This window comes from Phalangium opilio, unplaced genomic scaffold (assembly GCF_054372755.1).
Source record: "Phalangium opilio isolate 3A_F unplaced genomic scaffold, DU_Popi_V2 ptg000002l_1, whole genome shotgun sequence".
Lineage (NCBI taxonomy): Eukaryota > Metazoa > Arthropoda > Arachnida > Opiliones > Phalangiidae > Phalangium > Phalangium opilio.
In genome coordinates, this window is record NW_028324144.1 from 10,112,256 (window position 1) to 10,249,363 (window position 137,108).

Consider the following 137,108-nt stretch of genomic DNA (forward strand, 5'->3'; position numbering starts at 1 on the left):
CGATGTACTAATAATAATAATAATAAAAAAAAAAGAAACTTAAACACACTTTCCACAAAACAACATTTTAAGCGGCGAATTAAGTCCCGGCGACTAGATGCATAAGAAGAAATCTGTGGCTATTTACACACGAAAAATTACGCCAACGCTTATTTTGTCATGCGTGTTATCGTTTAAGCGCGCGAAAACTTGGGAGCCGTATATGCCTCTGAATTCTTTATCATTTAGAAATTTATTTCTTACAAGACTCATGTTTTCATCATGTTAAAGAAAATTGGTTTTGTTTTCTTTTTGCAAAGTTACGTATGTGCCAATTCATTTAATATTCTCTTTGTGCTTTTAATATAAGGATGGATTTTCGTTATCAGCTAAAGGATAAAATTTCATAGAGATTGTTTATATATATATATATATATATATATATATCAGACAAATTTTATCGCCTGGAGTCAGCTACTTTTTACTTTTTCGCGCAATCTGGCGATGAGCGAAAACGTTTCAGACTTAAAACGGAAGATTTACTAACCCCTCTCTCACCATTTCAACCCATATTGTGGCTGACTAATACTCTGAAGTCTGAAGCATGAACAAACGGCTGTGAGTAACTGAAATTAAATTTATTTAATTTAAGAAATGTTTCAAAACCCCGGCGGAACTCAAATGCAACACACTTAGAACTCATGGAAAGAACTGTTTGGATTCAAACAATAAGCGATATCACTTCCTATTTCCGTAGCTTATAGCCAGGCAGGATAGAGGTGAGAGAGAGTGTTGCTCTAATTTTAAAGAACCAGTAATATCAGAAGCCAATTAGGCTTTACACATGAAGTACGTAACATGTGCCTGGGGGAGCTACACGATATTCTCTAAGCTCCCAGGAAAGAACCTCCCCTTACGCGGAGGGAAATAGTTCAGTAACGCGGCTCCTTCGGATCCATCCAATCCTTCCGCCTAAAGAACCGATTTACCATGTACCTAAATTCGAGAACTACTATAAAGACAGAGTAGGGTGTCTAAAATATTCTTTAGATAAAACTATTCACAATAACAAAGATTATTTGGGAGTAAGGCGTTAAAATGTTATCAATCTGGGAAGCTTTTGCTTGGACTATTTAAGACTCCGTGCATCTGTTTTTTAACGAGGTATTTTTCTGTTCTCGCCGTTACGGCAAGCCCGGCCGTCGGCAGCTCGAGATGCGCCGCTCGGCCTCAGCCGCTGATATCTAGCCAAGGCTTAGTGTAGTTTTCGTGTCTAATTTTATTCGCAGAGCTATTTTTCTGTTGAAATTTAAAGAAAATCTTATAATATTTAGTTGAAGGCTAAGTAAATGTTTCAAAAAATTTCGAAACTTGAGCTTTAAAACGTTGAATATTTTATGACGACTACGGAACGATGCCGCCAATTTGCCTTCCGGGCCTCCCGGTTATGTCGACGGCGAGGTCGAGTCGAGATCCCATGCAAGAAAATAGTAATAGCCGTCGCCTATTGGTCTGGCATTAAAGAGGTTATCCATGGTTAGGGGGCTCATGATTGGTTAAAAGCTTTTTTGTTCGTCTGCTTAGTTTTTACTTCGGGAATATCATGAAATCCATGGCCAAAGCTATGGAAAAGTGGAACTTACGTACTTTATGTGTGAAGCATAATCCGCTTTTGGTAATATAAATGGCAGAGGAAAAAAGGAGGGTAGGAGGTTTTATCTCTTTCCTTCGATTCTAGCTATATAACTCGCATGTAATGGCGTCAGTTACTACACTACCGCCAGCTCCCGCTTCCATTTCGAAGCCGGTTTTTAATTTTACACGGATTAAATAAATTGCAAAAGTTGCATATTCAGGTAAATAAGTGGGTATATAGTCCGGCACTCGCCTTTTGGTTTCTCCACTTGTTAAGATTAGGCGTAATTAGGGTTATAAATCAGTAAATTACCATGGTACTTTACACGGTAATTTACCATAGTAGCTGTAATTTACGATTTTTGTCGGGCAAATTATGAAAATGGTAATTACCGTGGTATTTTATTTATTTATTTCTTTCGCATGGCAAATGGTTTAAAAGCTCCACTTTTTAAATCATGTTACAATTAAATACAGTATTTTCGAATTATATTTTAAATAAATGATACTTTTCGAATTATATTTTAAATAAATGATACTTTTCGAATTATATTTTAAATAAATGATACTTTTCGAATTATATTTTAAATAAATGATACTTTTCGAATTATGTTTTAAAAAAATGATACTTTTCGAATTATATTTTAAATAAATGATACTTTTGGAATTATATTTTAAATAAATGATACTTTTCGATTATGCTTTATATAAATTTATGTCATTTAAATAATTATTAAATAAAGTGAAACAATCATATATCCCATTATTCAAAAACTAATCTTTTCTGATAGTAAATTTAATAACAGTTAACAATGCCGGGGTCTTCTTATAATAAATTAATGATATACCCGCCACTAGATTGCGGAAATGTTTAAAAGAGCCCTTCGCCGGGCCCTTCTTGTTTTAAGCTACAATAAACAGCGTTAATCTAAGTGTACATGTATATTTTTCAAACACAGTAGTGGTTTATTGGAAAAGTATAACGGAAAAGTTAGTCGGCTGAAAACCTCACGACGAGTCGCTGGATTAATCATTGCTCAAATTTATCTATTTCATTAAATATTTAATTCTTTTCTTGAAATGGATTCGTTTATTTTGGATAAATTTTGTAAATCTACATTTTGGGTATGTTACTTCCTTATTATATTATTAGGTCTATGATAAAATCACTTTACGTTGTTTAAGATAAGCTATTCGAAATTAAGTTTTTTTCTTAATTATGTAGTGCTTAAATTATTATTAACAGGACGCCAATTTAACATGGTACTCGGATGATCCGGACTTCACACCGTGCTTCCAAAAGACAATTTTGGTCTGGGTGCCATGCGCAATATTGTGGTTGTTCCTTCCTTTGGAAGTGTTTTTGATTGCCACGTCGGAAAGGCGAAGCGTTCGTTGTTCGCAACTATCCATTACAAAGATCGTAAGTCCATTACTTTATAAGCAATTTTGCATGGCACAATTTGTTCTATACCTCTCCCGTAGGAGTACGCGCATTATTCTCCTCGTTTTACGTCCTGTCTGGACTTTTTTTCTTAAAAAAGCTAAAAGCCGAAACACACTGGGATTTGCTTAATTTCCTTACAAATAATTTAAAGATAGAGAGTAGGGATAGCCTTACACACCTAAAATTTTTCCCTCATCCTTCACCATCTTGGCGGAAGAAGCGGGGGTGTTGCCTTCTCCCCCGCGTAGGGGGTTGCGCGGTGCGCCCACTTGTGGTGGCGCGATATTTGAATTTTGGCGATTGATGTACCACCTGGTGGTGAAAGATTAAATGATGAAGTCACGTGATCTGAAAAATATTGGCTTCTGCTATTGTAGGCTTATTCTATGGTAGATCCTGAAAAGATAGGCTTATGCTAGTTGTATTCGGAAGAATCGGATTTTGTATTAAACTTCTAACATTTAATGAGCAGGAAATACTGATTTTTCATACAAATATTTCAAAGAAAATTGATTTTTCCGAAAGGCTAGTCATTCGCCAAAATTTTGCACACCAGATTACTGATTACTAAATTTTTATGTGACTTCCGTTGATTACTGAACGAATTCTTTGACTTCTGTGATTTCGATAATTTTAGGTGATTTCCATAATCTTTACACTGATTTCCCTTTTATTGCCTTCTTCTATTTCTATTTTGCCTTCCTATTTCTTGTGATCCCTTTTTCGGTAAATGCCATGATTACCACTGGATTCTTCATGAATTACGATGAATGCAGTGATTACAGATTAATATTTCAACTGATTACGATTTTTATTTAGGATTTTCGAATTCCTCGATTGCTTGTGTGATTATTTCACGAAATGTGTGATTACCGAGGTGATTACAAAAGATTACTAGTATAGCATGCTATTATTTTTGATGTTCTCAAGATTTCACGTGATTTCCAGTGATTATCGGAGATTTCTGATTACCTTTGATTACTCACAAGAATGGTTTTGATTAGTGATGATTTTCTAAGAATTCTAGAAATCAAGTAATCGATTTCTGCGGTTTTGTACAGCTGACTATTCAAGTAACTAACCCCTTGGATTTTTCATACGCATATTCTAAGAGAGTGGTAGCTCTCTTAGATATAACTTCATACTGGCTTTAGTGTAGTGATTGGAAATAGCTTTTTAATATCTGTTTACTGTTTTGAAAATATTCCTTAAAACTACAATTCGGGCCCTTAGTTAAAATTTCGAAAAGACTCATCCATTAGTTTATTTTATGGGTGGTTTTCATTTCCATAAAATTTTCACACCTTTTTACGAAAAACATTAACCATCGGTTGGCGGTCGGTAACTTAAATCACCATCGATAGGAGGTCGGTAACTTAACTCACCCTTGAAAGGCGCTTGGTAACTTAATTCAAAATTGGTAGGTGGTTGGTAACTTAGTTCATCATTAGTAGGTGGTGGATAACTTAATTCACCATTGGTATAGGCGGTTGATAACTTAATTCACCATTGGTATAGGCGGTTGATAACTTAATTCACTATTGGTAGGTGGTCGTTACAGCGGCGTCGCTAGGCCTTTTGGGGGGGGGCTATCCCCCCAAATCCCTAACTTAGCCCCCCCCAAAATAACCCGTAAACCCTACCAAAACATTGCTGTTAGCAATCTAAATTTCTGTAGTAATATATAAAAAACTATTATGATATATTCGTTAAGTTTCATCTCTACAGAGATGAATTTCAATATCAAACAGTACAATTTTGAAGAAAAGAACAGAGGGAGACCAGTAAAATATTTCGTGTTCTTTCGAAGAGAGTCCCAATATTGTGGACTAAAAGCTAACCAAAACTAAAAATAAACTTAAAACGAGTGAAAATCCTTAATAATGGGTTCCGCAGTCTTTATCAATATAAGATTGTTTATCTTTAAAATACGAATAATTTCACGTTGACACAAATTTACGGATAGTTTTTAAAGGTCTACACATTTTCCAATGAACCCATTATGCTTTTTTTTGTTAAGTTCTTATAATAACTAGCCTGTCCAGACTTAACCCCTCCAAATTTCCAACCCTAGCGACGCTACTGGGTCGTTAACTTAATTCAGTATTGGTAGGCGGTTGGTAACTTAATTCACCATTGGTAGGCGGTAGTCTTTAATCGGTAATCTAGTTTAATTGTCTTTAACCGGTAATCTAGTTTAATTATCTTTAATCGGTAATATAGTTAGATTACAATTAATAGGGATTCTTGTTTAATCACCTTTAATCGGTAATATAGTTTGATTGCAATTAATCGGTATTCTTGTTTAATTACTTTTAATCGGTAATATAGTTTGATTGCAATTAATCGGTATTCTTGTTTAATTACTTTTAATCGGTAATATAGTTTGATTGCAATTAATCGGTATTCTTGTTTAATTACTTTTAATCGGTAATATAGATTGATTGCAATTAATCGGTATTCTTGTTTAATTACTTTTAATCGGTAATCTAGTTTGATTACAATTAATCGGTATTCTTGTTTAATTACCTTTAATCGGTAATCTAGTTTAATTACCTTTAATCGGTAATCTAGTTTATTTACCTTTAATCGGTAATCTAGTTTAATTGCCTTTAATCGGAAATCTAGGTTAATTACCTTTAATCGGTAATCTAGTTTAATTAAATTTAATCGGTAATCTAGTTTAATTGTCATTAATCGGTAATGTAATTTAATTGTCTTTAATGGATAATCTAGTTTCACCAAAAGCGCATAGATAACCAGAAAGTGAAGAACGAGAAGCCTAAACCGCAACGTGAAAAATGAGTTCCCCCATAGTCGATTCAAGATTTCCGTCCCCCTTACAGAGCGACGGGAAGAGTTGGTCTTATGCCGCGGCGGAGAGTTACTTTCGCGTAGTTTTACACAAGGTACATGCGTAAGTTGGCTCGAAAATATAGTTCACTTATTTCTTTATTTTCATGTCGTCTGCTATAGTTTAATTCCAAGGCTTAATATAATCTAGTCATTTAGGTAGTCGGGAATCGGCACATTTATCAAAATGTCAGATTTGAATTTAGCAAACATTTTAGAAAGCCACGAAAAGGATGACTTTTTCCTGATTGATAAAGACGGAAAACTTAAAGGTGCAATAGAATGCATGAAAAAGAATATCAAAATTCAACTTAACGAAACTTGAAAATTCCACGACGATTGAACCGAAAGAGCGCTAAAGAACAACCGTTAAGCCTAGTTAAGCAGCCGATTTCTCAATAGTATTCCCCACTATCCCCAGGAGCCGCTACCATCGCGAACTACTTTCCGCTTGTCACGTGACAATAACGATGACCTAATATAGCTCTGATTCGATTGGTAGTTGAAAACGAGGCTCACCAACCACCCATTTGTGTCCCCCCTTGCTTCTCATTTTACACGAATACCGTTGCTAAAGGCTGGAAAGGTTTAATGTTCTTCACTTTCTGATCTATGCGCTTTTGGTTTCACTGTCTTTAATTGATAACCTAGTTTAATTATGTGTAACGTCGCTATATTCGCGTTAAAACGACGAAAGTCCAAGAGTGGCTTTCTACACTACTTCACACATTCGACTTCCTATGAGAAAATTTCCCTTTTTTAACCAAATATAGATTGTCGTTTCGAAATAACCGTTAGTGAATATTTATTATCAAAATCTTCTCTGTTTCTTACGACAGACGGCTTAGCAGACTGCACTAGTTTAAAGCGCTTTTTCTCTTTCCCTTTCCAACGACCATATCAAAGGACTTAGATCTTCCGTACCTTATGTCCTTGACCATGCAAAATAGTGTTTGAAATTCTGAATATAATATTTGGCGGTTCGAGGATGTCTCGCTAGTTTTAGCGTTACGCTTATGGCGTCTTTTATACTTCCCTCCCGTTGGAAGGTTTATTATATTACTTCTGCCAGGGATAGATTTATTTTTTAAGACCGAATGCACAACGTTTGGCCTTTACTGCAGTTCGACTCATAGCCGAGTATATAGCCCCTTCCTTCAATACGTAACCAAAAAATTAAATTATCTTATTGGCTCACTAAAACTACGTATTGGTGATGTTGCTGACAAGGTGTGAATAAATTAGTTAATTAGTGCATTTTTTATTATTATCATTTTTATTATTATCAGTTTTTTGTTATGTATTTTTCTTTCCCGCTTTTTTTTTTGTGTATTTTATTTTTTTCCCTTCCAAACGATCGAAAACATGTTTGTGCAAAATTTGTAAAAAAAACCCCAAAATTGTAGAAAAACAACTTGTTTACTTGAAACTTTCCACCTGCAAAGGGGAAAGTATTAGAATTTCCCTCAACCCTTTAGGTTGATCCTAAAGATTTTCGCATTCAATAGGCAGAATTCTCTTAGAGACCCAAGCGAACGGGTCAACTAGAACTTTAGTCAAAAAATAAACCAAGTTTTTTTTAGTATAAAAATGACTTTGACTTTTTTCTTAACCTAAACCTTCAACAAAAAATAGAAACCAAACCAGCAAATAGATATCAGCAAAAATAGAAATTAGTAAATAGTGTAAAGAACTAAAATAGTAAAGATTAACTACAGATTTTTCAGTGGGTCGGTAGTTAACTCAAAATAGCTCTCCCAAAATTAAACTAGCTACGAACTTAGTCGTATGGAAAAAACTACATGGTGCAACTCAACCCGGGATTAACGGATTAGTGGATTAACGGATTAATGGATTAACGGATTAATGGATTATCAGGATAATCACCTTTAAATAACGCAGTGAAACAAAAGCGATAAAAAAAACCCAACGTATCGGTAATTATAGTAAATCTTAGTATTAAAAACCGTAGACAATGGCAGGCGAAGAAACAAATGATTCCGCAAGCTCAAATAAAACAGTATCGAGTAAAAAATTAGACGATATTTCAAAACAAAAATCATTAAGAGTGCCGTTAAGAATGAGCTTAACAAAAGCCGTGAAAGCATTAGAAGCCCTAGTGAACGACGCGAATTCGGACGTAGAAAATATTGAAGACCAGTTAACTTTAGTGATAAAAAGAGAAGACGCGATTAACAATTGTGACCAAGCCATCTTAGCATTAATCCATGACGAAACTAGACTAGAAACGGAAGGCGGAGAAATGCTCGCGTACCTGGAAAAAATCAGCCTAACAACCTTGAAAAGCAAAGCCAACCGCAGGATACGTAAGGCCGCGGAACTCTCTTCGGGAGCCTCCGCGAACGGTTCTACGAGTGAAGCCTCAAACCACGGTAGCGGACCCAACGTAGTTACCACAATCACCAGAGAAGAAGGAACACGTCTGCCAACACTAACCATCCCTAAATTCAGCGGGGACATCACGGAATTCGCCGGCTTCTGGAGCAGGTTCGAGTCAACAATAGAGGAGAAAACCAACATCACCAAGGTAGAAAAGTTCAATTATCTAGCGTCATATTTGGACGGCGACGCAAAAAGCGTCTTAGCCGGGATGAAACCATCCGAAGCCAATTATGATGAAGCCATTTTTTTGTTAAAATCGCGATTCGGCCGTACCGACCTAGTAATTCATACCCATGGTAAACAATTGATGAATTTAGAACCAGTTAGTGATTCAAGCGATATTAGAGCGTTGCGTAATCTTTATGACAAAATCCAATTAAATATAAGATGCCTAATGGCTTTAGGGGTAGACGCCACCTTAAGTGGTACATTTATATGTCCAGTATTAGTGTCTTGTTTGCCACGTGATATCCGATTAGAATATAGTAAAGGGCATATAAAAGATGCGGAATGGAACTTGACCGCATTTGTCGAATTCTTAAAAAGTGAAGTAGAAGGCCGTGAAACTTGTGCCTTACTAGGCGAATCAGCAAAACGTGGAAACTTAAATCCCCACGTGAAAACAGCACCCCGCGCGCAAGAAAAAACCGAGCATTATTACGCAAGACCTCCGCGTTATGAAAACCGCTCAAATCGTTACGTCCCAACGGCAACCGCGCTACAAACCAGCGTCGAGCATAGATCAGTTTACTGTATTTTCTGTCAAAATTCCGAGCACGGGTCAAACCATTGTGAAAACTTCACTATTGAGCAAAAGAAGAAACTAATTAGCGATCAAAGAAAGTGTTTTATTTGTTTAAAACTAAATCATGACTCAAGGAGGTGCGATTCGAGATATCGCACGTGCAAAACATGCAACGGTAGGCACAACTCGGTAGTTTGTTTCCAAAACCCCTCCCACAAGAAAGCCCAGCAGGGAAACCAAGCAGAAGCTAGCGTAGAAATAGCAACTAACACCATAGTAGACCAGAGCAGGCAAAATGTACTGTTACAAACGGCCCAAATAACAATCAGAAACCCAGACTACCCAGAAAACGGAGAAATGAACCCAGCTAGATGCGTCCTTGACAACGGCAGTCAGGGAACCTTCGTCCTAGAAGAAGTTTCGAAAAAGCTTAGCCTCCCAGTAATCGGAGAAAAATCGGTTTTGGTTACCGAGTTTGGAAACGAAAACCCTGTAGAGAGAAAGAGGAAAATAGTTAAATTAACCCTTCATAACACGCGCGAGCCCCAGAAGAAAATACAAATAGAAGCCGTTGAGGTCCCGTATATTTTCCGCGCCCAAATCACCAACTGCGAAGAAATCCAAAAATTCGTAGAGAGAACCGGAGCCCAACTCGCTGACGACCCTAGCAACGCGAACCCTAGCGACTCCAAAATAAGCATTCTAATAGGCGGAGACTACTATTGGGACGTAGTGAAAGGAAATCATGAACGGCTAAGAAACAAATTAGTAGCTTTAGACACAATCTTTGGATGGACCATTGAAGGCCCCATGAGCACTCCGATCAAAAATGTAGGATGCGTAGAAATCAAAACCAACCTAATAAATGTTATGACATCAAGGCTAGAAGAAAATAGAGTCTCGGACACGCTTAGATCATTTTGGGAATTAGAAGCTATCGGTATTGAATCAAAACCAGATCAAATCAGAGAGGACACGGAAGTTTTAGAAACTTTTCAAAATGACGTCAAATTTGACGAGGAACAGGGTCGCTACTTAGTAAAATTTCCCTGGATAATAAACCGCGAAGCCTTGCCTGACAACATAACAATAGCAACTAAGCGAATGAATAGCCTCGTCAGGAAGTTTAAGCAAGATCCGAAATATTACGAATCGTACAGAAAAGTAGTGACAGAGCAATTAGAAAACGGAATAGCCGAGAAGGTCCCCGAGAACGAAAAAACAAGCAAGCCTGGAACATATTATGTACCGCACCAAGGCGTAACCAGAGAGGCAAGCTCCACCACCAAATTTCGAGTAGTCCTCGACGCCTCATCTCATGTCAACGGGGCGACATCGTTAAACAATTGTTTGGCCAGCGGGCCAAATCTCAACTCAGACCTATTATTGTTATTACTACGATTCAGGCTAAACCGCGTTGCCATCTGCGCGGATATCGAGAAAGCATTTCTACAAGTCGGGTTGGCGGAAGAAGATAAAGACTCGGTCCGAATGCTATGGCCAACAGAAGTCGACGGAAAACTAGAAGAGAATCGCTTCACAATCCTCCGTATGACGTGCGTACCCTTTGGGGTTACATCGAACCCGTACTTGTTAGCCGCGACCGTAAAACACCACTTAAACTCTTACAAAGAAACTGACCCCGAAACGGTGAAAATCCTAAACCGAGACCTATACGTAGACGATCTCGTCAGCGGAAAACAAATAGCAACAGATGCTTATGAGCTGTCAAAACGGTCTTCCGAAATTTTGAAAGACGCCAACATGAACCTTAGAAAGCGGCAGACGAATTCGCAAGAATTACGCGAGATGTGGGGAAAGGAAGCCCAAGACCCGAATGTCAAGGTCAAATTCGAGATACAAGAACTTAAAAGCCAAAAAATATTAGGTTTATTATGGGACCCACCTACGGATACATTTTCCTTTGATCTATCCAATCTGATCGACATTCTAAAGGAAGTCAAACCCACCAAAAGATACATCCTCAGCGCGGTCTCCCAAATCTTTGACCCCGTCGGAATTTTAGCACCCTTCACAATCAGGGCTAAATTTGTTTTCCAAACCCTTTGGGAACACGGACTCAAATGGGATGAAGAGCTACCGCAAGAGATAGGAAACGATTTCAAACAATGGTGCTTGGAGTTGTCACTCTTGAGACTCGTAAAATTACCAAGGTGTTACTTCCAAGACCACCCCGATAAAATCCAAAACCTACAAATCCATTGCTTTTGCGACGCGTCCATCAAAGCGTACGCAGCCACTGTTTATTTGCGCTACGAAACAGAAGACAAAACCATAGTCGTCTCCCTAATCACTTCAAAAGCTCGAGTAGCGCCACTAAAGAAATTAACATTACCGCGTCTCGAACTCATGGGTTGTTTGCTCGGCGCGAGATTAGTCAAAAACGTAGAAACCATCTTTGAAACCGAAACTATCGAAAAATACATGTGGTCTGACTCGACAATCGCGCTTCATTGGTTGAAAGGTTCAACAAAAACATGGAAACCTTTCGTCCAGAATAGAGCAACGGAAATTCAAGCGCTCTCAGACCCTAGAAACTGGCTTCATTGCCCAGGGACCCAAAACCCCGCGGATATACCAACAAGAGGAGCGAAAGCCGAAGACCTAATAAAAAGCGAGCTCTGGTGGACTGGACCCACCTGGCTGAAAGAAGACAAGTCCGCTTCGCCCTTAGAAACAGTAACGGAAATAGATACTTCACAAACCGAAGAAGAAAAAAGAAAAACAATTCTAGTAACCTTAAAACCCCAACGGACGGTATTTAGTCAAGCCTTAGACATATCGAAATTTAGCAGCTTAGAAAAGGTTTTAAGAATCACCGCATATATTTATCGAGTCGCAGACATAGCTAGGAAATCCAAGAAAATAGGACCAATCAGTGCGAAAGAAATGCATAGAGCAGAAAACGAGTGGATTAAATGTACCCAAATAGATGATTACCCAGAAGAAATGTCAGCCCTAAGAAATAAATCTGAAATCAAACGATCATCAAGCATCGCTAAACTAAAACCAATCTTAAATCCAGAAAATTTAATGTGCGTCGGAGGCCGATTAACCGAATCAGAGTTGCCCTTCGAAATCAAACACCCAGTCATTCTAAATAAAGAATCCCATCTAGCAAAATTAGTCATGGATAGAAGTCATAAACAGATAAGCCACGGAGGGATCCAAAGCACCCTCACCCAGGCTCGTGAAAAATTCTGGATCACCTCAGGTAGACAATTGGCAATAAAAACAGTAAATAACTGCTTGACATGCAGAAGAGCTACAGCAGGTTCAGGACCAGGGGAAGCAGAAACAGCCCCCCTGCCTCAAGATAGAAAAAACAAAGCCGAGCCATTCGAGATTGTAGGAATCGACTTCGCGGGGCCGCTATTCGTAAAAATAGGCGAGTCAGTCGAGAAGTCATACATTTGCCTATTTACATGCGCCGTCACTAGAGCGCTGCACTTTAGAGTTAGTGACCTCCCTCACCAGTCATGAGTTCTTACTAGCACTAAAGAGAATGATTGCGAGAAGAGGCGTGCCTAGAAAAATATACAGTGACAACGCCAAAACTTTCAATCGGGCAAACAAGGACTTGGACAAAATTTGGAATAGTTTAAATAGCAAAGAAGTTTTGAACTTTTACGGAAAAAGAGGAATAACATGGCAATTTATTGTAGAAAGGGCCGCCTGGTATGGCGGCTGGTGGGGAAATTATGGTTAAAAGCACCAAACCCAAACAAGTGTTAAAGAAAGTTTTAGGAAGAGCTTTATTAAGCTATGTAGAAATGGAAACCACGTTAGTTCAAGCGGAAGCTGCAATCAACTCTAGACCCTTAACGTACGTCAGCAGCGATTCAAACGACCTAGAACCCCTCACTCCATCCCACTTTCTAATCGGAAAACGCCTTACTACTTTACCATCGTATTCAGACAAATCAGTAAATGTTTCCAAAACACAAATCGAATTAACAAAAAGGCAAAAATATCGCAACGCAGTTATAGATAGATTCTGGTTAAGGTGGAAAAACGAATACTTGCTGGCACTAAGGTCTGCTCATAATGTAAATTTAGACAAACCAATTCAAAAATTAAAATCGGCGACGTCATGATGATTCATGAAGATAAAACCCCCAAGCACCTCTGGAAATTAGGAGTAGTAACCGATATATTTGAGGGGCGGGATTCAAAAATGAGGTCCTGCATGATAAGAACGCCTAATGGAAACATTTTGAGAAGACCAATCCAGCTATTATATCCCCTTGAAATTGACGCGCTGTCGGTACGAGCTGCTAGTAATGTATAACTGTAAAATCAAAATTAAAACAAATGGCTACTAGATAAAATAGTGAAAAATGAACTTGCAAAAAACTGAATTAAATCGAACAATAGTGCAAAATTTTTGTGTGTTTATAATATTGAATTAACATTACTCATTTTCTTAAATTGACTGTTTTAAGACACCATTTCTTACAAGCCCTCATTAAACTTTTTTGAAATACTTAACGTATTTCGGGGCCCAGTGTGAATAATTTAGTTAATTAGTGCATTTTTTATTATTATCATTTTTATTATTATCAGTTTTTTTTTGTTATGTATTTTTCTTTCCCGCTTTTTTTTGTGTATTTTATTTTTTTCCCTTCCAAACGATCGAAAACATGTTTGTGCAAAATTTGTAAAAAAAACCCCAAAATTGTAGAAAAACAACTTGTTTACTTGAAACTTTCCACCTGCAAAGGGGAAAGTATTAGAATTTCCCTCAACCCTTTAGGTTGATCCTAAAGATTTTCGCATTCAATAGGCAGAATTCTCTTAGAGACCCAAGCGAACGGGTCAACTAGAACTTTAGCCAAAAAATAAACCAAGTTTTTTTTAGTATAAAAATGACTTTGACTTTTTTCTTAACCTAAACCTTCAACAAAAAATATAAACCAAACCAGCAAATAGATATCAGCAAAAATAGAAATTAGTAAATAGTGTAAAGAACTAAAATAGTAAAGATTAACTACAGATTTTTCAGTCGGTCGGTAGTTAACTCAAAATAGCTCTCCCAAAATTAAACTTGCTACGAACTTAGTCGTATGGAAAAAACTACACAAGGAGGGCCAAAAATACGTAATTCCTGTTTACCTCTGTCGCTATGAGTACGACCCCTCTTGCGTTGTACCATAGCCCACTCGATCACGCGCATCACGACGCAAGCTACACGCGCTATAATAACACCATTTTAAAATCTATGTATGCATGAATTACTACTTTGGAAAAGTTTAAAAATCTTTTAAGAGGTTTCAATGTAACTTGGGTCCATAGGTCCGCGACAAGGATACGATTATTGAGGTTTCAGTATAATCAGGGAAGGAAATGAGGTTTACTTGGGAGGTGACGGAAGGGGTGTTGGCCCTGTGGGGGTCAAGTCACCTCCGGCGGACACGGGACAGTCGGCACCTATAGGATAGGAGAAATAATTCCATATCTAGGTAAATAAGTTTGTAGTAGTAGACCTCTTGACTGGAGAGGTAATATTTTGGTTTTTCCAACTTGTTTACGGCTGTATAAGTGCGCGGGGACATTCGCGGTACGAAGTCTTGGAAAAAATTCGCCTTTTTACACTTTCCTTCATTAGGGAGGTTTCTTATAATTACTTTTTGATTAAAGCCAGTATCTAGTCATATTCGTATGCAACATCAGTATTAATATTCTTATGCAAAATCAGTATTAATATTCTTATGCTAAATCAGTATTAATATTCTTATTCAAAATCAGTATTAATTTTCGCATGCAAAATCAATATTGAAGGGGTGAATGAAGTTGGGAGAAAAATTTTGGTTATTAGGCTATCCTTACTCTCTAACGATTATAGGCCCTGCAGATGAAGAGGTCGTGGAAACACAAGCAAATAATTAACATTTCCACTACTAAATGAATAATATTATTTCGCGATACTTAAGCGCTTCGTAGAACGTCCTTTAGAAATGTCTTTTCTTTGCATTTTCAGGTCTTGGTTTTGTTATTGGCCTCAATCATCGTTTTAAAATTTGGAAAATCAGTTTACTACGGGTATTTTGAGGTCATGGATGATTTAGCTGTCATCCTGCAATTCGGAACTTATGTAAAAAATTTCATAAAACAACTTTCCAAGAGTATTTGGTGAAATAAATTGAATTTTCATGTTACAGATCCTGGCGCTATTTCTCATTATTTATGGTAGAGGGGGTGGTCCGGTGTTGTCTGGAATCCTGACAATTTTTTGGCTTCTCTTAACTCTGACGGAAACGATTAAACTGAGATCGACAATCATGAAGTTCTTTTTGCAAGTAAGTAAAGGTTTCTCTTTTTAATTGAAAATACTGCCAAAACGACGTAAAAATATGAGAATTTTTTCAGAACGACAAAGATGATTATTTCGGCCTGATTATTGAATTGGTGAAATACCCTTTAATAGTAGTTACCCTTGTACTACACTCGTTGACTGACACATTTCCTCACTATGAAAAACATACGTATGCGATGGAAGGCAATTCGGTAAAACTCATCATTGGTTTATCTTACATAAGTTGACATAATAGTAGTTGATTTTGCCGCTCGCTTTTAAACCTTAAAGAATTCAAAAGAAGATGATGCATCGTTTTGTTCACGCTTGTTGTATTCATGGCTTACTAGGTATGTCAATTATTCTATTACACACGGCAGAAGTCCATTAAATTAGCCTAGGAATTAAACAATTGCAATAGCTGGTAAAGCGTACGTTTCTGCAGTGAGCACAAAAGTAATCCATTTTTCACAAAGGTCAAATTTGGCTTTATGTTTGGGGAATGGGATGAATTTAATATCGGGACTACAGTTTTTCGTATTATTCTATGAGAGCGGTTGCTCTCTTAGATAAGACTTCATACTGACTTTAATCAAGATCTCATTCAAGTTTACGTGAATGAGATCTTGACTTTAATGTATATGGAGGGTTTTTTGTTTGGATGTAATTTTTTTCGTATTATGTTTACTGTTTTGAAAAAATTCCACGGGTCTACAATCCAGGCCCTTAATATGTGGTTAAAATTTCAAAGAGATCCATTAATTAGTTTATTTTATAAAAAATAAAGTTGCTAAGGGTGGTTTTCATTTCCATAAAATGATTCAGTCATTTTGGCAAAAAAAGGGAAATTTTCCCATAGGAATAGCATGGGAAATGTTTGCTGTGATGGCCAAAGTGACTCGACCATTTTTTGAAGACTATTTGTTCGATAGGTCTGAAAGCGGTTTTAAATGAAAGTTCGAACACTAAACTGGTGCATTCTGAAGTTTCATTAAAAACAATTAAGTTGAAGTATAGTTTTTCTTAATTTTAATTACATACTCTAAATTGCGTTGTTTACCCTGAAACCGCGGAATATACGACTTTTTAGTGGTATGGGTTAGGTAGTTGCATGTTTCACCCCAATTATACCGCCTTTATGGACGATTATACTAGGTTAGCGATCGAGGGTGATAAAACTATGTTAGCGATCAAGGGTGATTGAACTAGGTTAGCGATCAAGGTTAATTGAACTAGGTTAGCGATCAAGGTTAATTGAACTAGTTTAGCGATCAAGGTTAATTGAACTAGTTTAGCGATCAAGGTTAATTGAACTAGGTTAGCGATCAAGGGTGATTGAACTAGGTTAGCGATCAAGGGTGATTGAACTAGGTTGGCGATCAAGGGTGATTGAACTAGGTTAGCGATCAAGGGTAGTTGAACTAGGTTAGCGATCAAGGTTAATTGAACTAGTTTAGCGATCAAGGTTAATTGAACTAGGGTTAGCGATCAAGGGTAATTGAACTAGGGTTAGCGATCAAGGGTGATTGAACTAGGGTTAGCGATCAAGGGTGATTGAACTAGGTTAGCGACAAAGGGTGATTGAACTAGGTTAGCGACCAAGGGTAATTGAACTAGGTTAGCGACCAAGGGTAATTGAACTAGGTTAGCGACCAAGGGTAATTGAACTAGGTTAGCGACCAAGGGTAATTGAACTAGGTTAGCGACCAAGGGTAATTGAACTAGGTTAGCGACCAAGGGTAATTGAACTTGGTTAGCGACCAAGGGTGATTGAACTTGGTTAGCGACCAAGGGTGATTGAACTAGGGTAGCGATCAAGAGTGATTGAAAAAGGGTAGCGATCAAGGTTAATTGAACTAGGTTAGCGATCAAGGTTAATTGAACTAGGTTAGCGATCAAGGTTAATTGAACTAGGTAAGCGATCAAGGTTAATTGAACTAGGTAAGCGATCAAGGTTAATTGAACTAGGTTAACGATCAAGGTTAATTGAACTAGGTTAACGATCAAGGTTAATTGAACTAGGTTAGCGATCCAGGGTAATTGAACTAGGTTAGCGATCAAGGGTAACTTTCCACTGTGGAAACGAAGGGAAAGCTACTTGAGTTGGACTGGGCGTTGATTGTCATGTCAACCAGTCAGGATGAAATTTTAAACAATGGACACGCAAAACCCTTAAAAGGAGCTCCTGCATGCTTTTCTCTCCTAAGGTTTAAAACGTTAGTTTCTAAACAACTTTAATTAATATTAAGACTGAAGTTCCAGATATTAATAAAAACTGTCTTTGCAGACAAAGACTTGAAAAAGTAAGAGATAAGTTTATAAATTAATTGCCTGAAGTAACAGATATTAAAATTTTGACTTTTGAAGACATGATTATAAAACATTTAATATTTGAAAAAAATTCTTATCTTAGTTTTTTTCATCAAAATTTAGTTTGGCGAAAATATTTTTCAACATTATTTAAACAAGTATTTTGCTCTAAATAATAATTCTAGAAAAAATGGCATTTCCAAGAATATTTTAAGGGATTATGGATACTAGCTTTATACCAGTGTTTTTTTTTTTATTTATTAATAACTGCTTTTAAGAAGTTCAATTACTCGGATATCTGAAAAATTTAACTTGATAAATTTAATTTTTGATATTTTAATATTGAAAATATTGCGAAGCGGAATATAACATAGCCCGTTTGACTGTGATATAGTTTTTAAATTCGAAAAGATCTGTACCGTAATCGTGATCTTTTGAGAGCTATACAACACGTTCATGTTTTTTACTTCGAAAACTTAACATTAACGAACACGATTTGTTAGGTCTTAATACTAAATTTATTTTATCAGCTATCAAAATTTTTAGTACATTTTATTCTTTTTTTAGAGCCGAATACTCAAACTTAACTGTACATTTTTAATAGAAAGTAAAATGCACATGTGTTTTTAAAACGATGCAGATATTTCATAATGAAATATTTTTACTACAGGTATTTTGGTGAAAAAAACTAAGATAAGAAATTTTTTCAAATATTAAATGTTTCATAATCATGTCTTCAAAAGTCAAAATTTTAATATCTGTTACTTCAGGCAATTAATTTATAAACTTATCTCTTACTTTTTCAAGTCTTTGCCTGCAAAGACAGTTTTTTATTAATTGTTACAGTTTTTGTAACAACATTTCTTATAGGAATTCATTATTAGGCCTATAAATTGTTAAGAATTGCAAATTAACCGTAGACAAAGCTACAGTAACCACGCTGAATGCTGATCTCTAGTCTAGTGTGTAGTGTGAGCCTATAACCGTATTTTCGGGTTTACCATTTTTGAATTTCCTTCACAAAGGATCACGTGACGTATTACTTTTCGGCCGTTCGCCGAGGTAGGTGCGCGTGAGAGCCATGGTGCCCGGCCACTATAGTTTGCCTTCCCCCTTCCATCTTTGACTCTCCTTTCGATTTGTGATCCCTGATTTAACTCGATGGATGAGCGTTTAGTTTTTTCCCACTTTCCTAACCCTGTTAGAAATCTCGAGCTCCGCTCTTTCAAGTAGTGTTCGTACGGGGTAAAAATTTAATCGGGGTCGGGGTCGGTGGCAGGTTATCCCCGAAAAAAACAAGTCGGGGTCGGGGTCGGGGTAAGACATCGCATGCTGAAAAATTTTGGAAAAATGATAAAAAAAATCGTTAAATTTCTGTTTGTTGGTTTCTTCTTTGTCTCTTTGTACTATATAACTTGCCGTTTTCGCCTAAACATGTTTGGATGGATGAATATTTTTCAAATGATCCCAAAGGTTTTTTTTGATCCATGCTTTACTGATAAGCCTTTCTTACAGTAAAGGCACACCGCTTTGGGGTCCGCTTTCCCTTCTAAAGGCTTATCAAAATGCTCCCAAATCACCGACACTTTAGGCATTTTGTATTTTCGACTTTTAATTCGGTAAATTCTAAAAAAGGTCGCTTATTTGACGCAAAATTTTCGTATCGCACTTAGCGGAGCCTCCGAAATGAACTAGGCCCATGCGTGTGGCGAAGCAAGAAATTTTTTTTAACTAATTTAGTTCGCCGTGTTTTCCCGCTTGGGGGCGCTTACACGGCCGTAAAATAAACAAAGTTCAACCCCGTGACCCTGTCGAATGCTTAAGTATTTGGGCCAAGGTCGCGGATTTTAAGTATACGTTTTTATTACTCTTACTGAATTATTTTAATTGAAATAATTTATTTTGTTGTCCTCAATACAATCTAACCGAAAGATTCAATAAAAAGTGAATAGCCCCAAAAACATTTACGATAAATTTAGGATGAAACTTTTCTGTATCATAAAAATTTTATGACTGACCCCTAAAATATCAACGATAATTTAAGGAAGACCCCTGTCACAACGGCAATATAAGCGCCATCTCGTACACATATATGGTAAAAATATTTTCCTTAACAAACTGGATTTTTCCCCACATAAAATTTGACATGCATGGGCCTAGTTCATTTCGGAGGCTCCGCACTTAGCTAGTGACTCTTAGCTAGTAGGCAAGAAACTGTAAAAAAGCCCAATAAATTCCGACTTTCCGAGATACGCAGCTACGATTCCCACGAAAGACCACTGCCATTACAAAAGACGGGGGAGGGCCGCCGATCCACGAGAGGGAGGATGGTGAACTTTGGAATTTTGGTGACTGTTTTTACTGTATTCTGAGAGAGCGGTAGCTCTCTTAGATAAGACTTCATACTGCTCTTAATGTATAAGGAAGGTTTTTTGTTTGGATGTAGTTTTTTTTGTATTGCATTAATTGTTCTGAATAAATTCCACAGAACTACAATTCGGGCCCTCAATATGTGGTTAAAATTTCAAAGAGATCCATTAATTAGTCTAATTTATAAAAAATAAAGTTGCTAAGGGTGGTTTTCATTTCCATAAAATTAATCACACCTTTTGACGAAAAACAGGAATTTTTCGCATAGAAATAACATGGGAAATTTTTGGGAAAAAACAAATCGGTTCCTCGTGATTTAGAAAAACTATACGTTGGTTAGTTAGCATTTATACACTGTTTTATTGGGAAATATCAGCGTGACCAATATTGGCCTTTTTTAACGTATAGTTGCCTCATAATAATCCAATTGTTTCTCTTATTGCCTTTTGGTTGGAATGGCCTATCGATAGTGTGATAAGACGGTTTTAATATTGCCGTCGTGACGTTGATGCGGCCGCTGCGACGACTGGTAATTAAGGTAGATTACCGACGACTGGTAATTAAGGTAGATTACCGACGACTGGTAATTAAGGTAGATTACCGACGACTGGTAATTAAGGTAGATTACCGACGACTGGTAATTAAGCCGGATTACAGACGGCTGGTAATTAAGCCGGATTACAGACGGCTGGTAATTAAGCCGGATTACCGACGACTGGTCATTAAGCCGGATTACCGACGACTGGTCATTAGCAAGATTACCGACGACTGGTCATTAGCAAGATTACCGACGACTGGTCATTAGCAAGATTACCGACGACTGGTCATTAGCCAGATTACCGACTTGTGGGTGTTTGTAGGTACTTGTGGGTGCTTGTAGGTACTTGTGGGTGCTCGTAGGTACTTGTGGGTGCTTGTAGGAACTTGTGGGTGCTTGTAGGAACTTGTGGGTGCTTGTAGGAACTTGTGGGTGTTTGTAGGAACTTGTGGGTGCTTGTGGGAACTTGTGGGGGCTTGTAGGTACTTGTGGGGGCTTGTAGGTACTTGTGGGGGCTTGTAGGTACTTGTGGGTGCTTGTAGGTACTTGTGGGTGCTTGTAGGTACTTGTGCGTGCTTGTAGGTACTTGTGCGTGTTTGTAGGTACTTGTGCGTGTTTGTAGGTACTTGTGCGTGTTTGTAGGTACTTGTGCGTGTTTGTAGGTATTTGTGCGTGTTTGTAGGTATTTGTGCGTGTTTGTAGGTACTTATAGGTACTTGTGGGTGCTTGTAGGTACTTGTAGGTACTTATAGGTACTTGTGGGTGCTTGTAGGTACTTGTAGGTACTTATAGGTACTTGTGGGTGTTTGTAGGTACTTGTGGGTGCTTGTAGGTACTTGTGGGTGTTTGTAGGTACTTGTGGGTGTTTGTAGGAACTTGAGGGTGCTTGTAGGTACTTGAGGGTGTTTGTATGTACTTGAGGGTGCTTGTAGGTACTTGAGGGTGCTTGTAGGTACTTGAGGGTGCTTGTAGGTACTTGAGGGTGCTTGTAGGTACTTGAGGGTGCTTGTAGGTACTTGTGGGTGCTTGTAGGTACTTGAGGGTGTTTGTAGGTACTTGTGGGTGCTTGTAGGTACTTGTGGGTGTTTGTAGGTACTTGTGGGTGCTTGTAGGTACTTGTGGGTGTTTGTAGGTACTTGTGGGTGCTTGTAGGTACTTGTGGGTGTTTGTAGGTACTTGTGGGTGTTTGTAGGAACTTGAGGGTCCTTGTAGGTACTTGTGGGTGTTTGTAGGTACTTGTGGGTGTTTGTAGGTACTTGTGGGTGCTTGTAGGTACTTGTGGGTGCTTGTAGGTACTTGTGGGTGCTTGCAGGTACTTGTGGGTGCTTGCAGGTACTTGTGGGTGTTTGTAGGTACTTGTGGGTGTTTGTAGGTACTTGTGGGTGTTTGTAGGTACTTGTGGGTGTTTGTAGGTACTTGTGGGTGTTTGCAGGTACTTGTGGGTGTTTGCAGGTACTTGTGGGTGTTTGCAGGTACTTGTGGGTGTTTGCAGGTACTTGTGGGTGTTTGTAGGTACTTGTGGGTGCTTGCAGGTACTTGTGGGTGTTTGTAGGTACTTGAGGGTGTTTGTAGGTGCTTGAGGGTGCTTGTAGGTACTTGAGGGTACTTGTGGGTGTTTGTAGGTACTTGAGGGTGCTTGTAGGTGCTTGTAGGTATTTGTAGGTGCTTGTAGGTATTTGTAGGTACTTATAGGTATTTGTAGGTACTTATAGGTACTTGTAGGTACTTATAGGTACTTATGGGTGTTTGTAGGTACTTGTGGGTGTTTGTAGGTACTTGTGGGTGCTTGTAGGTACTTGTGGGTGTTTGTAGGTACTTGAGGGTGTTTGTAGGTACTTGTGGGTGCTTGTAGGTACTTGAGGGTGTTTGTAGGTACTTGAGGGTGTTTGTAGGTACTTGTGGGTGCTTGTAGGTACTTGTGGGTGCTTGTAGGTACTTGTGGGTGTTTGTAGGTACTTGTGGGTGCTTGTAGGTACTTGTGGGTGCTTGTAGGTACTTGTGGGTGTTTGTAGGTACTTGTGGGTGTTTGTAGGAACTTGAGGGTGCTTGTAGGTACTTGAGGGTGTTTGTATGTACTTGAGGGTGCTTGTAGGTACTTGAGGGTGCTTGTAGGTACTTGAGGGTGCTTGTAGGTACTTGTGGGTGTTTGTAGGTACTTGTGGGTGTTTGTAGGAACTTGAGGGTGCTTGTAGGTACTTGAGGGTGTTTGTATGTACTTGAGGGTGCTTGTAGGTACTTGAGGGTGCTTGTAGGTACTTGAGGGTGCTTGTAGGTACTTGAGGGTGCTTGTAGGTACTTGAGGGTGCTTGTAGGTATTTGTGGGTGCTTGTAGGTACTTGTGGGTGTTTGTAGGTACTTGTGGGTGCTTGTAGGTACTTGTGGGTGTTTGTAGGTACTTGTGGGTGCTTGCAGGTACTTGTGGGTGCTTGCAGGTACTTGTGGGTGCTTGCAGGTACTTGTGGGTGCTTGCAGGTACTTGTGGGTGCTTGCAGGTACTTGTGGGTGTTTGCAGGTACTTGTGGGTGTTTGTAGGTACTTGTGGGTGTTTGTAGGTACTTGTGGGTGTTTGCAGGTTCTTGTGGGTGTTTGCAGGTACTTCTGGGTGTTTGCAGGTACTTCTGGGTGTTTGCAGGTACTTGTGGGTGTTTGCAGGTACTTGTGGGTGTTTGTAGGTACTTGTGGGTGCTTGTAGGTACTTGTGGGTGTTTGCAGGTACTTATGGGTGTTTGTAGGTACTTGAGGGTGTTTGTAGGTACTTGTGGGTGCTTGTAGGTACTTGTGGGTGTTTGTAGGTACTTGTGGGTGCTTGTAGGTACTTGTGGGTGCTTGTAGGTACTTGTGGGTGCTTGTAGGTACTTGTGGGTGCTTGTAGGTACTTGTGGGTGCTTGTAGGTACTTGTGGGTGCTTGTAGGTACTTGTGGGTGCTTGTAGGTACTTGTGGGTGCTTGCCGCGGGTGCTTCTGGGTTCTTGCCCCGGGTGTTTGTGGGTTCTTGCCCCGGGTGTTTGTGGGTTCTTGCCCCGGGTGTTTGTGGGTTCTTGCCCCGGGTGCTTGTGGGTACTTACCCAACGTTTTTTTTGAAGTATCATTATAAATAAATGTCTGATTGAGCTAAAGTTATGGTCCCCTTTATAATTATATATGTTTCTGCTTAGTGCAGATTTTGAAAATATAAAACTGTTTCTTAACATCCTTAATTAAAATGAAGACTGAAGGAACAGATATTAATCAAAAATGTCTTGATTAGAATCAAGTCCTAAAAAGTATCGATAAGACTGAGCTTATCACTTGACTGAAGGATCAGATATTAATTTTTCTTTTTAATTGAAACTTAAAGGCATGCTTAAGAAAAAACAACGTTCCATTACCGTTTTCCGTTGAAATAACTTATTTTACAGGTAATCAATTTCAAAAATTTACTTATCTCGGGTTTTCGGGCACAATTCCATTCCCCCAAAACATTTTATCATTACATTAATTACTTTTTAGAGATAACGTGTCAAAACAAGCTTTAAAACAATAAAAAACTGAATGAGCGGTCTGTTTAGCCATGACCAAAACCTTCAAATCAGTGTTGCTAATGTTAGAAAGTGGATTTTCCCACTACCATTTTAAAAATTTGCCGCATTTCCCACACCCCCTCTTTTACAGTCATATTTATCTGGACTATTTTATCCTACTAAGTTTAATATGGAATATCACTCCGCATGGTTTTGACAATATGTACAAATTCTATAGAGCTTTAAAATTCTCAAAATATGCTTTCTTTTTTTTTCAGTGCCAAACTTAAAATCACCGAATTTATTTCAAAATGTCGCTTGAAATTATTAAACCGGATAAAATTTTCGAAAATGCACTAATTTTAACTGTGCAGTTAAAATTAGTGCATTTTCGAAAATTTTGCACTATTAACCCTTGAACAGGAAAATTCCGACATTTGATTGATCTCGGAAAAATATTACTTTTTCCCCACAGAGCCTAAAACCAAACTTAAATTTCCCACGATGTGGGAAATTACCCACACATTGGCAACACTGCTTTAAAAACTTACAAGCACCCTTTCGAGACATGTTCTGAACAAATTAGTGCTTAACACGCTAATAGTACGACCACGGAGAATTTATGTAAACTGTAGTTGAAATATATTCATGTGCGACCTGCGGCACTGAATGGTCTCTAACCATTGTTTGAAACTAGAGAGAAAAATAGTGAGCAGCATTAATCATGTCCTGAGCTATGAGAATGAACAGTATGACTGTTGACTGAAGTACACTAGACATTACATCATTTTGCATAACCACGAGTAAAAATCTAACTGTCCCTACTTAATTTTCCGCCATTGTTTTAAAACTTATCCACCGCGAAGCATGCCGGGCACAAATGGGGGAACCTTTTAAAACTCAATGTCATACACGTACTCTCTCAAAAGTAATTAATGTAATGATAAAATGTTTTGGGGGAATGGAATTGTGCCCGAAAACCCGAGATAAGTAAATTTTTGAAATTGATTACCTGTAAAATAAGTTATTTCAACGGAAAACGGTAATGGAACGTTGTTTTTTCTTAAGCATGCCTTTAAGTTTCAATTAAAAAGAAAAATTAATATCTGATCCTTCAGTCAAGTGATAAGCTCAGTCTTATCGATACTTTTTAGGACTTGATTCTAATCAAGACATTTTTGATTAATTTTGTTTGTTGTTAGTTACCCCCTTGCCCTTTTTTCATAAAGGAGAAGCGGAGCACTTATTTGAGACGAATGAGATGATTGTTTTTGGCGCATGACAAAAAATAACCTAACCAAAATCTAACCCCGAATAAAACCCCGACTACATTTTACATGTTAGGTACCGGGGTCGGGGGAAAAAGTCGGGGATCCTCGGTTTCGGGGTCGGGGTCCCCGTACGAATACTACTGTCAAGTCTTTCTTATCACGTGAGTGGGGCGTGACCTTTCAGTCCATGAACGCTGGATCTCTAAAGGGGCCGGAAAACGGGGTAGATTCCCCTCTATAGCACGTTTGCTTTATCTAAAAAAAAAGGAACGGCCACGCTTGTTAAATTTTTTTTCAATAGGTTTATGAAGAATCACAAAAGACCGAATGGCCTTGACTGTTCCCAAATTCACAGCCCCATCCCTTCCCCTGATGCGGTGCTAGAGAGGGCTCGGTTTGTACAGTGGAAGGGGGGGTTTTCTGGTCCTTTTAGAGATACAGAGTTCATTTTCAGCCACTCCTAATAGGGCACATTTTGGCGTACAAGTCGTAACTAAACCGAAGGTCTGTGAAACGTTATCGTGAGGTGGCGAATGTGTCGCCCTTCTTCAGTATTGCTACACAAGAGAGGAGAGTCTCAAATCCCGCTTTTGGTTACTTCCTAGGCTAATTTAATGGACTTCTGCACATGGCCATAACTGAAAAGCTGTGACATCCGTGCTAATTGTTCTCGGTGGTTTTATTTCAACAAGACTTTTTTCAACAAAAAATCTAATTTTAGCACCCTCTGGAAAGGATGGAAGAAAAACCTTGAGCCATCGGATCTGTACGACTTGAATCAGTCGGCACAAGCGATGAATGTGTCACGCATTTTTGAAAAACACTGGCAACCCAAAGCTAAGACCAAAAGTGACGGCGTTGAAATTGAAAAGAAAATTTTTTTGGAAAATCGAAACAGAACCAATATTCCAAGCAAGTCGATCACTTGGCCCTTGTTGAAGACAGTATGGTTTTGCTTGATTTCTGGAGTGATCTTACAATTTCTGTCCGACTTAGTGTCTTTCGTTCCTCCCCTCTTGATAGGGTAAATACATACTTTCATGGTTTTATAAGAAACGTCATAAAGTCAGTAAGTGTAGAACCTATTGTAGAGGTTGCACGGGCACATAAATTTCACAATATGGGTGCATAGTAGTGCACCTGCCAAGTTGACCATTCCGTTCACTCGCCAATAGCACTCTGAACACTCTTTTCTCGAAGCAACTTGGGCACTTTTAAGCCCCCTGCATCTTCGTTGTAAGTAAAGGTTGAAAACTGAAAAATCACACACCACAAGTACTTACTGGAACAATTTCTACCCCTCTAAATTACACGTTTGTAGCTAATACAGTTCACAAAATATCTCAAGTCCAAATTGTTTTAGATTGGTCACTGACACACCGACCGATCTTCAAAATTCCAAGGTACTTCTAGCGGAGATAGAAAGATTTTGGGATTAGGTACTATCAGGAATAAATAGGGGAAAGTGTCGGACTGCCATTCCTGCCTTTGCCGTGGCTTGACATGCGTTTCGAGACGCCCAAGCGCGCGAGAGGTGTTTAAAATTGTATCAGCCAATCAGATTTGTAGTTGATGATGTCATTCATCCCGAAAATAACGCTCGTACGCCACCAAACGGGAGAATTTGGCATAGGAGTATCTCAAGGAAGAATGTCAGTAGATTTGTAAAGCGCGCACACCGGATAACCATTATGGCGCTGCCTTTCCAATCTTAACTTGACTATACGCTCAGTGGGAGTTTTGAACAAGGGGTGATATCATATAGGATAAACACCCCCGCGTTCAAGACTGAGCGAGAGGTTAAGGCAGCAGAAGGCTCTAGAGGGTGGGAAAGACACCCAGAGAGCACAGCAGTGCCATACGACCTCGATAATGTACCCGTGGCCCCCGCGTACAGTAGTACTTAGGGGCGAGACGGGCGAGTCTTAATTCTCAAGGAAGAGTCACAACCTCCGCGCTCTGCTCCATTTTCTTTAGTGTTATTTTCGCGTTTGAACGAGGTTAAAGTTTGTATTAAACGTTAGCACGCCGAATTTAAATTAAAAATGCCGCAGATGTTCTTGAAATCAACATTTAATTAAAAAAACTCATCGTTAAAAAATTTCGTTTAAACTTAGGCCCTGGGTTGTCATTATAAGCCAAAACGTTTTAATATTAACAAAATAAATTAATACAATCATGTACATCATCAAATTAAATTGTGGCGATAACTGCAGTGGCCACGGTTAGCCTCAGTCAAAAGCAGTAAATGGAAAGTAAAACCGCACTATTTCTTCACGCGCAATATCACAAATTATCTTAGGTACGTGTTGAATAGGCGAGGGGGATGAAAAAGATCTCGCGAGTATGCATTCACCCCTCCAAATGCATGTCACAGACGAAGGAGAGAGTCCGACACTTTCCCCTATTTGTCTTTGGTACCGTCTATAAACTACGTCACACTCTTATGGGGGGAGGGGGTTTGTAAGTTTGTGACGGTCCGTGACGAGGGGGGAGTGAGGGGTCCTACGATGCGTCACATTTAAAATTAATTTTATTACGAAGTCAGTAAGAGGTCGATTGACCCTTTTGTTATAGAAGAAAAACACAACGTTTCAAAGTCTACCGTGAGAACGACCTCTACAATAATTTAACAAATTTTTTGTTCCATCATCGCTTAAATAGTAGAAACTGTAAGCTATGATCACCTACTTGCTCGAACATGTAGCCAATTTAAACATCGCATTTAAAATAAAGTGACCCGTTCACTGCAGAACTAGCTACACGTACGCATAAGGACTGCTAAATGTAGTGTCAGCTTAAACTCTCAAATGTCACTGTTTATTCGCCACTAGCATTAGCAAGGATGAATCGGATCCTTCATCCGATTTAAATGGTTTCGCTTCCTTCGCACATTTTTAAAATCTGAATCCCAAGCTCGATTAGTGACCATGTCGAAAACTATTAAGTGTGCCCTTTAACTAAGCTTTATGGAAATATTTTGGAAGGTTATCGAAAAGCACATCTAGACAATAATGTTCTAAAGCTCAATCAGAGGCAAACGATATTTGTAAAAGCTTAAAACGGAAATGAACTTTGACTTTCAAGTCGAGCAAAACATTTCTGAGTGGAAAAGAAGAAAGAATCTCTTTTTAAATTTATCAAATTAAATTGGTAAATTAAAACAAATCATAGTAGATATATATAAATCTCCAGAAAACTTTGGGTAAAACTTCTCTGTAAATGCGATCTCAGAACGTTTTACGGTGTAGCAGTTCTTAAGCGAAGCTTGGCATATTTTTGCTCAAACTGATAGGAAAAAATTAGGAATTGCAAAAATATTTATGCTAGGATTGGAATGTATCGATTAAGATGAAATTAGTCTTGCCTGACCAACTAGAGCATGGGGAGTTCCGAAATTTATCCAAAACAAACTCAAGTTAAATTAATAAAACTGTCATTGTAGACAAAGACGGGAAAGTGTAAAAGATAAGTGTAGAAAATGAATTGCCTGAAGTAACAGATATTAAAATTTTAACTTTTGAAGACATGATCATAAAACATCTATTATTTGAAAAAATTCTTACCTTAGTTTTTTTCACCAAATTTTCATTAAACTCAAAATATTTTTCTACATTATTTGCAAAAGTATTTTGCTCTACATAGTAGTTCCAGAAAAAAATGATATCTTTTTTTAAGCGATACTGTCTTGATACTAGGTTTTACTTTTGACTAACATTAAGGTTCAAATACTCCAATTTTTATATTTTAAAATTGGAAATATTGCCAAGCACAAAATTACAAAGGTCGTTTGACTGTGATGTAGTTATTAATGTCCAAAAGATATTTTGGGAGCTACACATCACGTTACTTTTGATACTTTTAAAACTTTCAAAATAACGACTACGATTTGTCAAGTTTTAAGACAGTTTTTCTTTTCAAGCATTTTCTGACAATTTTATTCTCCTTATAGGACCGAATACTCAAAACTATTTGTAAATTTTTGATATAAAATAAAATGTGCACGCGTACTACTTTTAAAATGATGCAATTGTTTCATGACAAAATATTTTTACTAAAGTAATTTTGGTGAAAAAACTAAGATAAGAATTTTTTCAAATAATCGATGTTTTATGATCATGTCTTCAAAAGTGAAAATTTTAATATCTGTTACTTCAGGCAATTCATTTTCTACACTTATCTTTTACACTTTCCCGTCTTAGTTTTTATTAATATCTGTTACTTCAGTCTTAATATTAATTCAAATTGTTCAGAAACCTTAGGAGAGTAAAAGTATTAGGGCGTTGTGCATACATTAGTTAACGCGTTTGAACTAACCAACCATCTATTATAAAACTGTCATTCCTGACTGCTTGACTTGACAATGAACTCAAATTGCTTTCCCGTCATTTTCACAAGCAAATACAGAGGAAGCTGTACATAGTTTTGCCACAAAAGGATTCCGTACACCTGAGCACCAACACATATAATATACTTAGCACCAACACATATAATATACTTATGAAGCTCAATTACCAGTCATCTGTAATGTGGATTAATTACCAGTCGTCGGTATTCTAGCTTAATTACCAGTCGTCGTTAATCTAGCTTAATTACCAGTCGTCGGTAATCTAGCTTAATTACCAGTCGTCGGTAATCTAGCTTAATTACCAGTCGTCGGTAATCTAGCTTAATTACCAGTCTTCGGTAATCTAGCTTAATTACCAGTCTTCGGTAATCTAGCTTAATTACTAGTCGTCGGTAATCTAGCTTAATTACCAGTCGTCGGTAATCTAGCTTAATTACCAGTCGTCGGTAATCTAGCTTAATTACCAGTCTTCGGTAATCTAGCTTAATTTCCAGTCGTCGGTAATCTAGCTTAATTTCCAGTCGTCGGTAATCTAGCTTAATTTCCAGTCGTCGGTAATCTAGCTTAATTACCAGTCTTCGGTAATCTAGCTTAATTACCAGTCTTCGGTAATCTAGCTTAATTACTAGTCGTCGGTAATCTAGCTTAATTACCAGTCGTCGGTAATCTAGCTTAATTACCAGTCTTCGGTAATCTAGCTTAATTACCAGTCTTCGGTAATCTAGCTTAATTTCCAGTCGTCGGTAATCTAGCTTAATTTCCAGTCGTCGGTAATCTAGCTTAATTTCCAGTCGTCGGTAATCTAGCTTAATTACCAGTCTTCGGTAATCTAGCTTAATTACCAGTCTTCGGTAATCTAGCTTAATTACCAGTCGTCGGTAATCTAGCTTAATTACCAGTCGTCGGTAATCTAGCTTAATTACCAGTCGTCGGAAATCTAGCTTAATTACCAGTCGTCGGTAATCTAGCTTAATTACCAGTCTTCGGTAATCTAGCTTAATTACCAGTCTTCGGTAATCTAGCTTAATTACCAGTCGTCGGTAATCTAGCTTAATTACCAGTCGTCGGTAATCTAGCTTAATTACCAGTCGTCGGTAATCTAGCTTAATTACCAGTCGTCGGTAATCTAGCTTAATTTCCAGTCGTCGGTAATCTAGCTTAATTTCCAGTCTTCGGTAATCTAGCTTAATTTCCAGTCTTCGGTAATCTAGCTTAATTACCAGTCTTCGGTAATCTAGCTTAAATACCAGTCTTCGGTAATCTAGCTTAATTACCAGTCTTCGGTAATCTAGCTTAATTACCAGTCTTCGGTAATCTAGCTTAATTACCAGTCTTCGGTAATCTAGCTTAATTACCAGTCTTCGGTAATCTAGCTTAATTACCAGTCGTCGGTAATCTAGCTTAATTACCAGTCGTCGGTAATCTAGCTTAATTACCAGTCGTCGGTAATCTAGCTTAATTACCAGTCGTCGGTAATCTAGCTTAATTACCAGTCGTCGGTAATCTAGCTTAATTACCAGTCGTCGGTAATCTAGCTTAATTACCAGTCACAAAATGGTTATTTGTAAAATATTTTCCCATGTTATTTCTATGGAAACATTTCGAGGTTTTCGTCAAAATCTATGATTATTTTTATTGAAATGAAAACCACCATTAGCAACTTTATTTTTTATAAAATAAACTATTAAATGGATCTCTTTGAAATTTTAACCATATAATGAGGGCCCGAATTGTAGTTCTGTGGAATTGTTTCAAAACAATTAATACGATACCAAAAATGTTATATCCAATCAAAAACTCTTCCTTATTCTACAGGGCCGGTAGGCCCTTGTAGATATGACTTGATACCGTTTTATAACGTTAAAGTAATATTCACCCGCTTTTGCTAATTTCCTATGGAGATTAACATGGGTTTTTCGTGATTTTTCCCCACCGATAACTTAAAAACTACAGCAAAGATACTTTTCGGAATTATCTTAAATTAACAATTAAGTATTCGGGGTGTGCTATCAGCCAGTTTGATCAAAACAATTAAGACTAAGTTTGTTAATTTTAGTTAATTACAGAAGTACGGCTTTGACCATCGTGATTGAACGTAATAATTAGCTAGATCTCTTGGAAAACTTGATGTTATTACGTATCTGTAGTGTGGTGGTTATCACGTCCGCTTCACACGCGGAAGATCTCAGGTTCGAGCCCTGGTAGATACATGTATTGACCATCGTGATTGGACATAATAATTAGCTAGATCTCTTGGAAAACTTGGTGTCATTACGTATCTGTAGTGTGGTGGTTATCACGTCCGCTTCACACGCGGAAGGTCCCAGGTTCGAGCCCTGGTAGATACATGTATTGACCATCGTGATTGGACATAAGAATTAGCTAGATCTCTTGGAAAACTCAGTATTACCACGTATCTATGGTGTAGTGGTTATCACGTCCGCTTCACACACGGAAAGTCCCAGGTTCGAGCCCAGGTAGATACATGTTTTAACCATCGTGATTGGACATAATAATTAGTCAGATCTCTTGGAAAACTTAGACTTACCACGTGTCTGTGGTGTAGTGGTTATAATAAATATTTAACAATTATTTCACTTCACTTGGTTTAATAATGTGACATAGGTAGCATACTTTTTCCCTACTTTTAAAACCATTAAACTAAGTAATATTAGAAGTTCAACAGATTGTCAAAAAAAAAAGATGTTAAAAGCCACTGTAAATGGTGCTTAAATGCCTAATATTTCCTTAATACTTCCAAATAATATTAGTAAATGGCGTGAATTGATCATAGAAATGGGGTTAAAGTACACCCTAAATGATGTCTTTTTTGGCACTGGAAAAAACAGCATATATGGTGTTTGAATGCACCATTATATTTCAGAGTGCAAATGTATGACGGTAAAGCAAACATAATTATTCAAAATTTAATTACATTAAGACTGAAGTGACAGATATTATATAAAAACGTCTTGGTTTGGACCAAGGCCGAAAAAACAAACGATATGTGTGAGGTTTATCAATTGACTGAAGCTTCAGATATTATAATTTTTTTCTAGTTATTTTTATCCACTCAATCTTTAATCAATATTTAATTCAATCAACTGATTTTACTGTTAATCGATCTAGTCCCTCTAAATTAAATGAAAAAATTACATATCTACGCTTTTTCAAGAACAATTAATTTCATGATAAAATGTTTTCGGAAAATGTAATTGTTCTTGAAAAAGCGTAGATATGTAATTTTTTTATTTAGTTTAGAGGGACTAGATCGATTAACAGTAAAATCAGTTGATTGAATTAAATATTGATTAAGGATTGAGTGGATAAAAATAACTAGAAAAAAATTTCAATATCTGAACTTCAGTCAATTGATAAACCTCACACATATCGTTTGTTTTTTCGGCCTTGGTCCAAACCAAGACGTTTTTATATAATACATTAAAGTCAGTATGAAGTCTTATCTAAGAGAGCTACCGCTCTCATAGAATATTAGGGACAATATTTGGAAAAGGTGGAAACGTATTAGCAAGAAGCGATATCCAATTTACTAGTGAACTAGGTATCGCTTCTTGGGATTAGTAATTAGGTCTATACACGAATGTGAGATGATATGTTTCTTTTCCGTTCGCAATTGGATCATTATTGTACATAATAAAATAATACACAAAATATTTTAGTAAAATTATTACTAAAGTAATTTTACTAAAATATTTAATTAAAGTAATTAATTTTAAAAGTAACACAATTTCTTTTGAAAATCAACATTATTAACACATTAGTTCACTTATTTACTTGTCGTTTACAAATGTAACGCAGTGTGCCTTAATGTTTAATTAATCGTTAAGGACTTGTACCTTTAGTGCCATTATTGATCACTCTTCAAGTGATGATCCTTTATGGAAGGGTATTTTCTACGCTTGTCTTTACGGTTTCGCCGGTGTTACGCAATCTCTGTTGCAAGAAGGTAGCGCCATTTTCCACACCAAACTAGGACTGCGACTCAAATCTGCCACTATGCACGTTCTTTACAAAAAGGTAAGTTAGTGTTTTCTCTCGGATAATAGTTCATTTATAACATTCGTCGATGCAGACATTTCGACTATCGAGCAGCGATCGGCGTGATCTGACAACTGGGGAAGTACTTAACACGATGTACGTTGACACGAATCGATTTCAAATTCTGTCGCCGCAACTGAGTCTCTTGTGGTCGGTCCCGGTACAATTAGTTCTGTGCTTCGCCTTCATGTATCAAGAACTGGGTTATTCAGCCTTTGCAGGAATAGTACCCATAATCGCTTTGGTTCCACTGTCTTATCTTAGCACCAAGAAATACAAAGATTTGCAAGTAAATATTGTCCAATTTAACACTAGGGAACACTAGTGGAATTTTTTAAAGGCGCATTTTCAGAGAGCAATATCGGAAAATAACCGCTTCAGATAGGCCTATAGTTAGACCATCTTTATTTATTATATAACACTGCGAGGGGTTAGTCAATTGAATAATTAGGTGTACAATACCGCAGAAATCGATTACCTGATCTAGAATTCCGAGAAAATCATCAGTAATCAAAATATTTTTTGTGGGTAATCAGAAACTCCGATAATCACTAGAAATCACGTGAAATCTTTAGAAAATCGGAAATAATCACATGATTTGCTAGTAATCTTTTATAATCGGTAATCACAAATTTCGTGAAATAATCACGCATAATCAATGGAGGAATTCGAAAATCCAAAATTAAAATCGTAATCAGTTGAAATAGAAATAATCACTGCACTCATCGTATAATTCACGAAGAATACAGTGGTAATCACAGCATTCCCCAAAAAATCACCGGATTTCATTGGAATTCAATTTTTGCTTATCTGTTAGGGTTTAATTTTATATACAGCTAAGCCGATTTATTGAAAATCCCATATAGTCGATATATTACGTTTATTTTCCGGTTCTTGAGGTAGGCGGGGGGATGAGAAAAGCGGATACTATGACTAAAATGAGGGAATAACTTTTAGGCAAAAAGGACAGTATTTGTAAAGGATAGGTCGTTGGTATTTAAATACAAAATTGTTGTTAAAACCTTTTCTTACCCTACAATATTATAAAAAGTTGTAATAGCTTTTTAGATACGAGTGTGAAAAACTAACTAGCTTCTTCGATTGTGATCTGTGTGCGTTTTTGTGTTTTGTGTGTGGAGTTTCGATACACTGAAAGACGACTTTAACTAGGTAAGGTAAAAACTTAACGTATCCAACTGTTGGGCCATCTCGACTATTACATTAGTGAGTTAGATATCATGAGTACCGAGGGTTAACACATACCCACCCGACCCTCAACCACACCTAGCTAATTCGAAAACATTGATTTGGGTGACTTGTTTTAATGGTGTTTTCTTTAATTTCTCATTTATTAGATTGAACTGATGAAGCAGAAGGATAACAGGATGAAAATGATGAGCGAAATCTTGAACGGAATCCGCGTTTTGAAGTTGTACGCCTGGGAAAGTTCATTCCAAAGAATCATTCTTGAAATTAGGGAAAAAGAAATTACAATCTTGAAGAAACAATCATTTTTCCAAGGAATAAACGTTTTAATCGATTCTATAATACCGCTTTTGGTATGAAAATAATTGTTTAATCAGAAAAGTATTGAAAAGAATCAATTTGGTTATTTTTCTCAATGCTTAGATTAGTTTACCGTGTTTCACCATGTATGTATTAATTGATGACGACAACGTTCTTACATCGAGGAAAGCCTTCGTGACATGGAAGTTGGTACAATTATTAGCGATGTCAATGTTTGAATTTCCGGACTTAATGAACACGTTAGTTTTGGTAAGTTTAATGGCAAACAAATTGAAGGGGCGACCAAAAGATAAGCGGTAATTTAGGCCTACTTATGGTTTAAAAAGTTTTAAATATTTGAAAATGTAGAAAATTCAACATTATAATTCAGATTTAACAAGTTGGGAAAACCAAAATTTTACCCGCGGTTATCGGGTCGAATTTTCATTTACCCGTCGGGCCCTCGAGTCCTGCAATATCCCCAAAATTAACTTTCGGGTCCAATTAGGACCCTTGTTTTCGCGTCGGGTCCAATTCGGGTCTTAGTTTTTCCTTACAGTCCAATTGAATGCCAGATTTCAAAGCTGAGCCATTATCCCATAGTGTAGTTCATTAAACAATATTAATTAATAATTTGTTACTAATTAAACAATTTAATTGTGAAAGGCAGAAGTATTGAATTAAATTACTTTTTTCTTTTTGGCTTAACTATAGCAAAAAAAAATACATTCGTCACTCATAGCGCGTTTCGCTGCTTTTTTACTCATGTTTTAACTAATTTATAGCGTTTTCACTTAGCGTAGTTGCCACAAATAATGGTACCAAGGCTTACCAGATAAATTTTTCATTACACCAATTTCGGCCAATCTATTGTGCATTCTTTTTTTTTGGCCTTTGCAATTTTTGTGTCCCATATCATAAAGATGTGGATGGTTCCAAACCTCTAAATAAAAACTTTCAGCATTGAACTTCGACATTCTCAACTGCATCGATTTGGAACTAAATAAATAAAAACATTGCGGACAGAACACGTGTGGTCGAAAATTACGTCACGAGTCGAGCCTATTGCTGATTGGCTCGAGCAGAGCGTTAACGTAGTACGTAGAGATGGGCCAATACCAGTTTAAACCGATACCGATATATCGGTTTAGCCAAATATCGGTGCCGATACCGATATATCATCGGTATCGGCCCATCTCTATAGATGTTCCGATACCAATTTAAACCGATACCGATATGTCGGTTTAGCCAAATATCGGTATCGGCCCATCTCTAGTAGAAGGCAGCGAAAAAAATAGAAAGCTAATATTGCCACACTCAACGTAATTTTGGTCCAGTGTAACTATGTTTTTTTTCGGTTGTCGCTTGACGTCGGGAAAAAACGTCTGATTTACGCCAAGTGAAAACGATGCTTAAGTTATTCAATGTGATGGACCAACAAAACCCCATGCATTTTCTACGAGAAATTTAGCGAAAAACTGTGATTTTTCTTTAACATTGCGGGAAGTTTTGGCTTTTTATCTAGGAGGGCCTTAAAAATTGCGCATAATTCTAGAGTTATGTGCAATTTTTTAGCTCTGTCAAAGTTCGGATTATGCGGATTATGCGTAATTTTGTAGCACTGTCATAGTTACTATTTTGACGATTATGCTTAATCCTTTAAAACCATCAAAGGTACCGCGTGTACACCGATTACTCCGAGTTACTAGCCCTGGGCATCGCTTCGTTAAATTCTCAAAAAGATAAATTACCTATGCAACGGAATTGGTTTTTAAAAGAATCCTTAAAGAGGGTGGAGAGGAAAATGAAGTGATTTTTTATCGATTCTTCCACTAATTATAAGAAGAATATTTTGTTAACAGGAAGGCAGGGCGTTACGTGATTGGTCGGAGGTCCTTATTTCAAATTATCCATAAAATCTAAACCTAATTTGAATTTTAAAATAATTTGGAGATATTTCCTGGATGTTTTACTATGCATAATGGTCTTATAATTTGTAGAAGAATCAATAAAATATAATTTGATTTTCCTCTTCATCCTCCATTTAAGGAATGTCCTGTTGACTGCCCTTTTGTCGAAAGATTTTCAAAATTAAACTAATGCTTTAAATGATTCTTTACAGTCGTACGTCTCTGTAAGAAGAATCGCAAACTTGTTAAGTCTTGTGGAAACCGAGGATTATGTTGAGCAGATGGATCGCAACGCCCAATATGGTATGTCATAGAAGGACTTGGATAAGTGTTTCCTTATTATTTAAATACATACTAACGAAAGAGAGTGTTATTGGCTGAATCCATTCGGAGTGAAAGAAAAAATCTGCTTAATTAAGCGCGGAGCAGAGAGCCTTTAAAATTGGACGACTAAAGCCTGGTTCACACCTGGCGAATTGAGGAGCGAACTGGAGGCTCGAATAATTAAGCGAATAGATCCAAGCGAATGAAGAAGCGAAGAGCTGTCACACTAGGCGAATTGAGGGGCGAACTCTTCAAAATGATAGCTGTAAGGGGTGCCATATTGGCGGGAAAATCAGAAAGCTTGGCTGGTTTGTCTTTTTTTCACCATTTCCAATGGATGATAGAATGATAGAAATAAGGTGCTTGCATTGCATTGGGGTAGGATTTTTGTAGCTGGAAGATGAACTTAATCCACCGGCCAAGAAAAAAATCAAAAGGACTGTATGGGATTTGATTAAGCGTCGTAACCAGTTCAGTATCTTTAACCTATTGCGGCAATTACGAATGAATGATAGAGCCAATTATAAGAAGTGGTTGAGAATGACTCCGACAACATTTGAGAGTTTATTGCAAATGGTGGGTCCTTATATTCAGAAGAACGACACAATTTTGAGAGAAAGCATTCCGCCAGGTGAATGTCTTGGTCTTGTTTTAAGATAATTCCAAGTACATTTGGATGAAAGAAAGAAAAATATCTTCTTTGGTCGCTAGAAAATAGATATTTGGGCGATAATAGATAAGAGCTGAGCAGCGAATAAAAGGCCTCCTACCCACCCATATTTTATACGGGCAAAGCTGACCTATTCGCTCGTTAAAAATAGATTGGAAACTATTCCGGAAGAATGGGGTGAGCGAATGGCCAAAACTATGTCAGACTAGACGAACGGACGAGCGAACTGTTCATGACGGGCTATTCGCTCCTCAATTCGCCAGGTGTGAACCAGGCTTAAAGCGTGTACTCTCAAAAGCCGAGCGTCTCAACGGCTTAATTTAAGAAAATAGTATTAGGGGATTTGGGCTCCGCGAGACCTCTCGTGAAACTCGCTGTGTTTTAAATTTTTAAATATTGGCACCACACCTTAAAGGGAGGGTGATATGTAAAAATCAAGTTTTTTTATCGATTCCTCTACTAATTTTAATACTATTCTGCATAGTGAAACATCCAGGAAATATCTCCGTGCATCAGAAATTTTATTAACAGGAAGGCAGGGCGTTACGTGATTGGTCGGAGGTCATTTTTTCAAATTATCCGTAAAATCTGATCCTAATTTGAAAATTAAAAACGTTCGAAGAAATTTCCTGGATGTTTCACTATGCATAATGGTCTTATAATTAGTAAAATAATCGATAAAAAATCACTTGATTTTCCTCTTCACCCTCGCTTTATATATATGCATCACTGTCCGTCCGTGTCATTTACAAAAGAAATTCGTCCGCCACTAGAGCTAATTTTATTCCCTTGATGTGAAAAAGGAAAAATCTCATAATTTAGCATTAAATGTTTTAATTCGCAAAGACAATACGTGATCCTTCAGCTATGAAAGTCCAATATTTTTATCTAACTGCATGAGAGACATAATAATGCACCATTCCCTAGCCGCTTCCCCTTCGCATCTGCATTAACTATGCTGTTTTTCAGATACAGGGGTCTCACTAACACCCACATAGGAAAACCCCTATATGTTTCCCTTGACGTCATTCTCATGCACAAACACTCTTTCCCCAAATAACATTTTTAGCCACATCGTACATCGTAGATATACGATGAGGCTATTAGTTTGTCCCGCGAACCTGTGGTGGGTGTGGTGGTGGTGGTGGTTATAGTAGTTTTTCGCCATTTGGAATGTGGTCAGAGTTACCCAAAGAAATGGTTATGTCAGAGCTAACTGAAGAAATGGTTATTTTATGCCTTTGGCAGTATAAAATTTTTCGTTCGTCATTGAAGGGAGAGTGTATGTGAGAGAATTGTGGTGAGGTAATATTTTTCGTTCGTGTATTTTAAAAGGATGAGGATTATAATAGTAAGTTTAAGAACTGAATTTAATTGTACAAGTAAGGTTAAGCTTTGTGAATTGTGGTTTACGTTTGGTCGATATATTTAAAGTTAGAGAGAGAGGATTTTAGTATTGCCTTAATTTAAATTGGAGGTTACCCGTCAACAATAAGGGTTTAACGCTTTTTATCTCGCTCCCCTATTTCAAAATTCAAAGAAATCGAGGGGAATTTTTTAAAGCAAAAGGAAAATATACCGACGTTATATTTGGAATGGTTTTATGATGGTGTTTCTTATTAGAAGTTACGTCTATTTCTCCATAAATCGAGAAGAGTTTTAAAAGAAGGTACTAGCTTGGGGCCCCAGATATTACAAAATAACGTAAGTAAATTTATTGAAGTAAGGATAATTTTTTGTTAGGGCATCGAGGGGCTATTCACAGTGATTATCTGTATTTCTTTTAAAGGGTATTTCGTTTTACGACTGTTAAAAGTTGCGCAACCTGGGGGTACTCACTCACGTTTTCCGTTCGTGTCACAATATAATTATAACTGAAGTAAAAAAAATCAGTAATAATTTTATAACAGTAGCGCATCGAGGGGCTATCACTCAAATTTTCTGTACTCCTGTTAAGTATGACACGATGTGGCTGCTATTACGAGCCCTTGGGTCGTCTTGTTCCTATCCCTTTTTTGGTTGTGGACACTCGACCTCAATTAACTCTCGACTAGGGACGCCATTAGTCCTTTCATCAAAGAGGAGAGAAAGAGGGAGAGAGAATCAGTAGAGGCAGCCGGGATCCATGCGTGGTGAAAACGGGGGTAAATCTACGGTACACCGCGGCGCCTGAGCGCTGCTTTCTCGCGCACAGTTGACGAAGGGGTGACAGAGATAAGGCGAGGAGGTCAATCCCCCCATGCGCAAAGGATGTGCGTCCTAAAACTAAACGTACCGAAAATAGTTTTTACTACCCCCTATTTTCCCATTTTTCGGCGGATTTTATAAGGCGCGTTTCTATCTCCCTCTCTCTCCTCTTTGCTTTCATATGCGCCTTTTACTTTACTGCATTCTTTGCAAGTTTTGCAATCAGTTATGTTTTCCGTTATTCAACACTAAACTCAGTTATTAAACGAAACCTCCCTCATATTTCACATACTTCCAACCGAGACGCGTTGCAATATTTTTTTTCAGATAATCTGATCTTGAGTGAAATACATTCGTTGACTTTACGCCATTCACATGTCAAAGGCATATTTAAGAATTTTTTCGTACAAAACTAAAACAGCGAAATGATACATCTGGGCTTTGATTTTTCTAGCAATTTCTTTTGACTTGTCATTTTCCAAGAACGATTGGTACAAAAATTCATTACTATGAAAATTTCAGCAATTGAGGTTAAGAATGGCATATTTTATTGGAACATGGACGAGGAAGCAGCATCTCTGAATGACATCAATTTCAAAGTAACCCGTGGTTCGTTGGTGGCCGTGGTGGGACCGGTGGGTTGTGGCAAGTCTTCATTATTAGCCACTCTGGTTTCCGAGATTAAGAAAATGAAGGGGGAGGTGAGAGTTGCCGGGAGAGTGGGATACGTCACTCAACAACCCTGGATCCAGAACACTTCTTTCAAAAAGAATATACTCTTCGTCGACGACATGGACCTGGAAAGATATAACGATGTTATACGCGCATGCGCCTTACAAACAGATCTCAACGACCTACCCGCTTATGATGAAACAGAGATAGGAGAGAGGGTAAGTATCAATGGAAACCTTTTGTGAGTGGAAGACCGTTAAATTATCAACAGAGGTATGACAGTCAAAATAGAAGAAACTTACAAAATTAGATTTTTCACTCTCTTTCGTGCCTAAATGTGCGCACAGGTATTAAAGCATAGCGCAGCTCCAGTGGATCCCCTACAAGGGGACTTTCCTCCTGAACTCCGGGTTTGGCTTGGCAAAGGCTAGTGGGCGGGATTTATTCATGCACGTATAAATCCCGCCCACAAACGCCGTTAGCCAGCCTTCGCCAAGCCAAAACTGGAGTTCATAAGGAAAGTCAACTTGTAGGGGATCCACTGGAGCCGCGCTATGCTTTAATTAGGGCAATGAAAAAGAAGAGGAAACCCGCGCTGAGAAGAGAGTCTTACTTTTAGTTGCCCCGCAATTAAGTCTTGTCTATAAAAGGTGATTTCGCAAAGTCGGGCTGGTCACGTGCAACTGCTTTTCGAGACGTCACACAAAGTCATACTACTGTTAAGAAAATAGGTTTCGGTCGGCCGTATTTCTAGAGGATGATTGTTATGTGTCGTCTGCTACAATTTGGCAGGCAATGCTAAAAGTTAAAGCATAGCCTCCTGGATCACGCGACTCGCGGACGCAGGCTGCTCGCGCTATAGAAGCAAGGATGATATAGTACAGGAAAAATAGGTTTTAACCCGGAACAAATTGAAACAAAGCTGAAAATTTCAGATCTTATAGATTTTTCAACGCTCTTTAACGTGGTCTCCCACACAAAATCGAGAAAACGTTTAATAACTCCGGTTCTCCTTAACCGATTAACACGTAATTAGACTTCAATTGTAGATCACCTTCAAACACATAATTCATCTCTTAAGATATGTATCCCTACAACTAACCGGAAGTTCACAATCTGACCCTGAAGATTAGCCTCACATAAAAAATGGGGATTTAAAGCATTTATGGTTTCTATTTTCAGAATAAGTTTCCAAAATTAAACATATAGTTCCTATTACTGAAAAATTTTGTTTCTTTTCTGACAAGAGCTATAATGTATAGTACGGGAGAGGGTAAAACAGCCTTTGTACCATCATAATTTTAATATAAACCATTGTTCGCCCACACTTGTTAATACGGCTAAAGTTGAGTTAAAGCGTGTGAAACAAAGTTGACATAACCAAGTGTATACTTTAAATAAAGATTATGGAATTGACCTTTTGAATTAGCTTCTCTTCCACCAACAAGTGCGGCAGGAAAGCAGAATTCAAATAGAGTTTATCACCAAGTTCAAACGTGGCTTAGAAGCAGCCTAAATGCTAGAGAATGGGGTTGGAGACAGGTAGGATCTGAACTCAAACCAATCGTTACCACTCTACAACCTACTCCAGCTGAGCTTCTGCAGAAGATCCCTCGTAAATGCAAGGAAGTCTGTGACTTGAAATGTGAATGCGGTAAAACTGGTCCAGTCTGTTCTTCAATTTGTAGACAATGCAAGGGAGTATCTTGTTCAAATGAACATAGAGATTTTGAGGCTCAACCTCAAGTAGAGGACTCTGATTAAACTTAAGCTTAACCAATATTGATAAATATACTAATATACAAGTTATTGTATATTAGTCTCTCCGTGACGTCATCGTCACTTAAAGAGGTAAAAATATAATGGGAAGAATATATTTTAGGTTTAAAAGTAAACCCTCTTTGCATTTATTTCGCTTGAAACCGTTTCGAAATACTCAAAAGTTAGATTTGCCTTACCTTCCGGGCTGGATTGTGAACTTCCGGTTAGTTGTAGGACAACATATCTTTAGGATGAATTATGTGTTTGAAAGTAATCTACAATTGAAGCCTAATAACTTGTTAATCGGTTAATACTTAGCAGAACCATAGTTTTTTAACTTTCTCTCGATTTTGGAAATGTATTCTGAATATAGAAACCATAAAATGCTTTAAATTCCCATTTTTATATGAGGCTAATCTTCAGAGTCAGATTGTGAACTTCCGGTTAGTTGTAGGACAAAATATCTTAAGAGGTGTTTCAAGGTGATCTACAATTGAAGTCTAATTACGTGTTAATCGGTTTAGTAGAACCGGAGTTATTAAACGTTTTCACGATTTTGTCCGCCATTTTGCAATATGGCGGAAATTCCTCCAACAATTTTGCTGAAATAATCAACTTTAACCTAACCAAATTATCCATATCTGACCTAGTTCTATTTGAGTTCATATAACTCAGATATAAACAACTTGGGTTTTTCGCATATCTGTTTTTCTGCTCTTCAGAGAACTGCTTTAACGGTACGCCTCGTTTACGAGAACCGCTGTATCGGTAATTGCTCTAACGGGTAAACTGCCATTTCGGGAAACCGCTATTTAGGGAACTGCTGTTATGAGGACCGCTATTATGAAATCCGCTCATACGAGAACCGAGGGGGTAGACACTTGAGAACTCAGGTGTACAATATGTCATGTACTCAATGTACTGTCAAAGCTGAACTCTGAGTTCCGAAGGCTTTGAACTCAATACACTGTCAAAGCTGAACTCTTTTGAACTCAGGTGTACACAGACATCCAGAGCGTCTACCCCCTCGACGAGAACCGCTCATGTGAGGGCTTCCCGTAAAAAAGGGGGAATTGGGGTGGTAGAGGGTTTTTGTAGGACTTGTTCTTATTTACTATGTATTATAGAGTGTTACGCAACTTACGCGAAAGTTTAGTTACTCGTATTGGAAGAGCTTAAATTGCTTTCAAACTCGACTGAAAAAAGTCCGAAAGTTTATATAGTTTGAAGTATGTTCGTTCGACAAGCGCGGATTTAAATTGAGGATAGTATAACCAACAACGACTTCAGTTAAGTTAACAAAAACAATGTCTTTAATAGCAGCTTAAAGTAGTCAGTTCCGAGTTACAATTCGATATTATCCATAAAGCGGACTCACAGAAGAATCCCTAACTTGTAAGGTTGAATAAAAACACTGTAACTGAAGTTTTAAGATTATCTTTTCTAGAGGAAAAAACAGTAAGAGTTCAAAGATCAAAATTGTCATTGGCCAAATAACGATAAAAAAGGTTGACATGAATATTTTTAGTTATACATTTTTTTTAAACAGGGTCGCTTACAAGTTTAATTTAAAAAAAGAGAACTAAATTTTTGATTTAACATAGGGTATCAACTTAAGTGGCGGTCAAAAGCAAAGGGTCAACTTGGCCAGAGCAATTTATCGGAATGACGATATTTATCTATTTGATGACCCATTGGGAGCGGTTGATTCTCACGTGGCTAAATACCTCTTCAACGAAGTCATCGGACCAAAAGGGTTGCTTAGAGGCAAAGTAAGTGGCGTTAGACTTTTGCTTCACATGTAAGGTCATAGCCACCCTAGACCGAGCAGAATATTATCTACTGTATAACGTTCCTTTTAGCACTTTTGCATTAAAGGTATACTTCACGATAAAATTTTCTTCTTTACATTCGAAAGAACTAATAAAATTATGAATATACCGATTGGCACATTTCAATGTGTAATATTCAAGAATATTCAAGCACTCAAGTTTCCACTAGTCCTCAGTCTGGCGGGTGCTTCGCGGTATAGGCCAACTCGATAGGCCCATTAATAGAAACTTAATTGCTTGTACCTACGGTACCTTCTTTAAAATTTCAGATAAAACCGTGCTTCCAATTGACCTAGTCATTATTTTATACGCTCTATCGATAAAAAGGAGAAAATTGTATCGTATAGTTTTACTTTAATGGAATGATAATCATTTAAACTCTCCCTCGTGCGTGAAAGTTTGCTTGTCTGGTAATTTTTTTAAGACGAGAGTTTTGGTGACGCATAACTTGAGCTTCATAAGACAAGTGGATGAGATCCTTTTCATGAACGATGGACGAGTAATCGAGATGGGAACTTACGACGAGATCATGAGCCGTCAGGGAGTGGCCAGAGATTATTTTGCACAACACTTAAACAATGAAGGCAAAGTGGAACCATCGTGAGTAAATAGTGTGTGGGTTTTCATGAATATAAAAAATTTTTGTTCTATGATTTGATTAATAAGAATGGTTTTTATGGACAAAAACTTAAAAACCTAATAGATACGGGACTGTAATTTGGAAATGAAAGTACATGACTTTAAAACACCATTAATTTCAAAAAATTACATATCTTACTTTTAGACAAAAATTTCAATTTGCAGAAAATATTTCGTCATGAAGTATCGCATTATTTTTAAAGATCGTATTTTTAATAATAATATAAGCTTTGTCTATGAAGGGATTTCCACACTAAGCCTGTGGCTTGTTTACAGGTGGGTCCCTTTACAATGCATAGAGGGGTGGTGGCTAGCCCCTATGCTACAGCTAACCGACAGCACCCTATACTAACTACTGCCGTTAGCCTCGGCAAGTTTATATGGAAAGGAGAAACCGTGTTATACCGCGGAGGAAAACTCCTTTTATCTAGGAGGTTCGAGTATCCATTTTATAACCTCTTATTATAATTGACTTTGATCTGTTAATTAAAAACATTGCGGAATCTTAGCCACCCCAAGGAAACATTATCACATTAAACTTAGATTTGAAGAGCCTTTGCAAAAGAAAGAATGATCCGCAAGTTCTACACGTACGCACTGTTGTAACTACCTTTTATTCAATGTTGTGGATTAAAAATAAATTCAAAGTATGTACGTACTAGCGTACATATAAGTTGCAAATATGTGACAAGTCAACTGAAGCGAGGCATTCTTCATTACACCAATAAGTAAACTTTTATTGGACACGCTGTATTTACCTTTACTAAAACGTTTTGGTTGTTTATTACAAAACAATGGGAAACGTAACTTTTCGAAATATCTTTACATTTATACATTGCAGCTATACAGTACTGCATATTGTTTTAATATGTATAAAAACGCTCCACGAAGTAATCAAATAATTTTGACCAGCAATATAATAAATAATAAAAGAAATCCCATTTATCCCCTTAAATTCGAAGCGAAAACCTTTCAAGCAATCGGTTTATGTTCGCATTGTTCATAGAAGCAAGTTAGGAACTGAGTTGAAGACCCAAATAGCACGTCCTATAGCCAATAAGCGGAAGCATTTTTTGTTCCGAGTTTTTTTCCAAAAAGTAGAACCATGACTTCGTTTTTGACCTACTGACTGAAATGAACTTAACACTAGTTATTTTGTCACAAAATCCAAGAAATGTTCCATAATTTTTAGAATGACCCAACATAATGCAACCCATTCTAAATAATTGAACTGCTATCTACTTTATTACGTTGCGTGAAACTTTGATATTAATTTGAAAAAAAAAACTGATAATGTTTTGTGTTGAATAAGAATCCGCAAAGATCTTTTGTGTAAAACCCAAATCACTGTGAATATTAATAAGTGAATATAAAAGGGACTAGCTGTTACCCGCGGCGTCGCTCGCGTGTAATAAGAACTTCCATCAAAATATATAAAGAATGGGTAGATTTCACTGATGACTATTTTTTCAAGGCCATATTCTGGGTCTTTCTGCTTGAGGAGGTGTAGAATTCGTCACCCCTGACGACATCAAAATTCACTTGTAGTGCTTACCATTCACACCACGCACACCGTCAGGTGTGTGAATTCCATCGGTTTTTATCGTGCTTTAAGATAGACCCCCATATAAAAATATGTAAAGGTTGACTATCGACCGATACCGCGTGTGCGTGCGGTCTTGAAAGGTATGGCGTCGCTAGATAGTTTAATTTCATTGGCTAAGACACCGTCTTAAAGCCGAACATGTCGTAAAAAAATAGAACACATGTTACGCCCAGCCGAACGGAACTTCCGTCGGGCTTGACAAAACAATTCGGTGAAACCCCTTTCTGCCGGATTTCCGTCAGCATTTCGGTGTCCTCCCATTGGATCAAATCCCATTCGACCGAATTCCCAATCGACCGATTTTATCTGAAATATGATTTTAAATCCCGTTAGGTTTGGTTTGGTTAGGTTAGGTTAGGTTAGGTTTGGTTAGGTTTGGTTAGGTTAGGTTAGGTTTGGTTAGGTTAGGATTGGAAGTGGTAGGATAAGCGATTTTCCATAATATTTTTATTTTTATTGAGGTCCTTGCATAATAAAAGCGGGGCTTTTCCAACAAATTATTTTTGTTAAGATTCTGGAGCAATTAACGCTGCATTTATTAAGTTCCTTGAACAAAAAATATATGCCTTTTCCAAAATATTTATTGTTTTACGGGTCATTTTAGGTTGGCTTTGATTCGGCTCGGTTACAATAGAGGCATCCTTTTAAACTTGGGATTTGACCATCACAGTATCATTATTTATATAGGAAAGTGTATTGATAGACGCTTAAAGACAAGGGTATTTTCTTTAAACCCAAAGAGGTTTTTTTTAATTCGGTTTTAAAATACGGCGTTAAAATATATCTTTTAATAGCAATGAAAATTTTAAGATAATAAACCCGCACATTTTGGCTATATTCGGTCCAACGGGATTCGGTTCAATGGGGCATTCGGTCTAATGGGATTCGGCCCAATGGGCCAGCAGCGTGATTTCGGTCGAGTTGGAATCTAGCTTAAGGCCGGCCCGTTAACGTACGTGTACCAAGTTTTATAGTGCATTGTAAGGGGTTCGATGAAAAGTGGCTGCAATTACGTACTTTGAGCCACTTAATCTCTAGAACTAACTAAAGCAACAAGACGTGTACTGCCTGCATATATAGTACTCATGTTATTTTTTCAAAGTGCGTTTTTTTTATAGTATTTTAAATAAAGAACTTGGGAAATTGCACCTTAAAACGTCCAAAGGAAAAGTGTCACTCCAAGAAGAGGCTAAACTCATGACTAAAGAGACTCTCAAAGAAGGCAATGTATGTATTTTTTGATTTCTTGAGAAATTTCACATTTTCAAAATATTTGATTTCGTTTTGGTTTCTGCTTTTGCAGATATCTTTTTCAGCATATAAAAAATATTTCAAAGCTTTTGGAAGAATATGGTGTATAATCTGTGTAATAATAGTCAGCGGATATCCGATCTTTACTTTGGCGTCTGTGTATTGGTTGGCACTGTGGTGCGAGGACACGAAAGAAGACTTTAAAGCCAATCCTTATTTAGAGACAACCCGTATAGCAGTCTTAGTCGCTATTGGTCTTAGCCAAGCCACTGCGTCATTTGTGGGCGTAATCATTACCTTTTCGTGCTGTCTACGAGCGGCAAAGTGTTTGCACGAGAAAATGCTAGTCACCGTATGTCGTTCTCCCATGTTGTTCTTCGACACGACCCCAGTTGGAAGGCTACTCAATCGCTTCTCTCAGGACATTGACACTCTCGACCAGCAATTACCATCAGCCTTAAGAACAACCGTTATGTTATTGATCACTTTAGTACTTTTCACATTGACTAATGCGATTGTTTTACCGATATTCGTCATTCCCTTCATAACTGTTTTTGCTGGATACATATTGCTTCAGGTAGGATATGTATTTCTGTCTCTTGTTTAGAGAAATTTTTCAGTATTATGTCATCCTTTAATTTGAAGTTGTTATATACAAAGAAATCTTTTTGAGAGCGATATGGATTGCCTTTTTGTAGGGCTTAGCATGAAAAAATGGACAAAATTATTAAAAATGAAGGGTTGCGAAGATAAATTTAATCTAAGAGTCTATGCGTGCAACTTAAGCACAAAAATGACTTCATTAAATAGGGCTGTTTTTCATAGAACTATTATAAAATGTTAGTACTTCTGAATGTGCATTTGGGGGGGGACCAGCTGGCATATATGCCTCCCTCACTATGCTATTTTAATACTACCGAATACAACCTTAAGTTGGGGCTTTCAAGAAATTTTTAGCATTTGTTTGGGGGTCTCTACAGCCGCGTTTACACAATAGATTTTGAAACCGTTTTCAAGCCTTTTGGATAGGCTGGAATGTAAAATTTCGTTTTCAGTCATAGAGATCTTTCAAACGGTTCAGAGTGAGGTGAAAGCTCATTACTCAATGAAATAATAGTTTTGTCTTGTAATAGAAAACAAGAGTTATGACCGCGCACTTAGAACGCCATAGTTCTAGGTCTTCCATTGGACCATTTCTCTGGGCTTATTCCCTGCTTTGGTTTCTATATGACGAGAAAACGGTGTAGTAAACCTAGTTGTGAAATGTGAATATACTTTTTTATAACCCAGTCATCTGCCTTTTTTAATATCTTGTTTGGCTCATCCTTCTTTTACCCCAGACATCACTTGAGAAACTACCCCAATTATCCCTTCAATGAAGGGTATGACTTCCTGGTGAAACTTATAATTCATGGCATTCTAACTCGAAATATTCTTAAACCAAATGATAAACAAATGTAATAATGTCCTCTCCTGAAAAACAAATTCACTTATTACAAGAAGGGATTAAGAAAAGGAAGCCATATCAATCCGGAGAACTAATGTGAGCCTAACAAAGCTTAAAAAGACCCTAAAAATTCGCGCAACTGCACAGCATAAAACCAACCTACACTCCCTATTAAACACCACTTTACCTTTCTCACGTTGTTTGCTACTATGTGAATTCTGGGAAACTATTTCTTTAAAACCATTATATGCTTAATTAAAATCTAAGCAGACGATTAAAAAACCTTTTAACCAATCATAAGCCTCTAACCGTAGATAACCTCTTTAATGCCAGACCAATCGGCGACGGCTCCAGTACTATTTTTTGCATCGGACGTCGAGTCGACCTAACCAAGAAGCTCGTAAGGCAAATTTGCGGTATTGTTCGCTAGTCGTTATAAAATATCGAGAAATATTCAACGTTTTATAGCTCAAGTTTCTAAAATTTTCGAGTCATTTAAAAAGTCTTCAACAATGTAATATAAGATTTTTTTGTTAATTTCAACCGAAAAATCTATCTGCTAATAATTAGACTTGAGAACGACACTAAGCCTTGGCTAGGTATATGCGGCTGAGCGTGAGAGACCCATCCCGAGCCGCCGGGCCAGCCGCAACCGCAAAAGATGCACAGATTGATAAGATCTTGGTGCCTTACCAAATATTTTTGGTATTGTGAAAAGTTCTACCTAAAGAATATTTTAGAGACCCTTGAACACACCCTTTAATTTATGACATGCTTATCAGAAACACCCTGTATCCATTTAGACATGTAGAATTTGGATGTCAACTTTTCGTTACTGCTAAAAATTTTAAGAAAGCCCAGGGTATTTTTTAAAATGGAAAAAACCAGTCTTATAAATTTTGTGTGCATTCTTTTAAAAAAAAGCGAATTAGTCCCTTTTCCGAAACAAAAATTCACTTATTATTTTTTAGCCACATCGTAGTATACGATGAGGCTCTTAGTTTGACCCGAGCCGTCGTAGTACTAGTAGTAGTAGTAGTAGTAGTGGCCGGGGTTGTCGCTTCGTTATCGTCAGATTTTAGCTTAAAAGGAACTTTATATTACCACAACCCACCCATAGGGGTTACTGGGCTCGGTTAGAGATTTAATTATAATTAAAATTTTTTCAGGTCAGACCCGTGAATCGAACCCGGGTCGCTGGCGCAATAGGCAGACATTCTACCAACTGAGCCATAGAGAGTTGATAGAAACCTCTAGTTTTGTATTATTTATTCTTATCTCTAAAATGTCGGGTTGATGTGGGGTGGGGTACCTCTTAATCTGTGGGGTCGGAAACTTTTGAATTTTTATCTGTGGGGTCGGATACTTATAAATTTGTATGTTTGGGGTTTTTATTTTTATTTTCTTTTTATGTATGTGCTAATTAAATAGATAACGATTTTCCCCGTTTCCTACCGCGCTCCTCATGTGTTTCGTTCTCGTTCGGTAGCTAACGTCATCTATGTTATGTTTGACTGGAACGTTTTGGCGGTTAATTCAAATGAGGGTTTAGATAGAGCTAACATAGTGTTAAATGAGCGTTATGCGTTTGATCATTGTATCTTTCGGGTCGGATACTTCTGAATTTGTATCTTTCGGGTCGGATACTTCTGGATTTGTATCTTTCGGGCCGGATACTTCTGAACTTGTATCTTTGGGGTCGGATACTTCTGAACTTGTATCTTTGGGGTCGGATACTTCTGAACTTGTATCTTTGGGGTCGGATACTTCTGAACTTGTATCTTTGGGGTCGGATACTTCTGAACTTGTATCTTTGGGGTCGGATACTTCTCAACTTGTATCTTTGGGGTCGGATACTTCTCAACTTGTATCTTTGGGGTCGGATATTTCTGAACTTGTGTCTTTGGGTTTTTACGATTGCGTACTAACTACAGTGTTTCACAAGTAAAACGTTCTCGATTGCTGGAGCCTTACAAACGATGGGGCTCTAATCTGGCCGGGGCCATCTTGTTGTTTATTAACATCGTCGATTGAACGGAATCTCTTTTGTAACTCGCTTCAACGTGTTTTTCTTTGTCACGGAAATACATTTTTCATAAACTGCCAATTAGTTATTCTTAAACGACGAAAAAAAGCCATCATCGAATTAAAATAATACTAGGTTTTTCCATTTCTTTCCGACTCTCAGCCTTGCCTGGTCACGTGGATTAGTTCTAGTTTTAGTTCGCGACTAGGGATTTAATATCCAATTTCTTTAGCAAAACACTGCACTTCACACTCACAATAATAAAACCAGAATTCAAAAACAGATGAAGTTTAGCCTTTGTTCGAATTTCCCGCTACAATCTATCTTCTATGCATGAGCGTGCCATCTCAAATGACTCCGAAATATTTTAAAATTGAAAATAAGTTGATGTTTCAGGGATAATTTTAAATTAGCACCTCCGATCAATCGTGTATCGCCCTGCCTTTTTGTTAACAAATTTCTCGTGGAAGTGAAAATAGAGTTTGATCTAGAAAAAATTAGAGATAGTTAGGCCATCACGAGATACCAACGTGGGTGTTCTGATAAAAGGATGAAAATTTGTGAAAGGATTTTTTTTGCGTCGAGGTTTGTGTGTAGTGACTAGAGAGCTGTACAAGTCTACTTTAAACCCTATGGAATAATTTTAACCCAGCTTTGAGGAAGATTTTAGATACAATCAGGATTCTGAACAGGAAATCTGAATTTATTTTTCCTGAAAAAGAACCTCGACTTTACATTTCCATTGCGATTTCCTTGTCCGTAATTTGTTCTAAGTCAAAGCATTTTTCGATTTAATATTCTAATATAGCACCAGTCTATCAAATGTTAATATTGTAGCTCAAAATTGAAAAAAAGAAGAAGAAATTGAAGAGTGTTCGTGCGCAAATGGCGGAAACTTCTTTATAATATTGCCTGTGCTGATATATGTACTTTTTGATGTCTTTTGCAGCGTTTCTTCATGTCTGGGAATCGTCAATTGAAGCGAATAACTAGCTTGAGAGACTCTTACTTGTTTTCGCACGCAGGAGGATCGGTGGCTGGCAGCACTGTCATTAGAGCGTGCCACGCCGAAGAGATCTTTGAAGGACACTTCTTGAAGCTAATCGACGAATGCACTGCTGCTAATTATATGATGAACATGGCAAAAAGGTATTCCTCGCACGGAATTTCAGAGTTGGATATTAACCACTCTTTTTGTTAATTTGCCACATAAAAAGCTGTTTTCGTTAATGAATTTCCAGATGGCTGTCAGTACGCTACAATATCTTGGGCAATTGCTTAATGTTTTGCATAGCACTTCTCGTTATTTTGAGCAAAGAATCAATGCCAACAGATTTTGTTGGAATGGTCTTGTCTAATGCCGATGAGGTAAACTTAAAAAATTGCACCAATATCCTCCCGGCCACGGAATGGTTCCTTGTTTTTTAGCAGTTGTTACAGAAAGTTGTATTCAGAGAGAATTAGAGGAAACATCAGAAATTGCATTGAGCTTCTAGCTCGATTTCTTTTGAAGTCACTTCGTGCAAATGGGGTCTTTTTCAATCTTAAATTTCCGTTAAAGATAAATTTTCAAGATAGATATTTAACAAAGTAAAAAAGCCAGCCAATGAAATTTTAAACAACAATATCATTCCTAAGGAAAGAAAAGGAAATCATTACTGTAATAGTTACGATCCAGCTACATTTGTTGCGACAATGCAATTCCTGATATCCTCCATCCCACTTGGCATTAAAACACATAACTAACTTAATATTTAAATTTGTAAGTTGACGGGCTACTAAGATTCCGGAAATTTTAATGAAACACGAACTATTCATTATTTAAAACAAAAAATATTGCAACGATATTTACTTATATTGGTTAGAAGATTCCTACTTTTATATTTTGTAAATAAACTGTAAATACCGACCTTAAAGAAAACAACCTCGGTTCAAGGGGTTGGTTTAGAAAAATAATGTCAGGGAAAATCTTTGAAAAGGTGAAATACTTTAGAGACCAGGACTAGTCGGAAGCTGACGTGCAATGGGAAATCTCTGTCCGTTTTTAAAACTCCACATAAACACATTCAGGTTTACTAAGTGATAATCCCCGCCAAATTATCAGGATAAATTAATATTGAAAACTAACTCTAGTGCACGTGTTCAGTATTAAAAAAATAAGTGCGCGCCTTCTTCGCGAATTTTCCGTTCTCTTACTCCGTGGACCAGGTCGCTTTGAGTTAACATTCGAGATAACTTAAATTATAAGGGTATCCAGCCAAATCCTTCTTTGTATTATGTTAGTCAATTTGTATGTTATTTTGTTTCATGCTGTTATGTATTGTTTTTTATGTGTTTTATTATAATAACTATCTAAATTTTGAATCAGGAGTAAATTTAACGATTACTTTTGGACTGATCTCGACCCGTTTTTTGTTTATTCATTATCCCAGTGACGATACTTAATTTAATTATTTTCCCTAGACAACTAACTCTAATTTTACTTAATAACGCCCCCTTATTATTGAAGTGTCTCAATGTTAAGAAAATAAGCAGACAATCACTCTTCTACGAACTTTCTAACAATTTAATAATTTTATCTCGCAGCTTCTACAAAATGCCAAATGCTTTATCGTTGCATTTACGGGTTTAGAAACCAATATAGTCTCATTAGAAAGAGTTGACGAATACTGTCACTTGGTGTCTGAAGCGGAGTGGAGTAAACCAGAGTGTCAACCGCCAACTGAGTGGCCTCAACTTGGACAAATCATATTCCGTGACTACAGTACCAAATATCGCGAAGGATTGGATTTGGTGTTAAAGGACATTAATATCAGGATCGAGGCCAGAGAGAAAGTGGGCGTTGTGGGAAGAACAGGTGCTGGAAAATCGTCGCTGACGCTCGCGCTCTTCCGTCTGATCGAGGCAGTACAGGGCCAGATCGTGATAGACGGAGTGGAGGTGGAAGGATTAGGCCTGTCTGATTTGCGATCGCGGCTGACCATCATCCCCCAAGAGCCCGTCCTGTTTTCGGGCACGCTCAGACTCAACCTGGATCCGTTCGGACAACAAGACGACCAGCGACTGTGGGCTGCCCTGGAGCACTCACACCTGAAATCTTTCGTGACATCACTAGAGCATGGGCTAGACCATTACGTGGCTGAAGGAGGACAGAATCTGAGTGTCGGGCAGCGTCAGTTAGTATGCTTGGCTCGTGCCTTGTTAAGGAACACTAAGATCCTTATCTTGGACGAAGCGACTGCATCGGTTGATATGGACACCGACGAGCTCATTCAAGAGACCATCAGGACGGAATTCGCCAACTCCACCATCATCACCATAGCGCACAGAATTAAAACCATATTGGACTATGACAAGTTAGTATACCCACTATTGGTATTAACATAAGTTTATCATGCCTCTAAGTAGAGAAATGGCTGCTACTCGTATGGAAATAGTGGTTTGCCTAGCTCCCTTTAATGAAACCCTATACTCTCTCCGTATCATTTATCACCTCAACTTCAATACAAAATTTTACTGCCTAGCCTAGCGTTTCTTTTATCCCTTTTACAACGTTTCAGAACTGAAACCGCCTCTATCTCACGAAAGAGAGAGGGATTTAGAGTTGCTTAATTAAAATTCGTTCCCCCCAATGTCTGCCTATACGGAACGTAAAAATCTCCTTTATTCCATTGGATAATTTTTTTCATGTGACCCATTTAGTAATCGTCTCGACTGCTTGGTGGCTGCACCGCTACAGAAATTTCAAAATTTTCTCTCTTCGGATCTTCGCGCTATACGAGTTCCGACGTCACTGTAGCCTGCGGAATATGCCCAATTGTAACCTATATTTGGGTACTTGGTGCATGATAAACTTTTGGTATTAACCATGCGGCAAAGTAATTACCTATTTTGTCTTTTAACTTTCAATAGAGTGATGGTTCTTGATCATGGTCAGATTGTAGAATTCGACTCGCCGCAGGGTCTCTTGAATAATGATCAATCATTGTTCCATGCTTTGGCCAAAGATGCTAATCTTCCGTAGAAGCTTTGTTTTAACCTTGGAAATCAATGATGACTGATAATTACCGGTCTACCTGATAAACTGAATAAAAAAAATTCTGAGCGGTAGCTCTCTTAGATAAGACTTCATACTGCCCTTAATGTATAAGGGTGGTTTTTTGATTGGATGTAAATTTTTGTATTATGTTTACTGTTTTGAAAATATTCCACAGAATTACAATTCGGGCCCATAATGTGTGGTTGAAATTTCAAAATATCCATCCATTAGTTTATTTTATGAAATATAAAGTTGCTAAGGCTGGTTTTCATTTCCATAAAATTAATCACCCCTTTTGATGAAAAACAGGAATTTTTCCCATAGAAATAACATGGGAAATGTTTTGAAAAAAACAATCCGGTTACTCGGATTTTACAAAAACTATACGTTTTTTAGTTTTGGGAACGGTCTTAAATGAAAGGTACAACATTTCTCATTGCGCTAAGCGATTTTCATGGATAAGAATTAAGTTTAAGTATTAATTTTGATAAAATTTACAGCATAACTCGATTTGCAGTTTTTACAATGAAGTCGTGTTCTTTAGTACTACATACGTGCTTTTATCCGTTACCGCTATTTCGATCTCTCCATCGTACTAATTAAAAAATGACAATTCTACCCAAATGATTAAAATTTTTAATTAGGTAATGCTTTGTGAAAGACCACGCTTACTAAGGAAGATATACACATATTCCTCACCAACGTAACATCTTTTGTTACCTTGTAAACTATTAAACAGTAGTCTAATCATGTTGACATTAGAAATGAATTAAATGCATAAGCGAGTGTAGTTCGAAAGTCAACCCGCCATATTTCTGAAATTAGTTTACTTTTGTACTTATCAATTTTAACTTTCACTTACTCGCCCGAGAAATCTACCCGCATGATTTGGAAATAGGTTTTATCTTTGGTATATTGGTTTGAAATTTTAGTGTTTAGGAAATGTATTTTCCATCTTTATTATTTACAGTCAATCTATACCTTTAGAAAGTTCAAACATTTGTTCATATCCTCGGGGAAAATTTGTAGAGGAAATTTTGTTGCCATATTTTTTTTTTTTTTGCTGTTAGTTCATACTTTTAAGATCAAGTATTCGTTCCGTTCCTCGGGATGTGATAGAATTTTTTCAATCGATGTAGTTCTTTAAAATATAGCCCACCGACACATTTATTACACCTTATGAAGCCATTTCTTACCTTTTAAAAACAAAATTTGTAAAGATGTTCTTAAAGTGTTTGCATGTTCTTCTATATTCTTCAAATGGCGTGAATTTGAGTTTCTGAAGTAGGATATAGTGCAGTAAAGGCGTGAAATATTGTAGGATAGCGTGATTTTATTTCAGTTTGACATCTTTACCACACCACGCTACTCTCAAAAAAGGTGCTATATACAATTTTTTACTGTACACACTCAACATATGGAGTGTGTTTTAACACATTTAAAAGGGGTTTTAATGGGTTCAAATTTGTCACAGACCGAAACTAAAGTTGGGAGGTCCCATTCGACCGAACTCCCGCACCTTAGGTAAAGTGGTAAATAGTCTCAACAGACTGCACTTAACGAAAGTGTTCATTGCTAACCTCTATCCGATAATAACGATTTCAATATAAGGGAAAGGTGAAATAAGCCATAATCCATAAAATATCCTTAGTTATTATTGTGAAGTGATGCTTGAAAAAACCAATTTACGTTTAAATTAGGGTAAATAAACATGTTCCAGTAAATTGTTGAGATAGTAATGGATTTTTAATGAATGTTTTGTGTGTAGTTCAAATTTAAGTCAGCAGAATCAAGAAATTTAAGTGCAGGATAAATTTTGTTATTATTTGAGTTTTCTGAACTTTGAATTCAACCGTAACCCAACACTTTGGGCCGTTTACAAATAGTGTGGGCGTCTTGAGCACTTAACAATAAATTAACCTTGTTTATTTGAATTAAAAATAAAATCCTCTTTCATTCACTGCCCCCTTCAATGTCGAACCCAAAAATTTTACACTACTACTACTACTACTACGAGAATGACCACAGGGCAGGTCAAACTAAGAGCCTCGTCGTACTATGTGGCTAAAAATCAAAAAGCGAGATAACCTTTCTTGCTAATCTAAACCTTTTAACACGAAAGTGTTAACCCATTTTGTAGAATATTGTAAAAATCAGATGCCAAAAGGTTCATCATCCTTGGCAAATTTTGTCTAAAGTAAATTGCCTTGCAGGCCTAGATCAAAATATTGTAATAATGGTATTTTAATATTATGAGAACCTAATTTCGGGGCCCCTCTGAAATTAACGGGTAGGCTGTAGCCTTCCCAGCCTAGCCCCTGGCGGCGCCACTGGTCACATGCCCAAATGAAAGACACTTTGAACACGATCTATGTGATAATAAAAGCACTTAACCGTAATCGACTAAAACGTTTTGTAAAACTGAAAAAATATTGACCAGCATCTTTCGCAAACGGAAAACGTTAAAGCATTGAAAAAATTTGTCAGACTTAAAAAAGTAAACAAATTTCTATGTCGACGCACATAAACTTTAATTAGTAATAAATCGGTCCAACTATCCCCACTAAAAACCTTTAAATCGGTGGAAGCTCAGTGCAGTAGTAGGGATGCATTAAAAATATTCTAGCATGATGAAGGCTATTTTGATCATTTGAATTCATACTAATTTCTTTTTCAACACAAGCGTTTAAAAATTGCGCGAAATACCTATAGGCCGCCAATTATTTTTTAAAATCGGAAAAATAAAGTGGAGTAGTGGACTTCTACTATTATATTCACAACCCAACACTATGTATAGAGCAACTTGTTTCCTTCCGCGCTCTTCTCTCAAACCTTTCCTCATTGGTTACCACTTACTTCCGTTTGCTTGCCCCGCTTATAAAAAATTTCTTTCGCGCCAAAATCATTCCTCTGGTTTAGTTCACAAGTTCGCCGCTGCGTTCCGCATATACCCTATTACCTTCAGTACTGGGAGACAATGTTGTTGCGCGAAAGTTTAGTCACTCGTATTGGGAGAGCTTAAATTGCTTTCGAACCCGACTGAAAAAAGTCCGAAAGTTTTTAGATAGAACTTTGAGAATGTTCGTTCGACACGCGCGGATTTAAAATGAGGATAACATAACCAAGAAACGACTTTAGTTAGGAAAACAAAAACAATGTCTTTAATAATAGTTAAAAGTCTGAGTTACAATTTAGATATTTATCCATAAAGCCGACTCGCAGACGAATCCCTAACTTACTAGGTTGAATAAAATATTGCGACTGAAAATTTCATGATAATCGTTTCAAGAGGTAAACAATTAAGAGCTCAAAAAAATGTCTATTGGCCAAATAATAAAAAAGGTAGAGAGAGAAAAATCACAATATTTCCTTATATGGCAAAAAATTTAAAAGAGTTTTTAAGCTTTAGTAGACAAAAACATTTTTTAGAGTTATACTGTTTTTTTGTAATAAGTTCGCTTACAGATTAAATTAAAACTCTCACAAGATTATTTCAAAATTAAAAAATACAAAAATAAGACTTATTTTTTCGTCAATTAAAATATAACTAGATTTTGGTTTCAACATAAGCTCCCCCCCTTGAACATTAAGTGTTCAAGAAAGATTTTAACCAGATCAGACTTATTCGTTTATCTCTAGATTATAGATTAGGGGGATAGGTCATTTCAATTTAGATCCGTTCGCAAGCCTAAGCATACACGATCTGACCTTATCATCTCGTCCGCGATAAGCTTCTTCCACAACTGCCATCTTCCAGCACAGTCGCGGTAGTTTAGGTTCAGAGATGAGAACCACGTCATCCTTTTTAAGTTCTTTTGTAGGGTCCTCTTAATGTTATGATGAGCCGAACGCAGCTCCAATAAATAGTCATTTTTCCAGCGGTACCAGAAGTTGTCTATCAGTCGTTGACGGTACTTGAGTCGATTAGTTAATTCTTTCCTTTCTGCAGGAACGACTTGACTTTGAGGAAAAGTTCTTGAGGGCAATGTTGTTAATCTTTCCCCAACCAAAAATGCGCAGGGGTTAACGGTGTAGGTTCACCAACATCCTGATAAACAAAGGTTATGGGCCTAGAATTGATGATGGCCTCCGATTCTGCCAAAACTGTTGCAATTTCTTCTTCCTTGAGACGAGATTGACCAAGGGCCTTTCTTAAGCAGATCTTAACCGAGCGAACTAGTCTCTCCCAAAAACCTCCCCACCAAGGAGCGCGGTCCACAATGTAATTCCAGGAGATGTTTAATTCTCCTAGGTATTTAGTGACTTCAGACTTAGCAACATTTTTCAAGAGATCTTTTATGTCCAGGTCCGCTCGCTTGAAAGTTTTGGCATTGTCGGAATAGATTTCCTTAACTATTCAGCGACGAGCGATGAAACGTCTGAAAGCAAGTAGAAATGCTTCAGTAGTCATGTCTGACACAAGTTCAAGGTGGACTGCTCGTGTTACAGCGCAAGTAAATAGTGCGATATAACATTTGTTCCCATTTTTGGCGTAGAGTGGTCCTGCAAAATCGAGGCCACATTTCTCAAATGGGGGTGCGGCTGTGGTCCGGAAGTCTGGCAAAGGTGCCATTTCCGCTTCACCGGGTTCCGCTCGAAATCTTTTGCATAGGTGGCAATGATGCACTACTTTGGTTACAAGTTTTCTTCCGCTTAGAATCCAGAATTGTTCTCTCACTTGTATGAGTGTGTCGTTTAAACCAGCGTGCATTAGACGACCATGATGATAGTCGGCGATTAGATGGGCAAGCCTATGTTTGGGAGACAATATCAGGGATGGCGCTCTCTATATGAAAGGGACTTTGACGTTAGACGTCCCCCTTCGCACATCAGACGATCGTCATCCAGAAAAGGTTGCAGCATGAAGATCTTCGAATCTGAGGCTATCTTTTGTCCAGTTTTCAAACTTTCAATCTCGGAAGGAAAGCTCTCCTTTTGGGCCAACCGCATCCAAAATTTTTCTGCTCTAGTCATTTCTTCTACGGAAAGATCGTTCAACTTTCGGTCGACTTTAGGTTTTCTTAGGTTGTCCTTTAGACGGAATATCCAAGCTGTTACGCGATAGACCTTTCTAAGTCTACTGTAATTTTCATGATTGAGTGGTGGTTCAGTAGAGGGTTCGACGGTGCAAATTGATTGTGTTACGGATCGAAAGGAACTGCGTAACTCTTCGTCCGATTCAGTTTTCTTTTGAACCTTGGCTCTGCCGTGGGTGCATCTCTTTGGATTTTCCGAGCCATACAGGACCGTTCCACCACAGACTACTGTTTTCCAACTCTGATACTGTCTTTCCCCTTGTGGGTAGATCCGCGGGATTGTCTTTGGTCCTACAATGGCCCCACACTTCGGGATTGGTCAAGGTTTGAATTTCTCGGACCCTGTTAGAAACAAAAGGTTTCCATTGCGTGACTGAACCTCTGATCCATTGAAGAACGATTGTAGAATCGGTCCACATTTTTAATTCAGTGGGTTTGGTTGATATAGTATCGAGTAAATGCTTAGCTAGTCTAGCTCCTATGGTTGCTCCCATTAACTCCAACCGAGGAAGCGTAATCTTCTTCAATGGCGCAATTCTGGTCTTTGCGGTGACTAGTACGGTTTCGAATCGAAGATAAGCGCAGGTCGCGTACGCTTTTTCGCTTGCGTCAACGAATACGTGTAGCTCGTTGGATTTAATGTTTTCGTGGAATTTAGTTCCAGCTTCTATGTAGTAATAACGTGGTATTGACAGGTTTCTGATTTTTCTTAATTCAGAAGTCCAGCTGTCGAATGTTGCTTTTAAATCATCGGACAACTCTTCGTCCCAAGGTAAACCCCTTTGCCAAAGCGCTTGAAATAGAAACTTAGCTCGCACTGTAAAAGGTGCCAGCATTCCCAGATGGTCATAAATGCGTGCGACGGCCTTGAGTACCCATCGCTTGGTGTTTAGTCTGTGCATTAAGAACTCAAGCAGGCTTTCGACTTTCAAAGAAGAGACAGTCCGACTCTGTGTTCCAGGATATTCCCAAGACTTTAGTCGTAGAATGATTGGATAGGTCATCTTCAGCGTATTTATTTTTGATCCAAAGTTGGCGTAATTCTTGGCAATTAGCCTTGAATTTTTGAAGTTTCATTCCAGCTTCTAATAAGTGATCTGCGGCCTTAGTAGAAATATGATAAGCTTCTTTAGCGCTTCGGTGACTGCAGGCTAGGTCATCTACATAACGTCCCTTGTCTACAGAGTCACAGACCTTGGGCTCTTGTGATCGGTACTTTTCGAAATGATGGTTTATCACAGCTGCCAACAAGAAGGGGCTACACGTGATGCCAAATGGTACAAGAGTAATGCGATAGACCTTCAGTTTAGAGTTTGGGTTTGGATTCTTTGCATCAATCCACAAAAAACGCAGGACGTCTCGGTCATTCTTGTTAATAGCTATTTGTAAAAACGCCTTTTGAACATCGCCAGTAAACGCAACTTCTCCTTCTCGAAATCGAATAGCAATGTCAAAAATGTCCGGATTTAAGTTTGGACCAGGGTCCAAGCAATCGTTCAGTGACGGTTTCCCCGTGGCGTGGGACGACCCGTCAAAGACCACGCGTAACTTTGTTGTTTCACTAGATTCTCGGTGTACGCCTCTATGATGGAGATAGTATACTAGGTTTCGAGTTTAAAGTTCCTTTGAATCTACTTCTTCTATTACTCCAGAATCGAGTTGTTCTCGCATAACTTCGTTGTAATTAGCGAATAATATCGGGTCTTTGCGTAGTTTTTCAAGCAGGTTGAGCGTTCTTCTCGTAGCTATGGCAAGATTATCTCCAAGATCTTCCTTGTTGGGCTTCCAGGTTAGCATGGTTTCATAGCGTCCTTCCTTAAACGAGAGAGATTGTTCAAAAGAGGCTAGTGCTGCGCTGTGACTTTTAGATGTAGATTGTGAGTCGACTATTCCGATGGACTCCAACTCCCAGAAGGCGCGAAGTTGATTGGAAGTGAGATCTTCCTCCGTAAAGAGAAAAGGCGCGGCGAAGATTGCAACTGTATTTACTCCAATTGATGCAGTAGTTACAGATGATGGGTCGTGTACCGTCCAACCAAGAATCGTTTCAGCTGCAACTAGCTTTCGTCTGAGTCGTTCGAAGCCACCAAGGACGATACTCCAGTACTCGTCGGAGCCAATCAAAAGATCAATCGTGTGATCTTGATTCCTGCTATTAGTCTCTACAGGGGTGTCAGCAAGTGCTAGACCCCTCTTATTCATCTCGAAGACCACCTCGGAGCTCGGTACAGAGAACGCGGCTCCGCTGATTTCTTTAGATTCAAGGGCTTCGATAATTACAGTTTTTGAGGGATCTCGTACGTTTTGTAGTTCAAGACGAACTCTTTTTCTAACGGTCTTTATGGGCTTTTCACCTTCGAAGGAGAAAATATTAAGTCCTTCTTCTCTAACTACGGGAAGATCGAGTTTTCTAGAGACGCTTTCCTTTATGACAGTCACCTGACTTCCGTTGTCGAGGAGACAACGTATTGTAATCGAATTTCCCCCAGCGGGACTTCTTACAAAGGCTTGGGCCATCTGCAAAAGCACGGTTCCATTTCTTTTACTCCCGTTTGTACCCACGTGACAGTTGACTATCCCTTCGTTAGATACAGAGGCGTTACTTTTTCTTTCCAAATCGTCGCAAAGCGTTATATGATGTTGTTTACCACATTGTTTGCAAGATTTGTTCTTACTGTCGCATTTCTTTACGAAATGCTTTCGGAGACATATGAAACATCGTTTTTTCGATGTCACAGCTTGTTTACGTTCAACGAGTGTTAAGTCTGTGCACTCTGAGGTTTTGTGCGAAGGCTTATCACAATAAAAACAGGTTTTCACGTAAACACCGCTAGTTGATAGGTTTAAAGACGAAGCAGTGGGTAATGACTGTCTATTATTACGAATGTTGTTTGTCTTATGCGTGCTAGGCTTGCGCTCGGTTTCAATAGGCTTAAAACTATACGCTTTTTCGCGACATGCAATTTCTTTTCGAAGGAAAGTTAACAAATCCTCAACTTTGTAAGTTAGGCTATCATATTTTCCGTTAAATTCAATAGTTAACTCTAACGGGAGCAATTTTGTTAAAACATGGCACAAGAGAATACTGTAAGAGTCAGAAAATACACCTAAAGACTGCAAACTTCTTATCTGCACTTCGCAAGTAGAATACAATTGTTTTAAAGAATCAATGTCACTCGCTTTTTTAACAGGATTTAAATTAGTCAAGATATTCATGTGAGTACTAGCAATTTTTTCAGTATCCCCAAAACGTTCTTTTATAAGAGTAATAGCGTAATCATAATTGGAATCAGTAGCTGCTAATCCCTTTATAGCCAAAGCGGCTTCTCCCTCTAAATAAGACTTCAAATAGGTAAACTTATCTGACTTCCGTAGATCAGTTCTGTTTTGTACGCCGTTGCAAAATTGTGTCCAAAAGTTGAGCCACTCGGATATATCCCCGTTGAAACGTTGCATTTCACACTTTGGAAGTCTCACATAAAGTTCTCGCGAGGCCGACACACCTCCCGTACTTCCAACTTGTGAACGGTTTTCATCTTGTGGATTAGGTTGAAGCAAAAGTCCATCTATCGGTGGGATACCAGGATTGATTAGCGTTGATGTCATGGATCCAGCTGGATTTTCTCGTACTAAAGAAGTTCCGTGTTGTTTAAGACGATCGTGTAGACGCTGAGCAGCTCCACGAACCTCGATGATTTCGTCATTGTATTTGATACAGGTCTCGAACTCCCTTTCCTCTTCCTCAGGGTTATCGATGAGACGCTCCACGATAGCGTTTAGTGAGTTCAGTTTCTCCTCCTTATCGATGAGAAGTAGTATGCCATTATGAAGGTAATCGAGATAAGGGTTTCCACCATCTATTTCTTTCTGAAGCGCAGAAATAGTCTTCGTAACTGAAGCTCGCAATGGCTTACGTTTTCTAATTGCTTTTGCAAGTTCCCTGGCGGCGAAGTCCGGATCTTGTAGTAGTTGTTGACCCTCCATGGTATTAAGGTTAAATCGGCGTATCCTCCCGGGTTTCGGTACCAAAATGTTGCGCGAAAGTTTAGTCACTCGTATTGGGAGAGCTTAAATTGCTTTCGAACCCGACTGAAAAAAGTCCGAAAGTTTTTAGATAGAACTTTGAGAATGTTCGTTCGACACGCGCGGATTTAAAATGAGGATAACATAACCAAGAAACGACTTTAGTTAGGAAAACAAAAACAATGTCTTTAATAATAGTTAAAAGTCTGAGTTACAATTTAGATATTTAATCCATAAAGCCGACTCGCAGACGAATCCCTAACTTACTAGGTTGAATAAAATATTGCGACTGAAAATTGCATGATAATCGTTTCAAGAGGTAAACAATTAAGAGCTCAAAAAAAATGTCTATTGGCCAAATAATAAAAAAGGTGGAGAGAGAAAAATCACAATATTTCCTTATATGGCAAAAAATTTAAAAGAGATTTTAAGCTTTAGTAGACATAAACACTTTTTAGAGTTATACTGTTTTTTTGTAATAAGTTCGCTTACAGATTAAATTAAAACTCTCACAAGATTATTTCAAAATTAAAAAATACAAAAATAAGACTTATTTTTTCGTCAATTAAAATATAGCTAGATTTTGGTTAACAACTAGATTTTGGTTTCAACAAATGCTGATGCACAGCGATGTTATATCGTCCAGTACTTCTACACTCTAAGAAATTGGAGAGTGATTTAACACCTTTATAAGTACTTTATATGGGTCCAAATTTGACACCGTTACAGGTGTACATTTACACCCCTGAAGGGATTTAATCACACTTACACTCTAAGAAAATGGGGTGTGCTTTAACACCTTTAAAAGTAGTTTATATGGGTCCAAATTTGACACCGTTACAGGTGTTCATTTACACCCCTGAAAGGGTTTAATAACACTTTTTTGAGCAATTGGTGGCAAAGATAAGTATAAAATTGTGCAACAGAGGTGCAGTTTAACACCTTTTTAACTCTTATATCGCACTGAAAGTGTATTTTTACTCTCATATTAGTGTTGTGCAACTCCTTAAAGGGTGCGGCATAGCACCTTTCAGAGTGTCGCTTCACACCATTAAGAGTGTCGCGTAACACCTTTAAGAGTGGGAGATTATTTGGTAGGATAGTAGTAGAAATTCTACTACTTTTCCTAGACTTAAGAGCAAAACCGATGACGTAAAAAACACTATAGTAGCTACATTTTGACCACTCATGAGGCATAACTCAAATATCGAGTATGGTTTTCCTGTTTAATTAAATTTTGATTATCCGCCATTCCGCAGTATTATTAGCAATTAACTCTATATTTATAACAGGGTTCCATCTTGAGAGAACTTCATCACCTATAGGGAGGAAAGTTCTCACATGCAGACCTCTTTAAGCGAGGGTTTGTTGCATATATAGTCATTTTTACGGGTTTATAAACTTCTGAAAAAGGCAGAAAGTTTTTAATTTGTACAAATGCATAGGGTAATAAATTAGTTTTGGAGGCTATAATATTCAAGCAGTAGATATAGACGTTCTTGTTAAATTTAATAATCCCTTTTCACTAAGAGTTTTTCGAGCACCAGAAACGCGTTTAATCTAATTTGCACTACAGATTTTACAAAACAAAATCCATTTAGTACTCTAATTTTTCTCAAAATAATGATAAAACATGTCACAAAAGCAAGTGCCCCACTTTGGCTTCTCAAGCTGGCCCTACTGTGAGGCCAGTATCTAACCTAGTCTCGTTTTTTAAGAGTATCGCTTAACACCTGTAAGAGTGTCGCCTAACACGTTTAGCATAGTTTTATGAAGGTACAACACCACCAGATTACCAATTTCTTTGTTAATTTTATTTAAAGGATAAAACTGTTTTCTTTCATGAATATCATCTTTAAAAAAGGAATAACAATTACGTTTTTCAATAATTTTTTACTGTTTGTATTGACTTTAATATTAAAACATTAATGAAAATGAAAGACCTTATTTAAGAAACCCGCAGTATTATAATTTTTACCTCTCCGAGTGACGTATGTCACGGAGAGGTTCTAATTTCGACGTGTCTGTCTGTCTGTCTGTTTGTGTGTCTCTGTGTCAGTCTGTTGTTATTGACTTACCCCAGGGGACCGCGTTCGCAGTTTTCAAATCGGAGCAAACGTTTTCCCAAATTCCGGACCGCATTTACAGTTCCCGGAAATTTGGAAAATTGTTTTCCACTTACAATGGCTATTATCTATTGCCTATCTACCACCACTATCCTCAGGCCATTTGTCCATCCCACTTGGACACCAGTCTGTACACACTGGCTTCCACACACCACCAATTATGGTCCTTGTCCATATCACATGGACACCAGTCACACCACCATCTTCTGGTTTTTGTCCATCTCACATGGACACCAGTCACACCACCATCATCTAATCTTTGTCCATCCCACCTGGACACCTGGCTTCTACTCCATCATCATCCTTGAGGTTAACACATACGCGGCGATCGGCCAGGGTTACGAGAAACGTCTGGCCTCCCTAAGGTGGGGCTTCCACCAAAGGTTCACGCAATTGCGCTGTTCTTATCCATAGCTGCGATTCGAAACCATTATATACTACCTATTTGAGTAAGGCGAAAAAACAGTCGTATCCTTCAATTCAAACGTCAATATTAGTCAAGTCTCTCAAGAATGTTTAATTGTTCTTTTTTAAAACGATGTAACGTTCAATAAGGCGAATAACTAACGAAGAAAATATTTTATATGAATTATATTTATTTTATTATTTAAGATAATCTTGTTTCTCAAATCAAAATTAATAAGGAAAGAGTTCAAAAGCAGTCTATGTTTTTGTCTGTGTGTGTCCGTCCGATGTTACACTAGTGCGCTGCGTTAGCAGTTATTTTCGTTTTGATGTGTAAAGAAATACTGCAGAACCTTAATATTCACTTTTTCCATTATATAAAGTGAATATGTGGAAATATTTTTCGTAATTACGATGCATTTAGTACTTTTGTAGCTTTAAAGCTCTGTTTCTTTTTGATATTCCAAGGATATTTTTTAATATTATTACTTGAAATGGCTGTTTATATATTACTTAAGCTATACTATATCTGTATATAGAAAAATCCTTGGTTTAGTGATTTCATGGAGAAAGCTAATACCTAGACTCCGTCGGGTATATCAAGTATTTTCCGCAATAGGCTTAGTGATCCAAAGAGTAAATAATTGAGACCAGAGGTGAAGTAAACTTTGGGTTTTGATTTTCGTGTCTGAAATGAAGGGACATTAACGGTTCAGAGTGAGCCGTAAGTTAATTACACGCTTAAATAATCAGGTTTAGATTTTATAATAGAAGAAAGCATCATGGTTGCCATTAGGTCAGTAAAAGGTCTAATCGTTATCGGGTTATAGCTTCGAAGTTTTCATTGTTGTGATGGAGAGCATTGACTTTCAACGCGTCTTACCACAAGTAAGTATTGGTGATTTTTAACGTTAACACCCATGTTGGCAAACTAAGAATATCGTTGAGGTGAAACGAGACAGTAGTATTTATACTGCAAACCAGTTGTGAATGTAGCTATGAGAATATAGGGTAAACTGCTAAAGCGTAGACAATTCCGCTTTTACAAACACATAAAGGTTATATATCTCGAAAAATTATATACTTCACTTCCTGTTCTTTTCCCCTTTGACTGATTTCCGTGTGTCCAAGATTTATATTTATTGGATGTAAAATGTCGTCTGCTTTACTGTATATTCGCAATGCTTGGAATACCGCTTCAATAATTCATAAATTTTAACTTCAAATAGAGAAGTAATTTTATGTCTAGGTAAATAACTTTGTAGTAGTAGACCTCTTGACTCGGAGAGGTAATATTTTGGTTTTCCCAATTTGTTCATGTTTAATTTCGAACGGTGTTTTAATAGTGTTATTTTACACCGAATTTACACTTTAAATTGGCCCCTAAAAACTCAAGGTAATAAAACTCTCTTTTGGGTGTTTTTACGGTGTTTACACCGTTTTAACACGTTTTTAACACTTCCATTTCTTAGAGTGTATCTTTAATATAAGAATTGCAACGTGTTTCTACGTCCACCATATCGCCATTTTTCTTTTCGATTGAGATCCCAGCCAACGGAAGTTTTGGAAAGAAAACCAAGGAGCATAGATACCACTACGATATACTGTAAGGTTATATGTCCATAAACCCGCTAATCCTTTCTATGCGCAACAACTGAATCTTGTTGTTCTTGATTTTAACCATTAGCTCTATGGCCAGTTTCATACTTCCTGGTTATTATGAACTCCTGATACTACTGATAGCGCCGCCGTAGTTATGCCTCTGTAAAATGGCAAAAGCTGTAGAATGGCTTAGAACCACTTATCGTTTAACAGCTCTACTACTAGTAAGGGCATTGGCTTCAAAACCAGCTAGGATGTCCACTTCTCTATCATCATTACCGTCTATACGATCTCATTTATATTCACGTTCTTGCACGACGAAACTACCGAAATCACTAAGGTTGACGCTAATGTCGGTAAAGGTACTTCACCCCGGATGTCGACGGTGTGGAAAGCGTTCGGCATAAAGCACTCCCGCTTTTCGAACGTTAAAGCTACTTTGACCACAATAAACATCATGACCTGCTCAAACCGGGAATCATTGCACACTCACCGTTGAGGTATTGCCGGTCCCTTTAGAGATACAACAACTGTAGTGTAGCGGCTAAGCTCGTAATACAGTAGTTAGTCTCGTGTCTTAGAAATATGCCAGCCTATTCCATCTGGTTACCACATCATTACTGGAGACATTTACCTGGACTTCCTGCGTCATGAGTTTAGTGCTTGCAAATGTATTGCAAGACGTCATGGACAGTCGTCTTGAAGAGTGCCTCCACCACGATGGTAGACACATAGATCATTTTCGTTGAGGTGTTTACCAAACAGATTAGAGGTTGTAATTTGAGGCCTAAGTTTTAGGGGTAATCGTAGGACTGTTTTAAAGCATTTTGTTTCATTGAGGCATATTTCCCAATATTCCTTAGGTACCTTCTCATTTGCATACAATAAAATCTTAAGTTCAAAGCGAATTTATTTCCAACCAGTATTTGAGGTTTGTAATTTAATATTGTGACGTCATCCGTTGGCTGTAATGGGGGTTGTCCTTATTTAACCTAGTAAATTATTTACAAATAGACCCATTAATCACCCATGTACAATAATGCAGTGGCTTCCTGAACCCCAGGAGGAAGAACTACATAGAAACCTAAATAAAATATAAGTAAGGTTGGTCATTCTTGTAAGATTATCAAAATAATAATACCAAACGTGAAAACACCTCGAACTGAAACGGTTAAAAAAATATTCTCGCTTCAAGGTAGGCACGGGTATAGACAGATTTCGTAGGTTCCGATTTTGTTTTCCCAACTTGTTATATTATGAACAAGACGGCACAAGGGCTCGTAATAGTAGCCATATCGTACGAGTGAATAGCCCCTCTATACCCTACCCTAATGAGTGGATAACCCCTCTATACCTTACCCTAATGAGTGAATAGCGCTATCTTTTTCTATGCTTAATTGATTTACCGTGCATAAAATCAGAGTTAATAGCCCCTAGATTCCCTACTCTAAACAGTGATTAAATTATAAACATATAAATTTACTTATGCTGTAATTCTAATATTCCGGCGAATCGAAGAACAGATAGTTTTTAGTGATAATCCCCTCGATGAGTTTACAACATAGACTTATGCCGATGCACACTTATCGCATCTTATAAATTTCTAATAAGGACTTATGCCCACAAACTTTTGAAAGAGAAAGTTTAGTTATGGTGATTACACATTTTAGTGATTATCCCCTTGAATTACCTTTAGCAATGCTAAAATGATCAAACGCATAACGCTCATTTAACACTATGTTAGCTCTATCTAAAGTCCCACATTTGAATTAACCGCCAAAACGTTCCAGTGAAACATAACATAGATGACGATAGCTACCGAACGAGAACGAAACACATGAGGAGCGCGGTAGGAAACGGGGAAAATCGTTATCTATTTAATTAGCACATAAATTAAAGAAAATTAATATAAAAACCCCAAACATACAAATTCATAAGTATCCGACCCCACAGATAAAAATTCAAAAGTATCCGACCCCACAGATAAAAATTCAAAAGTATCCGACCCCACAGATAAAAATTCAAAAGTATCCGACCCCACAGATAAAAATTCAAAAGTATCCGACCCCACAGATTAAGAGGTACCCCACCCCACATCACCCCGACATTTTGGAGATAAAAATAAATGATAAAAAACTCGGGGTTTCTATTAAGTCTCTATGGTTCAGTGGTAGCGAGCCGTACTGCTGCGCCAGCGACCCGGGTTCGATTCCCGGGTATGACCTGAACACTGCCTTCTCTAATACTAGGCCTTGCGATAGGAATAAAAGGGGGGTGGCAGTTAGGATTTCACAAATGGCGCTAGATGTCGCTTTTCTGAGGTTTTAAACTGGCGGCAAATTCAAAACTATGGGAAATTGTTAGCAACGACGAAGTGTAATCTGCAAAGTTCGTCTCGAAAAAGAAAGCAAAAAACCGGTCAATAAACCGGATCATGATGCTGAACGGTTTCCGAGTTCGAAAAATACTAGTTTAAATTTGGTGTATGTTTTGACACGTGTCAATGGCGTCTGCATGGAAATTTCAACCCATCACAGCCCTTAAGTTTTTCCCAAAAACTGCCACTGCCAATGAAATACCTTAAGTTTGATTTGGATTGCCCAATGAGCGAGCTTAGGAGAGGTAGGAGGAGATTTCTTTGGCAGCTGAATTTGACACCAGCCATGGAAATAAGGTTCTTTTTTCAACTAGTCCTCGGGACCGGTGACCCCGACATCAACAATATTCAAACTGGTCCCCAAGACCTGTTACCCCTGTGCAATTTATTTAACTGCTGGTCTAATTTTAAAATTATTTATAATTATAAAATTACATGGTCCCAAATCTGTTTTAAAAATTTATTTATCCATCTTTGACTACATTATCGTACCAAAGCTAAAAATTATCGATTTGCAATCAAAATTATCATGCGCACAGAAAGCCTCCAAAATAGCGGTAAAATCTATGCAAGTGTTCTGATTCACCTTGAATTTATACTAAAATCGTTACAAGGGCCCTGAAGGTGATAGACAAATAACGTCTCCAAACGTTTCTCACATCCTGCCTTTGGGCTTAAGTGTATTATTCTTTTGGAAGAAACATGAATAATTTCATTCTATTTCACCTTTTTCTACCTCTAGCGAGCCTTTTGTGCCCAGATTAGTTAGATTTCGCGCCGGCGCTAAATTATCGTACAATTATTGTACGCCGAAGCCGAATTATCGAATTTAGCGTACTATATAGTACAGCGTCATAATTATCGTACGCTTCCAAAAACTCTTAAAATTATCGCATTGTACTATAATTATCGTACGTCTGGCAATGCTGAACTGATTTGTACTAGCCTGACACTACGACTAGGAGTAGAGATAATTAGGAAATAAGATTAAGACTCCTTGCAATGAGAAAGGAGTCGAAATTTGACGAAAAACTTGAAATAATAAACAGGTCCCCTTTCAATATTTATCAAAGTTAAGAATTAATAAACAAGTCCCTGGGACTCGTGACCCTCTGTTTTTGAATTAAAAAACTAGTCTGAGTAATTAATAAAGTGGTTTTGGACCTGTAAACCTGTGTTATTTCCATGGCTGTTTGACACAGACATTATCTCCAATATTTTAATTATCCACTTCTCTAGTTTAGCAGACGATGTGCCCTGGTCAATGGTCGTGGACCAGGTTATTTAGTCCAGTTTAAAAAATCCTTATTTCCCAACCTGGTCCACCATAAGCGAAAGACGTGACGTCATGCGAGACTGCGCAGTACGAATTTACTTTTGTCATCGCGAAAATTCGCCTCAGAAAAGAGCCATCTAACGGTTACTAAGCGCAAATTCAAAATGTCACATAAAAAATGCTTCTGTTGTACATATCATGGCCTAGTATTAGAGAAGGCAGTGACCTGAAAAAATTTTAATTAAAATTAAATCTCTAATCAAGCCCAGTTACCCCTATTGGTGGGTTTAGGTACTATCGAGTTCCTTTTAAACTAAAATTTAACGATAACGATAGCGAAAACTCCGGCCACTACTGTTACCATGTGGCATACGGACGCGAAAATAGCTTTTGGGAGAGCTGAATTTATTTTGAGTAGTCGATCGCGTTAGCGGACTGAAAACACAAAGCCGATTTAATGGTGGAAATTTAGATTACTCACGCGTTGGCACGTTTTTTACTCGCAAATAAGAAAAGGCGGTTTTTTTGTTAATTAAAATCTCCAAAAAATTACTTTATTTTCACTTAAAAAATTACTGCTAAATTTGACTCGCACATTGAGTTTCTTTTCTACAAAGTTTTAAAGATTTCTTAGTGGCGCACCTTGCCTTTCAAAAAAACTAACTTTTGTTGTTAACTTGTTCCCGCGCTTTGGGTCTCACATAAAGGATTTTTTCGTTTATACTCGCACCTTGAGTATTTTTCTCCCGCTGGTGGTCTCTATGTGCACTGATAGACCTTCTCGTTCAAAAGTTCTGAAGGGAGTCTTTTTTGTGACCTGGTCAAGCCCGGTTTTTATAGAAATTAGCGTGCTTCAAACGCTCAAATTCTGTCCAATGACCTTTCTACCTTTTTAGCCAATGATCATTCTTGTTCGCTTTTACTTTCAAAAAATACTCTCACTTTCTTGTTTGTTAGCCTCTAAAAAATACCCAAGCGAGGAGTTCGTCAACAACGTAAATGGAAAAAAACCTAGTGCGTCACTGACCGAAACAAATATCTTTACAAAAAAAAGGATGTCGAACTCAAAAATAAGGGGGTTTACACAAAGTTCTATATACAATAAATTTAACAAAACAGTTTTACATATTTAGATTGAACATTTTACAAAAAATATTACTCGATTAATCAGGAGCAGATGACAAAGGAGTCTCGGACGCTAGCTTCCACAATATAGAGGGCAATGGCACCCGCGTACATCACAGCTGTAGCGGTATCGTTTGCCCTAGAGGCGCTATCAGACATTATAGCAGACAATGTTTTTGGTGGACTATATCTGGCACCAAAGTCTGCTGGGAATTTTTTTTTGTAATAACGGACTAACGGTGGCTACTGAGGTTCGTCTTATCCGATCGCGACATAAATATACACAATATAATTACTTTATTCAAACAGCTGTAACCGTTGGTATTAAGATAAAAGATAAGACTACATTTTGTGACTTCAACCTGCTAAATAGTCAAATTAAGTCCAAACTAGCTGAGAAACCCAGGTAAGCCAATGCTTAATTAACAATCTGTGCCCACTGGAATGATTGGGTTTGGGTTTTCAAAAGATAAAAGCAAGGTTTTAAAAGATGCCGAAACACAATGTTATATATGTGTTTTGGGGCCAAAATATTCCGTTTTTCTTTTGAATTAATTGACTGCTACAAGAGGTTGGAAACGAAATCACTGTCTCTTACTTTTTGGGTTTTAAAAGATCGTGAGTGATTTCTTTTCCCAACCTCTTGTAGCTATCATTTAATTCAAGAAGAAATTTAGAAAAAATGGCACTGAAACACATTTTAGTTTTTTAATAGTGTACATGCGTTACTCGCTGGGTTTTTCATTATGAATTTTAGTCCCAAAAAAGATTAAAAAGCCGTTGAAATCCATTTTTTAACTCTAATACTCGCTAAGCCTAGGCTAATTATAAGCAGACGATACGCATTTTTAAAGAGAGGCTCCAGACGCGATTTCCCAGATCTCCTTTCGAGACTTTGCAGCCACGCTATTGGTTGGAAAATAAAGCTCAAATTTCCTACGAGTGGTGGCACTGGCATAATGATTTTGGTTAATAACCGTGACGTTCGCGGATCCCATTGCCCTCTACATTATGGAAGCTGGCGTCCGAGACTCCTTTGTCATCTGCTCCTGGATTAATTAATTAATTGATTATGAATTAAACTAAATATTAACTCTTGAAAATTAACACTTAAAAATTTGATTTTTAATACCCTCCCCACCTTGAACAGTGTTCAAAATTAAATTTCAAGGGGATAGAGCAACTGTACAGGTCTTCGTAACCTATTACCGTTCGGTAAGCGAACCATGCACGACCTAACGACTCCATCCCTGCCCATCATTGTTTCCTCTATAACCGCTACTCTCCACATCAAACGCGGGGTCTTGTTTTCTTCTATCAATACTACGTCATTCACTTTTAGAGGTTCACTTGGGGTGCAACTGGGTCTATGATGCGCGGGCCGCAGGTCTAATAAGTAATTAGTTTTCCATCTTTTCCAGAAAGAGTCCAAAAGAGTCTGTTGATATTTTAACCTTTTCGTCAAGGTTTCTCGCGTTGCGTTCATGACTTCGTCGTTCGCGAATACCCGTGAAGGAAGTGACGTCAACCGTTTTCCCGTCAAAAAATGCGCTGGGGTCAAAGGAGCCGGTTCTCCTGCCCCTTCGTACACGTAACTTATAGGGCGCGAATTTACGGTGGCCTCTATTTCAATTAGAATTGTTTCCAGCTCTTCGTAGGTCAATCTGGCCTTTCCAAGGGTTTTTCGGAGAGAGGATTTTACCGAACGGACCATCCGCTTCCAAAACCCTCCCCACCAAGCCGCTCTGTCCGCTATGTACCTCCATTGTATTCTTAATGATCCAAAGTAATTAGCGACTTCGGGGTGTCTTAAATTCTGGATTCAAGTCGATTTCTGCTCTTTTGAAAGTTTTGGCATTATCGCTGTATATGATTCTCGTAATTCCGCGGCGCGCAATAAATTTTCGGAACGATAATAAAAACTTCTCGGTAGTCAGGTCCGAAACGACCTCTAAATGAACCGCACGCGTTACCGCACAGGTGTATAACGCGATATAGCACTTTTGTCCATCCTTTGTAAAACGTGGACCGGCAAAGTCGATACCACAAACCGAAAATGGAGGTGATGGGTTTATTCTCGCTTCTAGCAGGGGAGCCGTTTCAGTTATAGTTGCTCTTGCCCGAAATCTTTTGCACCTTGGGCACCCTTGCACTTTGCTCTTAATTGCACGTCTGAGCTTATTAACCCAAAATTTCTCTCTAATTACTACTAAAATATCATCTACACCAGCGTGTTTAAGTTTCACATGACAATCAATAATAATCAATTCAGTTAACAAGTTTTTGTGTGATAATATCCAAGGATGTCTTTCTTCGTAACTAATATTTGCGGCTTCTAGACGACCGCCTAACCTTAACAGACCATCCTTATCAAGAGTAGGGGACAATGACAATATTTTTGAATCTTTGGAAATTCCAATGCCTGCTTTCAAGCTATTTATCTCCTCAGCGAAATGTTCTTCTTGCGCTAATTTTACCCAGTATTTCTCAGCATTATTAATCTCATCAGTTAATAAAGGGCCACTAATTTCTGTAATTTTTCTTAGTTTTCTTTTCAAATTCTCCACAAAACGCAAAACCCAAGCAGTCACCCTAAACCCTTTCATTGCTGAACTATACTTTTCTAGCTTAATTATTGGTTGTAACGTGTTTACTGGAATTGCTAAAATTACTTGTTCTTTCCCCCTTTTTTCTACTTTAATTGCTGGGCTTTCTTCGTCAACCTCTACCAAATCTGTCACTTGCTCGTCTTTTGATAGCCAAGTTGGCCCGTGAAGCCAAAGATCCGACTTAACGAATTCTTCCATGTTTCCACCACGCGAGGGCAAGTCAGCTGGGTTTTCCCTTCCCGCTACATGATTCCAACAAGAGGGATCTATCATTCCTTGAATTTCCTTAACCCGATTAGAAACAAAGGGTTTCCATCTAGCTGCATTATCCCTAATCCAGTGTAATACTATCGTGGAATCAGTCCACATTCTAATTAACCGTGGGGAATATCCTAGTGTTTGAACTAGACTTTTCATTAACCTTGCACCTAAGAGTCCACCCATTAATTCCAAACGAGGTAATGATAAAGCTTGTATGGGCGCCACCCTCGCTTTTGCTGCCACCATAGATGTGTGCACTTCACCATTAGCATAAACACCCCTAAGATAGACAACAGCCGCGTAGGCTTTTTGGCTAGCGTCAACGAAACCATGCATTTCTATTTCCGGTTCTTCATTTCCCGGCTCATTCGAGAAATAGTACCGTGGGATTGATATTGTTACTAAATGGGAGAGTTCCGCGCACCATGCGTCAAACTCTTCCGCTATTTCTCCTGTCAATGGGGTATCCCATTCTAGCCCGAGGGGCTTCTAACTCGCGAATTCGGTGTACATCACTGGCTGAATTCAATGTGAATTCCAAAACAAACTTCTGAATTCCATGAAAAATTCCATGTATTCAAGTGAATTCCAACGAATCAAGAAATCCCTTTGAATTCATGTGAATTCCCAAGAAATTTCATGAAATCTTACGAAATTTCAGCTCTAACTCTATGAATTCATAAAAATCTTTGGCAAATTTATTAAATTCCCCTAAATGATTTCCTGAATTCTTGTGAATTCCAGCGTATTCCTAAATTTTTAAATGAATTCAATTGCATTCCCGAAAATTAGCATGAATTCATTTGAATTCAGAAAAATGAGCACGAATTCTTTAAGAATTCTGGCGAATTCCTATAGTATTCATTGAATTCCGCAATGAATTCCTCGGTATTCATCTTTTTCGTGTATTCATATTTTTTTCGATGAGATATTTTTGTAAACGTTATGCCTAGACCTGCCCAGCCCTTGTTTCGTTTCGTGGGAAAATCCTTTCTAAGCGTCTCGAAAAAATTCCATGGAACGTTCCAATTTCCCAAGGGGTCTTTATTTATCTTTCTGTGGTCATTTTACTTGTAGGCAACAGAGAAAGCACACTGTAAATTTTATTTTCATAACAAAACAACTTTTGGTAATCTTTTTTAGCTGATAGCCTCAGATTATACTAGTAAACTCAGTTTTAGGCAGACTTTAATATTAAAGCTCTTCGGTGTTGCGGGTTTATTGAAAACATGTCTAACGTACATGCCGAATGTACCTGTTCTAAGGAGGGGGAGGATAAAAAGGATCCAAATAAAAGAATAAGAATATACGTGAGTGTACCTTAAAACGGTGTTTACGATTTTAAATGACGAGTAAATTGTTTAGATTGAGTTTGCAATGTTTACACATTGTTTACAGACTAGGAGGATTCATACCATTTACACAGGGAGGCCATGCTTCAGATGTTACACAAGGAGGCCTGACTCACTGGGTGAGTCTGAAGCCAGGCCTCCTTGTGTAAATGGTATGAATCCTCCTAGTCTGTAAACTATGTTTAGATTCAGTTTGCAATGTTTTTTTTGAGTTTGCAATGTTTAGATTTTATCTCATTAACTCTTAGATTGTTTAGAATGTTTGTTTAAGATTTTACCTCATTAACTCTTAGATTGTTTAGAATGTTTGTTTAAGATTTTATCTCATTAACTCTTAGATTGTTTAGAATGTTTGTTTAAGATTTTATCTCATTAACTCTTAGATTGTTTAGAATATTTGTTTAAGATTTTATCTCATTAACTCTTAGATTGTTTAGAATGTTTGTTTAAGATTTTATCTCATTAACTCTTAGATTGTTTAGAATGTTTGTTTAAGATTTATCTCATTAACTCTTAGATTGTTTAGAATGTTTGTTTAAGATTTTATCTCATAAACTCTTAGATTGTTTAGAATGTTTGTTTAAGATTTTATCTCATTAACTCTTAGATTGTTTAGAATATATCTTTAAGATTTTATCTCATAAGTCTTAGATTGTTTAGAATGTATGTTTAAGATCTATATCGAATGATTGAATAGGTTCTTTTTAGTATGTTTGAATAGGTTCTTTTCAGTATGTTTGAATAGGTTCTTTTCAGTATGTTTGAATAGGTTCTTTTCAGTATGTTTGAATAGGTTCTTTTCAGAATGTTTGAATAGGTTCTTTTCAGAATGTTTGAATAGGTTCTTTTCAGAATGTTTGAATAGGTTCTTTTCAGAATGTTTGAATAGGTTCTTTTCAGAATGTTTGAATAGGTTCTTTTCAGAATGTTTGAATAGGTTCTTTTCAGAATGTTTGAATAGGTTCTTTTCAGAATGTTTGAATAGGTTCTTTTCAGAATGTTTGAATAGGTTCTTTTCAGAATGTTTGAATAGGTTCTTTTCAGAATGTTTGAATAGGTTCTTTTCAGAATGTTTGAATAGGTTCTTTTCAGAATGTTTGAATAGGTTCTTTTCAGAATGTTTCATTAAAATATTTAAACATGACATTGGATTTAGGGATCTCCGGACGAAAACAAACTTTGGTGTGTTTTAAAATATGATCTTGGGTTTACTCATGAACTACCATTATATTTGAAGAACCTGCTAAAGTTGACCGGATTCGACAACCCAATGGCCCTTAAAAACATATCTGATAGTAATTTGGCGGAATTAGAAGAATATGCCAGAGGAGAAATGAAAATGGACTTGCCTGAAGACGCTAATCTGGAGCATTATTTCGGGAAATATGCCAAAAATACTACACAATTCAAAATCCTACCAGGGCATAAAATTCTTCTAAAAGGAATTGCAAAATTTATTACAAATAAGCCTGAGGATTATTTTAGTAAATACGAAATATTGACACCATCCAACCAACTGACGAAATCAACAAAGTCGAAACACCAGGCCTGGTCACAAACAGCAGTTACCAATGAAGACGAGCGCAAAATGACGAAAAAGCTTCCTTATGTAAATGCAACGGACGAAAAGGCAAAGCTAACAACACTTCTAACCAATTCGGTCAAATCATTGCTACTTGGTCAAGAACCCGATTTCATAGAAAAATTCACTGCTATATATGTGGAAATAGCCAGTGAAGGTACTTCACCTGATAACAACTCGGAGAATGCTAGTTTCGCTCTATCGGCCAAAGCAATTTGCCCTATATGTGATGCATCAATCAATTTGCCAACAGCATCTTTGAAATCTGGGCAAAAGCGTTGGATAACTTCAAATTTTTCGAGACATGTGAAATTACACGTGATCAATGGAGCACCAAAGCCAAAGAACAGTACAATGAACACCCTTTTCGCTCATAACTTCAAACGAGATATGAAAAGAACATTGGATATGTCTGAAAATGATGCTGCAGAGTGTCCCAGTGCTGATGAGAACAGTGATTCTAAACAAAAACCTGCAATGACTGATATCGATGTTGATGATGTACCTCAGAAGCTACCCAGAAACAGCCAGCACATACAAAATCAAACCGAGTCACTTCCGGGGGAAGAGCCCAATGGCGCAGTGTAGAGACCAACTGCGTCATTGTAGATCAACCTATTACACAGGTCTCTAAAACTAGCAAGTGGCGAGATAATCGATACAGCAGAGCTGAAAGAAGAAAAAGGGAATTTCAACGCGTAAATCAAAATCAAAGAGTGATAACGGATTGGTTTAAAATCTTGAATGAAGTTCAGGTTCTTGTGAAAAACAACGAAGAACTAAACAAGAGGTTTAGCGCTTTTTTAACTGGAAATAACCAAAGAAAATCACTCGAAAAAAGTGGGATGAAAGTTGATTCTTTTCTATCAGGGTTAATGAATACTGCCGAAGAAAATTCTAGAAAAGAAAGGAAGGGAAAGCGATATAAAAACACTATCAAACTATTTTCAACCTACTTGTTTTTAATCGGGGGCCGCTTGTCATACGAAACAATACAGAAAAATCTACCGCTTCCGTCAACTCAAACTATTCTAAAATCTATAAAAGACAATGGCCCGGCTGTAATCGAAGGTAAACTTAGGATGTCTGAGCTTAAAGATTTCCTATTAGAAAGAAATTTGCCCTTCAAAGTCTGGATAAGTGAAGATGGGACCAGAATTACAGGGAAGATACAATATGACTCTCGGAACAATCAAATCGTGGGTCTGGTTTCACCCATGGACGCTGAAACTGGATTGCCTGTGCTTTCATCTTTTCCAGCAAATTCAGCAAAAGAAATAGAAAGTCACATAGTAAACAATGAATCGGCTTCATTGGCGTACGTGATTATGGCTCAGCCGGTAAAAGAAAACACGCCGTCTTTTTGTTTGGCCATCTTTGGAACTAACAATAAATTTACTGCTGTGGATGTTACAACTAGGTGGAACTATATTCGACAAAGCGCTGAAAATCATGGCATTGAAATCGTTGGAGTATCTTCAGACGGTGACAGTCGTTTATTGAAGAGTATGCGGATGGTTGCATCTATACCATTACATAACGATGAGCGAGAGTGGTTTCAGGCAGACACACATCCAGATATTATCAGTGTCCAGGATATTATGCACATTGGAACAAAATTTAGAAATCGAATTTTGAAAAAGTCAAGTGTTTTGCCGTGTGGTAAACACATTATTTCAATGACTCACCTGACCACACTTTTAGAAACCACTCCAAAAGATTTACACGCGCTTTCCTATAGTGACTTGGAGCCGAAGGATAGAATGAACTTCTTGGCTGTGGAGAAAATATCGGACCCTAAAGTTTCAAATCTGTTGAAAGAAATTGTTCCAGGAAGCGAAGGCACAGTTCAATACCTTGCGTTGATAAAAAGATCCCTAAGAACGTTTCTAGATAAAGGATTGAGACCTTCTCAAAGAGTATTTGACATCTGGTACGTTGTTTTCTTTGTGCGAATTTGGAGATCGTGGATTTTAAATCATTCAGACTATAACGTAACTGATAACTTTATCACCTACAACACATACTCTTGTATAGAGATTAATGCCCATTCTTTGATTTTGGTAATGGAGAAGCTTCGTGACACTGGAAACGAGGAATTATTCTTGCCTTGGCTATTTTCAAGCCAAACTTGCGAAAGTTTCTTCAGAGCCGCCAGATCGTTAACCAGTACGTTTTCTACGGTAGTTAATTTCAGTTTGTTAGATATGATTCACAGGCTGAAACGAATCCAACTTCAAAGTGATATTATCACTAAATGCAACGCCACCGATTCAGACTTCGATATCACATTTCCGAGAAATAACAACGTAATTAACGATTCTTTCTCTGGAAAGATACCTAGTAGTAGAGAAATCGATGCCTTAGTTCTTAAAGCTAAAGAAGAAGCAATTGAAGATGCTACTAAACTCGGTATGCCTTCAACACCTTCAGACTTAAACTGTCAACTTACACCTATAAAGAAAACTATAGAAATTGAACATAATCATCAAACGAACTTGCACTATAACTCGGATACCGATATTGAACGAGATGATTTGGAGCTAAGCACGGCTTCACAGTCAGAGCAACAAGCAAAACTGGACATGTCTACAGTAGGCCTACATGAAGATATTAGAGAAGATCTTTGCGTGCTGTTATCGGGTGGAGGTGCTGATCTCAAAGATTACTCGCTAGAACTAAACTGTAAGGATGGCGCTCTTCCAATAACCAGTCCATTTGTTCCATTAATAACGAAAAATGGACGGAAAATTGTGGTTCGAAAATCATCTCTCTGCTGGCTCTTAAGCAATACAGAAAATAAATTAAGTAGCGATCGACTCCGTAGAGTAGCTGAAAAAATCAACACTTCTCGAACATCTCATTTGCATGATATATCAAAATGTACTGTCAAAAAACAAGATAGAATTAAAATAGGTGAATGGACCGTATTTAAAAAAAGCGAAGATTCCCAATTATTAATAGGGTTAGTCCTTGGATTTTCATACTTGACTGGAACTTGGAAAAATAGGGAATATTCGCTACCAGAAGCTCCAGTAGCTCCGACGTACAACAAAACTGACTCAAAGAAAACTCATAAAGGCTTAGGTGTCTTATGCAATTGGTATTCATTAACCTCGAACTTTGAATTGGAACGTACGGAAATGCAATCAAACGGGTTTTATGATATAAAATTCTATAAGTACACTATCCCGCGACCCGAGTTTCAAGATAACCGTCTATTTCTTTCTCAAGATGTAGGAAATAAAATTTTTACATCAACGAAAAAGACATCTACCAGAAAAAAAAATAAAAATGCTACATTTTGAAGTAACATTATAAATATCAACTTTCGTGGTTCAAAAATATAAAAATAACAATATTTCATTATAAGTATTGTTCAGTGTACTTCATTTGACGTATTAAACTCTAGTCTTTACAAAATTTAGTTGAAACAGTTTTGAATAAGGTCTCTTAAGTCTTAATAGGTATTATGTATGCATTTATAATTCATTTGGTCTTGCTGAAAAAATAGTCAAGAACTACGTCAGAGCACCCGCAAACTTTTACGTTAGTGGTTTATTGGTATGCCTTTAGAGAACAGATAGCAAAAACACCCAAAAATCCTTCCTGTTACCATGGTTACCACACTAGATTTGAATTTTTCAAACAGCGCAATCTAGTAAGGTCAAAAACAAGTTCACTCGGGAGCCCCTTTCTTATAAAAATATGTTTGGGTTTTTAACCATCCATTACAGTAAACCATGAGTAAACGTATTAATAACTTACACCGATGACTGGTAAAGTCTTATCATTTAATTAACCACTGCCAAGGGCAGGGATTTCACGTTTACGTGCCATCTCTTTAGTACAGTCAAAGGTACAGCCGTGTGCACTGATTTCAATTCTAACGCTTTTACCCGTAATCGGTGTACAGAGACTAGTAACGTGACAAGTCCTTCACCAATTTATTTACCGAAAATGCACTTAAAAAGTTAAAACATTTGAATACTGGAATTTCAAAGAGGAATTCGTGGAATTCAGTGAATTAATTTCGAAATTTACGAATTCACTGATGAATTCCATGAATTCACTTCAAAATTTACGATTTTACTGATGAATTCCGTGAATTCACTTGAAAATTGACGAATTCACGGATGAATTCATTGAGATCTCAATTCAATTTAGTGAATTCATCTAAAATATTGATGAATTCATTGAATTCTTGAAATTCCCTGAATTCATTTAACCATTTACGAATTCACACTCGAATTCAATAACGAATTCCACGAATTCACTTCAAAATTCATAAATTCAGGTGTGAATTCATTTTCTACTTGCGTGAAGTCATCTAACACATTGATGAATTCCGTGAATTCTTTGAATTCTTTCTAAGAATTCAGTATTCAGTAGAGAATCATGAATTCATAAAGTTGAAAATGGAGGAATTCATGAATCTGAAATCAGGTGTACACCTTCAAGTGAAAGATAGCAGCCCCTCGTTCTAGCCCTTTCTTCCACATTTCTTGGAAAATCAGTTTAGCACGTATTGTGAAAGGGGACAACAACCCCAGGGGGTCAAAAACTCTAGCTACCCCCCTCAAAACCCAACGTTTGGTATTTTCCCTTTTCAATAAAAACTTTAGGAGCTCGCTAACGTCATAATGGAAAGTATCCTTGAATTCATTCCATGTCATTCCCAAAACCTGCGTCACCTTTTCTGTTTCTCCTGCACTACTGTCACCTTCCCTTTGAACTTGAGTTGCGTCACCCCATTTTTTTCTAATTTCTCTAGAATTACTATGGAATTTTCTTAAATTCATTCCCGCTTTTCCCAATATCTCGGATGCTTGTTTGATTGTTTGGTTGGCTTCTCTAGTACTACCTTCCCCTGAAACCAAATCGTCTACACATAAGTCCTTAGACAAAACTTCGCTAGCCCTAGGGTGGGATTCCATGAACTTTTTTGCGTGATACTTTATGGTAGCCGCTAACAAAAACGGGCTAGCCGTACAACCAAAGGGAACTCTAGTTATTCTATAAGTTACTAGTTCTCTCCTTGCAGCGCCCACCAAACCCTTAACTTAAAAGAACCTTAAAGCATCTCTATCTCTTTCAACTATACTGATTTGGTGAAATGCTTTTTCGATGTCTCCTGTAAAGGCTACTCTATGTTTACGAAATCCAATTAATATTTTGAAAAGTTCTGGGACCAAATTGGGGCCTGCCTCTACGCACTCATTGAGTGAGGGAGAATTTTTCGCATGGGAGGACGCGTCATACACTATCCTTAATTTTGTAGTTTCCCTACTTTCTCTGACAACACCACGGTGCGGGATATAGTAGCACGTGTTCACCTCGTGGTTGTCATTACTGTCATCAACCCTTTCTACTATTCCCGATTTTAGCTGCTCTTCTATTATCTCATTTTACTTTTTCATTTCTTCGGGTTTTGATTCTAATTTACTAACTAAATTAATTGTTCTTCTCTTGGCTACTTCTAAATTATCCCCCATTAGTTCTTTGTTGGGTTTCCAAGGGAGCGCTACCTGATAGCGTCCTTCTTTAAAGCTTATATTCTCTTCAAAATTGCTTAACATGGTTTCTCTTTCGTTTGACCTTTCCTCTACCTTATCTTGGATTCCCAACGATTCTAAATTCCAAAAAGCGCGCAATTGGTCCGACACTAAGGTCTCCTCACTTTCGATCGCCACGTGGTTGACCGCTATTGTTTTCACCTCAGTATTAGACTCTTCCCCTTCCGTTCTACCCTGTACTGTCCAGCCCAATACCGTGTTAATGGCCATTAAATCTGGAGAGAGACGTTCAAATTGACCATTGGCCACTCTCCAAAAATAATCAGCGCCAACTAGGACCTCAATTGGGGAGCTATTTTCCTCGTTTTCCTGCCCAAATAAATCTGACAATTGTAAATTCTTTTCCCTCATTTGTTCTCTAACACTTTTCCCGGAACTGCAAATACTGCCCCATTGATTGAGGGTGTTTCTAACGCAATAATCGTGACTTCCTCCCCTGTATATATGTTTCTTAACCCAACTTTGACTTTCCTGCGATTTGACCTGATGGGAACTTGACTCTCAAAAGGGAAAAGGCTCATAACTTCATTGCCTACAACTTCCAGATTTAGCTTTCGGGAAACGTCCTCCTTTATAAAGCTCCTGTGACTAGCTCCATCTAGTACGCACCTAACTCTTAAATTTCGCCCAAAACTATCTCTTATATCGGCCCTAGCGGTTTGTAATAGAATCACGCTGGATTCATCTAACCCTGTGTTTAGAGTGACTGAGTTTTGACCTTCAGAGCGCGCATTGCTCCGTTCACTTTGTACTGGTGGTTTACTAATCGTATTTTCACAAATAATTTGGTGATGTTTACGGTGACAAATTCTACAATTTTGAATTTTACCTCTACACTTATGAGCTGGGTGCCCAGGTTTAAAGCATAAGAAACATAATTTTTTCTGGCTAACTATATCTCTGCGCTCAGGGATTGAAATTTCCTTACAACAGTTATAATATGGGTGTTCAGTACTTTCACAAAAAATACACTTTCTTAAATCACTAACATAGTTATTGGTTATACCCGTATTTAAAGCTACCGCTGAAAACGGCTTAAAGGGGGGTTCACTCTTATTGTTTTGATAATTTTTTACAACTGGTTTTTCAGTATGGTTGCTGTTGGCTTTTAATTGCTGCTGTCTGCACTGTATTTCGTCATTTAAGAAACCCAATAAGTCCTTAATTTTCCAGAGAGTTTCTTCATCTCTACCCCGAGTGTACTGTTCTAGCAATTCTAATGGTATAAGTCCGCCAACAATATGAGCCAACAGTTCCCCATAGCTATCTGTTAGGTGTCCTAACGCTGCTAAATTCCTAACTTCAATTACACAAGAATCATGCAATTTTCTTAGACCCGCAATGTCTGTGGATTTAAGTACGGGACTCATTTGCAAAAAGATTTCCAAGCCTAGTGCTCACTTGCATCCCTTTATTTCCAAATCTATTGATTAAATCTGCTATGGCGCTCTCATAATTTTCCTGAGTAAAGGTTAAACCATCTACGGACGGCCAAGCATCACCCTCCAAATATGATTTTAAATAATTGAACTTATCTGCGCTGCTCAGATTGGGGTTGTCGTGAATGGCTCCTTTAAACTGGGTCCAGAAGGCCTGCCACTTGTCCGGGTTCCCGTCGTACTTCCGGATTTCTAATTTCGGTAGGCGTACTGTCGCCGTAGTTTCTCGTCCCATGGCGGGTGATCGGTTGGATGCTACTTCTATGTTATCCACGTCCTCGTTGCGGCCGTGTCCGACGCTCGATGCCGGCGAATTTTTCCTCGATAGCCATCTCTTTGCGCGTCCTCTCCAGTGTACTAGGCGCTCGTTGTATTTCTCTATCTCTTCCAGTTCTTTGTCCTGCTCTTCGTCTTTTAGAAGAACCAAGATCTTATTGCTTATCGTCTCTAGCTTTGGTTCCTTTGCATCAAGCTGGTTGATACAGTCACTTAAAGTTTCTTCTGAAGTTACCGCGGCTTTTTCTAATTTGTCCTTTATAATGTTACATGCCCGTGTAACACCGGCGCGCAGAGCCGTTCTCTGTTTTTCTAATAATTTTAAATCTACCGCCATTGTTCCGTTCGTTTAATTCTTATCTAATTGCCTTATCGCGAGTTAATTCCCGGGTTTCGAATGCACCAAAATAATGTGGCATACGGACGCGAAAATAGCTTTTGGGAGAGCTGAATTTATTTTGAGTAGTCGATCGCGTTAGCGGACTGAAAACACTAAGGCGATTTAATGGTGGAAATTTAGATTACTCACGCGTTGGCACGTTTTTTACTCGCAAATAAGAAAAGGCGGTTTTTTTTGTTAATTAAAATCTCCAAAAAATTACTTTATTTTCACTTAAAAAATTACAGCTAAATTTGACTCGCACATTGAGTTTCTTTTCTACAAAGTTTTAAAGATTTCTTAGTGGCGCACCTTGCCTTTCAAAAAAACTAACTTTTGTTGTTAACTTGTTCCCGCGCTTTGGGTCTCACATAAAGGATTTTTTCGTTTATACTCGCACCTTGAGTATTTTTATCCCGCTGGTGGTCTCTATGTGCACTGATAGACCTTCTCGTTCAAAAGTTCTGAAGGGAGTCTTTTTTGTGACCTGGTCAAGCCCGGTTTTTATAGAAATTAGCGTGCTTCAAACGCTCAAATTCTGTCCAATGACCTTTCTACCTTTTTAGCCAATGATCATTCTTGTTCGCTTTTACTTTCAAAAAATACTCTCACTTTCTTGTTTGTTAGCCTCTAAAAAATACCCAAGCGAGGAGTTCGTCAACAACGTAAATGGAAAAAAACCTAGTGCGTCACTGACCGAAACAAATATCTTTACAAAAAAAAGGGTGTCGAACTCAAAAATAAGGGGGTTTACACAAAGTTCTATATACAATAAATTTAACAAAACAGTTTTACATATTTAGATTGAACATTTTACAAAAAATATTACTCGATTAATTAATTAATTGATTATGAATTAAACTAAATATTAACACTTGAAAATTAACACTTAAAAATTTGATTTTTAATATACTACGGCTCGGGTCAAACTAAGAGCCTATCGTATACTACGAAATGGCTAAAAACCAATCGTCTCTACACGACAATCTTCATTTGTCATTAAACCCCTGGGGCGTAACAACAGAAACACAAACAGATACGTCGGGAACCGAGCCTCTGTGACTTAAGCCACAAGGATAGTAGTAATCCTATAGCTACTTAAACCACGCTCCAGCGAAATTGGAGCCAATACCATTTTTTTATAGAGATCTTAGAGTGTAGAGTTTTCTATACGCCCCTTTTTTATAGAATTAAATATAGGGCGACAATCACAGCATTTACTCACACCCGCTTTTAAAAAGCAACTGAAGAGGCGAAAATATGATGGCTCTACTTAAATTAGTGCTTTTAGCCATACTAATTTTATTTAATAAAGGTAAGTGACTATACTTTTTTCAGAAGACGGATAATAAAGCTGATGGACACTTTTCAAAGTGTTTGAGTTTCAATAGGTCGTCTTATGGTGCGTTTTAATTGAATTTATTCAAAATATTAGACCAGTAACAATGTTATGAACTTGTTCTACTATATTAGGGATTTTAGGTTATTTTAAGGATTTATGATAAGAATTTTCATTTCCTTTGACAATGGAATATACATTTATCAATGTAATTGCTAAACTTATAATGGTTGTTTCCTTACAACGCATCGATTAAAACTACTTGTTGAAACATTAAAATATTGCGTTAATGGAAAATGAACTACATCCGCCCGTACAAAAATTTACGGCTGCATTTTGCTGTTAAGTAGATTCTTTTATAATCTGCAATATATTGCAAATAAACTGGAATATTCTGGAATAATACTGGAATAAACCTGAAAAAGGTTCAACTTCAGACACAATTAAGATGCATTCCAGAGAGCAATGCAGAACATTTTAGACGTTTTGCAGAAAAAATATCTACCGTTGGAAAATTCGATCAGTATATACAAAATTTAGCTACTCTAGAGTCATTAAACAGAGGGGAAATAGTAACTCCCGTAAGAAATCAGGATGTTTGTAGGCTCATTACAGGTACCTTACAGATATTTTGTATGCATTTACAGTCAGAAAGAGGTAAGTTTGTAGGATCATTGCAGATGCATTTCCGATACTTTGTAGGATAATTGCAGGTGCGTTTCAGATACTTTGTAGGATAATTGCAGGCGCGTTTCAGATACTTTGTAGGATAATTGCAGGCGCGTTTCAGATACTTTGTAGGATAATTGCAGGCGCGTTTCAGATACTTTGTAGAATAATTGCAGGTGCGTTTCAGATACTTTGCAAGATCATTGCAGGTGTATTTCAGATACTTTGTAGGGTAATTTCAGACGCGTTTCAGATACTCTGAAGGATAATTGCAGGTGCGTTTCAGATACTTTGCAGGATAATTGCAGGCGCGTTTCAGATACTTTGAAGGATAATTGCAGGTGAGTTTCAGATACTTTGTAGGATAATTGCAGGCGAGTTTCAGATACTTTGTAGGATAATTGCAGGCGAGTTTCAGATACTTTGTAGGATAATTGCAGGTGCGTTTCAGATACTTTTCAGGATAATTTCAGACGCGTTTCAGATACTCTGTACGATAATTGCAGGTGCATTTCAGATACTGTGATAAAATAGACCTTGTAGACTTTGACTAGAATAGGCTAGATAAGATAAAGGGATGTAGTTAAGATGACGTCATCAGATAGCCAACATGGTTAGTTCTTTTTTGATTAATCAGTCAGTTCATTTTGCTCGTCCGGTCTCTTCACTTAGCTCACCCCAAACGATAGTATTATTATGTAATCTATTAATAGTCGCGTTATTGTTTTACTAATTTAAACTAAATAAATACTAATCTTATTTATGAATAACGTGCATGATTAATTGTCACTGCGTGTCACTACAGAACGATTTAAATACAACATGGTAGCAGAGCGTGGTTCTGTAAAGACGTAAGTGAAGTAAGTGAACTCTCGTAATCTACCGCGGACACGGGACGGTGACTGTATAAGATGGCGGACGTTGGTACATAAAAGATCGGGCAAGTTACAAAATTACACTCCGGGAATTATCGGCAATGGAGGTTCAGGTATGAAATTGAAATGACATTAAGATTAAACGGACTATGGAAGATTATAGACGGGACTGAAAGCCCGGTAGAAGTGGCATCACACGCGGTGAGAGAACGTTATGAACAAAGAGTCGAACAGACTTTCGCGACTATAGTATTAAGCCTTAGCGAAGAGGTACAAAGTATTATAGACGGTATAACGGATCCTGTGGAAGCGTGGGCAGCGATATTACGGCGGTTTGAACCCAAGTCGCGTTTAAGAATCGGAGTATTAAGAAGAGAATTATACACCGTGACGTATAATCCGCAAGAAACCATGTCATCATTTTTAGACGGGCTGTATAGCCTACGTAAACAGTTGGCAAACGCGGGGAGGTGATAGCTGATAGCGATTTGGCTTACATAATGATAGGATCATTACCTGATAAATATGACGCGTTAGCTCAACAAATTTATCATTCATCTGATCAAAACTTCAAGCCCAACATAATTAAAGAGAAGTTGTTAGCAGAGTACGATAGACAATTGGAAAAGGAGAAGCAATCTGAGACGAGTGCAGCTTTTCATACCCGGTCTGGAGCACAAGGACATAAACCTTCGTCAAGCGCTAGACCACAACAATTTCTCGGTACATGTTACAACTGCGGACGAAAAGGTCATAAAGCATTAGAATGCAGATCGAAGAAGTTGAGGAATCCACCGAAACCAAAGATGAAACGGCAAGAAAAGGATAAGATGAATGCTTGCATAGCATCCGCCTGCTATACCTCAACGGCAACAAATGATTGGGTGCTTGACTCAGCGGCATGGCATCATTTTTGCAATAACCGGAGTTGGTTTCACACTTATACAAAGGGAGAATCAGATGTAACGCTTGGAGAAGGAAAGTCGAAAGCGCTGGGAAAAGGTGACATTATACTCCAAATGCACAATGGAGAAGAAGAAACGTTCCTAAAATTAAAGGGAGTCATTTATACACCGAGAATGAGCAAGAATTTATTATCGGTACGACTCATGGATAAAGCAGGATTCAAAAGCGTAGTAGAGCAACAGAAATTTATTGCGTACTTTCCAAATGGTACCAAAATCTTCGAAGCCCATCTAAAGAACAACTTTTACGTCGTGGAGGCACAAGTTCTTGATGAGGAACCGGATCAAGAAGCAGAAGCTCATGTCAGCATATCGAATACAGAAAAATGGCACAGCCGTCTTGGTCACGTAAATGGGACACACTTGCAATTTATGGAGCAAAATCAGATGTTGCAAGGTTTGGATAAGATAAACTTACCATTACCAACGTGTGATTCCTGTAAAGTCAGTAAGAGTACGGCACAGAGCCATAAAAGGAGTTTCACGATAAAGAGTAAGGAGATCCTAGAATTAGTCCACTCAGATGTATGGGGACCAGCACCAGTAAAAGCCGTGGACGGATCAAGATACTACGTATCCTTCGTTGATGATTTCAGCAGATACTGCTATATATATACGATGACAAGGAAAGACGAAGTCTTCGATCGCTTCAAGTCCTATAAAGCCCTGGTGGAAAAACAGACGGGAAAGAAGTTGAAGAAAATACGAACCGATAATGGATTAGAGTATTGTTCAAAGAGGTTTGAAGAATTCTGCGACAGAGACGGCATTAAGATAGAACAGACGAATACATATTCGCCGGCCATGAACGGAGTCGCAGAAAGTATTAATAGGACGTTGATTGAAATGGTAAGAATATATCTGGAAGAATCACGTTTACCATTGTCATTATGGGCCGAATTGTTACGCACAGCAACCTACATTAAGAACCGGCTGAGACACTCAAAAATGGGTACCACTGTCCCAATGGAAATCTGGAACGGTACTAAACCTAGTGCCAGACACTTACGAAGAATAGGTTGTTTAGCCTACGTACATATCCCCAAACCGCTAAGAAGAAGTAAACTACACAACAGAGCGAGGGAAGGAATCTTAGTCGGATATGCCGTGCAAACGAGGGGCTATCGTATATGGTATCCAGGAGACAAACGTGTCGTAGAGTCCAAACACGTGGAATTTGATGAAAACTCAATGGGAATGATTTCTCTGACCGACATGAAAGACCCAAGAGACCAGTACATCTACATCTGGCCAACCTATAAGGATGAGACGTCAGAGTTGACTAATGATAATCAGGAACATATCGAAGAGGGAGCAATTATTCATACTGAAGCAGCTGAACAGGAGCAAGAGGAACACAATCTTCCGACAGAACAGAAGGAACCTACCGCGAAGATCACAAAAGGGACAATTATAATACCCGAGAATCCTCATCTACCTGAGGGCTGGTGCAAGGACATCAGGATACGACAAGAGGGAAAATTAGCTGGGAAACTTGATATTTATTATCGAAAATCTGACGGAAAATGGCTAAGATCAACCAAAGAAGTAAAAGAGTATATGAAGCGAAAGGGCCTAGACCATGACATGTCCCTGTTTGATTTTTCGACCAAGAAGATTAAGGCCAAAATTAGAACTACGGTAAACAAGCAAGAAGAACCTGAAGAATCGCAAGAACCAGAAGGACCGCAAGAACCAGAAAAAACAGGACAAGACGAAGAAGAAGAATTCTATGAAGCTCATTGCGCAGAAGTCAGAATTCCAAAGAATTACGAAGAAGCTGTAAATGCACCCGAGGCGGAATTGTGGAAAGCTGCCATGGACGATGAAATTAACACATTAATCGATCGAAAGGTTATGACTACTGTTCCCAGACCTCAGGGAAAGAAAATCACCGGATGTCGATGGGTATTTGTTACGAAAGAAGATAAGAACGGGAATGTCATTCGTTATAAAGCACGACTTGTGGCTCGTGGATTCAGCCAAATTCAAGGGATCGATTATAACGATACATTCGCACCAGTAGTCAACTTCTCGATTATTCGTTTATTAATGGCCATATTCATTGTAACATATTGCCATCTTGACGTAAAAAACGCTTATTTGTACGGGAATCTTGACAAGGAGGTCTACATGGATTTAATACCGGGTTATGAAAACGTTTCTGATCATTCCAAATTTTGTTTAAAATTAACGAAGTCGTTGTATGGACTACCACAAAGCGCGAAACAGTGGTTTGACGAACTAGATAGGGCATTTCTTAAACTCGGATACAACAAATTGACGGGGACGAATTGCGTATACCATAAATACAAAAAGGCTCTAATCATGGTCTACGTTGATGATTTGATCATCATGACTAAAGATACGGCCACCATGAAACTAATCCACGAAGAACTAATGAAAACCTACGAATTGAAACAACTTGGACCTTTGAAGAAAATATTGGGAGTGGAAATCGAAGAATATCAAGATGGAATCAAATTACATCAAACTACTTATATCGAAAACATATCAAAAAAGTTCAAGATAACGGTTGAAAGCCCAGTTAGTCTACCAATAGCGCCCAGCGTCAATTTAACTAAGCAAGATTGTCCAGAAACCGAAGAAGAACAAGAAAAAATGAGGGTATATCCGTATCAAGCCCTAATAGGAACGTTGCTCTTCTTGGCCCAGAGAACTCGTCCAGATATTATCTACGCAGTCATAACGTTGTCTCAATTTAATTCCAATCCTGGACTTCCACACTGGCATAGATTAAAACAGTTAGCAAGATACGTGGTGACTACGAAAGATTATGGACTACACTATCATAAAGACGATGTATCAAGATTACGATTCTACTCCGACAGCGACTGGGCTGCAGACAAGGACACTAGAAGATCAACCTGTGGATATATATGTTACTACGGTTCATCACCAGTATCATGGCGAGCGTTCAAGCAAAAGTCCGTCACCTTGTCTACAATGGAAAGTGAATACGTCGCGTTGTCCGAGACAATTAAAGAATTATTGTGGTTTAGCAATATATTGAAAGATTTAAATAAAATATTAAAAATTAACTTATGTAAACCATATGTATTTTGTGATAATCAATCGGCTATATATTATGCAAACAATTCAATCGAAAATCATGGATCTAAACACATCGATATAAAATATCATTTTATACGAGAGCATATAGTTCAAGAATTATTTGAGTTAAAATATGTTAATACAAAAGCAAATGTAGCTGATATATTCACAAAAGCTTTGCATAAGATAAACTTTAAGAAATGTATAGAGTTACTAAAAATGTTAGAAAATGTATAAAGTAGCTTTAACAATTCTGTCAAAGAGGGGGAGCTTGTGATAAAATAGACCTTGTAGACTTTGACTAGAATAGGCTAGATAAGATAAAGGGATGTAGTTAAGATGACGTCATCAGATAGCCAACATGGTTAGTTCTTTTTTGATTAATCAGTCAGTTCGTTTTGTTCGCCCGGTCTCTTCACTTAGCTCACCCCAAACGATAGTATTATTATGTAATCTATTAATAGTCGCGTTATTGTTTTACTAATTTAAACTTAATAAATACTAATCTTATTTATGAATAACGTGCATGATTAATTGTCACTACATGTCACTACAAAACGATTTAAACACAACAGATACTTTGCAGCATCATTGCAGGTGAATTTCAGATACTATGTGGGATAATTGCAGTCGCGTTTCAGATATTTTGCAGGATCATTGCAGGCATGTTTCAGATACTTTGTAGGATAAATGCAGATGCGTTTTAGATACTTCGCAGGATAATTGCAGGTGCATTTCAGATAATTTGTAGGATAATTGCAAGCGCGTTTCAGATATTTTGCAGGATCATTGCAGGCATGTTTCAGATACTTTGTAGGATAATTGCAGGTGCATTTCAGATAATTTGTAGGAAAATTGCAGGTGCGTTTCAGATGCTTTGTAGGATCATTGTACACTCTAAGAAATAGAGGTGTAAGTCTACACCTTTTTAACTCTTTTTGATGGTGCTAAATTCAACACCATTTCCAGTGTTGGTTTACAACCCAAAGGGTGTTAAATCATACACTCTAAGAATAACACTTTAAAGAGTGTCGCAGAACGCCTTTCAGAATGTCGCATAACGCCTTTCAAAGTGTCGCGTAACACGCACCTTTAAGAGTGTCGCGTAACGACTTTAAGGGTGTCGCGTAACGACTTTAAGGGTGTCGCGTAACACCATTCAGAGTGTCGCTTAACACCATTCAGAGTGTCGCGTAACACCTTTAAGAGTGTCGCGTAACGACTTTAAGAGTGTCGCGTAACGACTTTAAGAGTGTCGCGTAACACCATTCAGAGTGTCGCGTAACACCATTCAGAGTGTCGCATAACACCATTCAGAGTGTCGCATAACACCATTCAGTGTCGCATAACACCTTTCTCAGCGTCGCATAACACCTTTCTCAGCGTCGCATAACACCTTTTAGATTGTCGCATAACACCTTTTAGATTGTCGCATAACACCTTTTAGATTGTCGCATAACACCTTTTAGAGTGTCGCATAACACCTTTTAGAGTGTCGCATAACACCTTTCTCAGCGTCGCATAACACCTTTTAGATTGTCGCATAACACCTTTTAGATTGTCGCATAACACCTTTTAGATTGTCGCATAACACCTTTTAGAGTGTCGCATAACACCTTTTAGAGTGTCGCATAACACCTTTTAGAGTGTCGCATAACACCTTTTAGAGTGTCGCATAACACCTTTAAAAGTGTCGTTTAACACCATTCAGAGTGTCGCATAACACCTTTAAGACTTTCGCTTAATACCTCTCAGAGTGTTGCATAACACCTTTAATAGTCTCACTTAACACCTTTCAGAGTGTCGCTTAACACCTCTCGGAGTGTTGCATAACACATTTAAAAGTGTCGCTTAACACCTTTCAGAGTGTCGCATTATACATTTAAGAGTGTCGCTTAACACCTTTCAGAGTGTCGCATAACACCCTTAAGAGTGGGAGTTTTTTAGTAGGATAGTAGTAGTAGTAATACTATATTGACGGAGAAAATACTATGGATAGCTACATTTTGACCACTCATGAGGCATAATTGAAATATCGAATACTCGTATGGTTTTGCTGTTTAATTACTGTTTGAGCATTTGCTATTTCGCAGAATTATTAGCATTTAGTGCTATATTCATAGCAATGTTTCACCTTGAGAGAACTTATTCCCTTATAAGGAGGAAATTTCTCACGTGCAGAACTATACCCTTAAAATTTAGTGTTAAACTGCATGAAAAATCGGTAAAAATTCCCGTATTAAACCTTCTGAAAAAAGGCAGAAAGTTTCCGATTTCTATAAGTGCAATGGAAATTAAGTTGGTTTTTGAGGCCATAATATTCAGGCAGTAGATTTAGACGTTCTTGTTAAATTTAATAATCTCTTTTCACTAAGAGTTTTTCAAGCACCAGAAACGCGTTTAACCTAATTTCAACAACAACATTATTTACAAAAACAGAACCCTTTTTGCACTCTAATTTTTCTATAAATAAAACATGTCAGAAAAGCAAGTGCCCCACATGTTGGCCTGTCAACACTAGACTAGAGGTCTAAAAATGGTCTCTACATGGTTTAAACTTAAACATCATACCATGAGTGAATCATATACTAGCTCCCTATAAGTTACTCAGCCACACTGGCCTAATGTAGCCAGCGTTTTCTTCCCGCCAAAAAAAGTGTTACCTATATGCGACCTACAATGAGAGAAAATAACACTTCTCCCGGCGCTTACGTATTTCCGTTAAAAAACCGGAAAAGGAGATCAACCAATGAAACTTTGAACTGAAAGGTAATTAGTATAAGCAGACGACGTTTTAGAAATGTTGTGATTGTTTGCGGACGGTCGGTTCAGAGTCGTATTTTATCTTGGAAATTATTTTAATGGGTTAGGGTTGGCGCAATAGGAAGTTTTATTTTTTTCGCATTAAAATGGCAGAATTTTGGATATTTTTTGACAAAGCCCAAATGATAGAAACTCATTTAAATTCAGACTTCAGAGCGTTGCCTACGGAATAAAAAATTTTATTCCGTAGGCAACATTCAGAGGCAGGAACTATTTATAGTGAGAGAACCAAACTTTATCAAAAAATAAGAGCTAAACAACAACTTAATAGTCATCTCGAAAACCTTACTAAACTTTTTAATAATGCGTCTAAAGAACTAATAGAAAAATTTAAAGAAAGGCCCAACCCATTTTTAACGAAGCCTGTTGTGAAACCAAAATTATTTTTCAATAAGCAAAAGAATGAATGTGACGCAAAGAAGTCAAACCTCCAAAACCGTTAATACCATTTGGAACTATCGTCACTTCCAAGTTCTCGATATATTAATTTCAAAGCCCTAAGAGAGGGCGCCGTCTACTATCACTTTCACCCGCCTCCCCTCCTCTCGACTACTATACGGAAGAAAATGCTGGATACATTAGGCCAGTGTGACTGAGTAACTTATAGGGAGCTAGTATATGATTCACTCATGATCATACCAGTAAAAGTTTAAGTTTAGGTGTATTATGGTTTATTTTTTTACAGAGCAAACGTCTCTATCCCGTTTATCAGTCCCTTTAGATATTCAGCGTTCATGGCGCTATTATTGATAATACTTCAATCCTAATTTTTCTAAGAATAAAAATACTAGCGTTGTGGTTTTAAAACCTAGAACCATCAGAGACCATTTGATAATTGCCATAAGAGAAGCAAACACCGCAGGACAGGGCTGCCATCGGAGGTAGTTTCCCTCACACCAAGAAGCACCGTTAGAGGCTGTGGTAGTAGGCCAGCCTTCCACGTGTAGTGACCGGGGTTCGTCTGGTGTTGCCTAATGCCAATATTAATGAACTTAGTCTATATTTATTCAAAACCAAGGAAATGAATATAAAAAGTCATCAAAAGCTAAACTAAATATAGATGGCGCAACAAAGAAGGTTAATTTAATGTTAAGTGTACACGGCACCCACACTCTTCCTAAAAGGCCCAAAGTGCTGGGCTTCCTTTGAATAAAAAAATTTAGAAAACCCTAATAATAACAAAATTTATTCTGTTCTAAATTGCTTGCGTCTGCTGATATCTAGGAGGATATAGGGGTGAAGGAGTCTTCGACTGCCCGATCTTAGAGCTCATGTTTCTGCCTCTTCCATGGGAGATTCGTTCACGCGCACCTAGTGACCTTGGTTACGCGCATCACGTGACCACGCAAATCCCAATTCACAAAAGAGCGGGTTTTTCATGCTAGCCTTAGAAGCAACGCCGCCTATATGTAGGCAGCGTTGTAAAAAGTAAGAGATTTGGGGAAAGAATGATATTTTTTAATGTTATCGGGTGTTAACTCTACTCTCCCACAGGCTTTAATCCATCTTAAACACTTTTTTACTTAAGTTTTTGGTTTAGGGATAGAGTAAAAAAGCGTTCCCTCTACAACAGTTTTATCAAAGAACCATAATTTACAATTAATAAAAAATTAAGTAATGATAAATGTTCCGTTAAAGCACTAAAAAATGCAGCCTTTACCAAAAATGAAATCAAAAGAAAAGACGACGCCCGATGCCAATGTGCGCGGAACTAGTTGCGCGGCTATGAATCTCCCTGATCAAGACAGCACGGGGGGGAAACCGCGGCCGATAGTCTGTAAGCGCGTTTCAATGGGAAATCGGGCAGTCGAAGACTCCTTCATCCCTATATCCTCCTAGCTGATATAAATTTGAAATACAAACAAAACTTTCATTAAAAATCCATTAATATCTCAAGAATTTACTGTAAATTGTTTATTTACCCCGATTAAAATATAAGTTTATCCTTTTAAGCATCATTTTGCAATAATATCAAAGGATATGTTATTGATTATGGCTTATTTCACCTTACTTTTCTATTTAGATAAGCTAGCAAATCGTTAATCAAGGTATTCCCTTGCTACTCCGTCATTATAGGAGGGCGTCTTTTGACGCTGTTTCCTTCTTTGGGAAGGGCGAACTTGGTGCGGGAGGTCGGTCAAATGGTACATCCCAAGGTTGTTTCCATTGCAAATTCTGTTCAATGAGAGGGAAAAAACATGACTATCTGAAGAAATATTTTCATTATTGGTAACTCTTTAACGTTAATTAACCAGAAACCTAACCTTGTAACTTCGCCAATATTATTAATTCAGACCTGAGCGCGCTCCTATTTCGAGAATTTTTTTGGGTACCTTTTAATTCGCCCAATGCCTACGAAAGGGGTGCGCTTTAGAACCTAAATTTCCCACGAAATTTGAAACCCAGTAAAACTTGGCGTGAATATCCTTATAGTAGACGATGGTCATTCACTTTTTAAAGGGATGAGGGATGAGATTAGATAATAGAACATCAAGAATTATTAGAATATTAGGGAATCGTTGTAACTTCTAAATATAAAATAAGGAATTTAAGAATGAAAAAACCTTTCTATTCGTTTAATTTTTGTAGTAAGTTTTATTTCAACTCATTAAGAGTGTCGCTTAACACTATTAGGAGTGTCGCCTAACACTATTAGGAGTGTCGCCTAACACTATTAGGAGTGTCGCCTAACACTATTAGGAGTGTCGCCTAACACTATTAGGAGTGTCGCCTAACACTATTAGGAGTGTCGCCTAACACTATTAGGAGTTTCGCCTAACACTATTAGGAGTGTCGCCTAACACTATTAGGAGTGTCGCCTAACACTATTAGGAGTGTCGCGTAACACCGTTGAGAGTGTCGCCTAACACCGTTAAGAGTGTCGCCCAACACCGTTAAGAGTGTCGCCCAACACCGTTAAGAGTGTCGCCTAACACCGTTAAGATTGTCGCCTAACACCGTTAAGATTGTCGCCTAACACCGTTAAGATTGTCGCCTAACACCTGTAAGAGTGTCGCCTAACACGTTTTTGCAGTGTTTTATAATGGTACAATACCGCCTGATTACCAATTTCTTAGTTATTTTATTTAAAGGAAAAAATATGTTCCTTCATGAATATCATCTATAAATAAATGTTAAACAAATAATTTTTTACTCTAATATTCAAACATTAATGGAAATGAAAGATCTTATTTAAGTAACCAGCCATATTATAAATTTCCATGTTTAATTTCAAAGGGTGTTTTTAAAGTGTTACTTTACACTGAATTTACACCTTAAATTGGCCACAAAAACTCAAGGTTTTATAAAACTCTTTTTTGGGTGTTTTTACGGTGTAAAAAAAAGAGTATTCTAAATTTACACCCTTTTAACACATTTTTAACACTTCGATTTCTTAGAGTGTAGCCGCGTTTCAGAAACTTTGTAGGGTCATTGCAGGCGCGTTTCAGACACTTTGTAGGGTCATTGCAGGCGCGTTTCAGATACTTTGTAAGATAATTGCAGGCGCGTTTCTGAAGCTTTGCAGGATCATTGCAGGCGCGTTTCAGATGCTTTGCAGGGTCATTGCGGGTTTTCTTATCAATTATTGTGAATGAGTCGCCTTATATACCCTAAATTTCCAAAAATTGTTAAAGAGGCTTACGCTTGAGTTCAAACGTCAACAATAGCTATGTTTAAAATGATTTTAGGAATAAAGTTTCTTAAAACGATTCAACTAGAATTAAGGCAAATTAATGACGATTAAATTAATAAATATCAATTATATTTATTTAAATATTTAAAAATAGCCTCTAAATTGCGTCTCGACTTGGAGAGGTTTATTTTTTATTCTCAACATGTACTCATCCCTTACAAAAATTTTAAGCTGTAATTCATCTGCATACACGCTTTTTTATCGCTACCACGCTGTAATATGTATACATTAAGGCTAAATTTTCTGCAGCTCGAAAAACTGGAAAAATTCACAGCATTTCTAGAAATGCAAATTGACTGCCGTTTTCACATTTTCTGTTTGTTAACTGTTAACTGTCTAGCCTGTCAGAGATATGCAGCGCAATTCTGCAAACGCTATGCAAAAGTAGAAATACCAGCTGCTAGTTTAAAACTGTAATTTGACCATTTCTATAGACATGTTACAGGTCTGCAAAAGTGATAGAAAAGTAGAAATCCAGCTGCTGATTTAAAACTGCAATTTGACCACATTTATAGACATGTTACAGGTCTGCAAAAGTGATGGAAAAGTAGAAATGCAACTGCTAATTTAGAACTGTAATTTGACCATTTTTATAGACATGTTACAGGTCTGCAAAAGTGATAGAAAAGTAGAAATCCAGCTGCTAATTTAAAACTGCAATTCTACCACATTTATAGACATGTTACAGATCTGCAAAAGTGATGGAAAAGTAGAAATGCAGCTGCCAATTTAGAACTGTAATTTTACCATTTTATAGACATGTTACAGGTCTGCAAAAGTGATAGAAAAGTAGAAATCCAGCTGCTAATTTAAAACTGCAATTTGACCACATTTATAGACATGTTACAGGTCTGAAAGAGTGATGGAAAAGTAGAAATCCAGCTGCTAATTAAAACTGCAATTTGACTACATTTATAGATATATTACAGGTCTGCAAAAGTGATGGAAAAGTAGAATTTCAGCTGCCAATTTAAAACTGTAATTTGACCACATTTAAAGCCATATTGCAGGTATTCAAAAGTAGGACATTTTACTTGAATTGAATACCTGCAATATGTCTATAAATGTGGAATAGTTACAGTTTTAAATTTTAAGCTAGATTTCAACTTTTCCATCACTTTTGCAGACCTGTAAAATGTCTATAAAAATGGTCAAATTACAGTTTTAAATTGGCAGCTGGATTTCTACTTTTCCATCACTTTTCCAGACTTGTAACATGTCTATAAATGTAGTCAAATTACAAATTTAAACTAGCATCTGGTATTTCTACTTATCCATAAGTTTTGCAGACCTGTAACAAGTCTATAAATATGGTCAAATTACAGATTTTAATTGGCAGCTGGATTTCTACTTTTGCATCACTTTTTCAGACTTGTAACATGTCTATAAATGTAGTCAAATTACAGTTTTAAACTAGCATCTGGATTTCTACTTTTCCATCACATTTCAGGCCTGTAACATGTATATAAATGTGGTCAAGTTGCAGTTTTAAACTAGCAGCTGGTATTTCTACTTTTCCATCATTTTTGCAGACCTGTTACATTTGTCTATAAAAATGGTCAAATTACAGTTTTAAATTTACAGCTGGATTTCTACTTTTGCGTCACTTTTTCAGACTTGTAACATGTCAATAAATATGGTCAAATTACACTTTTAAATTGGCAGCTGGAATTCTACTTTTGCATCACTTTTTCAGACTTGTAACATGTCTATAAATGTAGTCAAATAACAGTTTTAAACTAGCATCTGGTATTTATACTTTTCCATAAGTTTTGCAGACCTGTAACATGTCTATAAATATGGTCAAATTACAGTTTTAAATTGGCAGCTGGATTTCTACTTTTCCATCACTTTTGCAGACCTGTTACATGTCAATAAATATGGTCAAATTACAGTTTTAAATTGGCAGCTGGATTTCTACTTTTCCATCACATTTGCAGGCTTGTAACATGTCTATAAATGTGGTCAAGTTGCAGTTTTAAACTAGCAGCTGTTATTTCTACTTTTGCATCGCGTTTGCAGAATCGAGCTGCATATTTCTGCCAGTACAGACAATTAACAGTTAATAAACAGAAAATGTAGAAACGGCAGACAATTTACAGCTCTGGAATTGCTGTGAAATTTTCGCGTTTTTCGTGCTGCAGAAAATGTAGCCTTAATGTAGCGATAAAAAAAGCGCGTATGCAGATGAATTACAGCTTAAAATTTTTGTACGGGCGGTGCTCACCTTCGTTTGCCTTGAAGTTCCAAATTAGAAGGTTATTACCAGAAGTGAGATGAGACTAGAAGTGAAGGGCTCTAGCATTGATAGTAGATCCTGGCATTAGTGAACAAATTTGAGGATTTTATGCCGCTTCACACGCGCTAAAACTAGAGAGAAAAAAATTGGTCGAGTTCCAAAAACATTTCCTACCCCCTTCCCCTCAACCTGAAGCCGCGGAACACGCACGCGGGTGCTCGAATCTAGTTCGGCCGTCTACCGCCACGAGCGTCTCACGTTTTGGAGGGGAAATTCTGAAACCGCCACTAGAGGGCCAACAGTTGGTGTGTTATCAAGAATATTCACTTTCGCCAAGTGAAGAATTTGGTTAGCTCAGTACTTCTAGTCTCATCTCACTTCTGTTATTACTAATGGAAATATCACGGCAAACATGCACAAGGAAATAGAGATATCGTACTAGTATTATAAATGTCAAAGTTTGTGAGTTTGAATATTTGTTAGTTTTGATACTTAATTCCGATTTAACGGTTGAACCGGATTTGGAAGAGTGCAGGTAGACTTGGATTAAAATAGTTTTAACTCGGTAGTATGTTACAGACGGTTTATTTCAATAGCTACTTTTACACGCATTTATTTAGCTTGACTTCTTTGTATGTTGTATGTCTGTCTTTCTTTCTGTTTGGGTCAAATCTTGTGAGACATTTTTGACCCACTTCTACTGGAGAGATTTCTCCCAATTTAGTTTGCATGTTTAAATGTAATGACAACACATAAATGAACAATATAAATATTGAAATATTTACCATGCTTTCACGCTTTTAATTAGCTTGACATCTCTGTCGGTTTTTCTTTCTGTCTGGGTCAAAACGTCTAAGCCATTTTTGACCAACTTTGAACGAAACGATTTCAAACAAATTTAGTGTGCATGTTCAAATGTGATGAGAACACATACATCAGAAATAAAAATTCAAAAATAGTGCATGAGTTATCGGTCAAGCCTTGACTTCTCTATAAGGCGTATAATTATTTAGGCAAAAAATACCACGGGAAACAAACACATGAAACGCGACAAGCACTATATTGACGAAGTAAATATACGGAGACTACGCAATAAATTTTAAGAATAAGATTCTCATAATAAAAAGTCGTAAGTTCCATAGTTTCAGGGTAAACCACGTAAGTCAGAACATGTAATTAAAACTATGAAAAACAATACTAAAACTTAATTGTTTTTAATGAAACTTCAAAAGGCACGAGTTTAATGTTCAAACTTTCATTTAAAACCGTTTTCAGACCTATAAAATAAATAGTCTTCAAAAAATGGTCGAGAAACTTTGCCTGTTACTACAAATTTTTCCCATGTTTTTCCTATGGGAAAATTTCCAGTTTTTCGTCAAAATCTGTGATTAATTTTATGGAAATGAAAACCACCCTTAGCAACTTTATTTTATATAAAATAAACTAATCAATGGATCTCTTTGAAATTTTAACTACATATTGAGGGCCCGAATTGTAGTTCTTTGGAAGTTTTTCAAAACAGTTAATACAATACAAAAAAAAATTCATCCAAACAAAAACCCTCCTTATACATTAAGAGCAGTATGAAGTCTTATCTAAGAGAGCTACCGCTCTCTCAGAATTATACAGGTTGTAAATTAATGTTAGGAATTCATGTGTTTTTGTATGCAAGTGACAACGAGAGGCAAGTTACTAAGAATACTGGAGAATGTGCCTGAATGCAACAAAATATTTTAAAGCACAATCCTACGATTAGTCTTAGAACTTAGGTCTCAAATTACAACCTCTAATCTGTTTGGTAAACACCTGAACGTAAATATTCGATTGTGGTGGATGCACTCTTTTCCAGACGACTGTCCATGTCTTGCAATACATTTGCAAGCACTAAATTCAAGACGCAGGAAGTCCAAAAAAATGTCTCCAGTGATGTTCTCATCGAAGAAGAAGGGTCCGATAATTCAGTTTCCAAGAATGCCCAAATGCATAAAATAAAACATGAATGAAAAACATTTATTTACACCGGTTATAATTTATTATAACGACCTCATCCGTTGGCAGTATTTGCGGTTGTCTACAAAGGAAGGTGTTGGTATGATGTCGACCACACTGTATATTATTCAATTCTAAACTGATGAGATTTTATAATATAAGGTGGTTGTTGTAGGTTATGTTTTTACATAATTCTATTACTGGTTTCAGATTGTCAGTCAGAAAAAATCGCTTCGTTGGAGGAAAAACTGGTGGACGTTTTAGTTAACAATTCAGACCCGAATGTTTCTCCATTTAATTCTGAGTCCGAAGGATTAGTTGCCCTCTTCTTTTTACCTCTACACATCGAGAAATACGTAAGTATTTATTCCCAAATTGATAAGGCTAATAAATTGATAAAATTATTTCAACCACAAGAACGAGGTTCGCTTTGCAGTTAAATTTAAAATAAATTCCAGACAAACCAACAATGAACCAGACATTGCTATATAGATAGTAAAATATTTTAGGTTCCTGTACCTTATTAAAGCTTTTCCGTAGAATATGGTCTGTTCTGATGTAAAGCCTTAACAGTAAAAAAATTTAAAACCTCTAGTTTAAAATTTTTGGCGCAATATGCGCTACCAATACGAATTATGTAGTGTTTATTCCGCCGCAATATGGTAAATATTCTGGAAGGAAACTCGGTTTAAGAGATTTTTTTATTCATTTAGTGAATATTTTCGAGATTTAAAATTTTTATGCTAAAGCCAATTTCATAACTTTCAATCAATATTCAAATTTCGGATCACAGGTTGTTGGGCAGTTCTCAAATCAGCGTGGTTTTCTTTTTTTTTAAAAAACCGTTTCCTAATACAGCGGTTCGAAAAAACAGAGGTTCCTGTTTCCGCATATCGCAATACAGCTCCACTTTTCTCATAGCAGTTTAGCAGTACAGCGTTTCGTAACCGTGCGTGATTGAATGTTTTTAAAATAAAGAGGTTCCCTAAACCAGCGCTTCTCAAACTTTTTAACATTGCGGACCGGGTTTTTTTTTCAACTATGCATGACGGACCAGATATATTTTTTGTTTGGTATAAATTGTAATTTCCCAAGTTTAATGAATGAAAAAATTGTAAGGACATTAGTAGTTTATTTATATACGTGTGAAAACCATTATTATCAGAAGCCGATTAGGCTTTACACATGAAGTACAGACTGTTAAAAAAGTCTTTGCGCGTTGCAGTTTTCGCACATATTTTACTATATTTCAAAAACTATTAAAGCTAGCGCTCTGGAATAAAGTGCGTTATAAAAGATTTGCATTTCTCTTTCATATTTTACCCGTTTCAAAGTTGTCCTTTGCATACTTATACCGGAAACCGGAAATGTCAAAATTATCAACTTTGAAAATATTGGATTCTCGAGGATATAAATGCGATTTTCGGATTCCTTGGGGTCGATTCATATTTGAAAAGTTTTCACCAAATTCAATTCGGATGAATTGGTCACGAGTAATCAGCCTTTATTCAAAATCTGGCAACTTCGATTTAAATGGCGATAATTCATAATCGAGTATCGAATCTTTGTCGTAATAATGCTTGTTAGATGTTATGGCACTTTATGCATATATAAATGATTGGTCTTGTGGCGCGATACTTTGAAACAATTCAGACGCTCATTAAAGGGATGGTGAAGTGGAAAATTAAGTAATTTTTTATTGATTCTTCTATAAGACCAATCTGCATAGTGAATTATCCAGGAAATAACACCGAACGATTTTTATACGTCAATTAGTTTGAAATTTCATGGATAATTTTAAATACGGATCTCCGACCAATCGCGTAGAGCCCTGTCCTTTTATAAACAATTTTCTCGTGGCACGTTCCGTGTTGAATCAATTTATCGCGAGATTTGAAAAAATTTGCGTGATGTGACAATTGTGGCGCGAGACATGGAGCGTGCCACTGCCACGAGAATTTTGTTAACAAAAAGGCACGGCGTTACGCGATTGGTCGGAGGTCCTTATTTAAAATTGTTCTTAAAATCTTAGCCTAATTTGAATATTAAAATCAATGGGAGGTATTTCCTAAATTTTCATTATGCAGACTGGTCTTATAAGAACCGATAAAAAATCACTTTAATTTCCACTTCCCCTCCCTTTAAGAGAAAACTCGCGTCTTTTGAAGAGGATAAGCGGTTTGAAAGTATTGTTATTTGGGCCATGATATCATAATATTTAGAACTCATATTAATTACGTCTAGGTCTTCAGCCCGACTCATTGCAGCCTAGTGAAAATCTCATTACGCGCTTCACGAGATCATTTCAAATAGACATAAACGACTATTCCATTTAAGAAACAACTTCAGAGGAGATGGCTTCTATGCTAGGAAGGTTCGCTACGCGATTGAGCTTCGCTAAACGGAGCCTGGGGTTGCCTATAGCCTCCTGCGTATAGAGCAAATGTCAGGCCATTGAAAGATTTTATTTTAGAGGTAGGAATAGGGAACAGAGTAATCCAGGCGCGCGTCAAAGTCCCGGACCCCTTCGTCGGGACGGTGGGATATGAAAGAAAAGGCGGGTCATAGCGACAGAGGTAAAAAGGAATTACGTATTTTTCGCCGTCCCAGTCAGTAACGTCATAAAAACCTAGCTTAAGTGAACCAATCTGAAATTTTAAACTTTTAATTACGTGTTGGAGGGAGGGGCTCTATACTGGGCTATGAGTCGGACTGAATTAAACACTAACCGTTCTCTATTCCTACTTCTAAAATTAAATATATCTCTGGTGAGGCTTAATGATAAAGTCGACTACAACCAAAGCATGGGTGAAGGGGTATTTCACAACTGACGTTCAAAGCTACCGATGGAAAAGCCAAAAAATTAAATGAAAAATAAATGAAAGCCGGTAAGAATGATCACAACTGAAAATAACAGCTAACAGCTAAAACGAGCCCGAACGGTAAAAACTTGAAGTTAGTCTCTGCGCTGCTGGTCTGCTACTCCTTTTGTTTTTTTTTCTATGGCAAAAACACTATTTTTGGGCATCGAGGGGTAGTGAAAAAAATAACATGAATGCAGTTACTTGCTCGATCATTTATATAAATATATTACTTCGGGCGTGATAAATGCAGTTAGGGAGTTATGGGGATATTAGGGAATTTTGTGGTTTAAGACTTTTATTATGAGGGAAAGAAGACATGCCTTTTTTGAAGAATTTTTCGAAAACTTATTATCTTTATTAATAATTAGTTAAAAGCTGACAAATATTAATAAAATTTGGAGGAAAATTTTCAAATAACAATACTTCCTACGAGTTTCAAATTACAAGACTTCCTTCGAGTTTTAAATTAAAGATAGTTCGTTTGCTTTATTAAACTATTTATTACAAACAAGACTGTCACTTTCAGTTTCAATTGTTGCTTAATATTTTACTTAACCTCCCCTAGCCCTTAGACACTTCTTTTATTTAATGAGAGACATAAACGCTAAATAGGGTTCAAGTCGGGCGAAAGAGCGGCCCCGTGAAAAGCGTCACTTTCTTCGTTCGCCCGAAATCTTGCAACGAGTCGGGACGAATGGGCTGGCCAATTGCCCTTCAGAGCCTGAAATCATACACTAAAACTATTTTTTATGTTAGATAAGAATAATTGTTAGCTTATTAATTATATTAATACCGGTCACGATTAGGGCTGGTTAATCTTACGCAGAAAAAAATACCAGCGAACCGGGCGGATCTGTTGAATATTACAAAGCTTTACCTCCTAATTTCATTAGACTTTATGTCTGTCTTAAAGAATAAGACTAAGAATGTTTTTAAAGGGAGGGTGAAGTGAAAAACTGTGTTTTTATCGATTCTTCTACTAATTATGAGACTATATTCTGCATATATATATCCAGGAAATATCTCAGAATGATTTTAAAATTCAAATTCGGTTTAGGTTTTATGGATAATTTAAAGTAATAACCTCCGACCGATCGCGTAACGCCCTGCCTTCCTGTTGACAAAATTCTCGTGGAACGCTCCATGCCCAATGGAATTTTTCGCGAGATTTAATAAAAGTTTCTCACGATGTGACAATCATGGTGCGTGATATAGAGCGGGCAACGGAAATTTTGTTAACAGGAAGGCAGGGCGTTAAGCGATTGGTCAGACTTGCTTATTTGATATTATCTCTAAAATCTGAGCCTAATTTGAATTTTAAAATCATTCGGAGACTTTATTTCCTGGAAGTTTCACTATGCAAAATGGACTTATAATTAGAAGAAGAATCGATAAAAAATCACTTTATTTTCCTCTTCATCCTCCTTTTAAAGGATAGGGGAGGTCCAATAAAAATCAAGCAATAATTAAAACTGAAAGTGACTGCCTTGTTTGAAAAAAAAGGTCAATAAAACACCCGAACATTCTTCAATTTGAAACTCGAAGGAAGTCTTGTTATTTGAAAATCTTCGTCCAAATAATTTTATAGATATTTTTCAACTTTTAAAGATATTAAAAGTTATTCGAAATGATTGTCTACCATTGGGTCGAATCCCATTGGATCGAATGTCTCGTTCGACCGAATCCCATTAGACCGAATACCGCAATTTGGGCGGTTTTCCAATCATGAATTTTCCTTTCAATACTATTTTTCTATTGATTTTCCTATTAAACTTCTTGTTATTGCAGAAAATACTAAACCAAACGTAACCTAATATAACAGTAATGTTTTGGAAAAGGCATATTTTTGGAGAAGTCAATGAAGCTAAATTTCAATATTTTGGAAAAGGCGTAACATTGTTAAATGATTTATAAATTATTACTAACCTAATTTAACCAAACCTAACCTAACATAGAAGTAATGTTTTGGAAAAGGCATATTATTTGAGAAGTCAATGAAGCTAAACATCAATATTTTGGAAAAGGCGTAACATTGTTAAATGAATTATAAAATATTACTAACCTAACCTAACCTAACCAAACCAAACCAAACCTAACCTAACATAACAGTAATGTTTTGGAAAAGGCATATTATTTGAGAAGTCAATGAAGCTAAACATCAATATTTTGGAAAAGGCGTAACATTGTTAAATGAATTATAAAATATTACTAACCTAACCTAACCTAACCAAACCAAACCAAACCTAACCTAACATAACAGTAATGTTTTGGAAAAGGCATATTATTTGAGAAGTCAATGAAGCTAAATTTCAATATTCTATGAGAGCGATAGCTCTCTTAGATAAGACCTCATACCGACTTCAATGTATAAGGATGGTTTTTTGATTGGTTATAACTTTTTTTGTATCGTATTAACTGCTTTGAAAAAATTCCACAGAACTACAATTCGGGCCCTCAATATGTGGTTAAAATTTCAAAAAGATCCACCCATTAGTTTATTGTATAAAAATTTTGGAAAAGGCGTAACATTGTTAAATGATTTATAAAATATTACTAACCTAACCTAACCTTACCTAACCTAACCAAACCTAACCAAACCTAACCAAACCTAACCAAACCTAACCTAACCTAACCAAACCTAACCAAACCTAACCAAACCAAACCTAACCAAACCTAACCAAACCTAACCTAACCTAACCAAACCTAACCTAACCAAACCAAACCAAACCTAACCTAACCTAACCTAACCTAACCAAACCAAACCTAACCAAACCAAACCAAACCAAACCAAACCAAACCTAACCTAACCTAACCTAACCTAACCTAACCTAACCAAACCTAACCTAACCTAACCAAACCTAACCTAACCTAACCAAACCTAACCAAACCAAACCTAACCTAACCTAACCTAACCTAACCTAAACTAACCTAACCTAACCTAACCTAACCTAACCTGACCTGACCAAACCTAACCTAACCTAAAAATAAAATTGATTTTCTTATTAAACTTCTTGATACTGCAGCAAATAATATGTGTTCACCAATAACATTCTTCAATAAATTTCAGAAAATAACTTCCATTTTTGGAAATTGTCTAACCCTAACCTAACCATACCTAACGTAATCTAACCTTACCATTAAGAGATCTCCCTCCCAAGTACTGACGGCGCTCGATGCTGCTTAACTTCTTCGATCATCCAAATCACTTTATCCATTGCGCTACTGGAGCCCGGCAATTCAAGGAAAACGCTATGATTTTAAATGTGTAAACCCATCCCATTCAGTCGAAAGCTCTTCCATTTAAATATTCCCATTCAGTAGAAAATCGCTCTTTGGGCTATAAATTGTTTTAAATTTGGCTACAATTTTAGAAATTTGAATTCGATCCAACGGGATTCTATCCAATAGGATATTACCATTCGAAATATCTTGTTTTCTTTCCTTCACAATAAATTTTTTAAAAAACACAAAATGCCCTAATATCCCAATACCTCCCTAAGTTAGTGTTTTTGCCATAGAAAATAAACAAAAGGAGTAGCAGACCAGCAGCGCAGAGACCAACTTCAAGTTTTTACCGTTCGGCCTCGGTTTAGCTTTAGCTGTTATTTTTAGTTGTGATCATTGTTACCGGCTTTCATTTTTTTCATTTAATTTTTAGGCCTTTCCATCGGTAGCTTTGAACGTCAGTTGTGAAATACGCCTTTCCCATGCTTTGGTTGTGGTCGGCTTTATTATAAAGCCTCACCAGAGATATATTTAATTTTAGAAGTAGAAATAGAGAACGGTTAGTGTTTAATTCAGTCCGACTCATAGCCCAGTATAGAGCCCCTCCCTCCAACACGTTATTAAAAGTTTAAAATTTCAGGTTGGCTCACTTAAACTAGGTTTTTATGACGTTACTGACTGGGACGGTCGCTATGACCCGCCTCTTCTTTCATATCCCACCGTCCCGAGGAAGGGGTCCGGGACTTTGACGCGCGCCTGGATTACTCTGTTCCCTATTCCTACCTCTAAAATAAAATCTTTCAATGGCCTGACATTTGCTCTATACGCAGGAGGCTATAGGCAACCCCAGGCTCCGTTTAGCGAAGCTCAATCGCGTAGCGAACCTTCCTAGCATAGAAGCCATCTCCTCTGAAGTTGTTTCTTAAATGGAATAGTCGAATATGTCTATTTGAAGGGATCTCGTGAAGCGCATATGCCATCATGAATGAGATTTTCACTAGGCTGCAATGAGTCGGGCTGAAGACCTAGACGTAATTAATATGAGTTCTAAATATTATGATATCATGGCCCAAATAACAATATTTTCAAACCGCTTATCCTCTTCAAAAGACGCGAGTTTTCTCTTAAAGGGAGGGGAAGTGGAAATTAAAGTGATTTTTTATCGGTTCTTATAAGACCAGTCTGCATAATGAAAATTTAGGAAATACCTCCCATTGATTTTAGTATTTAAATTAGGCTAAGATTTTAAGAACAATTTTAAATAAGGACCTCCGACCAATCGCGTAACGCCGTGCCTTTTTGTTAACAAAATTCTCGTGGCAGTGGCACGCTCCATGTCTCGCGCCACAATTGTCACATCACGCAAATTTTTTCAAATCTCGCGATAAATTGATTCAACACGGAACGTGCCACGAGAAAATTGTTTATAAAAGGACAGGGCTCTACGCGATTGGTCGGAGATCCGTATTTAAAATTATCCATGAAATTTCAAACTAATTGACGTATAAAAATCGTTCGGTGTTATTTCCTGGATAATTCACTATGCAGATTGGTCTTATAGAAGAATCAATAAAAAATTACTTAATTTTCCACTTCACCATCCCTTTAATGAGCGTCTGAATTGTTTCAAAGTATCGCGCCACAAGACCAATCATTTATATATGCATAAAGTGCCATAACATCTAACAAGCATTATTACGACAAAGATTCGATACTCGATTATGAATTATCGCCATTTAAATCGAAGTTGCCAGATTTTGAATAAAGGCTGATTACTCGTGACCAATTCATCCGAATTGAATTTGGTGAAAACTTTTCAAATATGAATCGACCCCAAGGAATCCGAAAATCGCATTTATATCCTCGAGAATCCAATATTTTCAAAGTTGATAATTTTGACATTTCCGGTTTCCGGTATAAGTATGCAAAGGACAACTTTGAAACGGGTAAAATATGAAAGAGAAGTGCAAATCTTTTATAACGCACTTTATTCCAGAGCGCTAGCTTTAATAGTTTTTGAAATATAGTAAAATATGTGCGAAAACTGCAACGCGCAAAGACTTTTTTAACAGTCTGTACGTAACATGTGCCTTGGGGAGCTACACAATATTCTCTAAGCTCCTAGGAAAGAACCTCCCCTTACGCGGAGGGAAATAGTTCAGTAACGCGGCTCCTTCGGATCCATCGGATCCTTACGCCTAAAGAACCGATTTACCACGTACCTAATTTCGAGAACTACTATAAAGACTGAGTAGGGTATCTAAAATATTCTTTAGTTAAAACTATTCACAATACGAAAGACTATTTGGGAGTAAGGCACGAAGATCCTATCAATCTGGGTAGCTTTTGCTTGGCCTATTTAAGACGCCGTGCATCTGTTTTTTAACGAGGTATTTTTCTGTTCTCGCCGTTACGGCAAGCCCGGCCGCCGGCAGCTCGAGATGCGCCGCTCGGCCTCAGCCGCTGATATCTAGCCAAGGCTTAGTGTAGTTTTCGTGTCTAATTTTATTCGCAGAGCTATTTTTCTGTTGAAATTTAAAGAAAATCTTATCATATTTAGTTGAAGACTAAGTAAATGTCTCAAAACATTTCGAAACTTTTAAAACGTTGAATATTTTATAACGACTACGGAACGGTACCGCAAATTCGCCTTCCGGGCCTCCCGGTTATAGTCGAGGTCCCTTGCAAGAAAATAGTAATAGCCGTCGCCTATTGGTCTGGCATTAAAGAGGTTATCTATGGTTAGGGGCTCATGATTGGTTAAAAGCTTTTTTGTTCGTCTGCTTAGTTTTTACTTCGGGAATGTCATGAAATCCATGGCCAAAGCTATGGAAAAGTGGGACTTACGTACTTTATGTGTGAAGCATAATCCGCTTTTGTTATTATGAGATTACAACTCAATGGGAAGGATGAGCCTGCTTATATTTTAACCATTTTTTCTAATCGTGGCTCAATTGTCGAAAGTGCCACGCGCTTCACCAACTGTGTATGGCTTTTTAGTTTTAGCAATGCGAAGGGCAACTTTGTATGAAGCTCGTAAAGCAGCAACATTCACGTGTGACACGTTAAATATCTGTTTTTGCGGAACCTTTAAATTAGTATGCATGCGTTGAAAAAAACAATAGTTTTGGAACTCAGTTCTTTATGTTTGGGGATCAAGTGTCTTTTTAGTTTTGATGGCTTCAGGGCGTCGTTTGATAAAATGACACTACTAACGACGCATTGCGGTTTCGGAATTCCGTCGTCGATGAATTAGGTGAAACCATATTCAATGTATGAGGAGTCATACTGATTTTCGAAAGAAGAGCGAAATCGTTTCGATGTGGACGGTACTTGACTTAAGCTTAAATCACTATCATTGTCATCCGAGTCAGAAGCACTGTCATGCTGCGTAGATATTTTTTTGCGAATCACAAATCTGTCCAGGGGGGCTCTTTCGCCATCCCATACCAAAAACTGTGAACTATTTTCCAAAAACCAAATATATGTTCAATTTTATTTGAAACTATATTTATTTAACAGAATGGGTACTTTCGGTATAAAAATTAATATAGATATAACGGAAATCGCTTAAATTTCAAATATTGAATGAGCTAAATTTGCCAAAATAACGAACGTTGAGACACAGAGATCTTATGGAAAAGATATTTCTGGGGCACGCCTCTCATTAGTCTGCACTTGGTGACACCCAGCAGGGTTCTTCCGAAAAAAACCGCGGCCAATTCAACTTTAACTGAAGGGGTTAGGTCAAAAAAGGGTAGAGGGAAGGTAACTATAATGGAACAGCCCGGTCTCTAACTCTCGCGCACCTAACTTGGCGCACGTGATCCGTTAAGATGAATATTCAAGAAGGTAATTACGACCTTGGTCTTATTTATCTTTACTAAGAAGGGACTAGAAACAGTGAAACGGCCGTTAATTCCAGGGAATGGTAGATTCTGCTGGCGCTTGTCTGCGGACCGGCAGCCGCATGTCCGCGGACCGGTGCCGGTCCACGGACCACAGTTTGAGAAGCGCTGCGGCCTAAACTGTGTGTTTGAAGACAGCGTTTGTCAAAATAAATACACCAATTGTTTGAAAAGCTTCGCAACTCACCAGAACGTAAGCTTTTGGTATAATTTTTATCGGGTAGAAATAGTAAAGAATTCGCAAATCTGTTGATAAATATAACAAAGATCAAAAAACCAGTGAAATTCGTAGCTAAAGCATTGGAAAAGAGAAAATTGAGGTGAATAGAGCGCAAAATACTGTCGGTAGTCAAGAAAGTGTCAGTACTCAGTAGCCAAGGTCTAAGTGGAACAACAGAAGGTCAAATTAAAACCGCCCTAATTAAAAATTACAATAATTTTAAAATTTCATGTATAATTTTAAAAAAGTACTTTCGACCAATCGCGTAGCTCCCTGAATTTTTGTTAACAAAATTCTCGTGCCACGATTGTTATATATAATTTTATTAAACCTTGCGATAAATTTCATTCGACACGGAACTTGCCACGAAACGTTTGTTAATATAAAGGCAGGGTGTTGCTCGACTGGTTTTTTCATGAAATTTCAAACTAACTGTAATTTTAAAATCATTCGATGTTATTTCTTGGATGTTTCAGTATGCGGATTGGTCTTATTAGTAAAAAAATCAATTAAAAAATTAAATGTTTTCCGTTTCCCTTCAAGAACGTCGTGTTAAACTTGCCGATTAAATCTTTCAAAACCAGATATTACTGCCAACTTTTAATTTTAAATACTTCAGTTAAACTTAACTGATTTCTCACAAGAAGCGTACATTGAAAACTAACATACTGTCCCGAGACCGAATGCAAAATTAAACGGTATCGAGACCAAAATTAGCTAGAGCCGATTCGGCAAGGAAAAATCAGCAATAAAGTAACTTTCTGACCAGTTCTTCATGGCGAGAGAAAAAGCACACTGTTATTCTGTTAATCCTTAGAAGTTCAAGTATAATTTAAATTGAACTATTACAGAGGGCAGAAGGTCTAGAATGCGACACGCGGAGTTACACGTTTTTCTGTTAGTTTCATAAATTCTATAAAGATGTAAGTGCTAGATAATCTGTGGGAAAACTATCGTATCATATTCGAGTCGCTCTTACATCATATTAGTATTGTTGGAACTCATTTTTTCTCATGTTAAGTTCACGTTCTACTTTATTATAGAATTACGATTAGAGTTTGTTTGTCAACTGGTATCTTCTTGTGTGTCTGGTTTTTCTTTTTTTTTAATTTTTGCTTTTAAGGAATATTGTCGAAAAATTATTGGTTAAGCTTACTTACATATTTAGGAAGCATAGGGTAAGTGAAGTTTTTTATGTAGACCTGGATTCACGCACCATGACTAAGAAACGCACAAAAGAAAAACGAGCACTTAGTGAACTAAGAATTATTTTTCTCTAAAGATGATATGACGGTCATTATCATTGCTGATTTAAATCCTGTCTACTTTACTCCCTGGTACTTGATATCTTTCAACCGAGTGTAAATAGAAGTAAATATTATCGCAATATTATTTATAATCCTGTTTACACATCACCCGAAAAATATTTGTAATTATTTGAATCTGTTTTATTTTGTTGTTACCACAACCCACTGAACACTTGTTTGTTTAAAATTGTTTTACAATTTAATCTTTCTACCCCAAAATCCATAATATTTAATTTTTCTTTTCTATTTTCAGGATTATTCACAAAATACGTTGTCTTTATCCGCAGTCGTCATGCTGGTAAACAAAACCTGATTACTTCTAGTGTGCTGCCATTTTAGATTATGGGCAGGATACCAAAAATATATATACAGGGTGTTACAAAAAGATGTGTCACAAATTCAGGGGTGCATTCTACGGGTCAAAACAAGATTAAGTCACCAAAGAACTATGGTCGAAAATTGAAAACCCGCGGAGATACGGGCCATCAAAGTATCACGTAAAATGCGATGAATTTTCCTTTCAAGTGAAGCAACGAATATGGCTTGACCATATTGTTTTCAATTAATTGGTCATAATTGAAAAAGATTCGATATTTAAGAAACGATCGATTCTGGGGGCAGAGCTGAAAGCATTTTAGACCAAAAAATTAAACATTTAATTTGGTAAAGTGTTTTAATTGGCCTAAAGTTACAACGGCGTTTTCAGATCGCTGTTGTTACTGAGTGGCTTGGTTTTTCATTCATTAAAACCATGGCCCATTCAACTTTTTTGTCAAGCCAACGAGTAAAGCGCTTTTACGGTTAAGCAAGAGCGCCTAGTTATTGGAAAGATGTCGTGACAACGGCATGAACCTACTAAATCCGGCGTTTTTAACCAGACCGTGGTATTATTACCCAATCTCGCATGTCTGTTATCGAACCCCTGTGGAAGTTAACGTTAAGAAACGTCGAACATTCGTGGATATCTGTGTCGAGGGACATTCTTCTAAGACAGATTTACTATCGGCCACGTATGCAATAAATGACGCATACGGCGACAAACGACCAATGCTATTTCTCACGTGATTGTAATACTGTACATTGTACTTAAGTACATTGCTGCTAGTACGATAACAGACATGCGAGATTGGGTAATAATACCACGGTCTGGTTAAAAACGCCGGATTTAGTAGGTTCATGCCGTTGTCAAGACATCTTTCCAATAACTAGGCGCTCTTGCTTACACGTAAAAGCGCTTTACTCGTTGGCTTGACAAAGAAGTTGAATGGGCCATCGTTTTAATGAATGAAAAACCAAGCCACTCAGCAACTACAGCGATCTGAAAACGCCGTTGTAACACTAGGCCAAATTAAAACACTTTACCAAATTAAATGTTTAATTTTTTGGACTAAAATGCTTTTAGCTCTGCTCCCAGAATCGATCGTTTCTTAAATATCGAATCTTTTTCAATTATGACCAACTAATTGAAAACAATATGGTCAAGCCATATTCGTCGCTTCACTTGAAGGGAAAGTTCATCGCATTTTACGTGATACTTTGATGGCCCGTATCTCCGCGGGTGTTCAGTTTTCGACCATAGTTCTTTGGTGACTTAGTCTTGTTTTGACCCGTAGAATGCACTCCTGAATTTGTGACACATCTTTTGTAACACCCTGTATATTAAAACAAAAAGTTTCGATCAAGCCGTCGCACTTCGAGTCCCGGGAGTTTGCTGTACTGTACCTGCGGTTTCTACTACTATGCGCTTACAGATGACGAACGCGATTTAAATAATTCCCTGAATTGTAGTGAAATACCGAGCGAAAAAAATATTCTCTGAAAATTTGGATATTTTATATCTATTAATGCCGCCTTTCACTTTTCTAAAGTTGGTTGGTTTTTTAAAAAGAAATTCTACATTCTTCATATTTTATTTAGCATCCTTTGAAAAATAACGTTAATGCCCTAAAAACCTTTACACATAAAAAAGTTTATGTCACGTCACTCACTGGCTCATTCACTCTAAACGATCAAATGAACAAGAACAATAAGCATAAGTGAACTAAGGGCATAAAATTTTGTTTAAACAACAGGCGGCTCCGTTATCACCCCTAGCATTCTGGCTAAACTTCTGGACACGAATTTTATCTTGCCAAAGGCAGGAACCAATCAGACGTAGTGCATTAGGTCTGAATGGTTCCTGCCTTTCACCAAACTAGCCTTTGCCAAGCTTAGCCGGTGTGTTGTAGAAAAGTCATCTTTAAGGGGCACCAACGGAGCCGTCCTTTGCTTTAAATGACGTATACGGGGTTAAACTGCCTGTTATTGGGCGAGAGCTCGAATTGCATCGTCTGCTACGTTCATTATGTGGGCTGTGGCAACCACATTCGACGTTGGGAATCCGAGATTTTTGTTATGATATCCAATGTGGTCAATAGCTTCTATTTTATATTTCATTCAACTGAAATTAGTAGGTTTTCTACTATTCCGTGTTATAAGACTGATAACGAGACAATTCGGTTTGGGATTGATTAGATAATAATATTAAGCAACCACAACAATGTTTCGAATTCACTATACAGTCACGTAAGGGGTCTGGGTACCTGTTTCGCCTCTAAGCCGCCCACCTCCAACGTTTTGAACTTTAATGACCCGTTCAGACTACCCAATTTTGGTCAGGGCTTTTTTTCTGGTTAGGTCAAAGGTAGGTAGGAAATTCACACTACCGGACATGTCGGCTTTACTTCTCAGAACTTCTGTGAATGGATATCATACCTGTACAGCCAATATAAACAGAGATTTCTTTGAACACTTAATCATAGAAGCCAGACTTCTTGTAATTGTCATGCATTGAATTGTAGAGCAAATTCATTATCCTTCACTAGATCTACCAATTGACGAGAAATGATCGAATTTAAATTGCACTTCTACACAATTGGATAATTAAAATAGATGGGCACCAATATATTCATTGCAATATCTCAAAATTAAATCGAAGGCTGCCATTGAAGCCAGAAATTCTATGAAAATCGAATTAAATGGAGACTTGTAGAAAAGCTATATTGTTTAAACAATATTACAACGATTCTTATTTAAGCCTTGGCTTTTCACTATTGATTATCATGGTGGCGAATATTTTAGAATTGTCCCTTACGTAGTTCATCGTAGATTATCATTGGTTAATGATCCTCAAAACTTTACTCTGCCTGAAATCGCGTAACATTAGTCACTAAATTCAACTGGCTCACAACATTCATACTACCTGATTTATTTGGCCAATTAGCTAGATAAACTTTGTTGGCTGACCAAAATTAGGTAGTCTAAACGGGGCGTAACTGGAGCGTCTCCCTCCTTTGATTAGGGAAATTCTCCTCCAGGCATTAAGTTTTTCCTCTGACCATTCATTTGTGGAAGGCATTGTAGCCCAGGAAGCATTGCCCAGACAGCAAGCCCCCGTTCAACGATCCTTGGAAAAGCCCCTGACGTATATGTTTCTGGCTTATCTCAAAGGGTTTGTTATCGACTCCCTGAAACCAAACATGCTTTCGAATCTAAGGAGTTCGACGCTTGTCGATATGCGTTACCACACTCTCCATCGGCATTGTCGTTAACAAAATAGCTATCGGTCTCAGTCTTGGGTCCCCCATCTTGGCCAATCACTTGGATAATTAGCGTCTGATATCAATGATACCACTAGCGGTCGTTAGGTACAAACCATTATCGAACATCTTCAGAGACGATAGCAAAAGACTAGATTGTCTTTGGTTCCTTCATCATTCGGGAAATTCATTTTGTGTAACTTCACTTGCTTTGAAGCTATATTACAGAAAAAGATGAATAATTCATATATTGGACTGTTTCTATGCAGTCGCCGTCGAGACGATCCGTGCCTTTGCCTTACTGTCGAGCTGTGGGAGGGCCCAACAAACGTCGTTCTAGTTGAATTCATGACAAGTAGTTCTATATATACCTAAATCTATTTAGTTTAACGTGTATATAACTTTCGGCCCACTCTGAACCTTTAATGTCTCTTCGTAATGTACACGAGAAACAAGACACAAATTTTAATTCTTCTCCCACCTTTAGTTTTCACATTCCGGTCCACTCTGAACAGTTATTTCATCATTAAAATGCATGATATTCGGCATTACTTTCTTATTTACCTTGCAATACGTAAATTAGTGTTCAGGCTATATATAAATGTAGTATAGTTTAATTAATATGTAAACACCTATTTCAAATATTAATATTAAAAGATGTTCTTGAAATATCGTAATGAAACGGAGCTTTTAGCTACAAAACTAGAAAAGGAATGGTAATTCCTAAAAATATTTCCAATATTTTCGTTTTTTATTATGATAAAAAATAATTATAATTTTGTTGGATATCATTACATACAAACACAAGGCAAACTGCTAACGTGGTGCAATGATGTAACAACGGATGCACTCAAACATACACGGAGATAGAGAACTTTATTACGCTTTCTATAATAAAACTGAGCTAAGAAACATGATTATCTTAAGTATAAAATTAAATATATAACTAATATTATATATTTTCCACGTTAATAATTCACCTTATTGTGCGTTATATCATTTTAAAAAAGAATAATTAAACAATTTTGAGCGACGAGACTTCAATTGACGTTGGAAATGCAGCGTATGTCTGTTGTGTTTGCTGATGTCAGTGCCGAAGTAGGGGCTGGTTGTGCATTTAGGAAAAGGTTAAAATGTTTATGCTTGAAACTGTGCTTCGTTTGAGGGAATTGATGCCAAACCCTTGAGGTAAGCGAGAGGCATTTACTCCAAGGGCTGTTCTCAGTTGAAAACACCGAGCACCTTCAGTGGGGCGTGATAGCTGTCAGTACTTACTGGACTCTAATGCCTTGCATAAATGAAGGGTTCACGGAGGAATTTAATGACTCGGGGATAATTTCTCTGACCAAAGGGGCAACGCTCAAGCTAGAAGTAAAAAAATTGGAAAACGGCACGTTTCGAGGTAAAGCAGGTATCCAGACCCCTTAAGAGACTGTGTGGTAAAGTCAAAACATTGTTCGACTAATGTGCATTTAGTAGTTTAACTTTATTATCTAATCAAGTTCATCCCTACTTCTTTTTTATAATTTTTTACAACACCAAATATTGGGATATCTACTTATTTCAGTAGATTAGGCCTAATACTATCACATTGAAGCTTTGGCTACTAATATCGAGCCCACTCGTATATGTTTTTGATAATACCTGGCATTGAATCCAATTTAATTTTCTTTCTCAATAGCATATGATTTAAATAGCAAGTAATTTTCAAATTACATAGGAGAATTATTAGACAGTCATTTTATACGAAACATAGAAATTGAATTGTTTGCAATCGACCTTTCTAAAAACTTTTATGATTGTTTAAATTTCAATAGGTCTAAGTCGGCACCGATACTACGCTTTTACCGATAGTATCAGATCGGTTAGTTTTATCCTATACTTCACTGATACTCGTTGAAAATCGGTTTGATGGAGCCACATCATACTTTGTTACTTTCTTAATTTCTTTTATAATACACCGCTCATTAACATTCAATATGTTCATATATTTAGTTAAAAAGAGTTACTTTTAGGTTTGAAACAACACCTCTTTAATTCAGCACCAGTTCTGGTAAAAATGTTTTTTTTTTCTCTTCTAAAGTCATTGTGGCTACCAATTGATCCGATTAATGTGGGGTTGTTTTGTAGTATCATTACAGAGTTAATCTTTAGCTTACATCAGTTTCGGTATCGGATTAAGCTAGTATTAGCCTTCCCTATCTCTAAGCCAATGGATTTTTTTCAGTGTTTTCAGGTTAATTTAAAGCGTATTTTAATAATTAACAATAATAGTATTTTATAACGCATTAAGGTTTGGGAAGACGTCCGCCTAAATTGGGGCGCAGCAAATGACAGTTTTTCCGCGATCGAGGACACCAGACTCCCGCAAAAATCAGTTTGGCATCCAAAAGTTAAACTGCACGGTTTGACACGAAAAGAATACGTCCCGAAGCAACCTGACCTGATGGTGGACAGTCTGGGAATGGCCAGCCGGGATTTCCTTTTCCACGCCCACTTCCCTTGTGAAAAACAAACAGGCAAAAGTGAACGCTTTCGATGCAAAATGTACCTCACCCTTGAAGATCCTAATCTGGTGAGAAAATTTATGATAATTAAAGACCTACACATAATTGGTACATGTACGATTTATTTACAAAATTTAAAAGAAAAAAAAACCTTTAAAGTGAGCTTATTGCGCTAACAATTTGACAAACTAACCATGATAAAACGTCCGAAATCCGGAAGTGTTTTATTCAGGGTAAAACGACGTAAGTCAGAGTAATTAAAACTATCAAAAAAAAAAAAAAAAGATAAAGGCGTATATGTTGTACTTTTCATTTGAAATCGCTTTCAAATCTAGCAAACCTATTTTTAAAAGAATAGGGACAAAACGGGTAGGTTTGGGAAAAAATGACCATTCCATTTCTATGGGAAATTTCAAGTTTGTTGTCAAAAGGTTTTATTAATTTTATTCAAATGAAAACCACCCCTAGCTACTATATTTTTTTAATGAACCATTTAAAGGATTTCTTTGAAATTTTGACCAAACATTAAGGATCCGGATTTTAGTTCTAAGGAAATTATTAAAAACTATAAACACAATTAATCAAAACTGTCTTGGATAGAACCAAGACTTAACATCATCGATAAAAATGATATGGATCACTGGATATTGAAAATTTTAAATTTAAATTTAAAGAAGTGCTTAAGTAAAAGTGGAATTTGCGCTTAGTTTGAACTAAAGAGAGGGTGAAATGAAAAATCAAGTGATTTTTTATCGATTCTGTTACCAAATGTGGATGAGAGGGAAAGTATGACAATGGCCTTAGAGCCTGTGTTAAAAAACGCGGACATCAAAGTTTCGCCAATAACTATTTAGTTTACTAGTGACTGATGGACTTGCAAACTCGCGACTAAAAGTAGTTCAGACATTTATGCTCCTTGGTTTAACCATAGCCCACTCGATCACGCGAATCACGACGCAAGCAGCTCGCGCTATAGCTAAATTACCGAGATTTATTTTAAACGTATCTAGTTTTATGTGCTCTTCTATTGCTTCGATAACCTTACTTAAATCCATATTATACCTTCAAATACCTTTTAAAACATTACCAGCTACTCTGTCCTGACTACAAACACAAATCGAGGAAGTTCTAGCATACAAAATAGCAGACGACGGTAACCGTGTAACCGCGAATTAACACAAGACCTATTTTAAGGGAGTGAACAGGCCCGGTATAGCTACGCCAATAAAACGGTCAACTATGGCGAAACTCTGATGACTCGCGACTTTTGGCCATTTTCATACTTTTCCTCTCATCCACTTTTGCTGTTACTAATTATAAGACCAATATGCATAGTGAAACACAAAAGAATTAACACGAAATGATTTTACAATTACAATTAGTTAGAAATTTCATGGATAATTTTATATAGGTAGCTCCGACCCATCACGTAACGCCCTGCCTTTTTATTAACAAAATTCTTGCGCACGCTCCGTGTCAAATGAAATTTATCGCGAGGTTTGACAAAATTTGAGCGCGATGTGGCAATTGTGGCGTGAGACATGAAGCGTGCCACGAGAGCAGGGAGTTACGCAATTGGTCGAAGATGTAAAATTATACATGAAATCTCAAACTAATTTGATTTTTAAAATCATTCGGAGGTATTTCCTGTATGTTTCACTATGCAGATTGGTCTTATAATTAGTAGAATAATTTATAAAAAAAATCTTGGTTTTCCTTTTCATCCTCCATTTAAGAGAAAGTGAAATGAAAATTTTTGAGGCATTGAAAAACGTTTCATCACCGTATTAGATTGATTAACTACTAATCAATTTAATCCCTCTCAATTATTTGAAAAAGTTACGTCCACTTTTTCGACAACAATTCCATTCAGGATCATTCAACTTTAGAGTGGATCGTTCTATTAATAAAAATATATTTACTATGTCTGCTTTTTATTTAAAAAAGCCCTCCATTTTAAAACTAAACTTTGAAACCATATTTTAGTATTAAAGAATAGATTGTGACACATGTTTCAGTAAAGATTCAGAACATTTGGAGCAGTTGATCCAAAGATGTGTTTTGTGTTACAACTGAATCCATCATTTTAACATTTGCAATTATTTTTTAAAAGCTGTCCACTCTAGAACTCGAGGGTTTGAATTTTATGAATTGTTAATGCGAGAGTTGCACCTGTACGATAAAATTGCCTGTGGTGAGGGTTTCTAGTCGTTACGAGAGAAAATTCGGATTATAGAAGAGCAGAAATGATTGCCACGTGAGGCCAAATTAAAGTGTAACACCGTTCCATAAATGGGGGTAGTAACAGTTGACAAAGACTAAGTGTTTTTATCTCAAGTGGACAATAACTATTTTGTGGGTTTTAAAAATGTATAGCTTGGCAACCCTGTTATTGCCCCGCGTTTCGGTTATCGGTTTCGTCACTTTCACGGCTAGGGTCCGGCTACGTTTATGATTCTCTCTATCGTCTCAGCTGAGTCAGCTAGCTTCGTTTTGGAAAGGTAGAAATACGTGTTGCTGAACCTCCAGTAGGATCGCCTACATGTGTCGTATTCCCATAAGCTTTGTCGCTCAGAAGCTTGGCTTACCGGAGTGCGCCACACTCTTACCTAAAGTATAATTATCGATATATGTTTTGTTTTAAGCCAAATAAGTTAAGCTTTTGACAGTCTTAGTATGTATCTTTATTCTCCGTCAGATTTGGTATTGCTTTTAAAGTGTAACTATTCAAATTATTAGAATAATAATGAATTTCCTTGTTAAACTATGTCATTGTTTACAATCGGAAGGTCAAACCATAGCAGAAAAGTTGTAATTACTTTCCTTGTTTTAGGTTACAAAACTTAATGTTGGCTTCGGAGATAATGAGGGAGATCATAGTGACAACGATAAAACTCGCAACATACACTTCGATCATTTCACGTAAGCTTTTACTGTTTAAATTTAATATTAAATAGAATTTATAGAAGTTGTACTTTGAAAATAGAAATGCATGGCCCTACAAAATAAAAAGGTGTTTCAAAGGTGTTAGGAAATACCTTGGGGTGTTTATATACTCTTTTTAGGTTTTTTTTTAACTGAGATGGTGTTTTCTCCGTCGAATAGCATCTAATGCCCTGTTGAAGAAGAGCTTGAAGAATGTGTGGCAGTACCTTTACCTCAAGATATTATGCAACTGAATTAGATTCTGGGAATTCTGAATTTTTGCAGCAAATTTGCTAGTTTTGAAGCATTTCACTACCAGCTAAAGCTACGCCCACACTTATACGGGAATTGGTTCGTTACCGGTTTGTAAAACCCCCTCCATAGCCAGTTTAAAGCAATTTCAACAGCTTAAGATCCCACTTCAAGACGCTTCTATTATTACTGCTGCGCGAAAGTTTAGATACTCAAATTGGGCGAGCTTAATTACTTTCTAACTCGACTAAAAAGTCCGAAAGTTTTCAGATAATATTTTTAAGAATGATCGTTCGACAAGCACCGACTTAAATTGAGGATAATACAACCGAATGCGACTTTAGTTAAAAAAGAGGGAGAGAAATGTCCGAAGATTTCCTTATATGGTAATGAATTTTTAAAGAATTTTAAGTGGGATTGACATGAATATTTTTAGAGGTATACAGTTTTTTAAACAGGGTCGCTTACTAGTTAAATTTTAAGAAAGGAACTAGATTTTTGATTTAAAAAATTCCTTCATTTAGGTGCTGTCTGCTATGGGAAATAAAAATACCCTTAAGACCTATCTCATCCCAGTGGGTCAGACAAGCGAAAGAGATACGACTTATTTAAAACGGTTAATTCAGACTATTTTTCCAATTTGATCGGATGTCTGTGGATATGAAATCAATTCACAATTACTACTCTGTTATTTCGTTGCTGTTTGGTTTACAGAAATACTTTAAGATCTGTAGCATTTTTTTTCTATTTTCAAATCTTCTCTAACGGACAAGAGTTTATCTTTACCGATTATTTATCTTTCCAGGATGAGAACATATCCCAAAAGATTCATTAGCAGGGCCGGATTAAGCAATTTTGCACCCAGGGGCCGAGATAGTGTGCGCCCCCTTAAGTCGGGAAAAAACGGAACAGCAAATGTCCCTAAGGGGGAATAGTTTAACTCAATGCGCCCCCAACAAGCCTTACGCCCGGGGGCCAGTGCCCCTTCGGCCCCCCTTTAATCCGGCCCTGTTCATTAGGTTAATTACATATCATTGAATTCAAAACTTTTTGAAAATTTATATCGATATATTTAGGAAAAATGTTTTTTTTTAAATTAGTTAAAAACGCTACGTAGACGAAAATATTTTAGTATACTCAAAGGCAAGTTTTATAACATCACGGAAGGATGTCAAGTCATATCTACAAGGGCCTACTGGCCCTGTAGAATAATATTTAAAAAAATGAAGGGACGGTTAAATTTTTTTTCATGTCATAAAATATTTCACATTACATAAGAACTTTCATCCATTGAAATAATTCCTATTATTTTACCATTTTTTTAAGACAGTTATATTTTTCCTTCCATTCTGACTAACATGAAACGTTTTTCTTACCATCCAATATAATTTTAATTTTAGGACAAGTTCTTTGTATGAAGTAACCGATTCTGATATTCGCTTACTGGACAACTTGAGTGAGAACTTAACTGGTGGACCAAGTTCAAGCACACAATCTAAAGCGTTCCAAATTACTCTCGAAGTCCGAGTGAGCCAAACCGCTCTAAAAATGGGATTTCAACTAGCTGCCATTTTTGGGTTATTAATGGGAAGTGCTCAGTTCATGGTAAAAAATAGCTGTTCCATCGATAATGGAAACTATAGTACAAATGAAGCCGTAATCTATCGATTCTTCCTGGCGGTTGGCTCACTGTTTACTTTCTTAGCTATTGACGTTGCTGCACAATCAATAAGAAGTGACTTCAAGTTTCAGGGTAAGAAAAATGTACTTATTATAAGGGTTTCGAATTGAAACATAGCTTAAATATACCGATGCACGAAATGCGCTATTTTGCTTGGAGTTAAATCAAATTATGTATTGCTAAAACCAGCAAAAAGCTAGATGAAGAAACAGGATCATCCCTTGTGACCGCGGAGTTGTTTCCTCTTTTTTACCCAAAACCTCCTATCCAGCTTTAGTCAGCTGACATAGCCGACCTGACAAGTCGGCCCTCCAACTCAGATAGTGTGAAAAGCGCACACAACGCTAATTTTGTTAGATTATGGGCACGATTTTGGTCGGCCAGGCACCTTTCTTAAGGCAGGTCGACTAAAGAAGTGCGAGAAGATCCATGTGATAAATGACGTAAATTAATTTTTACACTCGCTTTCGGTTGTCGTCTGCTTATCTAGTAGAGAAGAAAGGCTTGAGATTACACTGTTAAGCGTTAAAATATTTCGTTTTATAGTATCTTGATTTCCACCAACGATTCAGCTTTCTTCATTTAATGATTCATGAAAAGATCATCAAATGACGAAAGCAATGTATGTACGCAATCGAAAATAAAGCATAGCCCCGAGCAGGCTGGGAAATAAGGATATTTTTTAAACTAGTCCTTTGGACCAGTGACCCCCTAGTGTCTGAAATCATTTACTGGTCTCCGGACTGGTCCCAGCCTTTGCTCTCCAATAGATTTGCAATTAATAAACTGGTCCCGAGGACCAGTAACCCCCACTTCTTGAATTAAAAAAACTAGTCCAAGCAATTAATAAACTGGTTTTGGACCAGAGGAAGTGTGCTATTTCCCAGCCTGGCCCCGAGAGTCGATAGTAGCAGACGACTGTTCAGTCGAAAATATTCCAAAGATCAGTTCAGTTTATCATCGCCGTAGAAGGAATACTCAATGCTGTATATATCAGAATGAGAAGTCATGTAGTGTGCAGTCTGGGAAATAAGGATATTTTTTAAACTAGTCCTTGGGACCAGTGACCCCCCTTAGTGTCCTAAATAATAAACTGGTCTCCGGACTGGTCCCAGCCTTTGTTCTCCAATAGATTTGCAATTAATAAACTGGTCCCGAGGACCAGTAACCCCCACTTCTTGAATTAAAAAACTAGTCCAAGCAATTAATAAACTGGTTTTGGACCAGAGGAAGTGTGCTATTTCCCAGCCTGGTAGTGTGACTGTGAACGGTTGACCTGACACGTCGGTTCAACAAGTCTGGAAGACTATAGTCAGATGACTAAAGTTGGATAGTATGAACGTTCCATAAGACTAAAAATTTGTCTCTATAATAACGGAAAATATTCATACGAGTCATCATTGTTTTGAAATCTTTTAATATTTAGATCAGAGCAATTTTCGACATTTCACATAAAAAGTTATCAGTTTATCATTGAAAAAATAAAACCCATTATAGGTAGAACGAAACTTGGCCTTACTTTTCTCTCGCCATGTTTTGCAGATATTTGCATAGGTTGGCACTAGTTGTGTTAAACATGAGAATTATTAGTGCCGTATTCTTTGTGTTAGCAGCGAAATTGTAAATGCATTTCACTCCGGATGATTCTCTTTTTTAGTTATCCTTCAAGGATTCCTAACCTTATTATGATATACTTCTAAATTTTTATACAATCTTTATTGGAAATCTAATTCCATTTTCATCTGTTTTATCAAACAACATTTAGTCCACTGCGCTCTTTTAATTACTTCTTTTTTATTTCAACACAGTGGCAGCAATATCATTCGGGCAAGTCCTGGCTATGTCAGTGACCTTGATGTACAACATTATATTGATTGTCTTGCAAGAATTCGGAAAACTTAGCAGCGAATCGACATTATTACAAGAGTTAATTAAGCACTCCTCGACACTCGAGTTGATATTCAACGGTAAATCGTTGACAGACATATTGGATTACATAATGGCTTTCTTAATTTTGATTGTATTTGTTGTAACATTTTTTTACTAATTTGTGTCGTTTTGTATTCGGAGTAAATACTTTAGAAAGTTTCCTTGAAGTAATGTTTTTAAAAGTAGCTTCCTTGAAGAAAATCAAGATCATCTATTCTATATTTACGGTTATGAAAAAGGTTTTTGCATTTATTTTCAGAAAAAGTTTTGATTAAATAAAATATTTTTTTATCTATTTTAATAAAATAAATTTAAAATTGTTATAGTTTCTATTTTAAGTATAAACAGATGGAACCGAGGATGGAACTTTTAATTCTAGTTTAGAAAGAACAAATATCTTTATTTGTAGGGATAGATCTATTCTTAAATATCAAACACACATAGAAATCCTGATGCGTTATGTTTGTTACCCGCTTTTGTGAGGAGCTCTTGATAACGCTGTGCGAGAAAGTCACTCCTTTTAGTTAGCAGAGTTAGTACTGATTGGCTAGTTTAGATCACATTAGCAGTATTTTGAAGTAGGATAGTTGATCCTAGCTGGTGGAATAGTGGAAGTAAAAGTTCTGCAAAATAGGGTGGACGATTTTTTTCCAGCTTTAGCTTAGTAATTTCCGGTTGGGACTCGGCATGTCTAGGCGTGACATGGGTGAGGAATTTGTTCAACTAGATTCTGAAAAAGATTTTAACGAGGATTTGGTTTGTTAAATTAAAGTAGATGAGGAGCAAGATTACGCTAAATGTCAATTAACAGAAATTCTAGAAAAAAAATTCCAATTACTCGAACCTAATTTTCCAATTATTCGATACTCGATTCCAAAAACCGAAAATTCAAGGCTCCCACAGCCCTAGCTCTTAGATTTACACATTGGAATTCCTCAAGTTCCACTTTCTTAGTTCACAGATCCATCAATATCTGAAAGCATTGTTTCATTCGACGCAATGGTTGTTCATTGAAATTACTTAATATAACAAGTAACAATAATAATAACTAAACGTTTTTTAAAAGCTGCAATATTTGTGTTTCAACTTTCTGAGAAAGAAAGAAGATAGAGTATATTATTGTATCATTCAGTACAAATTTTATAATGAAGAAGTTAATAAAACCACCCAAAAATTGCAGAAACAATTTTCGGTTTTGAAAGGTAAATGTTTCTACTATAAAAACATTGCTTCTTCTGATTTTTTTTTCTTTAAATACAAATATCTATTTATGTGTAACTATTTCTTTTTAGTTAAAAAACTATTTCTGTTTGTTCATCATTCCGTTAACACCACTTTTGCAATGCTAGGTACAAAAATGACAACTTTATTGCCTGAAAATCAAATAAAGCATAAAATTCGGTTTTTTTAAAACTTCATAGTATTGTTAGGAATTGGTTTATTTTTTAATGACATTGATAAAGGTTGTTGCTCAAACTAGAAGAACTTCCATTGCTGGTATATTTAATTACATTATTTATCGAAAATAATTTTTTTAATGACGCAATCTCGTATTATCTCATTCGTGATGCAAAGACGTCTTTTGCTTCAACTTGAGAGCCATTACTACAAGGAACTTTGAATCACATAACATTAAAATTGTATCTACAATAAAAATATTAATAAAACAAGTTGGGAAAACCAAAATATTACCTCTCCGAGTCAAGACGACTACTTACAAACTTATTTGCCCAGATATGGAAATGTTTCTTAAGTTAAAATTTATGAAATATTAAAGCAGTATACAAAGCATAGCAAATATACTGTAAATCAGACGACATTTTACATCCAATAATGATATACTTGTACACATTAAAATCATCCGATGGGGGGAAAAACGGGAAATGAAGAGATAAAACTTTGGAGGGATATTACCTTTACGTGTTTGTAAAGGCCTGATTTTCTACTCCTCAACTGTATGCCCTCTATGTTCAAAGCCATATTCACAACAGGGTTGCCATGTAAACACTATCCTCTCGTTTCACCTCAACAATTTTCTTAGTTTGTCAACATGACTGTTAACGTTACAAACACCAAAGCTTATTTGTGGCTACACACACTGAAAGTAAATGCGTACCATAAAAAGCATGAAAACACGAAGCTATTATCCGATTACGATCAGACCTTTCACTGGTCTGGGCTGCGTTCAGCAGAGCTCACCAAAAAAGACAGCGGATTTTGGAAATGTTTACCGGTGAGCTCTGTCGTCATAGCGTTTTATAAATGACGCTAGCGCAATAAAGCGTGCAAGGTACCAAGGCTTAACAAAAATTGTATGATAACATATTTATAGAGATTGATAACAACTTTTATAATTAAAATTAGAAACTAACATATCTCTTAAAATTCTCGCGTGATCAACTGGTTTCACGCCAATTAAATAGCTATAGTCCCATAGAGCTATTTGTATTAATTCCTCCATGGTTTTTTCGCCAAGCTGAGAACTACGCGTTTTACGTCACGTTATCCAAAAAGCCGACTATTTTCTTTGAAGACCGCGCTAGCTCAGCGCTAAACACCGTGACGTCACAATTCAAAAACAAAATCCCGTTATGCAGGATACTGCTAACAGCGCTGGGCTCTGCTGAACGCGACCCAGATTTCCACCATGATTATAAAGGGTGCGTTCAGTAACGCTCAACGGATACCAAACGCGTTGAGCTCCGTTGATCAACGTGATGTCATGTGACGTATTAGGCTACTGAACGGTTTTTGCAAACTTTGCGTTGCATCATCTGCTTACAGTTCATGGAAATGCAAACGCAAGGACCTGCTAGCCGAAATAAGAGCAAACTCTGACCCGTAACTTAGCCAAGGCTTAAACTTTCAAACCCAATAACTTTTAAAGCTTCATAGATATAATTGAAAAAATTTCATAAAATAATTAACAGACACTATTCATTCGCATTCAGTCGATGTTACACCGATTTTATAAATAGTTCCGAAATTATCCATCAAATTAACTTCTCGAAATCGTTCAGGGAGATAAGTTTCCTCCATTGCTGCTACGTCACAAATGCGTTGCTCAACGAAGTAATCGGCTCTTACAGCCGATGACTTCGATGCCTCTTCGCTTACAATCGTGACGTCAAACCGGAAGTTCCGAAAATCGTTCAACGGAGCCTCCGTTGAGCGTTACTGAACGCGCCCAAAATCTAAGCCTAATTATTTAAGAGTGTATTTAACTTTCGGCTCACTCTGAACCGTTAATGTCTCTGCATTACAGAAACGAAAACCAAACCCAAGCGTTTACTTTTTGGTTCACTAGGCCTATTGACAAATAAAAGTTCATTTGACCAACATAGTAGCGTTGTGCTTGTATTCACTTTAGAAAGGATTATGCTATAAACAGATGTAGTATAGCTTAAGTAATATATAAACATCCATTTTAAATAATAATATTAAAAAAAATCTTTGGAATATCAAAATGAAATAGAGCTTTAAAGCTACAAAAGTACTAAATGCATCAAAATTACGAAAAATATTTCCACATATTCACTTTATATATATTAAGGATAAAGGGAATATTATGGTTCTGTAGAATTTCTTTACACATCAAAACAAAACGAACTTTTAACGCAGCGCACTACTGTAACAACGGACGGACACACACAGACAAAAACATAGACTGCGTTTTAACTCTTTCCGTATTAATTTTGAATTGAGAAACATGATTATCTTAAATATTAAAATAAATATAATTAATATTTAATAATTTCTTCGTTAGTTATTCGCCTTATTGAACGTTACATCGTTTTAAAAAAGAACAATTAAACAATCTTGAGAGACTTGACTAATATTGGCGTTTGAAATGAAGCATACGCCGGTTGCTTGGCCTTACTCAAATAGGTAGTATATAAGGGTGTTGAACTACAGCTAAAAGCAAGAACAACCGCAATTGCGAAAACCTTTGGTGGCGATCCCACCTTAGGGAGGCTAGACGTTTCTCGTAACCCTAGCTGATCGCCGCGAATGTCTTAAACCCAACGATGACGATGGAGTAGAAGCCAGGTGTACAGACTGGTGTCCAAGTGGAATGGACGAAGCCCAGAAGATGGTGGTGATTAGAAGCCAGTATGTACAGACTGGTGTCCATGTGGGATGGACGAAGACCAAAAGATGGTGGTGATTAGAAGCCAGTATGTACAGACTGGTGTCCATGTGGGATGGACGAAGACCAAAAGTTGGTGGTGAATAGAAGCCAGTATGTACAGACTGGTGTCCAAGTGGAATGGACGAAGACCAGAAGATGGTGGTGATTAGAAGCCAGTATGTACAGACTGGTGTCCATGTGGGATGGACGAAGACCAAAAGATGGTGGTGATTAGAAGCCAGTAAGTACAGACTGGTGTCCGTGTGGGGTGGACAAAAACCAGAAGATGGTGGTGTGAGAACTCAAGTAGAGGAGCCATTTCCGTGACTGTGAAAGCAGTTCGGAAATGGCGAACACGTTTGCTCCGATTTGGAAACTGCGAACGCGGTCACGTGGGTGTAACAACAGACACACACACACACAGACACACCCACAGACAGACACACACACACACACACAGACACACACGATCGTTACAGAACCTCTCCGTGACATACGTCACTCGGAGAGGTAATATGAATCTAAATTTTTACTACGTTAAATAATATAATATATAAACACGCTTATGTTTCTAAGAAGAAATTGAGCGTTTTATCATAAGAGCATTTTCCAGAACGGCTTTTTCACAATCGCGTTTTCCATTGAAGCTTTTTACCATTTGAGCGCTTTTGATTTCAGCCTTTACCATATTAGCGCTTTGGACTACATCGTTTAACAATTTACCATATCAGTGTTTTAGACTACAGCTTTTACCATTTCGGATTCTAAGTTTCGGTTGAGTTATTTCATTACTAACAGCATTAGGTTTGGATATTATAACCCAAATATAGGATAGGTTGGTTTGGGTTTTTTGAACACCCTTGCAACGTTGTTCCTGGAACCTCTAATCAGGTCCTCGATGGTTTCCGACTTAGTCTTTACGTTGACAAAATTGTTTCTAATGCTTAATTCTTACGTTAGTAAAGGGTACCAAGGACTTCGTTAACATTTAACTAAGAATTAAATGTAATTACGAACACACTTGAATAAATAGTTACAGGTTTACTAACTATGAAAAACAATATAGAATATAATACTAGTATAAATCATACACCATAATGGTACTAAATATGGAAGCACGCTCTAGTAATAAGATTAAGTATGCATGACGCCTTGGTCGTTCTATTTCCTATTCTTAACAAATTGATTATTAATTTTAGTTACGTAACGTTTAGACTATAACCAGAAGTGAGATGAGACTAGAAGTGAAGGGTTCTAGCATTGATAGTAGACGCCCCGCCTTCCTGTTAACAAAATTCCTGTTAAAGCCAGGTGTACAGACTGGTGTCCATGTGGGATGGACGAAAACAAAGACCAGAAGATGGTGGTGTTAGAAGCCAGGTGTACAGACTGGTGTCCGTGTGGGATGGACAAAAACATAGACCAGAAGATGGGGGTGTTAGAAGCCAGGTGTCCGTGTGGGATGGACAAAAACAAAGACCCGAAGATGGTGGTGTTAGAAGCCAGGTGTACAGACTGGTGTCCATGTGGGATGGACAAAAACAAAGACCAGAAGATGGTGGTGTTTGAAGCCAATAAGTACAGATTGGTATTCATGTGGAATAGACAATTGACTAGTCAGATGAAGTAATAGTGGGCAATTGATTTTTGGATAGATTCAAGTTTTGAATTTTTCGGGAACTGTGAATGCGGTCCGGAAATAGCGAACACATTTGCTTCGATTCGGAAACTGAGAACGGGGTCCCCTGGGATGTAAGTCAATAACAACAGCCAGACACACAGACAGACAGAGAGATACGTCGAAATTAGAACCTCTCCGTGACATACGTAACTCGGAGAGGTAAAAATGAAACAGAGCTTTATAGCTACAAAACTACTAAAGGCATAGTAATTACGAAAAATGTTTCCACATATTCACTTTATATTATGGAAAAAGGGAATATTAAGGTTCTGTATGATTTCTTTACACATCAATACAAAAAACTTCTAACGCAGCGCACTAGTGTAACTACGGACGGACACACACAGCTTTTTTTTCTTTCCGTATTAATTTTGAGTTAAGATGCAAGATTTATCTTAAGTACTGAAACAAGATTATCTTAAATATTAAAATAAATATAATTAATATTATATATATTCTTCGTTAGTTATTCACCTTACTGAGCGTTGCATCATTTTAAACAAGTTGGGTAACCAAAATCAACCTCTCCGAGCCGAGACGAATTTACTTTCTAAACACAGGTTCGACAGCCAATGAGAAAACCGGAAATACATAGTTCAAATTGGCGAAATATTGCCAAGGTCTTTTGTAAAGGCTTAACCGTTTAACAATTTCCTGTGTATCCTCAATAATTCTAATTAGGACCTAATATTTATCACTGAAGTATGTATTTAACTTTGGGCTCACTATGAACCGTTAACACCTCCTTTAGGAGGACGCGAAACAAGGTCAATTCTAGTTTAAATCTAGGGTATCTTATTTCATAGACCCAATCGCTTCAACACTTATAGAGAGACGAAGTATTAAAATCCATATTATGTAGTGAAATTAAAAAGTTGCGTTTACACTATATATAATTGTAGTAAAGCTGAATTAAAAAGTAAACACCAAATTTGAAATGTTAATATCAAAAGATGTTCTTGGAATATTAAGATGAAACAGAGCTTCATAGCTACACAACTACGAAAAGAATCGTATTGCCGAAAAATATTTGAAATATTTCCATTTAATATTCTGCAAAAAGAAAATGTTATCGTTTTGTAAGAGATATTTTCATCCTACTCGCTTTATATTAACTTTGATAATGCGTGTAGTGTTTCGATTCAGATGCCATCTTCATTACTGGTTCTATATAAACTCTCATTACTTGTTCTATATAAACTCTCACTTGTGTTATTACATATTAAGAAGTTTATCTTAAATATATAAATATAACTGATATTAATTATTTTAATCGTCAGTATTTTAGGTTAATTATAGTTAAGTCGGTTTAAGAAACTTAATTCCTAAAATAATTTTAAAAATAGCTATCTTTAACGTTATACTTCTAGGGAACACCTATATCAGAACTTTTGTAAATTTAGGGTATATAAGGCGATTGATTCACAATAAGGGATAAGAAAATGCGCAATTGCGTGAACCTTTGGTGGAAGCCCTGCCATTGGGAGGCTAGACGTGTCTCGTAACCCTAGCCGCTCGCCGCGTACATCTCAAGCCTAACGACGATGATGGAGTAGAAGCCAATGGTACTGATTGGTGTCTATGTGGTATAGACGAACCACCAGTAGAAGGTGGTGTTAGAAGCCAATGTTGTAGATTGGTGTCTATGTGGTGTAGACGAAAGACCAGTAGATGGTGGTGTTAGTAGCCAATGTTGCAGATTGATGTCTATGTGGTATAGACGGAAGACCAATAGATGGTGGTGTTAGAAGCCAATGTTGCAGATTGATGTCTATGTGGTATAGACGGAAGACCAGTAGATGGTGGTGTTAGAAGCCAATGAGAACAGATTGGTGTGTATGTGGTGTACATGAAAGACTAGTGCATGATGCTGTTGTTTGAAGCCAATAAATACTGAGGGTGTTGAGTGAATGAATTGGCGGAAGGTGTAACGACTAGTTCATGATTGACGTTAAATAAGATAGACAAAGCAAAGAAGTAAAGTTCTCGGAGTTTCTGTGTACTGCAAACGCTGTCCGGAAATTTTGAACACGTTTGTTCCGATACGCAAACTGCGAAGGCGGTCACGTGGGGTGTGACAGACACACACACCCACACGTCCAGTGCAATACCTCTCCGTGACGTCATCGTCACTCGGAGAGGT

The 137,108-nt window shown here is 37.3% G+C and overlaps 5 protein-coding genes and 3 non-coding genes across 9 annotated transcripts; 5 read left to right on the plus strand and 3 right to left on the minus strand.

Moving 5' to 3' along the window:
- The first annotated feature begins 2,592 nt into the window (after positions 1–2,592).
- LOC149718752 (multidrug resistance-associated protein 1-like) lies at positions 2,593–55,863 on the plus strand. 2 transcript variants are annotated; one of them, XM_089852278.1, is made up of 21 exons: positions 2,593–2,739; positions 2,861–3,037; positions 15,064–15,177; positions 15,245–15,382; positions 15,453–15,590; positions 15,670–15,728; positions 26,089–26,391; positions 33,579–33,753; positions 33,809–34,063; positions 35,130–35,333; positions 35,404–35,550; positions 37,403–37,493; positions 40,894–41,261; positions 44,409–44,576; positions 45,061–45,236; positions 48,000–48,108; positions 48,185–48,709; positions 52,555–52,754; positions 52,847–52,973; positions 54,192–54,961; positions 55,518–55,863. In XM_089852278.1, exons 1-21 carry the CDS (start codon positions 2,695–2,697, stop codon positions 55,627–55,629), a joined length of 4,401 nt encoding a protein of 1,466 aa, XP_089708404.1. In that variant the 5' UTR covers positions 2,593–2,694; the 3' UTR covers positions 55,630–55,863. The 2 variants fall into 2 exon arrangements, with proteins under 2 accessions (XP_089708404.1, XP_089708405.1); XM_089852279.1 differs by lacking the exons at positions 2,593–2,739; positions 2,861–3,037; positions 15,064–15,177; positions 15,670–15,728; positions 26,089–26,391.
- On the plus strand, positions 31,853–31,925 carry TRNAV-CAC (transfer RNA valine (anticodon CAC)). Its single transcript has one exon. It is a non-coding gene; the product is annotated as a tRNA-Val (tRNA).
- On the plus strand, positions 31,991–32,063 carry TRNAV-CAC (transfer RNA valine (anticodon CAC)). The gene has a single exon. It is a non-coding gene; the product is annotated as a tRNA-Val (tRNA).
- TRNAV-CAC (transfer RNA valine (anticodon CAC)) lies at positions 32,129–32,201 on the plus strand. The gene has a single exon. It is a non-coding gene; the product is annotated as a tRNA-Val (tRNA).
- Positions 55,864–59,635: 3,772 nt separating the features above from the next.
- On the minus strand, positions 59,636–61,516 carry LOC149718756 (uncharacterized). Its single transcript, XM_089861589.1, has 4 exons — positions 61,060–61,516; positions 60,473–60,971; positions 60,118–60,395; positions 59,636–59,997 (listed from the first exon to the last, which is right to left on the minus strand). The coding sequence occupies exons 1-4, from the start codon at positions 61,514–61,516 to the stop codon at positions 59,636–59,638; spliced, it is 1,596 nt and encodes a 531-aa protein (XP_089717715.1).
- Positions 61,517–61,589: 73 nt separating this feature from the next.
- Positions 61,590–64,664, minus strand: LOC149718757 (uncharacterized). The gene is made up of 2 exons (XM_089861655.1): positions 62,350–64,664; positions 61,590–62,262 (listed from the first exon to the last, which is right to left on the minus strand). The coding sequence occupies exons 1-2, from the start codon at positions 64,662–64,664 to the stop codon at positions 61,590–61,592; spliced, it is 2,988 nt and encodes a 995-aa protein (XP_089717781.1).
- Positions 64,665–75,404: 10,740 nt separating this feature from the next.
- LOC149718758 (uncharacterized) lies at positions 75,405–76,820 on the minus strand. Its single transcript, XM_089861667.1, has one exon. The coding sequence runs from the start codon at positions 76,818–76,820 to the stop codon at positions 75,405–75,407; it is 1,416 nt and encodes a 471-aa protein (XP_089717793.1).
- Positions 76,821–121,970: 45,150 nt separating this feature from the next.
- LOC149718759 (uncharacterized) lies at positions 121,971–129,311 on the plus strand. The gene is made up of 4 exons (XM_089852179.1): positions 121,971–122,433; positions 125,199–125,287; positions 126,943–127,295; positions 129,032–129,311. The coding sequence occupies exons 1-4, from the start codon at positions 122,305–122,307 to the stop codon at positions 129,268–129,270; spliced, it is 810 nt and encodes a 269-aa protein (XP_089708305.1). The 5' UTR covers positions 121,971–122,304; the 3' UTR covers positions 129,271–129,311.
- The last annotated feature ends 7,797 nt before the right edge of the window (positions 129,312–137,108 follow it).

What these genes read in the sequence shown, in the direction of transcription:
- LOC149718759 (XM_089852179.1), top strand. Translation starts at nt 122,305, where the DNA reads ATGGTGGACAGTCTGGGAATGGCCAGCCGGGATTTCCTTTTCCACGCC. An exon ending in CCCTTGAAGATCCTAATCTG is followed by an intron (nt 122,434 to 125,198) that starts GTGAGAAAATTT and finishes TCCTTGTTTTAG; the next exon opens with GTTACAAAACTTAATGTTGG. An exon ending in AAGTGACTTCAAGTTTCAGG is followed by an intron (nt 127,296 to 129,031) that starts GTAAGAAAAATG and finishes ATTTCAACACAG; the next exon opens with TGGCAGCAATATCATTCGGG.
- LOC149718752 (XM_089852278.1), top strand. Translation starts at nt 2,695, where the DNA reads ATGGATTCGTTTATTTTGGATAAATTTTGTAAATCTACATTTTGG. An exon ending in AGAAATACAAAGATTTGCAA is followed by an intron (nt 34,064 to 35,129) that starts GTAAATATTGTC and finishes CTCATTTATTAG; the next exon opens with ATTGAACTGATGAAGCAGAA. An exon ending in TAATGAACACGTTAGTTTTG is followed by an intron (nt 35,551 to 37,402) that starts GTAAGTTTAATG and finishes GATTCTTTACAG; the next exon opens with TCGTACGTCTCTGTAAGAAG.
- LOC149718758 (XM_089861667.1), bottom strand. Translation starts at nt 76,820, where the DNA reads ATGCATGGTTTCGTTGACGCTAGCCAAAAAGCCTACGCGGCTGTTGTC.
- LOC149718757 (XM_089861655.1), bottom strand. Translation starts at nt 64,664, where the DNA reads ATGGAGGGTCAACAACTACTACAAGATCCGGACTTCGCCGCCAGGGAA. An exon ending in GCTAATTACAACGAAGTTAT is followed by an intron (nt 62,263 to 62,349) that starts GCGAGAACAACT and finishes TCTCCATCATAG; the next exon opens with AGGCGTACACCGAGAATCTA.
- LOC149718756 (XM_089861589.1), bottom strand. Translation starts at nt 61,516, where the DNA reads ATGCTGGCACCTTTTACAGTGCGAGCTAAGTTTCTATTTCAAGCGCTT. An exon ending in CTGGATGACGATCGTCTGAT is followed by an intron (nt 60,396 to 60,472) that starts GTGCGAAGGGGG and finishes TCCCAAACATAG; the next exon opens with GCTTGCCCATCTAATCGCCG. An exon ending in CGCCAAAAATGGGAACAAAT is followed by an intron (nt 59,998 to 60,117) that starts GTTATATCGCAC and finishes GTCGCTGAATAG; the next exon opens with TTAAGGAAATCTATTCCGAC.